The following is a 144,179-nucleotide window of genomic DNA, read 5'->3' as shown; positions in this document are numbered from 1 at the left end:
TAGGCCCTATCCATTTTTTGGTAAATGGAAGAGGGGGGGGGGATTGATCAACCAAGCACAAAATTATGGCCCCTGGAAGTTTTCTAACAAGTAGTATTTTGTAACCTGCAACCCCCTGAGTCAATGGTTCGACTGCCTGGGCCGAACAGAGTTTGACCAAGACAATGGTTTTATACAATTTGTGGGTTTTAGGTTAACTTGTGCAGGAATCATGACTGGGTTATAGGTTGAATGGTCCCCAATCATCCAGGTCAATGATGGTTTGAAAATATTGGTCTCAAAGCTTAAACACAGTTACACAGGTTATCCTACTAGGAAGAAAAAAATAAAGAAACAGCAATGTTGAATACAATACTTAAACCCATCTGGTGAAAGAGCTGTTATCAATCATGCATTTTGGTCCACTGCCTCATCAACACTAAGGCATTCAACATAAGTTGCAATCACTTCGGTAAGCTCAAAAAAAGCTTAATCACCTCAGACATAGCTTTCCTTGAAAATTGTATCTAAATTTTCCCCAAGGTTGAATTGTGGATTTAGTTGTTTATGGTCATGATCATCCAATTGATGAAAGTCTAGTGTAACTGGTTAAAAAAAAAACTATCACCTCAGATGTAGATTTCCTTGATAACAATATCTAAATTTTCCTCAAAGCTGAATAATGGGCTTAGTTGTTCATGGTCATGATCACCCATCTGATTGAAGTCTAGTGTAACTGATTCTTAAGGTGGTCAAGTAAATAAGGGTCATTTAGAAACCACATGAGATGAAACGATTTCATTTTACTTCATAGCATTTGAGAACAAGAGTCCATCAGATTAATCACCTGAATGATAAAAGAAAATAGAATCCCATCAGGGATCAGGGGGGTGTATTTAGGGATGCACAAGGCAACTGGTGGCTGAGTGGCTCCATTTTCAGAACTAATTGGATTTGCCGATTCCATAAAGGCCAAAGTACTGGTGATACTACAAGGCCTGAGGCTAGTTAAGCAAATTGGACTGCATCATGTAGAGGTAGAGGGAGACTAAAAGCTGGTTATCTCTTGGACGTGCAGAAACAACTCAGGAGCTTGGATATACAGGCAAACTTAGAAGGAGATTGAGAAGCTAACAAGATAAGTGAGTGCTGCCTTCAGATGGGTCAAAAGAAGTGCTAATGGGATGGAAGATTCCTTGGCCAAACAGGGGCCCATTGGGAACAAAATTTCTAGGCAGCATTGTAAAAGGAAAGCAAAATAAAACATATAGGTAGTAGAAATCACTGATTGCAGATTTAGTTGAATTCCTTGTGAAGGGAAAGAAGAGGAAGATGAAGATTTCAGCAGTAGAGAAGAAAAGAGGAGGAGAAAAGAGTAGGAAGTCAACCAGGATTCTTAGATTAACCCTAGCCGCCAACCCCTCATTATAATTTATACTTAACTTAAAGGATGAGATATTACAAAGATGCCCTTAGTAGGGCGGCTACTAATGTAGCTGAATACTCACAACTTAAAAACATAAACTAATGGGCCTAAAGCCCAACAACTTCCTAACTAAATAACTTAAAATAAGAATAAAAACAACTAGGCCCAACTCAACATAGGTATCTGGGTATCCAGTCCCAGCTCTGATTGCACTTGCAGTCCCTAATTCAGTTATTGATAAAAATTTTCTTTACTGATAATAAAAAAGTAAATAGAATCAATTTTTGTCTTCAATATCCTACAATTAGGGGGGTGAGAAAATGGATAGGTTCTACTCGGAACCAAATGGAACCAGACCTGAACCAACCCTACCCAATCTATAACCGGTCTGGTTCCAAATTCTTGGAACTGGCCCCCACCCAGGCTGTTTCCAGGGTCTAGGGGTTTACCCTACCCAAACTAAGCCAGAGAACCGGCCTTGAAACCAAACTTGCCTTGAAAAAACATCCCTAAATACTTTGAGGATGTGAAGATGGGAACCCAAGCACTCATGGTTACAAAGACCGTAATCTCACTTGAACATTGAGTCACTTAAGTGATTTGATCATTTTTCTTTAATTTAATATTTGTGTATAATAGTGATAAGTTTTGAACTATATTATTATTAAAAACCAAGTTTTTGAAGAACAAGTTCCATGGGTAGACCCTGGAACCGAGCCCTATAGGGTAGGTTCCAGCCTCCAGGTTTTGCCTTGGAACTAAACCAAAGCGACCCATGCTCCCCCTTACCTACAATGACCTTTAAACCAAGTTGATGACATCAAATCCCATCCTAATGTCTGAACTTTGCACAAGAATCCATCACGGTTCATTTCTGTAGAAATAGTTAGTAGCCATGAGCGTGGGGTTCCATACCCACAGTTAGGCTCTAGTGTGTGTGGTTCCATACCCACACCTAGTTATTTTAATTATTTTTTTAAGTTGGGCCGGCTGGCCTTATCCATGTTATGTTTTGTTTTATTAGGACTAGAATTTATCTTTGTTTTTTTTAGTGTTGAGTATGTAGGTGTATTTCTGTCTTTGTGCTTATGTTTAGGTGCTGATGTGTAAGTTTATGTTAGATCTAATGTCCCTAACTTAAGGGTACATGTGACTTTTCCACAATATTTTAGTAATATAAAATAAATCTGGCCGAATGGGAGAGTTGACTTTTCTCTCATTCGAACCAGACCTTTTCCTCCTTGTCTTCTCTTCTACTCTTCTCCTTTCTCTCTTTCTCTCTTCTCTCTTTTCCTCGACTGTTATCAGTCTAACAGGCAGGCCGAACTCTAATATGGTATCAAATCTAAACTGAGCAAATCGGATCTGCCCAGAATTCTGTTCTCTGCACATCTAGTCTAGGGTTTTCTCTTGCTTTCTTCGCCATCAGTTGGAGATAAGGGAAAGGGCTAAAAAGGAGTGATCGCCCTCTTCCCTTGGAGGTTTCTATGCCTCCAGTTATGGTGTTCGTTGTCGGTTGCTGCAATTTCTAAAAGCCCTCCCCTAATCAATGAAGAGAAGAGGGCTGATTCGTGTGGTGCAGTGGGTGCCTTGTGTGGTCTGATTTTCGAGTGATCAGGTAAGAGGTTCTATGCACTTTCTTGGTGTGAATCAAATACAAGTCTGTTTCAGACTGTATGGTGGGATTTCAGATTGTAGTGTGCTAGGGTTTGTGCACTTTTCAGTGTGATTCGAAGGGGGGAGTGTTCCTCAAACAGTGTGGTGAAGTTTCAGATAGTCGTGAGGTAGGGTTTGTGGTGTAAAGAGTGCAATTTACAGCAACAGTAAGTGCTGAAATCAGTGTGTAGTGTGGTCTAGTGTGAAGCGTACCGAATTCAGCAATTCCAGAATTCAGCAATAGGAGACAACAGCGATAGCAAGATTAGTGTGATGATTCCTACTGACTATCTGAATGTTCAAATGACCTCCATTAAGCTGAATGTTGAAAATTATGTACCTTGGGCTAAGTCTGTAGAAGTTTTTTTTAAGGCAAAGAAGAAGGTGAAACACATAAGAGACAAAAAACCCTCCACTGATTCTCATGAGTATGATGATTGGGAGCAATTAGATTTACAAATTATCACATGGTTATGGAATAGTATGGAACCCAAGATTAGTATAAATTTCATGTTTCTTGATGCTGCCAAAGAAGTGTGGGACCATGCTAAGAAGCTGTATTTGGGTCAAGACAATACAAACAGAGTATATCAGTTGTATCAGGAATACTTTAATCTATAACAGGGTAATCAGAGTCTTGATGAGTACTATGCTAGTATGAGTAGCATTCGTAATGAATTGAATGTTTATCACCCCCTCACTTCTGATGTCAAAATTCAGCAACAACAGAGAGAACAGCTTGATGTGACTCGATTTTTGGTGGGGCTGAAATCTGAGTATGAACTAATGCGGGCTTAGATACTAGGAGGGTCAGCTCTCCCTTCCTTAGAATAGGTGTTTGCTCGACTTAGGAGAATTTCCATTGGATCTACCGAGAACCCTAATGTTTCCAATAGATCATCATTTACAGTATCCAGAGGCCGTGGTGTTAGAGGTGGAGCTCGGGGAGCTCAGTCTGGTCATAGTGGTAGCAGTGGACCGGCATATGGCCAGAGCCGTGGTAATGGACCTGCATATAACCATGGTGGTGGTCGTACTAGAGGTCAAGATTCAGGGGGAACCTGTGGCAAAGGACGTAGTTCGGGTCCGAGGAGGTGTACACACTGTGGTATGGACAGACATACCATTAATTATTGCTAAGACTCGCATGATCCACCCTCAACTTGGGCCAATCATGCCATGACTAGTGACAGTAGCTTCAGACAGGAAAGTCATTCAGCTGATCAGATACCTTCTACATCCACAGATGTTATTGGGAAGGAGATGATGAGTATTCCCCGTGATGAGTATGAGGGGTTTGTTAAGGCCACATCTCAACAGAACACGGCCACTCTCGCACACTCAGGTATGGCTTGTCTGGCATCCACACCCAATCCCTGGATTATTGATTCTGGAGACTCTGATCACATGGCTGGAACTCCAAGTGTGTTTTCTTCCCTCATTGCCCAACATCACAATCTGTTACCCTTGATAATGGTTCTACATCCTCCATTTGTGGTGTTGGTAATGTTAACATGGACCTTGTATCCTTATCCCAGTTTTATATGTCCCTAAATTGCCTATTAATCTTATGTCAGTTAGTAAGTTGACCAAGTTTCTTAATTTCTCCATTACCTTTTACCCCTCTTCGTGTGTTTTTCAGGATCTCAAGACAGGGATGAAGAATGGTGGAAGGCATGAAGCTAGTGGATTGTATTATCTTGATGGTAGTGGAAGTACGTCAACAGCTCTCTAATCGTCTCTTTCTCCTCTCCAGTGGCACTGTCGATTTGGTCATCCTTCACTGAAAGTTTTGAAGTCTTTGGTTCCTTCATTGCGTCATCTTTTTGGATTGTGAGTCGTGTTAGTTAGGGAAACATCTTCGTGTTCCCTTTAATCCTAGAGTTGATAACCATATGTCGAGTCATTTTTCTTTGGTTCATTCAGATGTTCGGGGCCCTTATAAAGTAAGGCCATACAATGGATATAAATATTTTGTCATTTTTGTTGATGATTATTCAAGGATGATGCGACTCTATTTAATAAAAGAAAGGAGTGAATTGTTTATCATTTTCCAAAAATTTTATGCTGAGATTCACAACCAATTTGGTGCAAATACCTAGACCAACATGGCATTATCCATCAGACTTCATGTATCTACACCCCACAACAAAATGGGGAGGCTGAGAGAAAGAATCGTCATCTTTTGGAAACAACTCGACCCCTAATGCATCACATGAATGTTCCCAAATCTTTTTGGAGTGATGCAGTGCTTACTTCTTGCTTCTTGATTAACTGGATGCCCACGTCTATCCTTGATGGCCATTCTCCTTTCACCACATTGTTTCCTTCCTTGTCTCTATTTCCTTTCTCCTGGGGTTTTTGGGTGTGTTTGCTTTGTTCATAATCTAGGGCTAGGAAAGGACAAGTTAGATGCACGATCTATTAAGTGCATCTTCCTTGGCTATTCCCGGACTCAGAAAGGGTATAAGTGTTATCATCCTAGCTCTCGACATTCCTTTGTGTGTGTTGATATTACCTTCTTTGAGTCTACTCCATTTTTCTTGGAGTCCAATAATGTTTCTTCCTCTTCATCATCTCCTCCCCTTCCTCTTCCAGTTGTGGATTTTTTTCCTCTTGTTCCAGTTGTGACCATGTCCTTGCCTCCGGTGCCACCACCTGTTGAACGACCATCTATCCATCACGTGTATACACATCGCCCACATGTACTGGCTCCTCCTCCAGCTCCATCATCGTCGACAGATCCGGCAACTGTTCCCACACCAGCTCCAACCCCAGTATCTGATCTTGATCTTCCCCTTGCCTTACGGAAAGGTAAACGTGGTTGTACCCTTCATCCTATTTCTAATTATGTTTCACTGACTCACCTTTCCGCTTCCCATTGCCAGTTTCTCTCTTTGTTATCCTCTGTTGTTATCCCTAAGGATGTCCAGGAAGCCCTTGCCTCTCCAGGATGATGTCGTGCGATGGAAGAAGAACTCTCAACTCTGGCTCATAATCATACATGGGAACCTACCACTCTTCCTCCTGGTAAGCAGGCTATTGGTTGTAAGTGGGTTTATACGGTTAAGTACTTACCTAATGGTAGTGTAGAGCGGTTGAAAGCTAGACTGGTTGCCAAAGGGTATTCCTAAACCTATGGTATTGATTACACAGAGACTTTCTCCCCGGTTGCTAAGATTGGTTCAATCCATCTTGTGATTTCTCTTGCTGCGATGTATGATTGGCCCCTCTATCAACTTGATATCAAGAATGCCTCCTTGCATGGTCATCTGCTCGAGGAGGTCTATATGGAGCAACCACTGGGGTTTGTTGCTCAGGGGGAGGATGGTAAGGTGTGCCGACTACTAAAGGTCATTTATGGGCTTAAACAGTCTTCTCAAGCATGGTTTGGTAGATTTAGTGAGGTGGTAAAGAAGCTTGGTATGAAACAGTGTCAAGTTGACCATTCAGTCTTCAATCATGACTCTCAGGCAGGGAAGGTCCTATTGGTGGTGTATGTAGATGATATTGTCATTACCAGAAATGATAAAATGGGCACTGACAGGTTGAAGACTTTTCTACGGGAACATTTTCAAACGAAGGACCTTGGTAAATTGAAGTATTTCTTGGGGATAAAAGTAGCAAGGTCTAAGCATGGTATTAACTTGTGTCAGAGGAAATATGCTCTTGATTTGCTTGAAGAAACTGGTTTATTAGGTGCTAAACCAGCTAAAACACCTATGGAAACAAACACTAAGCTGAGCAGTGATATGGGTGAAGTGTTTGAAGACACTAGCAAATACCGGCGGCTGGTAGGTAAACTGAACTACCTAACCATCACTTGGCCAGACATCTCATTCACAATTAGTATGGTAAGTCAGTTCATGCAAAAACCTCTGGTTCCACATTGGGATGCGGTTCTAAGGATTGTGAGGTATTTAAAGGGGGCTCCTGGTCGTGGTTTGATATACAGAAGTGGTGGAAAACTTGAAATAGAAGGATATGCTGATGCTGATTGGGCTGGTTCTGTATCTGATAGGAGACCTACCACAGGCTATTGCACTTTTCTTGAAGGTAATCTGGTGACATGGAAAAGCAAGAAGGAGATAGTTGTGGCAAGAAGCAGTGCAAAGGCAGAACATAGAGCTATGGCACATACTACTTGTGAATTAGTGGGGCTAAAGAATCTTCTACAGGAGATGGGATACACTGTTGATCCGATGAAGCTCTACTGTGACAATCAGGCTACAGTTCATATTTCCTCTAATCTGGTGTTTCATGAGAGAATCAAGCACATAGAGGTTGACTGTCACTTTGTTAGAGAGAAGGTGCTGAGTGGAGTGATAGACACTGCATATGTCAACACAGGGAACCAATGGGCAGATTTGTTTACTAAAGGATTGAGTCGGGGTAGAGTGGACTACATATGTAACAAGCTGGGATTATATGATATATACTCTCCAGCTTGAGGGGGAGTGTTGGTATTGAGTATGTAGGGGTATTTCTGTCTTTGTGCTTATGTTTAGGTGCTGATGTGTAAGTTTATGCTAGATCTAATGTCCTTAACTTAAGTAGGGGCACATGTGACTTTTCCACAATATTTTAGTGATATAAAATAAATCTGGCCAAATGGGAGAGTTGACTTTTCTCTCATTCAAACCAGACATTTTCCTCCTTGTCTTCTCTTCTACTCTTCTCCTTTCTCTCTTCTCTCTTTTCCTTGACTGTTATCAGTCTAACAGATAGGCCGAACTCTAATAGTTTTATTAGGACTAGAATTTATCTTTTATCTCCTATCCTTGTAAGGAACCAAAACTATATAATGAAGTTTATGGGGCGGCAAAATTCCCTTTTTCTCTTCAAAACCTAGATCTTTTCTTCCTTTTTTTCTTTAAGACAGAAATCCACTAGCTTTCTTCAAGTTGGTATCAGAGCTATTGGCAAGAAAATCTAGGGTTCTCATGTAAGCCTGATCTGGTCGGCTACATGAAAATCCATTAGATCAAGATCTCTGCAGCAGACGTCTGGTTCTTGGAGGTTACTGGAGTACTGATGACTGCCCAAGAAAGTGAAAAAATTCTTGGGAGAATGATCCAGTGACCAGGAAGAATCAGAGATCAGTTTTGATCAAGATAGGGTTTTAAACCAAAGAGGACGATCAGAATTCTGAGAAAGAGTTCAGATTTGATCAAGGTTAAGGCTTCAAACCAAGGAAGTCGGTCAGAGTTCTTTTTACTGAGAAAGGTACAACCTTTAAGGTAACTAGATAGAAGTTATCAAGATTTCTTTTATGATCAGTTTCTTTTCTGAAAAAGGTGCAACCTTTAAGTAATTCGATCTTAGATAACTTTCTTTTAGCAGCAGCATAATAAATCTGAGATCACCTTGCTGTTTTTTAATGAATCAAGATCTGTTCTCTGCTGAAATCAGTTTCTGGACTGTTATTCTCTTGTGTTTTGATTAAAGTTACAGTTCTGGTTCTTATTCTTTGCTGAAATCAGTTTCTGGACTGTTATTCTCTGGTGTTTTTTTATTAAAGTTACAATTTTGAGAAGGAACCGTCGACTGAAATTAAGTTCTAGTTCTTGTTATTTGTTGAGATCAGTTTTTGGATTATTGTTCTCTGTTATCTTGGTATTTCAGTAAAAAACTAGTTTTCTTCTTGGAGTATTGTTATCTATTCAGTATGGAAAGGGTTGGAAGTGAGGTGAAAACTCAAGGGGAAGGTTTTGGGACTGGTAACATGACTGAAAATTCGTTCCAGATTACCACTGTTAGGTTCGATGGAACAAATTACTTGGAATGGGCCCAATCGGCAATGATGGCCATTGGGGGTAGAGGGAAATTAGGGTATGTGACCGGAGACACAAAGGAACCAGCCAAGGAGGATATATCTCATCCAAGATGGGTTCAAGAGAGCTACTACTTGGTGATGACCTGGCTATGCAACTCTATACAGCCCCACATCAGCCGAAACTACCTTTGGGCAAAAACAGCCAAGGAAATCTGGGACAGCATGAAGGAGACTTATTCTCAACCTCTTAATGTGGCTAGAGCTTATGAACTAAAGTGTGAAGTAAACAACCTCAAACAAGGGGAGAAGCCAGTCTCAGTGTATTTTGCTACTCTGAAATCCTTTTGGCATGAAATTGATCACTTGGAAACTATTGAAAGGGAAATCCAGAGGGATGCAGCAACATATAGAAAGCTGATTGAAACAAATAGTCTTTGAGTTCTTAGCCGGTCTAAACTCAGATTTTGATATTACAAGATAGGAACTTCTCACTAGGGAGAGTGTGACCCTATCTCAGGCCTACTCATTAGTCCACAGTGAAGAGAGTATGAGGAAGGTGATGCTATCTTTTCAGCCCACAGAAGCAGCATTAGCAGCAACAAAATTCAAGGTTGGAGGGAAAAAGAAAGGGAAGTTAAGAAGGAAGACAAAAAGGATATTTTTGTGATCATTGCAAGAAGCCCAAACACACTGGGGACACTTGTTGGAAGTTGCATCCTCACCTAATGCCAACTAGACTTAGAAACAAGAAGGGGAGTGCTAATGTAACAACTACTACTGATAATGCATCTTCCTCCAGCACAAGGACCACATCTTTGGATGCCCTAGCAGTTGTTCGGGCTGCACTGACATGGCTAGAAAATGAAGCTGGTATTTCTGGATCTACATCTTAGTCTTTGGCTACAACACCTGTTCATCCTACTATAACCCTTGCTCATATAGGTACAAGAGCTACTGCATGTCATGCTTCTGTCCCAAGTAACACTAGACCTTTATGGGTAATAGATTCAGGTGCTTCAGTCCATATGACCAGCTTATCTACTTTGTTTAGCACCTATTGTTTATCCTCTGGGATAGACAAAGTTTCTATTACCGATGGCTCCCTTGCGCCAATTTCTAGCAAGGGAGACATCTGTCTAATGCCATCACCCTATCCACATTTTTGCACCCAAGCTTAGTGCTAACTTGCTTTTAGTTAGTAGTATTACTAAGAATCAAAACTGTTCAGTAACCTTTTTCCCTGATTGGTGTGTTTTTCAGGATTTGGAAATGAAGAAGGTGATTGGGATTGGCCGTGAGATGAATGGATCCTACCTACTTGAACATTCACAGAGGTAGCAAAGAGAAGTGGGGAAATTGTTTGTCTCTCGGTCTTGGAGTAAGATTATGCTTTGGCATAACCACTTAGGTCATTTATCTTTTGGGTCTTTGAAGAGTCTTTTTCCAAACTTAAAAGAGTCGGTAGAAGTGTCAAGTTTGAAATGTGAAAATTGTGAGCTTGCAAAACACAACAGATCATCTTATCCTTTGAGTAATAAAAGAAGCAACTTTCCTTTTGAAATTGGGCATACCAATGTTTGGGGGCCATATCATACTCCCACCATGAGGGGGTACAGATATTTCTTGTTATTTGTTGATGATTATACCCGTTTCTCATGGGTTTACCTTATGCACTCTCGAGATGAGGTTCCTTCTCTAACCCAAACATTTCATCAGATGGTTCTAACCCAATTTGAAACCAAGATCAAGACTCTTAGATCCGATAATGCCAAGGAATACTTTGCAAAACCCTTGGCATCCTATCTCCTTGATCATAAGGTCATTCATCAAAGCACCTGTCCTCATACACCTCAGCAAAACGGGGTTGTTGAGAGAAAAAACAGACATATCTTAGAGGTAGCCAAAAGCATCATGCTCAACTCTAATGTTCTCAGTCCGTACACCCGTGTACCTTATTAACAGGGTTCCTTCACGAGTTCTAAACATGCAAACTCCATTCAATTTTTTGTATCTAGATAAGGACCTATTCACTATTCCCCTCAAAACTTTTAGGTGTACTTGTTTTGTTCAAATCCTTAGACCTCATAGCTCTAAGTTTGATCCCAAAGCTACTAAGTGTATTTTCCTTGGGTATGCACAAAATCAAAAAGAATATTTCTGTTCCAGGGAAGCATTTTGTGCCCATGGATGTCACTTTTTTTTAGGATATGCCCTACTATTATAGGGCTTCTCCTCAGGGGGAGAGTAGTGAGGAAGGGATTTCAGTTTCAGCCCCAAAAGTTCCTTTACCTGTCCCAGTTACTGAGGGGGAGAGTTGTAAGAGGGTGAGGGTTGTCAAAAATGCAGAGTTAAGAGTGTATCACAAAAAGTGATGGAGGCAGGTTGATTCTTGTGCTCAACAACAATCCAGGTCAATTCCAACATCTTCTAGAACCACAGATCCAAACACTACTACTGTTCCCACAATTGATCCCACTATTATAGATGCACAGCTCTCATCATCAGATGACCTTGATCTTCCAATTTCAATACGTAAAGGGAAGCGTCGTTGCACCTCATTCATTGCCCATTGCATCTCCAAATTCCTTTCTTATGATTGTCTCTTAGAATCCTATAGATCTTACTTGGCATCTATTGCTACTATTCCTATACCCAGAAAAGTACAAGAAGCCCTTTTGATACCTGAATGGAAGGAAACAATGCAAGTAGAGATGGATGCTCTTGTTAAGAACAACACATGGGAACTAGTTAACCAGCCTGAAGGAAAGAAACCTATTGGATGCAAATGTGTGTTTATTGTGAAATATAATGCTGATGGTACTATAGAGAGGTATAAAGCCAGATTGGTTGCAAAGGGATTCACACAAACTTATGGCATAGACTATAGGGAAACCTTTGCACTTGTTGCAAAGATGAACACTATCAGAGTCCTACTATCCATTGTCGCGAACTTCTCATGGCCACTATTTCAGTCGGATGTTAAAAATGCTTTCCTCAACGAAGACTTGCAAGAGGAGGTATACATGGAGTTACCCCTGGCTTTTATAGTACAGAAGCAGGAAAGAAAGTTTGCCTTTTGAAGAAGGCCTTGTATGGGCTGAAACAATCTCCGAGAGCTTGGTTTGATAGGTTTAGACTGGCTTTGGACAAATTCAGCTACATACAGGCTCAGTCAGATCACACTCTCTTCTTTAAGAAGACAGATCTTTCCCTAACTCTACTTGCAATCTATGTAGATAACATTGTGACAAGGAATTTGAAGTGAAAGACTTAGGGGAATTGCACTATTTCCTAAGAATTGAGGTAGCTCGATCTAAGCATGGCATTTTTATCTCTCAAAGGAAGTATGCTCTGGACTTATTGGAAGAAACTGGAAAGTTAGGAGTGAAACCTGCTGACACACCTATTGAGTTTAACCACAAAATAAGTGCAGAAGATGGAGAACTTCTTGAGGACAGGGCTATGTACCAAAGGCTAGTTGGGAAACTTCTTTATCTTTGCCTAACTCGGTCAGATATTTCTTATGCTATCAGTATTGTTAGCCAATACATGCATTCTCCTAGGACCACCCACCTCCTTGCAGTAGAAAGGATTCTTGCCTATTTAAAGAGATGTCCAGGGAGAGGTATACTCTTCAAAAATAATGGTCACATGAAAATAGAAGTATATACAAATGTGGATTGGGCTGTATGTGTTGATGATAGGAGGTTCACCTCTGGATATTGTGCATTTGTAGGAGGAAATCTTGTTTCCTAGAGAAGTAAGAAACAAAATGTTGTTGCTCACTCCAGTGCAGAAGCAGAATACAAATCCATGGCCAATGGTGTTGCGGAAGTGCTATGGCTGAGATCCTTGCTTAATGAGTTGGAAATTGATTATGAGAAACCTTTGATGTTGTATTGTGATAATCAAACTACAATTAATATTGCCCACAACCCAATACATCATGACAGGACTAAGCATATCGAGGTTGACAGACATTTTATCTGAGAGTGATTTGCATCTCAGGAAGCGTGCCTTCCTTACATTGCCTCAGGCATGCAATTAGTTGATCTCTTCACCAAAGCAGTCACAAAAATCAAATTGAAGACAGATTGCAAGTTGGGCATGACAAATATCTACTCCCAACTTGAGGGGGAGTGTAGAAATAGTTAGTAGCCACGAGTATGGGGTTCCATACCCACACTTAGGCTCTAGTGTGAGTGGTTCCATACCCAACCTAGTTATTTTAATTATTTTTAAGTTGGGTGGCTGGTCTTATCCATGTTATGTTTTGTTTTATTAGGACTAGAATTTATCTTTTATCTCCTATTCTTGTAAGGAACCAAAACTATATAATGAAGTTTATGGGGCAGCAGAATTTATTAACCGAACACCTTTTCTCCTCTCTTCTCCTCTCTCCCTCTTCCCTTCTTCTCTTCGAAACCTAGATATTTTCTCCCTTTTCTTCTTTAAGACAGAAATCCACTAGCTTTCTTCAAGTATTTCAAATTCTATGAAGAAAGAAAAAGAAGAGAAAGTTTTATCTTCATGCAGTTCCCAAATGTGTCCAAATTGTCCTCATTGGTAGCCACATGTTTTAATGTACCAATGCTCATTATTAATTGCGACAAACATAGCATACAAACAAGAAAGATTCATGCAACCCATCACATAAAATTTTCAAAAAGCATATGCTAAGAGATTAAGATACAACCTGATGCAGCCAGAAAGGCTTTTCAGTCTGTTGATTATATGAAAGTTTTGCTTCCTCATGGACAGTGTTTATCCCAACTGCAGCAGGATGATTCCATGGAAAATCATTAACTATGGATCTGTGTAGAGGCTGAAAGCCTGTTGCACATTCATTAATATCAACTCCACAAGTTTTTCTTTCCAAAGTCTGGTTACAAACTTGGTGGATTTCCTGTCTTAGTTCTGAAAATGTACCCAGATCTAATTTTAGATCACCCTGCTTCAAATTTGGAGATTCCACTTGAATAACAGATGGATTACATTCCACAACTGAAAACTGAGCTGCTCCTGGAGTTCCTTCAGACAGGATGGTAGTAGTATTTGCTATTTTAAAATTGTTTTCTTCAACTTGAAGGTCAGATTCATCTAGATAATCTTCTGGGAGTTTTTCAAGATCAATTTCTATCCTCGGTTTGTTTTTAGAATTTGAAGTACTAGATTCAGTATTATCTATCCATAATGATATTTTTGGACCAGAACCTGTAAACTCTTTCACTGCACAAACAGGATTTGAGGACAGAACATGTGACCCTTCCTGGTAAGCTTGAGTAGAAACTCTAGTTGACCTTAAAGGTTTTTCTTCCACAGTTGAACCATGAAGTGCATCAGGAATTGCAACAGTATCTGAATTAAATGTCAACACTTGGACCTGAGAATAAGCCCTCTTCCTTGTTTCTTGCATTGCTCTTTTTTGGATTTCATACAGCTTGTGCAGTGCCTGGACCTGAAAAAGAAATTCACTTTGTAAATATAGAAGAAGGTAGAATATTGCATAGGAAATCTAATGAAATATCAGCACAAGATCACATAATATGAAGTATATTTTGAAAAAGGTAAGGTCTTGTATTAAAAAAACAAATCTTAGGTGTACAAAGAAATAGAGACCTGAAGTCCCTATACAGTGAGAGACTGTACCTATAAGCAAAAAGGAAGCCCTTAGATTTTTTTTTTTTTTTTTTTTTGGAAAGACAAAACAACCTAATTAAAAAGAGAGTTTCCACAGACATAACAATAAAGAAAAGCATATCGATGAATTCCTTCAAAACTCCTACCAAGATATGACAGATGATGCTCCCTTTCCATTAACCTCCTCAACCCAAGCCTCCTTATTCTCAAAAATCCTGTGTTTTTTCCCTTCCAAACATTCCGAAAAACAGCATAAGGAATGGATCTCCATACTACTTTACCCTTCTGACTTGGACCTCTGAAATGCAACCAAGCAATAGTGTCCATTGGTGAATTGGGAAAAACACCAATAAGTTTAAAATACTTCAGGAAAAAGTCCCACATTTTTTAAGTTAAGCGACAATGAGTAAACAGGAGTTCAGCAATCTCCAAGTCTGATTGACACAGCACACAATCTAGACAGGAGATTTATATGCCATGCTTGCTCAGCTTGTCCTTGGTTAAACATTTGCCCAGAATCACTGTCCAAATTAGAAAAGGTAACTTCTGATAGAACCTAGAAATCCATTACCACCTTGACAGGAAAGTAGGAATTGTTTCAAGTCCTAAGATGCCAAGCAAAAGATATCACCAAAAAGATTCCTGATTTTTCCCACAACCAACTTCTACCATTATGTATCCCATCAACCGGATGATAATGTATGATCTTTTGGAGAAAATCAGCAGCCTGTTCAATCTCCCGGTCAAATTTCTTTTAAATTTCAGAATCCAAACCATTTTGTTATCCACCAACTCATACATGTGAGAAACCAGTGCCTCTTTGTCTTCCACAACCAAGTAGAGATAAAGAAAGACCTCCCTAAGAGGTCTGCTATCACAAAAAACATCACTCAAAAAGGAATTCTTGATCCATCACTAAAGTTGTATCAAATGCATTTTAGGAATGAGCAAAAGTTTTTTCAATTCCCTTCTAAAATGAAATACCGTAAGAGGAATTGGCTTCTATTAAGTCCCATCCAAGATTTCTCAAACCATAGCTTCAATTATATGAAATATTGGGGAATAATGAGAAATAAAATAGTGGGAATTACGAGACCATTATCCTTACCATTATAATAGCCCATCATGGATAATAAATGCCAAGACATAAATTACTTAATTTAATTATGACCGTTATTCATAATGATCAATGGCTATCCTGTTATAATGACTGTAACCATGCATCATGTTAGCTTTAAATCGGTTCTCACCATATTCATTATTCAAAGCCTTGATGAAAGGATTTCAGCAAATTGAGTATCCATCAATAATGAATCTCTCTCTCTCTCTCTCTCTCTCTCTCTCTCTCTCTCTCTCTCTATCTATCTATCTATCTATCTATATATATATATATATTTCACACGTGCCTCCTCTTGCCCTCCTTTTTCACACATGTGCAAATTTGTTTTTAAATAAAATCATTAAAAATATAACATGTCAAAATTAAAACCTAGGTCTTCATTGTCTCTCATAAATTCCATATTTACTCTCTAATAACACCATTATTCTCTCTCTCACCTTAATGGTTAATGTTTGTAACATCTCCCCTCCCCATTAAATCTCTCTTTTCCTCTTAAATTTCTTTTAATCCCTTTTGACTCTATCTAATAAAGTAGGGGTATTAATTAGATGGATTGGGTTAGATTAAGGGCCAACCTAAACATGAACCCTAGCTTTCACCCAAACTAATATCAAAACCCAAATTTGCCCACCAATACATTGGGTGAACCTATTTTCCTCTTATATAAAAGTCTAAAGAAACCATTTCTCCTTTCCATGGGTTATTAGGTTTTTCTCTATTCTTGTATTAATTTAATGTACATTTGTTTCATGAACTCTTCTGGTTCAATAATAAAAATCACTTAACATGAGCCTTTGGTTATCTTCGTCAGTTCAAATTTGAAATTGTTTTTTTTTAATTGGTTATTTATCTCATGTTAAGCACATTTTTTGGCTATATAAAAAGGAATAAGTTTGAAGCTAAATAACTAAAAAGGAAAAGAACTTTACTTTTCTACTATTTTATTTGTAAAGAACTAGAAATATATAAAAACTTTGGTGAATCAATGTTACTTCATTTTTTCCCTTACAAATAAATTAAAAAAAAAACAGCATGTGCATCACACGGGTCACTGCTAGTATACACTATAAAGGGACACGACATTGGTTCGAAAGGAAACAAATATTTAAGCACAAAATTAATACCATATAATCATGTATGCTCTGATAAATAAATAGAAAATATATCAGCAGAAATATATGTAATAGCCTTATAATGCTCATCATAATAAAGCCCTTTGCCCTGGGAAGTATTGAATGCCTACAGATCCCTTTATCTGCCTCAAGATGTACAGTCTACAAAAAAATAAGTCAATGAATAAAGTGATTTGTGCAAGCAAGATTTGACAACCTAAATAATAAAACTAATTTCATTACCAGGTAGACAACAAATCCTTCAGGTAGATAACGTGATGATAAACATCTCGCATTCCCAATTCTGTTTTTGTGTTTCTGATAAAAAAAGAATCTCATATTCCTAATTCTACGAGATCTCCACCTCCATAAAGGCCTCTTGAGTCAAGCCCAAACAAGTCCATACAAGGGTCTTAAATTTTTTTCAGTAAAGAAATGTTTTATGATTTTAGTTGTAGTTCACCATATTTTAGGATTAGGAATCAAATGTTATTTGATTAAGAAATTCCTGTATTAGGAAGGATGAGAGAAGACTAGCAAAAAGGGGGCTATTATGTGAACTAAAGCTTTGGATATTTGAAAAGTCTTTGTTTTTGTTTTATTTAAAAGTTAATAAACCATTACTAATCTACAATCAGTATTAAAAGGTAATTTAGAAGTTGATAAACCATTACAGAAAGGTGAATCCACAAAAAATATAACAAAAAACTTTCAAAAAAGGTACACGCCTAGACTGAGGTGCAACGTGTACCAGGCGCACACCTTTCCAAAGGGGCTCGTAGGCTGAGGCAAGGCACATAGCCACATACCTTGAAATCCACATCGCCTGTGCACTTAAACATGCCTTTTAAATCACTGAATTCTACAAATAACCCTAGCCCTTTTAAAGAAGGTAAAAATAAGCTCCAGACAACAGCTAGAAATAACCATCTGGTATGAAACAAAGAAAACAAATGTTCCTAGAAACCAGAGACAAAAAGACAGGAGTATTAACCAAAAATGTTACAAGAAAACTTACAAGAATTTTTTTGTATACTAAGGATGCAATGCCAGGGGTCTCCAATTCACCTTTGGAATGACTAGGAAAAAGCCCCAATGAGTTTCAGCACATGACAATAATCAAAAGGGCGTTCTACCATTTGCAATCTTCCTCCTTTTTTGCATATGATAAACTTGCTTTCCAACTTAAACCACTATCTTTTGAGCTTGTCCAAGCTGAAAATCTTTCACAGGGCACCAACCGTGTGAAGTCTGAATGGAATGTCTATCACTTTACATGTCTAGCTTCTTTATCAAGTAAGTCTAGGACTGAATCATGAGACTTCCTGATTCTGATGTACACAACATCAATCAATTGACCTAACAATGTGAACCCATGGATCTTTTGTATTTCCACCAGGTAAGCATGGTACTTGGTAAAGAAAAGAAATTTATGAGACTTGAACTCAAATATTTCTGCAGAACTTTGGTGGTTACACCTTGAGAGGCTTTTTTTCCCCTAATACACTTTAAAGTGGCAGACAAAAGCTATGGTGCAAAGATTAGATTGGTTATCTCAAAGATTCATAAGTAGGTTAACCTTGAGGTTATACTCTTCCCACATTCATTGACTAAACCAACTTACAAGTGCCATGTTCCATAATGCAAATTCATTTATACACATTGCTCTCATTGCTTGTGCATGAATTTAAGAATTGGACAACCACCATAAGGAGCAAGCGTCCAAAATATTGTTAGCAAGACATTTGAAATGAAATATTGCAACTTCTTTAAACAAAAACTAATCATGACTAATTCTCTATAATAAGAAAGATACACAACTCAGTAGCATCTTTTAGTTGGATTCAAACTTGTTTAACACTTATGAAATGATAATTGTTTCTACTGTAGCTACAGTAGTCCGAACCAGTAAGGAGAAGAAGAAAGAGAAGGAGAAGAAGAAGAAGAAGAGAAGAAGAAGATGAAAGAACTGTCGAACCTGATAGCTAAACCCTATCAATCGACCTCTTAATAGTGATTAGGCTTCTAATTAAATGTACAAGGACTAAAACTGCCCCTACTTAAGTATGGGATAGAGAACCTCTAATAAGACTGCCACATAAGCTCATAACTTAACCAAGGTGAGTTGACTAATCTACCCTTATTCGGCTAACTCTAACACTCTCCCTCAAGCTGGAGAATATATGTCATATAATCCCAGCTTATTACATATATAGTTCACTCTCCCTGAGCTTAAGGCTTTTGTAAACAAATCTGCCCACTGATCACCTGAGCTTACATGTTCTGTGCTTATTTTTCCAGTAAGAACCTTCTCCCTCACAAAGTGGCAATCAATCTCTATGTGCTTTGTTCTCAAATGAAAAACAGGATTGGATGAGATATGGAGCGCAGCTTGATTGTCACAGTACAACTTCATAGGTTTATCCATGTGGAACACGATTTCTTGTAGGAGATTCCTCAACCACACTAATTCACATGTAGTGTGTGCCATGGCTCTGTACTCGGCTTCAACACTGCTTCTAACCACAACCGTCTGCTTTTTACTCTTCTATGTCACAAGATTTCCTCCAAGAAATGTGCAGTAACCTGTAGTAGATCTTCTATCAGACACAGAGCCCGCCCAATCTGCATCCGTGTACCCAACTACTTCAAGTTTTCCTCTTGGTTTATACAATAGCCCACGGCCCGGAGCTCCCTTCAAATATCTTACAATTCTAAGAACTGCATCCCAGTGAGATATACGAGGGTTCTGCATAAATTGGCTCACCACACTGACTGCAAAGGAGATGTCTGGACTCGTGATAGTCAAATAGTTCAGCTTCCCCACTTGTCATCTATACCTTTTAGGATCATCAAATATTTCCCCTGTATCACTGCTCAACTTAACATTTGGTTCCATAGGAGTCTTAGTCGGCTTTGCACCTAACAGTCATGTTTCGTCCAATAGATCGAGAACATATTTTCTTTGGCACAGGTTTACACCTTGTCTTGATCTAGCAACTTCTATACCCAAGAAATACTTCAATGTCCCAAGGTCTTTTGTTTGAAAATGATTTTACAGAAAGACCTTGAGTTTGTCGATCCCCAATTTGTCACTGCCAGTTATGACAATATCATCCACATAGACCACTAATAAAATCTTTTCATCTTCTGAGTCATAGTTGAACACTGAGTGATCAACCTGGCATTGTTTCATTCCAAAATTCTTCACCACTTCACTAAACTTCCCGAACCAAGCACGAGGCGATTGTTTCAACCCATAAATTGCCTTTTTCAATCTGCACACCTTACCAGCCTCCCCCTGAGCAACAAACCCAAGTGGTTGCTCCATATATACCTCCTCTATAAGGTCACCATGAAGGAAGGCATTTTTTATGTCAAGTTGAAATAAGGGCCACTCATACATAACTGCCAGGGAAATTAACACACGGACAGAGCTAATCTTAGCCACTGGAAAGAAGGTCTCCATATAGTCCACTCCATACAACTGTGAATACCCTTTACCAACAAGTCTGGCTTTCAGACGCTCCACACTACCATCTAGCAAGTATTTAACAGTATACACCCATTTACAACCCACAACATGCTTACCAGGAGGAAGAGTAGTGAGCTCCCACGTGTGAGTATGCTAAAGAGCAGAGAGTTCCTCCTCCATTGCCTGTCTCCACCCAGGTGAACTAAGAGCCTCTTGGACATTGTTAGGTATGGAAATAGATGACAATAGTGAAACAAACTGGCGATGTGAGGCGGAAAGGCGAGATACTGAAACAAAATTGGAAATGGATGGAGAGTAGAATTACGTTCACCTTTCCGTAAGGCAATGGGTAGGTCAAGTCCTGAAGGTTCAGCAACAGGAGCAACAACAGGATCCGCGGACAAGGTAGAAGCTAGAGGAGGGGCTGGTGTCGTTCGACATGTATACACTTGCCGAATTGGTGGTCGTTCAGTAGGGATCTACACTGGATGAGGTGACGAGTCAACTCCAACAGGAACACCCGGAACGGGATCACTGACCGGAAGAGGAAGAGGAAGTAAAGGTGGAGACGAAGATGCTTCAGTTCCTGAGAAGAAGGGAACAAACTCAAAAAAGGTGTCATCAAGACAGACATAGCACTTTCGAGTAAGGGGATTGTAACACTTGTACCCTTTTTGAGTCCGAGTGTAGCCAAGAAAGACACACTTAATGGAGCGTGCATCCAACTTGTCTATTCCAGGACTCAAATTGTAAACAAAGCACACACAGCCAAAGATACGAGGTGTTAATGGAAAGGGAGACAAGGTGGGGAACAAGATAGAGAAGGGAGACCGACCATGAAGAATAAAGGAGGGCATCCGATTAATGAGGAAACACGCGGTAAGTACAGCATCACTCCAAAACCGTTTAGGAACACTCATATGATGAAGAATAGACCGAGCTGTTTCAAGGAGATGACGGTTCTTCCGTTCAGCCACCCCATTTTGTTGAGGAGTGGATGCACAAGAAGTTTGATGAATGATGCCATGCTGTTCTAAATACTGTTCAAAGGAAGTTAGAAAATATTCACGACCATTAACTGAATGAAGAACTTTGATTGGAACACCAAATTGTGTACGTATTTCAGCATGGAATTTTTGAAAAATGGAAAATAATTCACTCCTTTCTTTCATTAAATAAATCCATGTCATTCTTGAACAATCATCAATAAAAGTGACAAAATACTTGTAACCATTATAAGACTTTATTTTGATCGGGCCCCAAACATCTGAATGAACCAAAGCAAAATGACTCAACATATGACTTTCAACTCTAGGATTGATGGAAACACGACGATGTTTCCCAAACTAACACGACTCACACTGTAACACTGACAAATGACTCAAAGACGGAACTAGTATCTTGAGTGCCTTGAGAGAAGGATATCCCAGTCGACAATGCCACTGTAGAGGAGTGAGTGAAGTCTGAAGTGCAACTGACGATCCACCACCGTCAAGGTAATACAATCCACCAGCTTCATGCCCCCCACCAATATTCTTCCCCGTCCTGAGATCCTGAAAAACACAAGAGGAAGGGAAAAAAGTAACAGAACAGTTAAGAGTCTTGGTTAATTTACTAACAAACATAAGATTGAATGGAAACTTAGGGACATATAGAACAGATGATAAAGAAAGAGAAGCCATGCCAACATTGCCAACATCACAGATGGGAGAGGAGGAACCATTGGCAAGGGTAACAATTTGAGATGTTGAAGTTTCAGAGAGAGAAGAGAACACACCTGGAGTCCCGGTCATGTGATCAGAGGCTCCAGAGTCAATAATCCAAGGAGAGGTTTTAGATGACAGGCAAGCTATACCTGAGTGGGCAAGAGTAGCAGCAGTGTGTTGTGAAGTGGACTAAAAGAACCGCTCATACTCATCACGCGGTATACTCACCATCTCCCTTCCAGAAACAAATGTAGATGTGGAAGGAGTTAGGTCTGCCTGTTGATTATCACTGACATCAACCCCACCAGCAACAACATGATTGGCCCATTTAGAGGGAGGGCGGCCATGAAGATCATAACAGAAATTTACGGAATGTTGTTCCCTGCCACAGTGGGTACACTTCCTTGTAGAGCTGCCTTTTTCTTTGCCACGGCCTCCCCCTGAGTCACGACCACCACCACGGCCAAATATGGAACCACCACAACCTCCTCGGGAGGCATGTCCTCCCCCTTTCGTACCACATCCACCTCCTCTGGCTGTCACAAAAGCTGATCTATCAGACTGTGTGGGATTCTTTGTCTATCCCAAAGAAATCCTGCGAAGCCGAGCAAACACTTCCTCAAGTGTAGGAAGGGTAGAGCCCCCCAATATTTGGACCCTAACTGGTTCATACTCTGATTTCAACCCTACTAAGAACCTTGTGACATCTAGTTGTTCCCTCTGTTGTTGCTGAACCTTAACATCTGGAGTGAGAGGATGATAGACATTGAGTTCATTTATGAGGTTCTTCATACTGGCATAGTACTCTTCTAGGGTTTTATTTCCTTGTTGCAGACCAAAGTACTCCTGATAGAGCTTATATACCCTTGTAGTATTATCTTGCCCAGAATACAACTTCTTGGCATGTTCCCATATGTCCTTAGTTGTATCTAAGAACATGAAGTTGACACTTATTTTGGATTCCATACTGTTCCATAGCCATGTCATGATTTGAGCATCCTCCTGTTCCCAATCATCAAACCCTGGATAGTCAGCCGGTGGTTTATCTTCTTTCACATGCTTCACTTTTCTCTTTGCCTTGAGAAAAACTTCCACCGACTTGGCCCATGGAACATAGTTCTCACCATTCAGTTTAATTGAGGTCATCTGTACACCTAGATAGTCAGAGGAAACCACCACACTAGGTTTCTGATCACTACAGCCATCTCCCATTGCTGCCACGATACTCTTTCAATGCTGCCTCTAATCTGAATTCCCAATCACCAACTAAGTGCTACTGTCAAGAGTTTGATGTTCCAGAACCTACAGCAGTCCCTAAACACAATGATAGATACACACGCCCACACCACTACTGATTTCACAAAAAAAACACAGACTACACCAACATTAATTCAGCACTTACTAACCACATGCAAGCTCTCTTACAACTACTCAACAGAGTTTGTGCATCACAAGCACCACCACACAGCCATAGCTGTCACACACAATACAGACCTGCTTTAACGCTTTTAAGAGGGCACCACAAGACCAACAAAAACTCAACTAGTACCATTGCATTACACCTTGCACCATTCGGCCACCTACAGTAGTAGCCCTTACACCATTTGGTCACTGTAAACACAGCCTGTTCTTGGAATTTTTCCAAGAACCAGGGCAACAACCAACCTAGTTCTCTAGGTTCTGATCAGTCCTCTCAAGTTCTTGAAGATCTTCAACCCAGAAATACCAACAGCACACAGAGGAGAGATAACCAACCTTCGTTTGAGAGCTTCAGCCAACCATTCACTGCTGAAGTTGTTTTCTTAGGAAAGGAGGTTCTATGCACCAGAAAAAAGAAGAGTTGTGATGTTTCAGGCCTGGGACGAACCACTTTTCTCCATTGACAGCCCAGAGAAGAAAAGGAGAGAACTGAAGCACAAACTGAAACAGGTCACGAACTGAAGTTGTCACGCTCTGATACCATGTTTCTACTGTAGCTACAGTAGTCCGAACCAGTAAGGAGAAGAAGAAAGAGAAGAAGAAGAAGAAGAAGAGAAGAAGAAGAAGATGAAAGAACTGTCGAACCTGATAGCTAAACCCTATCAGTCGACCTCTTAATAGTGATTAGGCTTCTAATTAAATGTATAAGGACTAAACTGCCCCTACTTAAGTATGGGACAGAGAACCTCTAATAAAACTGCCACATAAGCTCATAACTTAACCAAGGTGAGTTGACTAATCTACCCTTATTCGGCTATCTCTAACAATAATAATAATAATAATAATAATAAAAGGAATGAAGAAGAAGAAGAAGAAAAGGAAATGAAAAGAATTAAAGAAAAAAACTATGGCATGTTACAGATCTTTTATGTATATCCATGTAGTGTACATAAAAGGAAATGACTTCAAACCTGTTCTTTGAACAATGCTTCATGGCACATCATTGTACTCCGGATTTGATCCATTTTTTCCTTGGGAATACTTAGAAGATGAGTTCCAGGATTGAAAATGCTGGCATCATTAGCAACTTTCATGTTGGCACTGGAACTATTTGAGCCACCTGTGGGAAAACTCAAAGCCATTGCATCTCTTGGAGCATGGTGGCAGATCATGGTTATTCTGGATTACTGCATACCTTGAATTTTAAAAAAACAAAGTCAAAGAAAAAAAATGCAGAAGAGAACTTAAAATTCTAAAATGTTTGAACAGAAGAGTATTATATAAAATTGGTATGGTCATGATCATCCAAACCTTCTTGTATTGTCTGGTGTCAGTTAATATTAAAAGGCATAGCATTCAAAAACAAAAATTTACTTCCATAATAAGAAACGACAAGATTAAAAAACAAAAATTTATTGGAACAAAGAAAGATACTGAAACAATCCTAAGGGAAAACGAATCCTTTTCGAGTTTTTTAATCAATAATCCTTTTCAAGTTTTATATGCTTATTAGTTTAAAAAATTCATTCCATGTCAAGATGGCCATAAAGCAGTTACCAGGGAAGTCTCATAATCCTTTATTTGTTGAGCTTTAAGGAATCAAGATGCCAATCATGAAAAAAAATTTTATGAGATAGAAAGTGCAGTCCATTTTATTAATGTGGTTGGATTTTATGTGCTGAAACTTGTTCATTTTAAGTTTGGTTTTGGATTGCACTGCTTGTTGATACATACAGGTTGAAATGCCTTTACCCTTGGGTTTGGGTGTTCTTCAGGCTGGATTTGTTCTTTTATGTAATTTTTCCTTTGCTTTTCTCTTGGAATTTCAGAACCTTGCAATGTTGGTAGTATTAGGTTTCCTCTACATCTGAGGCTTTGAGGGTAAGGCCTCATTGGTGGTAGGTGGAGTTGGGTGTTTGAAGTTCATTTTATTTTACTTTTTCCTCATAGCCTTCTCTTCTTTGTGTGTATTTTATATCACTTCTGTAGTTTGTTTGGTTTTTCCATTAACAAAATGTGGTTATTAACCAAAAGAAATGTAAACTTTTCCATCAGTCATTTCATAATTGTGAAGGATACATTGGCTACTACAAAGTGGATACATGAGATTTTCTGCCATCAGCTCCAAACTTCTATTATCTTTCCATAGTGTGAGACCCACAACAAACTTGAGAAATTTGGCATGTTGATGTCCAGTAAGCTCTAGGTAATTAAATCTTGGTCAATCAATATCAGATATGAGAAAAAATAGCATTCAGAATTCATCTAATACAGTCCCATTTTCTGAGGAAAATGCAAATGCTCAGCCTTACTCACTGTTCAAACAATACTAATATCTATAAGTTGTAGGGAAGCAAAACTCATTCAAGCAGAAAATTTTTATGTTGAACTGGGTGGACCCAATATGCTTCACGTATCAGATGTCCTGGGTGGTTAAATCTTTCCAAAACCAAAACAAGGATATGGAAGCTAGGAGTCATGGAGGACTGAATTAAGGGGAAGATCATTTAATTTTATTTTGGGTAAATAATAGATAGGTACCCTGTACTTTGGGGGTAATGACAGATAGGTACCCCAAACTTTCAAATGCAATAGTTGAGTACTCTGAACTCCCAGAAATAGATACCCCAGTCCAGCTGCCAGTATTCCATCAGTTATCCACAATATGTGAAGTCGTGTGTGACTTTAAACATTCCAAAATCCCAAAATTACTCTTTTTGTGTTTTCTTAGACCATTTTGAAATGTGACACTTGAGTACCCTGCACTTTGGGGGTAGTGACAGATAGGTACCTTGAACTTCCAAATGCAAAACTTGAGTACCCTGAACTCCCAGAAATAGACACCCTGGTTTATTTTGATAATCTAATTTTCCTTCTCAGATTTCATTCTCAAGCCTGAACTACAGCAAACGTGGATCAATCAACAAAGAATAGAAGGGGTTTCATTCTCGGGTTTGATTTTCTTATTTTTGAAACCATATTTCCCTTTCTCCTCTATGAAAACGTAGTTCTGACTTCTGAGTCTTCGTTCTCAGGTTCTTATATTTTGAAATCCTCATTTTTCTTCTCAGATTTCATTCTCAGGTTTTATTATCTTGATTGTTCTAAGATCATTTTCAGGTAAGAGAAACACGTCATTTAACCAGGGTTGTTTTGGTCAATTTCAACTTTTGTTTTTCAATAATTCAATATATATATGGGCATTTTAGTAATTTTAGTGCACACCATAACATTGGTTAATGGCACTGGACTAGGGTGTCTATTTCTGGGAGTTCAGGGTACCTATCTGCCACTACCTCCAAAGTACAGGGTACCTATCTGCAATTTACCCTTCTATTTTTTCACATTCAACCCCACCAAATTTCTACACTGAAGCTCATAAAACTAATAATGAAATAATCCTCTAGGTGGCTGATAAGGAGGATATTCCCCCTCATATTTGTACATTATGCTCCTTGAATACCCAACATGACAGCATGGATCGCTCTACTCCAAAATCTTGATCCCTCATGCTCAAAAGTTACAAGGTTTCTATTAATGCAAGAAATCAGTCACCTCCACAAAGACCAAGAAGAAATGCTCCTTAGATTGTGAGATAATGAAGACTGCAAAATTAAGTTTCTGGTTGATTCTTCAATGGTTCAACCTAAAGCATGAAATATAAGCTTGGTGTGAGATGCACTTGGCCTTAGTGCCTGTAACTGCCTTCCTGAAAACCACCTCTCATAAATAGAACCTCACATAGGAAAGGGAGATAAAGATGAAAAGATACAGAGATTTCAAGCCCTTCCTAGTGTCATATATCCTAATAAATTAGAAATCACTTTCTGCACCAAAAAAGAGATGAGAATGAGATGAATCTATGATTAAATCCAAGATCTTAATAGTATAAATAACTTGAGACTAAATATTGATGAGATACTTAACTTCCCACTAAATTATTGTGTCACCATGAAAGACCAGAACGTTAGGTTATTGGCACAAATCCAGCCATCTATATTTGGGGCATTTCCACAAAATCATGACTATTGGCTCCCAGTTGAAGCAGTGAACACAATCTATCCATAGATGGCCTATTTTGGAGAGAGAAATCAGACACATGTTTGTTGAGAAATTGGAGACAATTAGATTGGGTATATGCAGGGGTGGCCAAGTATGGTAGAGTTCTAGTTGAGATTTTTTATAAAAATATGGAAAAAATCCTCATGAAGAAAACCTAGGAAATCACAATAATCTTGGGAAGAACTGTAAACAGTAACCTACTCCTAAAAATGGTGAATGGAGAATGTTGTCAGTTGTTTATGTTTATGTATTCAGGTTTAGTACCATAAGGGTACTGATGTATTTTCCTCTTTGATTACATTGTTCGGCTGTACTAGTATAAATAATAATAGATCATTCTTTCGCCCCCTAAGTTCAACAGGGGCTTTCAGTCCTCTCGGCTCTCCTCTCCTCTCTCCCTCTCTTCTCTCCTCTTGTCTATCACTTGCTCTTGCTCTTGCTCAACATGGTATCAGAGCAAGTTCGTCCAGGCCTGAAAACAAATTAGTTGAGGTCATTCTCCAATGCCGAATAGGTTGCCTCTTCATCTCCTAGAAGCTGTATCCCTGATGCTCGACTTCAAGAAGGAAGAAGGTGTCGGCCTGACTGTTCAGCTTCCTAGCGCAGAAAAGAGTTCTGGTACAGAGTCTTTTCGTATTCCAGCCCATATGCTGTTTTCATTGATTGCTCGGCTGTAGAGAGGCTGTCACCTGATGTACGAAGAGGAGGTTCTGGTTTGCAGAGAGACTGAGTTCAAGAAGGTACTGCCCATCTGCTGTTCGGGTGCCCTGGTATTCAACTGAAGCTGTTTTTTGTTGTTTTTTCTTCTTGCACCCTTCGATGGACTGTTGATGCCCTAAAAATCCGAATGTGGTGTTCTCCTCTGGTGTGTCACTACTATTCGGCTACATTGTTGTTGGACTGAAGTTTTTTTTTTTTTTCTTCCTTGACTGTTATTGCTGTTCCGCTACATTATTGATCTCAGTGACTGTTCGGCTACCCTGAAGTTGGTGTCAGCCGATTAGGTGTATGGTGAACTATCACCTTGTGTCTCTCTTTCTACTAAGGAGTTGTATGAAAACTGTAAAACCGTAGGTCATACAGACCTGGTTATGTACTGCATTGCAGTGTTTGTATGTTTGTTCATTGGATTCCTACAAAAATTGTAGGTCATACAGACTAGTCCAAGTGCTGCAGCAACAGTGCTTGTTCTTGGCTCTCTGTGAAACCGCAGGTCAGATGTACCTAGTTGTATGCTGAAATAGCAAGTGCTTCTTCTTTTGTGGACTAAAGGACATAAGATCCCTTTTTCTGTAGCAGCTCTGTGAAGCAGTGTGCCTTGGGTGTTGTGTGTTCTTAAACCTGAAATCATGAATAGTGAAGATTCAGCCACATCTGGAATCTCCACAATGCTAAATGGAATGAGTGGGGGTGGTGACCTATCCTTCCCTATGGCTGTTGTTCCTCTTGATGGATTAAATTACCTAGAATGGTCAAGAGGGATCAAGTTATACATCACTACAAGAGGGAAGATAGACTACATTAATGGGAGGATAAAAGAACCATCCTCCGGGAGTGTTGAATATGATAGATGGAATTAGGAGAACAGTATTGTTATGTCCTGGCTCTTGGTTTCCATGCAGCCTCAAATCAGGAAGAATTTCATGTGGGCTGAAACTGCGAATGAAATCTGGGAACAAGCAAAGTCTACATATTCAGAATTGAGACACTATGCCAAAATTTATCAACTGCAGGCAGCATCTTCTACTTGTAGACAGGGGGAGAGGTGTTTATCGGTCTATTACTCTGACTTAACATCTGCCTGGAAGGAGTTGGATCACTACCAGAGTGTGGATTGGAAGTGTGATGAGGATGCTAAGAAGTACAAACTGATTGTCTCCCAGCAAAGGGTGTTTGCATTCTTACATGGTCTGAATCCTATGTACGAATCTACCAGAGTTCAGATTCTCAACTCTAAGGATCTCCCTTTTGTTCAGGAAGTCTATGCTCTTGTACAATCTGAAGAAAGCAGGAGAAATTTGATGAACAGCCCTGGTGGGGATGCTGTTGTGTTAGTTGCAAAAGGGGGTGTATCTACTGGTGGGGGATCTTCTTCCCGGAAAGGAGATCTCCAGAAAAAAACAGAAGATAAGGAAAAATTGTGGTGCACTCATTGCCAGAAACCCCGACACACCAAAGATACCTGTTGGGATCTTCATGGGAAACCAAAATGGGCTCAAGATCTGACTAAGAAGCAAAGTTCAGAGGTGAATAAGAAGTACGGGCAGCAAAATACAAAGAAACATCACATGGCCAACATGGCTACTCGGGAGCATCAGCCTACCATTTCTACTGTGACTCAGACACATCTCACTGGACCTGACCCGAGGGAGGACATTATGAATTCCTTCTGTGACCATTTAGAGCTCTATGGTAGAGCAATTCGTCAGATGGATACTCCTCCCTCAACCTCATTTGCATCTACGTCAGGTAACCCTGCCACTGCTTTCCATGTTGCTTCTCACACCCATGACTCTCCATAGATCATTGATTCTGGAGCATCAAAACATATGATTGGTACGTCCTCTTACTTTCAAACCTATCACCCTCTTTCTGGAAGAGACAAGGTGAGACTAGCCGATGGATCATACTCTTCCATAGCTGGTTAAGGAACCCTCTCTCTTCCTCTTGGCCTTACCCTCTCTGATGTTCTTCATGTTCCAAACTTTCCCATTAATTTGTTCTCTGTTAGTAGTGTTACTAATTCCTTAAATTGATCGGTGACTTTTTTCCCTTCTCATTGTGTGATTCAGGATCTGGCCTCGGGGAGGACGATTGGTAGGGGTCGTATGGCTGATGGACTTTACATGCTGGAGAATAAGGCTGGTCTTCATGTTACAGAGTCTATGAGTCAGTCCTGTAAGAAAAAAGTCTATTTATGGCATTGTCGTCTTGATCATTTGTCTTTTGAGTCTTTGAAAGTTGTATTCCCAGAACTGTTTAAGTCAATGTCTGTCTCTAACTTTTCTTGTCAAACGTGTCAGTTGAGTAAACATTGTAAAACTCATTTTCTTCAAAGACATAGTAAATCTGAATCTCTATTTCACATTGTTCATTCTGATGTGTGGGGCCCTGTTACTTTACCATCTGAGAGTGGCTACAAGTATTTCATTACCCTCATTGATGATTATTCTAGATTTACATGGGTATATCCAATGCGAACCAGGGAAGAAGTACCAAAAATCATTCAAGATTTCCAGCGGATGGTCTTCACTCAATTTCAAACTGAAATCCAAATTTTCTAATCAGATAATGCAAAAGAATTTTTTCATAGTGACCTCACAGAATTTTTTGCTTCGCATGGTTCCCTTCACCGTAGCTCTTGTGCCCGCACACCACAACAAATTGGTGTGGCCGAGCGGAAGAACCGATATCTCCTTGAAGTGGCTCGAGGTTTACTACTTCATATGAATGTTCCCAAACATTTTTGGCTTGAAGCTGTTCTTTGTTCCACTTACCTTATAAACCGTATGCCCTCTCGTCGGTTAGAGTACAAAGCCCCACATCAACTTCTCTTTCCTAAGGCTCCCCTTCTTTCTATTCCTCCTCGTGTCTTTGGTTGTCGGTGTTTTGTCCAAAATCTGTCTCCCACCCGTGGGAAATTAGACTCTCGTGCTATACCTTGCATATTTCTTAGTTACTCATTCACTCAAAAGGGCTACCGTGTTTTTGATCATGTTTCTCGTAAATTCTATGTCTCTATGGATGTTTCTTTCTTTGAGGATGAGCCTTTCTATCCTGTTTCTCCTCAGGGGGAGTGTAGACATGAGGAGAAACTAGTTCAGCTTCCCTCTCTCCCTGACCCTCCACCTTTTCGTGTTTTTTCTCGTCGTCGCAAAGGCCAGCCAAATCCAAGAGCTGTAGAGAATCCGGAAGCTGTACCTCCAGTGCCACCAGACTCCTCGAGGGAGGATCATACTCACTCAGGTATTTTAGCTCCCAATGATGTCCTTGAATATATTGAAAATGATTCCTCTACTGCTAATGATCTTGACCGTCCTATTGCTCACAGGAAGGGGGTCAGATTGTGCACCACAAAACATCCCATTTCCAATTTTGTCTCCTATGAGAACATTTCACCCTCATTCCATGCCTTCCTTACCTCTATTGACAGTGTCCCTATCCCTAAGAATGTGGCAGAAGCTTTTTCAGTTCCTGAATAGACAAATGCCATGAGGGAAGAAGTTAACGCCCTTCACAAAAATGGCACATGGGAACTTGTTGATCTTCCCAAGGGAAAGGTTCCAGTTGGATGTAAATGGGTGTTCACAGTCAAGCATAAGGCTGATGGAACAGTGAAAAGGTATAAAGCTCACTTAGTGGCAAAGGGATTTACTCAAGTGTATAGAGTTGATTATGCTGAAACTTTTGCCCCCGTTGCCAAGATGAATTCCATTAGAGTCCTTTTTCTCTCTTGCAGCCAATCTGGATTGGGTTTTACACCAACCGGACATCAAGAATGCATTCTTGAATGGTGACCTTGAAGAGGAAGTGTACATGATTCAACCTCCTGGGTTTCTAGCCTAAGGCAATGAACAGAAAGTGTGCAAGTTGAAGAAGTCCTTATACGGGCTGAAACAATCACTAAGAGCTTGGTTCAGTAAATTCCACGTGGTAGTTCAGCAGAAAGGATACAGGCAATGTCAGTCAGATCACACACTATTCGTGAAAAAAAAGAGAAGGTAAAATTGCTGCTCTAATTGTTTATGTGGATGACATAATTGTTACTGGTGATTGGGAGGATGAAATTCAGAAATTGAAACTTTTCCTTGCAACTCAGTTTGAAGTGAAGGATCTAGGACCTGCCAGATACTTCCTTGGAAGTGAAGTTGCCCGATCAAAGAAGGGTATCTTCATTTCTCAAAGGAAATACGTCTTAGATTTACTTCAGGACACTGGAAAGATGGGGGTGAAGCCAGTTGACTCTCCCATCGACCCCAACCATAAATTAGGTGACAACTATGGTGAATCACTCAAAGATGTGAAACAGTTTCAGAGACTTGTAGGGAGATTGTTATACATTTCTATGACTCGCCCAGACATTGCATATGTTGTTGGTGTCCTCAGTCAATTCATGCATGCTCCTAGGTCTTCTCATCTTGAAGCAGCAGAGAGAATCCTCTGATATTTGAAGAAGTATCCGGGTACTGGTTTGTTGTTTCAAAAGCATGGACATTTGAAAGTTGAAGTTTATACAGATATAAATTGGGTTGGATCCCAAAGTGACAAAAAGTCTACTAGTGGCTATTGCACCTTCATAGGAGGGAACCTTGTTACATGGAGAAGTAAAATGCAAAATGTGGTAGCTAGATCCAGTGCTGAAGCTGAATATCGTGCTATGGCCCACGGGGTTGCTGAAGGCATGTGGATAAAGAATTTGTTGGGGGAGTTGGGTTTTCCAGTGACCAAACCTATAACTCTATTTTGTGATAACAAAGCAGCTATAAGCATTGCTGCCAATCCGGTGCTACATGATAGAACAAAACACATCGAAGTTGACAAGCATTTTATCAGAGAGAAAGTTATCATAGGCGAAGTGTGTACCCCCTATGTCACTTCTGAGAACCAGCTTGCAGACATCTTTACAAAGGGTTTAAACCTTTCCAGACATCATGATCTTTGTGACAAGTTGGGCATGATTGATATCTATGCTCCAACTTGAGGGGGAGTGTTGTCAGTTGTTTATGTTTATGTATTCAAGTTTAGTACCATAAGGGTACTGATGTATTTTCCTCTTTGATTACATTGTTCGGCTATACTAGTATAAATAATAATAGATCATTCTTTCGCCCCCTAAGTTCAACAGGGGCTTTCAGTCCTCTTGGCTCTCCTCTCCTCTCTCCCTCTCTTCTCTCCTCTTGTCTATCACTTGCTCTTGCTCTTGCTCAACAGAGAACATTATCGATGTTTCTACAACTTCTTGAGTTTTGGATGAGTGAACTATTTATAATGACGAGCTCCTGTCATCTCTCATCTTTTTTTTCCTGATAAGTACCTTTGCATTTGCATCCATTTATGAATGAGCTTTATGAGGGATGTATCAAAGGGGAGACCTAGCCAATCAAAACCCCATCATCATTTGAAATAGGGTTGGGTACCTTTCTCTTCTCCTTCGGATCATCTTCCTTCTTCTTTCCCCTGTGAGTTGTACTATTAAGTTTTGGTAGCAGAGCAAGTAATCCACCACCACCCGCACCTCCTCCTTTCCCTCCCTTGAGCATTGTCTAAAGGTTGTATTCCTGCAATTTTGAACATTAGCTATGACAGCAGAGTTTCACCTAGTCAGTCCATCTATGGCACATTGTCATGGTTTACATAATTTAATGACAGAAACTCATGATTGCCAATCCAGAGCTACACTTCGGCACTTGCAGCCATAAGATCAACATTTGCAGTAAACACATTGACAATCATGTCCGACACCTCATCGTTTTCAGTTAAGACAACATGGCACTCAACCCCGCAATTGCAATCATTAACATCTATCTGCAATTCCTTAATTGTGCTTCCTTTAAAAGCTTTACAGTAGCTGCAGTTCCCTGTCACACTCGGCTGCAATTAGGTAAACAGTAATCCTTGGTTATGATTCACTTACCACAAATTCAATTACCATTTGACAGAAAAAGCAAAGTGTTGCTCTCAGAAATGTGTCTATTAGTTTGTTAATCACATAATCCTTATTGTGGAAGATAATCATAACCACAGAGAGGAAGAAACCCAGTTATACTTTTGGTATTCCTAGCGCCTACATTCATTCCTAGAAGATAAGAGTCATGTTTGGAAAATAATTTTTCAAGTGATCCCGCCAAAGCAATCGTGGAGGATTCAAGAAGGTATTACTAAAAGAAATCGAACATTAAAACATCAAGGCAGAAGCTGGGTCAATCATGATTTTTCAAATTATGATCCACGACCCAAAACAACAAGGCCAACAACAAACTGCAGTAGAAAAGCCCCCTAACCAAATGATATATCACGTTCATCCTCAAAACCCACCACATAATCAAATTTTGAAAATAAAACAGATAGAATCATAGCGTGCAGAAAGGAAAACAAGTTTGAACAACGGAAACGGTTTCAGCAATTACTCAAAACAATTCAGACAAGCAAAACAAAGACATACCCAGACAACAGATCTGACGTCCGGTCGTCCGTCCAGCATCGCTGTCGGGGAGGATTGGCAAGAAAAAATGTACAAACAACAACAAGAACTTCGTTATCGATTCAAGCTATGACCAAGAGAGAGAGAGAGGATGGGAACGAATGAATAAATTGAGATGAAAGGAAAGCGGTCCCAGAGATTCCGGGGCTTGAGGATTCTCGTTCTCGTTGCCCATAAATCTGGCAAAGGTGAAGCGAGGACGACGAGGATATCGCCTCCCATCTAGGGCTGTGGCATGCTGGAACAGATGCCACGTGTCGCGAGAAGACAATCAAAGAGATCAAAGTCGTGTACCTGATTGGCAGCCACTCTTTTTCTTTCTTTGTACTTTTTATACTCCCAAGATATTTTTATTTGTTTGACTTTGACTCTCAAATCCAGATAATATTGGAGGGATAAAGTGGTAAATCCACATCAAACCCGATAATCGGGATTCTCTGGACCGACCCTCGCCGTTGGATGATATGGACAAACCGATAGAGCGGAGATTTATGATTTTATGGTGTTGACCTTGTCCGCCCTTGCGGAATCCAGAAATCACAAGTCAGAATTGCAAATATGGATAATAAATGTAAGTATAAATAATAAATAAATATCCAAATATTAGATATTTTCACTTTTTTCCTGCACTTATTCGCTGCATTATATATGAGGCACATGTCAGAGACTGACTGGTACTCTGGTAGTGCAGGAAACAATAATGTGCTTTGTTTTCTCTTATATATTTGTTGCGACATGATGCTATGATACCGGAAAAACTTACTGCCAATCAATCGGTATCATAAAAAAAAGGGTGAGCAATCAGATGGCATTCATCAAAAATTGAGAGGTGGATGAGAGCAAAAGCCAAAAATTATAAAATTTGCTTTGATTGAGATTCGAACACCTCACGCTTACTAAAGGGGGTGCTCTAACCAACTGAGCTATAAAAGTTATGTTATTGTAAATCAATAATAATATTTTTATAGTCTTTTAAAATAATTAAAAGCTATTTTATAAACATCACGACGATCAGAAGTTAAATGTGTCGAGATGGGTCTAGGTTTTGGGCCTTGGTTTTCTTTCCAAAGCCCAACCTAGCCCATACTTTAGACACACTAAAATATGTATGTATATTAACATATATTTTGTATTGTATTAAGTATTATATTAACATATATCCCAAATTTGGAGATGTTGGCTAGTAATGTGATTAATCATGATAGAAAGGTTTGCAATAAAGATATCTTTGGTGCTCAAGATTTTTTGGCACCATATAAAATTTATCTTAATTCTCTCTAATAATTTAGAGGACAAGATAGTTTGGACGTTCTCTCCGGATGGCAAGTTAGGATGGCCTACAATGAAGAATGTAGTATAAATGGTGGAATTGGTTATTCTGATAGAGGTCAGAATAATATTTAGAGACTAAATGTTCCGCCTAAGATTAAAGTTTTTCTCTTCCTCTTTAATTGCAAGCTTCCCACAAAGAATAAGCTTATTGCGAGAGGTCTTGACATTAATCCCAAATGTGGGTTTTATGGTGAAGAGGAGAACATTGACAATTTGTTCATAAGTGTAATATTGTTGAACAGATTTGGATGCTTGTTAACGTTGTGCTTCCAATTCCTAATGATAACGATGCGTCAATTAATGCCTGGTGGGATAGAATTGCTAAAGATCAAGGTTCAAATAACGATAAGTTGTTTAGAGATAAGATAGCAATTATTCTTTGGTTTATTTGGAAAAACAGAACTTAGAAATGCTTTAGTAATAAGTCATCTCCTCCTCAAGTTCTCATCAACAGAGTCTTTGACTATTGGAATGAGATCAAGAATAATACAATAATTGAAGTCAAGGAGAATTTGAAAGAATGGATGTCTATTGTATGGATCAACCCCAACCCCAACCCCAGACTCATTAAAATTAATTTTGATGCATCTTGTAGATAGGATGGTTGGTGTTCTATTTGCGTGCATTGCTAGGAACCATCATGGTGTTGTTCTTGATGTTAAGGCATACTTTATCGGTTTCTCGACAATTAACTTAGTTAAAGTTTGGGCAATGTGGGAAGTTGTTAACATTGCCTCTAACTTTAATGACTCTGCTATCATTATTAAAGGTGATTCCAAGCTTGTGATTATCTACCTCTGAAGGAAAGTACAACCTCAAGCGTCGTCAGTGAGAGCCTCAAAGTTGCATTGTGGATCAATGCAAGCATCAGTTTCAAACACATGTATAATGAAGTAAATCAAGCTATGGATTGACTCACCAAAAATGCTCCATTTAATTGTCCAATTAATGTTGAATGTTAGGGATGCTCACAGTTTGGTTAATTGAACCGTGGTGAGATTTTTTTAGACTGAACAGACATGTTCGGTTTTTAAATTCGATCAAACCGAAACTGAACCAATGCAACCGGTTAACCGTGGTTTGATTTTTTGGTTTTTTATGCACTAAAAATTAAAAAAAAAAAGGAAAAAACCTAGTGAGTGTCAAGTAAGATAGAGATAGAGAGAGAGAGAGAGAGAGAGAACATATAGTAGGTCTGGGTTGCCTGGCCCGTCAAGGAAGAAGAAGAGTCAAAGAGAGGGAGAGAGAAGAGAGAGAAGAGAGAGTGAGACAGTTGTTAAGATGAACAAAAGCTCTAGCCAACTACAGAGTGCCCAGTTTCTCCTCCTTTAGATCGTCCTTCTCTTAGCAAGTTAGCATCTCTCGATCATGGCGAAACAGACAAAGAAGGCACTCTTGAAGGCTGAAGCAGCCAAAGGTGTTCCTATGTTTGAAGAAAATCGGAAAGGCGAAAAGGCCCGGGAACTGGAAAGGTGGAAACCATTTCTGGTGTGGAAAAGCATTGGTTTAGGCCTTTGGGTTCAAGACACCAAGAAAACTCAGAGAAGCTATTGAAGTTTGAAGACTTGAAGTAAGTCTTGAACTCAGAGAAGCATTGGTAAGGCACGTCCAGACTGTCAAAGCCAGACTAAGAGACTGCCACTACTAGATAGCCCAGACTGGCAGTGACAGGTTTGATTTTCGAAGAAAATGCCAGAAACTGAACCTTGTTATTCGATTTAAAAAAATAAAAATAATATATATATATATATATATATATATATATATCGGTCGGTTCGGTTAACCACTGGTTTTTTTAAATGGTTAACTGAAACTTTCAGTTTTTAGAAAACATCAAACCGAAACCAAACCGACCAGTTCAGTTAATCGATTTTTTGTTTCGTTTCGGTCGGTTTGGTTTTTTGGATTTTTTTGCTCACCCCTACTAAATGTATCCCGTTTGATCTTAGTGTAATTTGCTTTTCTTATTCTTGGGGAAGAGTTATCCTCTAATTGTGTAACTCCTCTTTTTCCTAACAAAAAAAATATTATAATGACACTTGTAATATGTAATTTCATATCATGTAATGTACAATATAAAGTTTATATATGTTTCTATGGCATACTATTTATTTATATTTAAAGCCATAGGTCCAATCCATTGTGATACCCCTAATTTAGGTTGTGTTTGGCATTTCACACATTTATGACTTTTGTCCTTTTTCAATTATAATAAGAAGAAAAGTGGGATTTATGAGCATGTGGTCAGTGCTTATAAATCCTTTTTATTTTGTCTAAAAAGGAGAAAAAACCATGGATAGAAAAAGAGTTCAACATTGTTTTTTCTTTATATTTCTTCTTATCTAGACCTATGCTTTTATAATATTTATTTGCAAAACAAGAAAATATTTACATATTCAAAAAAATATTGGTTGTTGCATTGATATTTGGTAACTTCTATATCATGAAATTAAATAATAAGAGATGCATTGTTTAAGCCTATATGGAAGATAATAAGCTAGGGTTAGATCAAAACAACCTATTCTAAATAACTTTGATTTTTCAAAACAACTAAATCTATAAGAAGTATTTCACCATAACGATAAAACCTATACACCTCAAAAAGAAGAAAATATTGAGTTTTGAGCTAAATTCTGGTGTTAGGGTAACATCTCACATATATACTTGTTCACGAACTAAGCTTTACCTCTTTATTAACAAAATAAATTCAGGCCAAATCTTGAGCTCAGCTTGACCATTGAGCCTAAGACTAGCCCTTACTAAGGTTTTCAACCCGTTGTTGACCCAAACGATTAAACCATTTGAACCATCACCCGCTTGATTTTTCGATAATGTTGACAGAGTCAACAAATCGTCGACCTAGTCACCATGTTGCGTGTTGCATGCTAACTATGTATGCAAACTTTGGAAGGCAATAACGTTGCACTCCGATGTCTGATTAGGGTGATTTGTTTTTTTGATTTTGGGTAACTTTTTTGAGATCCATGTATCCCAAGGAGTCGCAGGCGCCTTGTCCTGCTATTTATGTGAAAAAAAAACTTTTTGGTCTCAAATCGCAATTTTTTTAATATTTTTATATGTAAAAAATCAAAAACTAAATTAAAAACATATATTAAATATAAAATAATACATATATCATATATAAAACATAATTATACACCATTTATTGATAAAATATGTATTTGTACATATATACACACACACACATATGTGTGTAGGCACTAATGTGGCACTGTCTGAACTGTTTGACCCAAACAATCGAATCGATGACCCGTGACCTAGAGGCAAAAACATTTTGGCCTCCGGGCCATTTTTTAAAACACTAGCCCATACTATAAAGGTTGAAGCTCAAGCCTGAGACTGAAGCTTGACCTATAAATTGGAAAAAAAGTTTTTTTTTTTGTTTTTTAATCATTAAAATTTGATTTATTTATATTAAATGACCTTAGAACCCAAAACGTTGAAAGTTCTCACTATGGATTGAAAAAATGGGAAGAGAACAAATAAACAAATATTATATATTATATAAAATATGTTTTTATTACATAAATATTATTGGGCTTGGATCGGACTTTTCTGAGAAAGTTTAAGCCTAGTCTGAAAATAGTTATGCCTAGTGTTTTGGGTCAAGCTTGAGTATGCAAGCCTAAAATAATGTCCAAGCCTGACAAAGAATGGGTCGAGCCAAGCCAATACATGTTTACTCACATATAAGGCCTATATCAACTCTAAAAAGTGCTTCCAAAACCTATATAACACACATCAAGTTAAAATAAAAGCTAACCATACTAATTTCAATCGATATTGATTTTATAAGATAAATAATCATGAAAATTGCCTCACCACAACCTAACATAGTAAGATTTGAAACATGAAATTAAATGTTTAAGATGAATTCCTAAATTTATTATAATTGTCGGTACATAATTTTTGCTAGATTTTCTTAAAAATCCATTGCAACTTCTTGGATAAAAGGGGAAAGAAATTAAAGGAAATAGACAAAACAAAAATAGTATTTTGGGAGAATGACCAATCAGCCCATATCAGAATTTTATAGCCCCATAGTACAGGGGGAATGCATCCTGATCGTGAATTGTTGCCAAATTCATGGGCATGATGTGGTTTATAGGGCGGGAGAGGGCTAGTAGTAGGGGGCTGGAATTCAGAATTCTGCATCAGGTATATTCGTACTTCTTCGTAGTCTTTTTTTATTTGCGTAGGTGGTGTTTGGAAGTCTAAAGTTTGTTGCCCTTGAAGTCTAACTAAATTTTACTATAACAATAGCTTGATTTTATGCTTGAAGTTTTTGTTTATCAAAATGGCCAATGTAGTTTATATTAATGAATACTTAATGGATCAAGATTGGGTGGTTAATGTGATAAGATAAAGATGAAGAGGTTGAGACAAAGTTTGATAGCTTCAACATAAACTTTGCTTTAAATTGGTTATGTATTCCCCTATTTATAAATGTGTGATGTGTTACCCAAATATTATTTTTTTCCTAAACTTTTGAGTGTAATTTTTTTTTTTTTTTGTAGTGGAGAAGTAGCATTGGAGAAAATCGAATGACTTTAATGCAAATGCGTGAAGCAAAAATGAAAAAAAAAAAAAGAAGAAAAACAATTCACACAAGATTTTTATAGAGGTTCAACCAAACTCAACCTACATCATCTTTTTAGGCACACCACATAAGAATTTCACTAAAATTAGTTGGACTTCTGAATGCTAGTCAAATCAAACCAACAAGGCTTTTGGGTGCTTGCACTACTTGAATTGGTTGAACTTTTGAGTATCAACCAAACATAAACAGTTAACTTATAGGTACTAACCAAACCTACAATGGTGTTCTCTTTTGAACACCTAAATAAAGCATATACAATAATGCAAGATCAATACAAATGAAATGCCTCTCAATAAATTGATAAAATAATTACAAACAAAGTAGCCCAATATGCAAGATAACATAAGAATACCCTAAGCTTGAATTGGTTTTTCTCACTATTTGTTTTGAGTCATTTAGCTCATAAGGGACTCAACAAATCTACTATTTTAAAGATTTATGAATCCCTCTTGTTTTCCTTGATAAACACTTTGAAACTAACATGGTTGTCATCTTAATTTCTTATTCTTATAGTTTTTTGTAGGTAAAACAATATAGCCATTATTTGACTATTATTGAACCATTGGAGTAGGGGTGCAAATGAACCAGGTCATGATCCAATCCAAATTTAAGTTCATTCCTATTTTGGTGGTTTTGGATATCCCCTGTTGGATCTTCAAATCAAATAAAATAGAATAATAGGACCTAATTAAAAAGTGGATCAAAATCAGGTCACCCATAAAAATAGTAAAAAATGCTTATATTTTTGTTTTTCTTTATATAAATTTATATGTTTTTTGTTCCTTTAATAATTTGTCAATTTTTACATAAATTAAATTGAATCATATCAAACTCAGATATCTAGCATCCTTAACGATTTGAATTTGAATCGACCTTTGCAAGATCCAATTAGATCATTGGATCAAATTGAATATAAGATTTATATTATTGGATCATATTTATATATTTGAATTCTCTTTGATATGTTTGCAGTCCTATGGTAGAGTGTAATCAATCTTCTATTAGAACTCTTTAAATACAATTTCTAACTTATTTAAATTTTTTTCCAAAGAGGAAATAATCGCTAGAGCTCAAATGATTGAATATCAATCACATGAGAAACTTTTTTTGTGTAGTAGTTGACTACTTAATTTACCTAGATATTGTTGTCATAAATAGCCTATTAGTAATTTTTGATAGTTGCCTACTAGGTGATTCGAGTAGTAGATTGTGAAAGGTAGTCAACTCCTAATTGTAGGTAGTCGACTACTCACTATTAATAGTCTTAGAGACTATAAATGTTTTAATTCAAAAGATTCAAGAATCATTTACTTAGACTTCCAAACTGAGGGGTGGCTCAGTTGGTATATTAGCTGGTTTGCTCGAGCATAGACCCAAATTCTTGTAACCACCCACTCTGGGAAGGGGGTTATTAGTGTGGTGTGTAACTGTGTATCACCAAATACCCAAAAAAGAGGATTTATAAATTTAGGATTTTATGCATTTAAGTCAACAAATGACTTCAGAAACACCTAAGAATTAGACCTACTTATAGTTATTGGTCTCTAAAGTCTAGTTATTTGAGTTTGTTCTCATTTAAGCCCATTAAGTTTATCTTAAACCTGGTTACATCAAGTCTTAAAAAACATAAAACAAATTAATACTTGATGCCCCTTTTCTTCTTCTTTCTTCTTGGTAGCTATCATATTCTTTGAAGAGTATTTGATCTATTATATGAATTAGTTGCACATTCTTCCCTCATATCAACAAATGTTTCTTCAACACTTTTAAGCTTAACTAAGGTGTGTTTCATTGCAACTGTTCACTTACTTTTCAAAATATTGGTACTCTCAATGAGTTTGTTATCATTAAAACACATAGGGTTAACACGATGTATTAATTAGATTTATTAGTACAATTTTATGAACCTTTCTTTGATATTTCACTTGGTATTAGAGCCTAAGGTTAAGTAAGCCTAAAGATCCTTCAATGTGGTCATACTCTTTCAATAGGTGACCAAAATTTTTCCCACCCACTAAATCTAGTCTAATCTCTTTTACATTTATTGTCATTTTCCTTAATGTTATTCATTTGTCAATTTAGATATATTATTTTCTATATTTATCCAACATTATTTCTCTTAGCACCATCGATCACTATAGTTGCTCCATTTATGGTATTTTCATCAATGATGTTTCGATAATATATCACTTCCTTTCTCAATTTCAAATTCACATTGCCACTATTACAAATTGCCTATGCATCGACCTTTAAAAGAAACCTTGGATAAATTTTCCCATTAAGGTTATTCTAATATCGAGGATAAGGCATCGTTGAACAATGTTATCACCATCTTTTCCACACTCATTTCGGTTGAACTTCTCTATTATTGCCATGAACACATGATCATTGACATCAATTCACTAACAATCTAAATCATCAAAACATTAAAAACTTACTTAAATTTTCTCTAATATCACCTTTGCTCTTCATTTTAGGGCCCACTAATGTGTGATAATTGGTGACCCAATAACTTATTGCTATGACAAACTTCAAATACTAGTGGGTCCTCTAGAGATGCAACTAAGTACAATGAAGGGGATGCCCATGTATTTGGTTAGTTTAAACTATAGGTGATGATATTTTAGACTTTTGGATGGTGACATTTGGTAAGTGTTTAGTTTGATATATATCTTTCTCTTAGATAAGAGCTTATTTTCATGTCTAAATAGTCTATTTAAATTTGATTAAATATTGTGTTCAAGTTGTTAATTAGGGTGGTTGTTACAATTTCTCAGAGTAATTATTTGTGATTATGAAAACTATTAAATGTTAGGAGAGTCGTTCATAAATTGACTTCCATGTGTTCAAGAAATGACAAGTCAACTAACCTTATGCCTTAGACATGTTTATTATGGAACTAGCAAGACAATATTTAGTTGAAAAGTCGAATTACATGAATGAACTCCAATGATCATTCACCATTGTATTGTAATTGTTAAGGATAATATAATTGGTTCTAGAGCTAAGAATATATGAATAGATGAAGGAGAAATTTGTCAAAAGATTGGAGTTTGAATGGAGTTCAATGAATTTAGATAAAAAGGGAGTAAATATAATGACAATGATATTTACGATGCTAACATTATTAAGGAATTATTTTTGCGCAAGAGAGGTTTGATGGAGTCTAGAGCTTTGTCTTTATTTATTTATTTGTTTATTTTGGGAAAGGGGAAAGTGGTGACAATAACCAGTGAAGGTGGCATTCAATGGCATTGAAGTGGCATTTGAACTTTTTTTTTTTTTCAAAAATTAAGTAGTCATTTGGTTAAACATTTAGACACATCTCTAAGTTTTGAAAAATATTATTGAATTCATAGATATTGACTCACTTCGAAATAAACATTCACCACTAAATTGAAAAGATCAATTCTATAAATTGTTCTTCAAAAATCCAAAATATCCATATACTAATATAACAATTACACATTATATAATAATATAACGTAATAAGGCATACTACATATTACGTTAAATATGATTTATTAAAATATGTGTTGTATCATATATAATATAATATTTTATATTTATAATATATATCTATATATATATATATATATATATATATATATATATATACATGTTATGATGCTACGTTATATAATATTTAGATGGTATTTGATACCATTCTTGTTTTCTTAGAAGACAATGCAGCATTGCATTGTTTTAGAATGACTATAAATGTTGTTTGGTAGTGTTGTTGCTACCTAAACAAATGCACTAGCATTATACACAAATTTTGTTTGGTAACAATATAATATTGCTATCATATCGATGCTGAATCATCCAATGGCTAAAAGCATTGGTGAGGCATAGCAAGATAATGAGGGTTTTTGGTTCCGTTTACGTTTATTTAATAAACATTTTATACTTGTGCGACTACAAAGTTAAGAAACACATTTAATGAAGGCATTTATGACACATAGGCGCCATTAGGCACCACATCAGCAAAATGTCAATAAACACCTACCCATTCTATGAAGCTCCAAAATGAAACTTCCTGAAATGGAAGAGGCACACAGAAACCAAAATTTGTAAAAAGCAAAGTTCGATACACAAATGCAACTAATGAGGCATTTGCTGATGGGGTGCCTATGTGGCACCATCAATAAACGTTTACCTAATAAACATAAATGGAACCAAACATATACAATGTCATGAAATATATTTCATAAAACCTTATCTTTCTCAAATTACAAGTTAATACATTTTTTTTAGTTTTTTTAAATAAACAATTCACCAAATAAAAGATTAAACCATTTAGTCAAGATGCTGAATTGGTGTCTATGTGGTAATGAAACAAACAAGGGACCAATGGCATCAACTGCCACATATGGCACTATTTAATTTGGACTTAGAAGAATAATTCTTCGAGTTCAAAGGTAGAGAATGTCGAACAATAATTGCTTACACACGTTAGAATTCTCAATGCAAGGAATGGTGTGGGCACAGCCTTGCCCAGAAGCCGATTTCGACATCGCTTGTCATAATCCTACACGGGCTCTTCCGGTGGGCCGTCTAAGACCAGACTGACCATTAACTAACCATCCGACGTGGAGCCCCCCTGTTGGACCTCCAACGTCATGCCCCCTTTTGAATCTGACCACGCTAGCAGTAGGCACAGACATCGTCAAACCCATCATACGTATTATTCAAACAAGCCAAACCAAGGGTAACATTTCCGTAATAACTTTTTCCAAGTATGATGTATAATACATTTATACCGAAGGAAGCCTATAAAATAAATACCCCAAAAAAGAAAGCCCACACCCGCATAAAGTGACCCGAACCAAACCCGCTAGATTCGGGTCAGTACACGCTGACATGGCGACAAGGTGTTTCTCTCAACCGACCTACGAACCTCTACAATTATTTATTAATAATTTGAAAAATTATATTTTATTGGTCTCCACTCTTATTTCTCCTCGGACTTTCTGTCTTTTTCTTGATTTTTGCATTAATTTAATAATGTTTTTTTTGCTTTTTAAGGTGGAGGGGGGGGGGGGGGTGACAAAAGCCGTGTTCTAAGCCCACTCTCTCTCCACTCTCTCTAATGATTCGTTCTCTCGCTGTAATGTGAAGACTTTATACGAGTCTGCTAACCTAAAAATCTCTCTCTTCCTTCTGAACCGCCTTTAAAAAAAGGAAAATATTATATTTATTTTTATTTATTTATAAAAAAAGGAAAAGCAGAAACCCTAGAAAAAGCTTCGTTGCATCTCTATCCTCCTTTCTCTCTTTCTCCGCTTTTCTTTGTCGAAGAGCAAGCCAGTCATCCCGAATTCAAGATCTGTGAAACGAAGATGGAGGTTTCACGGATTTGAGGTTAGATCTCGAACCTATGATTGATTTCGTCTTGGTTCCTTGGTTTTCTAGGTTTGATTTTGTTGGTATTAGGGTTTTGTTGAGTTTGTTAGGATTGATATATGTTTGCGGGTGATTTAGGGTTTGTTTGATTGGGGTTTTTGCAGATCTGGCTGGAGGAAGTCGAGACACGGTAGATCGGTTGGGTTTTGGAGGTTCTTTTGCTTTATGGTTTGGTTACAGATCTGGGTCTGAAGGGGTTGCTGTTTGATCTCGTTGCCTCGCTGCGAAAATGTCGATTTTATCGAAGGGTGATTCGATTCACATCAGGGAAGTTTGGAATGACAATCTCGAGGAGGAATTCGTTTTGATTCGTGAGATCGTGGACGACTACCCGTACATCGCTATGGATACCGAGTTCCCTGGGATTGTCCTTCGGCCTGTGGGCAATTTCAAGACCAGCTCCGATTATCATTACCAGACTCTGAAGGCCAACGTTGACATGCTGAAGCTGATTCAATTGGGCCTGACTTTTTCCGACGAGGCAGGGAACCTTCCGACGTGTGGGACCGACAAGTACTGCGTTTGGCAATTCAACTTCCGTGAGTTCAATGTTAGCGAGGATGTTTTTGCGAATGACTCAATCGAGCTGCTGCGCGAGAGCGGGATCGATTTCAAGAAGAACAACGAGAAGGGTATCGACGCGCATCGGTTCGGAGAGCTCCTCATGTCCTCTGGAATTGTGTTGAACGATAGCGTGCTTTGGGTGACCTTTCACAGTGGATACGATTTTGGCTACTTGCTTAAGCTCCTGACGTGCCAGAACTTGCCGGATACGCAGGCTGGATTTTTCAATCTGATAAAGATGTATTTCCCAAATGTGTATGACATCAAGCATCTCATGAAGTTCTGCAACAGTCTTCATGGTGGGTTGAACAAGCTTGCGGAGTTATTGGAAGTGGAACGTATTGGTATCTGTCACCAAGCCGGGTCTGATAGTTTGCTTACCTCTTGTACATTCAGGAAGTTGAAAGATGCTTTCTTTAATGGCCAAACCGAGAAATATGCCGGTGTTTTGTATGGCCTCGGTGTTGAAAATGGACAGAATACTCACTGAAAAGGAAAAAAAAATAATAAAAATGAAAAACTCTTTGTTTGAATACATCCTGGTGTGAATCTCTTCTCTCTATGTATACCTTCGGCCTTGCTAAGTTATGAATTTTCTCTTTTTCTTTTCTTCTTCCTCTCGATTTTCTTTCCAGAATGTTGTGGACGTGCAATTAGTTCCGCATGTGCATGAGGAATCATATCTATGGAACTGCAATTTGCCTGCGACATATATACTTCAGTAATCTTAGCTAGGGTTATTTAAAACCTAAAATGCAGTCAGCATTGTTCTATGGGCATGTTCATAACGGGAAACATATTTCTTTAAATATCTTTTTTTTTTTTTTTTTTTCCTTTTGTGTCTCTTATATTTGGGGGGGGGGGGGAGGTGGTGGTGGGTTAGGTACTTGTGTTGGCGTGAGGAAGGGTGGGGATGGAGATTGGTGAGATTGCATGAGCTGGACATTGTTGCTAGCTTTAAAGAGTCTTGGGTCTTTCAATGCTTGTTATGTTATTAAATGTAGCAAAATTGTTCTTCAGACACCAATCTATGCTTACCCATCTCAACATAAGAGATTTTGGGAACTTGGTTTCCTTTTCTTGTATTAATTGAAAATTTCCATCAGTTTAATTTCTAAGATGGCTAAGCATGTTATGGAATGTTGAAACCCTCCAATGTGATTCTGCAAACCGCTTGTTGCCTCCTAGGTTGAGATATCTTTGGTATTCGGTATTTTTCTTTTCGACAGTAACATGTAGGCTTTTGTAGTTCTTTATTTTATGTATCCTACCTTATCTACTTGGATGCAGAAGGCATTTTTGACCTCATAGCTTAGCCCCTTTAATTGTTTCTCATTATTGTGGAAATCTCGAGTCTTGAGGATTGGTAGATAGAGTTTTTATGTGCTATATGTCTTTTCTTTTTCTTTTTCTTTATTTTTTTCCCTTCTATGCTTGCTGTTGCTTTCATTGTAATAATAGTTAATATTCTTTACATGAGTGGGGATATTTTGCTTGATCATTGTGTAGGATTTCTATCAGGCTGATGTTAGTTGTACAAGGACTGTTATTGAGGATATTGGCCTAGATTCATCTTTTTGTTTGGAGTCTTTGGTCTTTGTGTTTATTTATACCAACGATTTTTTTTTGCAATATTTATTGTTATTTATTAAAATGCAAAAAGTTGAAGGTCAAGTGAAGGAGAGATGCCTTGCTCAGCATTATTGGTGGGCCTCAACAGAAGGAGAGATGGGTCTGTTTGTTGATCTTATTCTGCATGGATTGCAATTCTTGTCTTCATTTATGCTTCTTATTGAAATCTGATCTGAAGCATGTCATGTTACTTTCTTCTATACGTTAAAGAGTATGGGTACTCATTTTGCTGATCCAGTGTATGTATCAAGAACCTTCAAACTGCTTTTTGGTGCATAACACATCTAATTTTCTTTTATTGAAAGAGATTTCATATTCATTAATTGCTTTTGTTAAGTTGGAGAATTGGAACACACTAAAATGAAAATAAGATGCGCTATTTATCGTCTCTGTCATTACTTTCAAAATTTAAACTCTTTGGAACTTAACCTTTATACTGAAAACTCATATTTAAGTGGTGGGCAACAAGCAACATTTGAAACCTTCTGTATTAGTGGTGGTTTAGTGGCCTTTGCTCTTATGGCAGGTGATGGAGCGCAATTCGGCCGGTCTTAGCTGTCAACGATTTCGCTTCTGACTGGAGCAACGGGAAGCCTGAAACGGAGAAGATGAGGGAACTCCAGGGGGAACCTGGTGAGATAACTCTGAAGCTCAAGTTAGTATTCTCTCAAAGGCAAAGTAAAGACCAGATGACGCAAAGTTCACATACCTGGTTGTTGGGGGTAGGGGGCCTTTTATAACCACTTCGCGCACTCACTCTGAGGCCTCTGTCAGGTCGGGTATGATTACCTCTGCTTCTACCGGTTCGGGTGTCATCCTTTCTGCTGGGATAGAACCGCCACTGCTCCTTGTTGGAGCCATCTCTATAACTGGAGATGGCGGTGTCAGGTGGCGGTGGCAAGTGGCCGTTTGAAGTGCGACCATCAAGCGTCAGATCCCAAGTCAGTCAGGTGCGTCGCTCCTGGGTACGAACTTCCTCGGTGTCAGGCATGGTACGATTTGTTCAGTTTGGCGTCCTGGAGGCGAAGTGTTGGAGTGATGAGCGAGGTGAAGTCTTGAGTTCGGAGGTATGTCCTGTCGCCATAGTGCAGGCCAGTTCGGTGAGGTGTGTCCCGAACTGCTATAAGGCAAGCCAGTTCGGGTTACTGTCCTTTGAGTGGCTTGGGGCCTAGGGAGAGTTCGGGCTCCTAGTAGGGAGTTCGGACTGTTGATAGGGGAGTTCGGTCCGTTGGTTCCTCCCCTTGGTACTTACGCCTTAGGCGCGCTTTCGCGCTGAGCTGTTGCCTTTGCCACGTGTTGCGTAACTATGAGGTCGGGCCAAATCTTCCTTCATTAGCAGGCTTTACTGGAAAGCAGTTATAGAGGTAGTCTGTAGACTCAGGTGTTTAGCTTGACAAGGTTAGGAATGGAGTCAATTCAGGAGTCATGGTGTTGAGTTGGGAAGTCATGTAAAAAAATTACAATTTAGAATTTTATAAAGTATGCTTATGTGGCATTACATTTTATATTCATAATAATTTATTTCATTCCCATAATCATAAATTGTAAATTTATAAGTTTGGATAATTTGCACTAATAGGGTAAAGCTCAAATTGAGCATATGGCCAATCTAGAGAACCCCCTATATAATGGATAATTTAAATTGACAATAGGATTCCTCTGTGGCAAAAAAGAGGTGGGGTTGTCTAGGGTGATACCATACTTGATCAGGAAACCTTTCTTATTAATTTATTTGAAAACTTAAGAAATGAATGCAAAATAAAATAAATATATTACGGATAAATTACTTTTTAACTTACTAATCCCTTGTAGTTTGGGATAGGATTACTTATTTCGCCCCTCTATTAACATTTTATCAACCACCCCTATATCAACATGTCCTCACTCAGTTTTAGTGACAGAAAGTGTTTACATGACATTTAAAAGTGTTCAAAAGTCCATTTTACCCTTGTATGCTACCTTCTTGCTCATTAGATGGAGACAGATATCCTTATTTATATTTTTTAAAGGGACACTTTTGTCCTGCATGAGGTTAAGGTGGGAGTGGAAAGTTTGAAACAAGTTCTAGAAAATAAAATTAAAAAAAATTGAAATGGTAAAATTATATTTAGTTACTACAACTGAGCTTATTTTATAAATTTCAAAGTACATATTTTAGAGGTAAAACTAACATTCTATTACCAAGGGCAATTTGGTAAAATGCCTTTACCTCTTTTATTTGTTCTTGAAAAAGATAAAAGTAATGATGCAATGTATTGATTCTGAGCTTATATCCCAAAAGAGCAGAAACCCTGTACAATAAATTACTGTACAGAATATTGTAACCCATGTTCGACCCTTCACAGACTGTTTCTCCAAATAAAAAAGTTAATGTGAGGTACACACCTCAACCTCTTGTGCATCAGCAGCCATGAAAAGATCATACCAAAACCTTTTTAAGCAGCATATCTTCCTGGGGATGTATAGCTATAAAAAAAATTTTAGCATTTTTCTCCACCCAAATGTCCTATAAGATAGCAAGGGGGAAAAAGGTTCCATCCTACAGTTCCCCTTCTGCTCAGCCCCTTTAGATGCCAGCTTCTGAACAGTTCTTCTAATGAGGCTGGAAATCACAAATTCACTCCGAACGCCCCCCAATAACCACCGCCAGAGTTTGAAAGTGCAACTACAGTGCAAAGATGGTTGACTATTTCCTGTTGACTTGAACAAAGACAACAATTGTCATACTGCTGTTGATAAAAAAAATAAAAAACAATTGTCATACCACCCATATGGTCCCTTAGTGGCTCCACAGGAGATGCTGACATGGTGAAGCAGAAGTCATGGCCTCCTTGAGTGGCTCAAGCCTCAAGGGTTGTTAGAAGGCTGCACCATTCATCACTACTAGTTTGTGAAAACTGCCAATGTCATATTTATATGGGCTACCAAGGTGGGTTGTGGCCCATTTGGATTGGCTCACTTCATTAATGAGATAGAGACAACTTGAATTCTTAGTCCTCTATATGAGATGGATTCCGAGGAGGAGATGGACTCCATAATCATCACAGATGACTTAGTTAGAATGGGAGAGTAGAGATTTTTTTTTTGGTACAGTACCTTTTACATCCTCTCATGCACTTGTTATTGATTTTTCTCTAATTAATATATGTATTCCTTAAAAACAAATTTAGTCTTTCTGGAAAATCTGGATGCAAATCTAAATTCTGTCTTGGTTAAGTATTTAAAGATAAAGGGATTTGGATATTCTGTTAAAGAATTCAATTGTTCTTTGAGAGTTGAACAGTTAATTGTGCTCTGTTTGAATTAATTAGTTGTGTGCATTGTTCTAGTTAGAACTTGCTTTATTCACTATTTTGTACCTTTTCTGATCCAATGTCTTCTTTCTTAGGTAGACTACACATGTAGCTGGATGGGTTAATGTTATGACTTGTGTATTATGAACTCCCAAGATTAGAAGCTTTGTGTTTTTTTGATTGCTAATTGACTAACAGCTTTGGATTACCTTCCATGATTCCATCCGTGCTGTTGATTTGAAATAGTTTCCCTGATTTATTTACCGTTTTATCGGTAGGATTATTGACCCTTGCAGGTGCAGGTATAGGCAGATAGGCTGAGAGGTGATTAGATAGAAGTAATCTAGAGTAATTCATCAAGGGGCTTTCTTTCTGGGTTAGGTGGCTTTCATGTACTGTTAGTGTAGCTTGCTTATAGAAGTAATCTATAAGCATAGAACTAACCAGTTAAAATTCTTTTCAATAACCGTGAAGTGTTATCTTCTTTTTCTATAATTATTTCCTGACCTAATAAAGGTAAAAAGAAGTGATTTTACTTTTTAGTTGCAATCTTGGTAACCATCAGCATGGCAAATACACAGAAAACAAGAAATAGTAACAATAGAATTGAGTGTACAATTTGGAAATCAACACCAGGAATCAATTTTTGAACACATTTCCCGTGGTCATGAAGTTGGTTATGTTGTACTACAGAAGGTATGTTTTACTCTTTCAATGTTGATCACTTTAGATTGCATTCTGCTTTTATATCAACTTTTATGCCTTTACAACTATTCTTGCATGAGTTTTGCTTAGATGAGCATGTTAAGATCGATGAATTGGTAATGTTATGATGTTGTAATACTGAACCATCGAGTAGCAGCCATAAATGGGACAAATAAGTTGATTGAGATGGGGAGACAGGGCTGAAAAGAGCATATATTAAGGTAAAGAAAAGATGGTTTCAAGTCACTTTTCAATGAAGGACAAGGTCTTAGAACAATGGAGGGAGATCCATGTAGTGATCCAAATGGATTAGGCTGTAGTCATGACTCATGATACTTAGATAGCGTGCAGATAGGTTTGCTTAAAACTCTTGATTCGATTCATCAGTGGTGTTGGTTATGAAGTTCCTTTAGTTGCTGATAAAAAAATTGAAGTTCCTGAAGTTGTGTTCTCATCAGTTGCAAACAATTAAAACATATACAGTAGGATGTTGCTCATAAAAAAGGATTTTTTTTGGTATCCAACCAAAAAAATAAAAAAAAGGATAAAAAAATCATATAATGATACCCATGCTCTACAGCTTATAGCACCCAACAGCAAATAATGATTTGGTAGTTATTGTAATAGAGTGAAGGCTTCAAATGGTTGATCATCATTAGTAATATTTCTGGGCTTAGAGTGGTTAGAAACTGAAAGCTTTCAGTTATTTATTTCCAATTCCTGTGGAATGTTAATGTTCATTGCGATTTTACAAGGATTACAGTGAGAACGAGTGGATCAAATAGTTAGATACTCTACAGAAGAGATTATACAAAATGGGTCCTTCACATTTGCTGACATATTTCCTCTACATTGTTTCTAATTATTTAACCATGTTGGAAATGAGATGCACATTTGGAATTCTACAACATGTCTTGTCTCCAAGGCTAACGAGTGATATATTTGACTGGGAAACTGAGGAACTGAATTAGATAGCAGATAGTGACGGGGAAGCAAGGATGGAGTGTTTACAATGGGTTCTTTTTGGTTTTTACTAGAAGTTAGTTGATGGTCAGGGATGCAGTAGACGTGCTTTGGAAGTGGATCTGGAAAGTTGGGAAACCATCTAAGGTTGCCCTTTTTATATGGACCGCTGTATGGAACAAAATCCTCACAATTGATTGAAAGGAATGGAGCTGCAGATCCATTCTAATGGAAAATGTGGAAACAATATTTGATTAGATGGGCCAGCCAATGGAGCGGCTTTGCTGGATTTGAGCATCGCCACTTAAACAACCACTGGGAACAAATTAAAAGTGTGACTGTGTCAGTGCATCAGAATTATGTGAATATGTATATAGAAGTCTTACTTATAAATCCCTTCTTCAAGGGATGTATAATTGTATATGCTTCTTTTTGAGGGGTCTCCTTCCCCCTTATACAATGTTTTAACTTAAAAAAAAACTACTTGACCATGTTAAGCTTCATCGTTGTCTGCGTAACCATGTTCTGTTGGAACTGGGATCTCACTGTTAAGTTTTTCTATAGATTATGTTATCTATTAATAGATTTTCTGATTCATAAAAGCCGTACTAATTACCTAAATTTCTATATATTTTGCTGAAATTGAGTTCCGTATGGCTTCTTTTTGTAATTCTGTTGAAAATGTTATTTTGTAGTTTCATGTTATATTTTGAATATCGTAATTTTTGTCGCCTTAGTAGTTTGCCCATCCCTCTCCCCAAAAAAAGGGTAAATTACAAAGACCTACAAATACCCCTTTCTGTTAGTTTTCTGTTAAAATTTGCCGTTACAATAGCGGCGATAATTCTTTTTACCTGAGATTCCTTCACATTTCTCTCTCTCTTTCCCCCCAGCCCCCAAATTTCTTTTCTTCCCCTTCTCCATTCTCTCACTCCCCTTTTTTCTTCATGCTTTCCTCTTGTTTTCCGTTCCTCCCGGCCATAACCACCACAACTCCTTGCAGCGGTAAATGGTAACAAAGTTGACCAACAGGAGAATACAATTTCTTCTGTAAGAGCCATCTTAACCTTATTATTCGACCATGACAAATCCAAGACCTCACCGTATGGCTTCTTTTTGTAATTCTGTTGAAAATGTTATTTTGTAGTTTCATGTTATATTTTGAATATCGTAATTTTTGTCGCCTTAGTAGTTTGCCCATCCCTCTCCCCAAAAAAAGGGTAAATTACAAAGACCTACAAATACCCCTTTCTGTTAGTTTTCTGTTAAAATTTGCCGTTACAATATTTTTTAATTTTTATATTATTTTTGTAATAATTATTCGGACAATTAGGAGAAAACACTGTTCATCTGCACAAACAAAACAATAGCGGCGGTAATTCTTTTTACCTGAGATTCCTTCACATTTCTCTCTCTTTCCCCCCAGCCCCCAAATTTCTTTCTTCCCCTTCTCCATTCTCTCCTCCCCTTTTTTCTTCATGCTTTCCTCTTGTTTTCCGTTCCTCCCGGCCATCACCACTATGCCATGGAACTCATGCAGAGGTTTCTCAGATAACCGAAAGATTATTCCAGGTAAAACGATACAAACTGATTCTGACATTCTACCTATACTCTTAAGTTTATTATTCGACCATGACAAATCCAAGACTATGCCATGGAACTCATGCAGAGGTTTCTCAGATAACCGAAAGATTCTTCCAGGTAAAACGACACAAACTGATTCTGACATTCTACAGAGGAGCTAATTCAGATGAATTATTCACCGTATAGTATATACATATGAAGGAACAATATCTGCAATATCATCCTCATTTGTTCTCTCGTCGGAATCAAATTACCATTCTGAGTTCGGGAATTGGAGATTGCGAAGTTGAGAGATGGCATAGGAGTGGAAATCGAGAGCTGAGTTGTGGAGAATAAGGCCCGGTTCGATCGGTCATCCTCCAAATCGAGCCACGTGTCTCTGCTCTTTGGTGGCCACTCGTCGAAGAAGTGGCGAAGAGGTTGCTGGGGTTCCTCTTCTCTCTCCATCTTCTCCGGCCTTTTGGATTTGAAGTCGGCACCCAAAACAAACAGTGCTGCTCTTGCTGCTGTTTTTGCTGTTTCGAAATGTCAGTAAGGCTTTGCAACTGCGGCTGAGAGTAGTCACCTTGTCAAGCAGAGCAACTCCTCTGTTTGGATTGAACTAGCGATGCAAATCGCCACGAATTATCAACCGATGAATCCGATGCACTCCTAGCAGTCCCATAAGTTTCTGAAAAGAAAGCACGCTCATCCACCTCTCCCTTCAATCCATGAAAATACCTGTTTCTTTTTGTTCAGATAACCAGAGAAAAATTAGTATACTATAGTTGGGTTTTCAAGAGGACTGAGCCGTTAGTTTTGTGGGATGTTGTAATAAGAATGGTGTTGGTGATTGGTTTCAGCAGCAACTGACGAAGAGAGTGAAGGAAGGGAGTAAGAAGAGGAATTTGCAGAGGAGTTGTTGGTAATGGCAGAGGGGTTTATGGGTATTGATGAGATTGTTGTAGAGGTGTTTGCCGTAATAACTTCCACAGGCTTTCTTGAACGGTTTCTACCCGTGCTTGTGTCTCTTGCAGTACTTTGAATCTGGGCATGCTTCTTTCGATCATCTCCATTTCTTTCCATCCGTTCTCCTGCATCTCCCTGGTTCGGGGTCTGCTTTCCTGCCAAAACTCATCTGAGAACAGCCCCATGCATTGAAAAATCGACTCAAGACAAAGGTAGTATGGGAATTAAAAAATATTGTAGCTGCGGATTTCAACGGAAAGTTAGCAAGTACAGGGATCTCATAGTTATAGTACAGGGGGTTTTTGTGCAAAACAAAGTATAGGGGTCTTTGTCACAGACCCCATAGTACGGGAGGGTTTTGTTATTTACCCCCCCCCCCCCCCCCCCCAAAAAAAAAAAGAAAAAGAAAAAAATGAGCCATGTGTAATTTTTTTACTGATAAAAAAAGATGCTCATCAGGTTATTTATGAAAATGTGGTTTCTTCATTCACATGAATTTTGTGTGTGTTATTTTAAGACATGCACTCGTAAGCCTTTTAGGTGTTCTATTTCCTAAGCTGCAATTTATGATAAAAGCTAGTTGGTGGTTGCATATCTGCTGAAAATATGAATTAGACCACTACATTGTTGGCCCTGAATATGAGGGTTTAAATTGCAAGAAAAGGTTGTTGTGAAAGCATTAGAATTTTCATATATCCTGAAGGTTAAGAAGGAACATGTCCACCCATTGGTTCACCAAAATTGGAATGGATATGGCGGTCTGGTTTTTCTAAGTCGTCAGATGGAGGAAAGGGAAGGGGAGAAAAGTCGTTTTGAGCATGCTGAGAGTTGCTGCCCCTTGCTAGATAAAATGGTTGTGGCTCTGGAAGGTGCTCTAGATATATCTGTTGGCAATGATTAGCAGTTTCAGGAGTAGGCTCTGAAAAGGTTCTGCTAGTTAGTGAAGAAGTGAGGAGGCTTCTGATCAAAGGGGAGTGCTGTTTGATGGAGAATGCTACTAGAACTTTCGAGCTTGCTCTTGTTGGTGCAAGAGAGAAGCTTATCATGTGGTGTGGCTCGTCTAGAAGTGGAAGTGGTTGTGTCTTTGGTCTCAGATTGCAAAGAATCAGGTATATACACAACTAACCAACTGATGGTGGCTCAGTTGAAGGATCTCTGACCCGTCGGACTAAAGACCTGGGATCAAATCCTGCTGCAACCAGTTGGGTGGGTGGGGGGGGTGGTTAAGGGAAGGGGATGGGCTACCCCCGTTGTGTAGCAAAAAAAAATAACATAAAACAAAATGCACACCTGAGCTCAGCCATGGACACATGGATGGGAACGAGGTAAATCCTGATCACCACTCTTCTCCAATTCTTGATTTAGGTACAGGAGGATTTGGGCAGATCTAGAAATTATTCTCAGCCCTTAGAGAGGATCAATCTTCAAACAGGAGTTCAAGGCATTAAAAATCATCATATCACCAAAGTTTCCTTGCGTTTAAGGAGCAAATTATATGGCTCAGGCCTGATTGGCAAGTCCAAGAAGGTATACAAGAGGAAAAGTTTGTAGGAGTAGCTTGTGATCTGGTGGCGTCTTGGTCACTCGAATGCTACTCAGAAGTATAATTCAGCATTCGATGGTGATTCTGATTATATGACAAGGGCAGGTGGCAGTGGGGTGTAGCAAGTCCAAAGGAGAGTATCTGTTTCTGCAGTTGAGGAACAGCTAACTGATTTGGCATTATAACCAGGAATTTATTTGGTATCTGATGGAGGGGAATGGAACTGGTGAAATCTTGGCAACTCTTAAGCTGAGAAGCGATTCAAGCGAAAAATCAGTGAAGAATTTGGACAATTGCTTGGAGAGGAAAGGGGAGGAGGTAGTGTTGGACCAATAAGAAAAGGGTGTAGTTTTTAGTAATAGATGACAGCTCAAGTAGAGAAAAAGATGCTTTAGAAGGTGATTGAAAGAAGTCAAAGAGCTTGGGCCTGTTCTTTCTGAGTCAAAATCATGGAGTAACTGGGCAGGTTTTTTTTTTTTTTTTTTGATAAATTAACTTGGCAGATTGTTGGGGGTCTTATTTAGGAGGAAATTGAGGTTTAGGCTTCTGAAGCTTTCTGGTGGGGGCAATGTTCGGATTGTAGAATAGTAGATGAAAGGGGGTGTTATAATTGAGTTCAAAGTGGTTTTCTGTAGATACTGTTATGAACGGTTCTGGTGATAGGTTTAATGTTTTGCCTCCAAACAACAATCTAAAACCATGGGAAACTTTTTTACTTTATTGCTAAGTGCTCTATAATCTGAGGGAAGGCCCTTACCATTAGATGCCAGCTAGTGATTCTCACGTCCAATATCTCAGAGGGTTCTCCTGGGTAGGACAAGACCATCTACAGGACCTGTTGCTGTTAGGAAAAATGATCTCTTATTAAGTTGAAGGGGGCTAGAAGAGCTAAGGGCAGACTGAAAAGTAATTGGGTGGAAATAATAATAAAAAATGATTTAGGTGATGTTACGGAAGATATATTGAAGAGATGGCAAGTTTTTAAGGGTGAGGATTATTTGGTTAAAACCGAAAAATTGAACTGAAAATTTCGGTTTTCAGGTTTAGAAAATTGGTTAACCGAAAAAACTGAATTAATCAAATTTTATCAACATATAATACATATATAATATGTATAAAATATATTATATTGTATTATATTATGTATTAAATATATCATTTATTATATACATTGTATAATATATATATTTCAATATATAATATATATTAAAATATATATAGTGTTGAAATTCGGTTTTAACCGAAAATCGAACTGAAAATTTTGATTTCGGTTATTTTAGTTTTTAATATTTCGATTTTTCATTTAAAATTTTGATTTATTCAGTTCGGTTTTTAACCCATTTATTCACTCCTATTTTAATAAAAAGAACAATTTTCTAAGATGGATACAGAATTGGACAGGGAGTCCATAAATCCGAATGTTTGGAAGTCAGACAAGCTGCGTATATACGTGTAAAACAAGAACAGCCAAGGAGTAAATGCTGAGTTTGGATAAATGGCTTCAGGGGATTAGCTCAACAGAGATATACATTTACATGTCTGTAAATGTAACATGCATCACTTTTATGATGGTTGTACAGGTTGTCGCTAGTCTTTATAAAGGAACTTCTGTTCGTCTGTCCTTGCTTTGTCACGGACGATTCTTTTCTGCACTCCAAGGGATTTAGAGTTTGGTTTCTCTCACAACTCAGTCTCTCTCTCTCCCTCTCTCCAGTTTACTTTGTTTTATTTTTTACTCGATTTTAGCAACGTCGCTTACCTTTTGTCTACTGCTTTTGGGGATATACTGCATTGGCCAGGATCAACAGTTCTTTGATTGCTTTCATGAAGTTGGGTGACTTGAGTTACAATTTGTAAGATAGGGTTACGGTCAACCCAAGTAGTAGCTTTTCTCAACTTGTCTGACTCATGGTAATGAAGGTTTGAGTAAGAATATGTTACAAGTTTGATAGTCAAGAGGTTTTTTATGTTTCTAAGTGGCAACGTGCCCCTGTTAATGGACATCAAGAATGGATGATTGGGCTATCAATATTCAAGAACCGTCAATATAAGGTGAGCCTGGTGAGGAGGATGTGGAGTTCGGATTAAGAGCAATACTAGAAATCATAGATTTGTGGAATTCGCCAATATGCCTGGTTTTGTTTTTCAAACTAAAACAGCTTACAGATCAGTCTTTTGATTGGTTTTGCTTTATTTGATCACTGTTTTTTGTTTAATAAAACAATGAAAATCATACATATTGGCCAACACCCGGAGCGTTATGACTATATGTCTATGTTCATTGGGTTTGGTAACCACACTTTTTGTGCAGCAAAACAACTGAAGTACTGTCTGCTTGCTAAATCAAAATTTGGACTCACTCACTTTAACTCAGTATTGATTCGGTGTTCTTATTTTTATTTGTAACTACTAACTAATCATATAGCTGATGGCTGATGTTTATGATCTTTTTACGACTATTACGACTCGTAAAAAGATTGGTAACCACTAACCACATCAATCTTTTTATGCATCTCCTAAAACCCTAGGTCTTATCTACTAATTACGACTATTAATTTCTCATTCAGACCTCATTTTTGGCTGATATTTGTGTACCCCATTAAAGCATGCATTCTGTTGAACGCCAAGCATCTCTTTCTGACTTCTACAATCTTTTGGGTACGGGTGATCATGAGCCAGGCTGGGCTTTGCACATATGATAAGGGTTATAGCTTAGGCCTGGGCCTATATTCTAATACATAAAATATTGCAGTTGTATAATGTTTTATATTGAATAGTATTATATATATATATATATATATATATATAATTTATGTCCTGTTTTTTCATTGAAATTATATATATTTTTCATGGTTTTTAAAAACAAACTGGTGATCTAACCGGTCAGGGTTCTGGTTATCAGTTCGAACGGTCTGACCGTTTGACCCGAACGGACGGTCCATTCTGACAAAAAAAATTTAAATATTAAAAAATGGTAAAAACCGTTTGAACGATTCAAATGATTAATCAGCTAGTTCAGCGGTTTGCTGACCAAAATCAACAGTTTTGGGGAAAAAGCGATTTCGAAAGAAAACAGAACCGATCAGATGACCAATTCCTAATTTTTCTGGCCCGACCATCCAGTCCGGTCCGGTTTTGAAAACAGTGATATTTTTAGTGAAACCGGAGATTGTGCTACACAACGCAAGGGGTAAAGCACGACCCCAAATATCATAAAAACAAATAAAAGCAAGAGGGCAAGGCAATCCAGAAACACTTAACTAGCTTCGAAGATAGATATTCAAGTTCTACCATTTTAAATCCATAGTGCAATGTCTCAACTCTCTAGAAGGCTATACGGCTATACCTAGAGCACTGCTCCATCAGCCAATTCTACCAGGTTTTTACATTACATTTCTTTACAGAAGAGAAAAGGACATTTTTTTGGATAGATGAAAGACAAAAGACTTGAAGTCTCACATATTTGCCAGGAAACCCATCTGCTGCATTCTGAGTCTGAGCATTCTGTATTTATGTGGGTAAACTCTCATTAACATAGGGTCCTACAGTAGCATTAATTCAAATATGTATAGAAAAAAAGACCCAGAAGCCGTTGTAGATATGATAGATTTCATTTTTCCAGGATTTGGTGCAAGACAACATACACATTGGTTCAATTCAACACAAAATAGAGCTCAAATGCAGTAGTTCAAAGGAAGAGGCTGTGTTTGGTTGCAGTACAATCTTATTTGCACTAGCACAAACACAAGAGAGTGTAAATAAAAAGAATGAAAATTCTGATTTAGTTTTCTTTTAAGTTTATTTCATTCTATTTCATGTTTTTTTTTACTTAATTTATACTGCAATCTAACAAAATAAGGTAAAATTTGAAGCAAAAATATATCAAAATTTGCACCCAAATCATTTGCATTACCATAATTTTATATCAGTGCAAATTTATTTGCACTGCAACCAAACACAACTTAAGGTGGCATTTGATAAATCTGAAAAGTTAAAAAGATCTTATTTTGTGTTTGAAATTTCAAAAGAAGCATAGATGCTTTTCTACTTTTTAGAGGCTCTAAATATACAAATTTGTTTGTGTTGGATCAAACTTTCAGTGTCTAAAATTTCATGATTTTATTATTTTACCCTTAGAACAAACTATCTAATAAAGATTATAAAAATTAAAATAATTTATTAAAATCAAAATAATATTAAAAATATGAATAAATTCCAATGAAAAAGTAATAAACTAGTTAATAAGTAATAGAAAATAAAATATGTAATAATTAATAAAAATTGAAGTATTTAATAATTAATATAAATAATGCACACTTCCACTTCAAACATAAATATGGCACAATGACCCTCAATAATAGGCCCTTTAGCATTCAAATCCAGGTCTCCAGCAACAGCTCCGAGACAAGCCCTTCAATGGATCTTTTCGGCAATAGCTTTGAGATAAGTCCTTCAGTTGATCTTTGCGTCGCGTAGTAGTCACAACCTTGGTGTGAGATCCAAGCAGAAATCATGACCAAGGCCTGAAAAGAGAGAGAACGAGAGAAAAAGAAAATGGGGAAGAAGAGAGGGGGGAGAAAGAAAAAAATGGAGGAGAAAACAGATTGTCGCTGCTGAGAGTTGCCGTTGGTTTATTGCTGTGTCAAGTGGAAAAATGTGTGTCTTTTGTTAAGGGTATTTTGGACGGGTTTGAAACGCATATGACCGCATTTAGTGCCTAACCTGGATCTTATTAATTCAGAGTTGAAATTTCATTTCAGACTCAAATTTAGATACACTTCCAAATATCTTTGGCAGTTGAAAAACAATATTTTCAAATTTTAGAAGTCTGAAAAATGTTATCAAACGCCACCTGAACTTCAGATCTGAATACAAATCTTGAAGACTATGCCTTCACCTTTTATGTTTATATGTCTTAAAGCACCCACATATATGGTTGATCACCTCTTTTAATGTGGTTTTCCTTCCTACCCTGAAGTTTCAAAGCTCATGAACTGGGTACCTTCCACCAGGGTTATACTAATTGATCTCCAGCAAGGTTGTGACACCAGCGTTATAGATCTCATTCCCAAACTCTTCCCTTAGGTCTTTTAATTCCTCATCATCTTCATCAATTACTTCCTGCAGAATTATCACCATTCCTATGTGATTAATTAATTCCCCATTACTTCACTAGCTTACCTCATGTGAGGAATAAGATAATTTTCCTTTAGTCAAGTAAAACTATATAGAGAATAAGGATAACTTTCAATTTCTTATAGAATATTGGGCATGGAAAATATCAATTTGCAAATTCAAAATTGAAGCTTGTATTTATCTGCAAAGAGTTGCAGGTGGATGTATAAATGAGTACGTACAATCATGACCCACTAAAACCTAAAATGCGTAGTTGATAGACAACAAAAAATAGTATTAAGGCTGCTTTCGATAAGAGGTTGAAGGGGACTGAGAACTTTTAATTTCTTGGATGGATGACAGCAGCTTGATCAAGAACATGGCAAGAGGAGTTAGGGGCAACTTTTAGATGTATAAAGAGAACAGCTAATGGGATGGCTGACTCGCTAAACATGGAAACAACTTTTTGGGTAGACTAGTATTTCGGGTTCTCTCCCAACTTGTAAAGGGGTTGAGTTCTATAATAATAATATTTGTTATTATTATTGTCATTACTATTATTATTAAATAATATTCTTAATATTATGAAATAACATTTAATAATATTGTTTACATAATAATAATAATAAATGACAATAATGAGGACATTAACGTCATTTCATCACATAGATTCTAGCAAGACATGAAATCAAACCTTATCATTTCACATGTCTTTTCTCTTATTAGATGTTAGAAATAGATGATCTCAAACACCCTTACATCTAGAAAACAGTTTTTAAGTTGTTAGACATCTAAAAAGTGTTATCAAATGCCACCTCATAGTTTCAATTTCGTAAAAGTTTGTTTATAAACCTTGAACTTCAAGTTTAGATGTGCATATTATTTCTTAGAAAGCAAAGTTTTTTTTTTGATAGGCCTATCTAGTGGGAGTCAGGCCAGGAATAGTTGGAGCATCATGTTTATAATTTCTTTTTCTTGGTTATTCTATGACTTTCTTTACCTGTAAAAACAATTTGTAATAAGGAGAAAAAGAAAAATCACAAATTTTAGAACAGCACCAAACGTGCATTGGAAAATGAAGCATCTTTGACTCTTTAGTGGCTTCACTACAAGCTGATGCTGATATGGATTGATTGGCGAGACATTTTGGACATCCACACATCTTTGGCTTCTCATTGGCAAGAAATGTAAAATTTAAATATAGCTAATAAGGACAACTTTTGAACCCTAATATCAATAAAAATAATCCTTTTAATATAATTTCTAAAATAGGTTAACTTATTTAAAAATATACCAAATAAGAGCAAAATCAATGTTCATCTTCTTCCTCCTCCAAACCATCGAATAAATCTCTATCAAGATTAATAAATAACCTTGGGCTCTTCTTCACTACTCTTAATCCTTGTACTTGATGCAGCAACAATTTAAACCTTAAACCCTCAAAACGAAAATTGATAGCGCACCACCTCACATCACCTGTTTTTTTTATTCTAAAATGGAATTTGGGAAATCTCAAATCAAAGACTCAAAGATTGATGATGATTAAATCTACATAAACCGCATTCTTTTTTATATACCCAACAAGAGGAGAAAGAGGAAGAAGATGGCAAAGACAGAGGTGACAGTTTTAGTTCAGATTACAAGTGTGGATTTGGGTGAGGGGGTATGTTTCCTGTTTTCCACGGGGCCAAAGCCTAGTTTCCGGTGTGCTCTAATGACCGATGCCTAGCAAGTTGTAACGTAGAATTTGTATAGAAATGTGGTCTTGTGGGCTTTCAAAATAGAGTGAGGAGAGAGAAAGAGATGATTGTGAGTGGGGTAACATTCTTAGGAGTTGAGATTTCCCAAATTCCATTTTAGAAACCGCTTTTGGGTTGGATTTGGTGGTTTGAAGGAGGAAGGAGATGAATAATGTTTTTACGTTATATATATATATATTTTAAAAGTTACCCTATTCTAGAAATTATGTTAAAAAATTATTTTTATTGATAATAAAACCCAAAAGTTGCCCTTATCAACTATAATTCCAACAAAAATTAAAAAAAGGAGGAAAAAAGTAGACCCTACCTTGTTTAGGGGGTTGTTTTCAGAATGAAACTTCTCAGTTTTAATATTTTTTGTTTTTAAAATATGAAAAAAAAACTAGAGAACATAAAAGCGTCAGTTTGGACCTTTCCATTTTAATATTTAGATATAACCATGCATTTATGCAAATATGTGTATATACGTTCAAGCCTGACTTGGGCTACTTGGGGGTTAGGCTAAGCCCAACTTGAATAATAGAATAACTAGGGGTGGCAACGAGCTGAGCTTTTTAAAAGATGATCGATCTTGTCTCAGCTCGGTTTCAATCGAGCTCGAGCCCAATTCAGTGGCTTGATTATTAAATGAGCCGAGCTCAAACCTATTAGAGCTCGGCTTGTGAGGCTCGCAAGCCAGGTCAAATATATATAATAAAATTATAGAAAATAATATATATAATAAAAATATTATAATTATTAATTATTATGATTCTTAATTTTTAAAATTTAAAATACAATTTTTTATATATATATATATATTTTTCTCAAAATCGAGCTCGAGCTCGAGCCTTATAGAATAGTCTCGATCTGAGCTTGAGTTTGGTACTATTCGACTTAGCTCGAATCGGCTCGAATCCACCCCTAAGAATAACCCAAACAGCTTAGGCATAGGTCCAACTTTTTATTTATTTTTTAATTTTTTTGGTATTCGGTACCCTTCACCATTAATAACTTCCCCCTTCACCCCTTTGCCCCCCAAAGTGAGGGTTGTGGGCCAAAAATCGACTCATGATGAATAATAATGAGCTGGACTAATAACAATTTTCTTTTTGCATCTAGATGGTCATGAGTCCACCCATGATGAATACATAAATAATACTAGAGATGCATCCAAAAGTTTTTTACGAAATTTTGATGTATTTAATAAATTTTGTATCTTTATCTTTATAAACTTTTATTATTTAATTATTATATCATGAATTGACCCATATAGCCTAAAGGTTAAACCATTGGGTTTAGTTTTTGGGTTGGTTTTAAATCATGTATTTGATTTCCTTCATAATAAAAATACTCCTTGTTTATCATATTCGTTGTTGTTTAATACGATAAATATAATATTAGATACATGCCTAATTTATTTTACAAAATTTTGTATTTTTTGTAATATTTAGTATATTTATTTTTTAATTATGAAATCATTGGTTGACCCGTCTGATAAAGATGAACCGGTGATTTATTTTTCATATTGATTTTAAACATAAGTTTTTATATTGTTAAAAATTTTGGAGAAATAGTCGGACCTCATTCACAATTAGAAGTCTGACAAGTGGGAATAAGCCAGAGGCTTATGCATGCTAAATCAATTGTTTGGTGAAATTGAATTTGAAAATTTCGGATTAGTATGATGCATGATTTCTTTCACAAACAGGCAATTAATGAAAGAAATGAATCACACATTCAATCTTTATCCCCCAAATCATTGGACTCTTAAAGCCAGCACAATTCAGGCCAATTGGAAACTGGAACGTCTCCTCTAAAATCATATCTAAGCTTCTCTCTACAGATCCCCGTTTTCTCTTTGATCTTGCTTTATGACTAAGCGTATTAGACAAAAAAACATTCCGATGGAGGGAGATGCTCTCATTCGCTTCTTCGCCAACGTTCTTCCTCGTTGATGACGAAAATGGAGATTGTCGTAGGGAGAAGTTTCAAAGTATAAACCACTGAATTTCGATTTGTAAAGATACAATTCAAAATTTCAAATGCAAGGGATGGAGCGGAATTCCTTTTCCGTCTCTCCCAATATCTTATCAATCAACATTAAAATTTGAAGGCAAAGGCATCACACGATAGCAGAGACTGTCTGGGGGGCTGCAGTGGCACCCCGGAGCTTTCCCTGAAAGCAATAAACAGCCACACCAATTCGCGAGACAGGGGAGGGAGGGTCAGTATGTACCATCTCAACGTTGAATAGTTTTCTTGCTTTTTTGAAGAAGACAGAGTCCTTCTTCCACCTCCTCAAATGGGCCATCAGGAACACTAATTTGTTTTCTCCGGTCAGGAAGAACTGCAGAGTCTTGAGAAGAGGGTCGAAGAGGTGGTCGTGGTAGACTACGTCGGACGCCAATAGGAGATCGAACTCACGGCCAATGGATTCCATGTCCGCACTCTCACCCCACCTGAGCGAGGCGGTTTTGATGGTCCCACAGTGCACGGCCAAGGTACTGGAGTTGGCATCCGCGTTAAACTGGAGGTTGGGGAGGACGTGGGGTAGGTCAGTGATGGTGACATCGGCTCCAAGGATAGCCGCTGCAGCAATGCCTACCAGGCCGGTGCCGGAACCAAGCTCGAGGATGCGGAGACGGCCTTGGTGACCGTCAGATAAGGAGGTGAGGATTGGGAAAAGGGGGTTGTTATTGGGTTGTTGTTTGCATCGATCGAGAAGGCTAACGAGAGTGGTCGCGGCGGGCCAGAGCTGAAAGGAAAGGCCTTCTGACGGAAGTTGCCGAATAGAAACAGTTGAATCGATCGAACTAAGATAGTGGTGTTGCTGTAGTCGATTTGTGTATTTTTCTTCTGCCGCAGCTGCTCTTTCTTCTTCTTTTCCTCCTATCAGGATGGTGAGAGGATTTATGCCCTCATCGTCGTCGCTGTGGGTGGCCATTTTGATTGTTGACTGGGTACGAATTACTGAATGTCGCGAGGCTTGAATCCCTGGTAGATGTTAGAGGCTTTCAGGAGTCTGGATCTGCGCTTAAATTTTTCACTAACTGCATTGATAGTTTAGAAGTTCTTCAACTATGACAGAATGTTCATCGGTATTTTCTCTTGCAGATTTGGCGGACAATCACTGCATAATTGTGTCCGAGAGGAAAAGGAGAAAATGCTTATCGGATCCCTTGGGGAACTCAAAGACCGACACGAAAACAAGAAGAAGGGCGACGATGCAGGTCAAATGGCAGCTCTTGGAAGAGACTGCGCCGGTGATAATGCAGGTAACGAGAAGGCCGGAGAATCTGGGTTTAAGGACCTATTCCATGACCAGATCCCAGACCGGCGATGGGCGGGCGCTTGAGGAGATCAGAGATCGGATCGGAGACAGGCAAATCGTAGAGGAAATGCGGATATGAGACCGGCCACGGAGAGGCGGCCTTCACTTGATTGAGGGCTGAGGGTTCAGGTACTCAACCATGGAAGTTGGAACAGATATTTAGGGCTGAGGGTTCAAGCAATCAATTGCTTGAGGGCAAAGTACCGCTAACTTTATCTAACAACTCTTCACTTCTCAAAGGTTGATATGGTGTAGCGGGGTTCGAAACCGCACTGCGTCTGGGGCTTACCCAGTTACGTGCCAACCGATGAACCGAGTGGTGGGGTTTGGGGTAAAAGTAAAACGAAAAGTCGAAAACCTCAAAACGAAGGGAAAGAGACGATGTGGGCTGGCAGCGGTGGGCTGTGCGTGCCTGGCCCGGCACGACAGAGGTGTAATGTGGGCTATCTTGAAAGTTGAAATATTTTGAAGTGTCTGTCAGAGGTGTAATGTGGGCTGGCAGCGGCACGGCCCACTTTTGCGGGTTGCCCCACTATAGTCTATAGTAGTTCGTGGCAGGCCAACACGCAGGCCTGGGTGGGCTGTGCGTGCCTGGCCCGAAACCCCTTAAAGGGGAAACCCGATACAGTCCACGGCACGAGTCCAGGGGAACTTGTGCCATGCTGCGGGCTTGGGCCGAGCCACGCGTTGGGTTGTGGGCCTAAGCTAGGCCGGGTCACAGGCCTAATCTTTTTTTCATAAGTATTTTGAATACTTTTCAGTTTTTTGTTAAGTAAAAAAGATAAATATTTTAGAAAAAATAAAGAATTAATAAAAAACATTTGAGTGACTTAAAAATATAAAATTGATAACAAAGAAAATTCCAAAAACTTTATTTCATTTGAATTTAATGCCTACAATTAATCACATATGAAGTGAAAAAAATTAAAAATAAAGAATTATAGTGGCATTGAAAAAAAATCATAAATAACTTTTTTTAATAAAATTGAAAAACAAAATTTACAAAAGTTTTAAAAATATTGTACAATTATTGAATATACAATATTGGCTTCAATATTTTCTTTAACTTCAAGTTCCACCATCTCCTTCTCTTTGAAATTGATTTGCATTATCTGCATTTTGGTGAACCTTCAGTTGAATTGTTATGCCCTCCCTGATCTTGTAGTCTGTCTTTAGAATTTAGCCAACCTTTAAAATATATGCACATCTCTAAGTTTCTGTCATTTATGTAGCTTCTCTTGCCGCCCAGTGCCTTAATACTACACTGAAATAAGATTTCAATAGAATTGTGAACACCAAGGGGTTAATAGATTCCATACCATGGTGCCAAGCATGGGATAATTTTTTCTATGCTTTTTCCACCATGCTAAAATATTAAACTTATTTAATTCCTCAAAGCCAAGGGGATCTATTAAACTACTAAAGTTAGCTTCTAAATAAAAATGAAGTTCATTAAATGAATTTGATGATTAAGTGACAACTAATTGCTGTCTTTTATTTATTAATGATCAAACTCTGTCTCTTTCATTACCAGAACTAGTGGTTTTAGTGGTGGATTCATTACGAGTTCTCTTATATCTTAGTATTTGTGATTCATATATACTAGACATTTGAAATAATAAAATTTTAACTTCATGTTTTTTTTTTGTTCCAATATCAATTCCCATATTTTCATAATAAAATTCAAGTAAAGCATTCACACCATCTTTTCTAATTCTAGGTTTGAATATTGCAATGGAAAATTGTTTTTTCAATATTTTTTAATTTAATTTTCATTATGGCCCCGTTTGGTGCATCTTTCTGAACGGGCTGTCGGCTGCTTAGAAGCTTGATAGCATGCATTTTTGTCTTTTCCCATTTGGTTGGGAAAAGATCTAATTGCCAAAAGATGCCGTCCTGAAAAGATGTGCAAAGTTCGTTTTGGGCTATTTTCAGGAAGCTCCAAATGGAGTTTTTCAACTTTTTTAATTGCGTCTTTTGCACGGAAAGACATGTGGCAAGGCACCCCTTAACCAAATGGTCTTCCAGCTACTAAGACCTTAATGCAAAGATTCACATTGTCTTTTGGTAGGGGTGTTCACGGGTTGGGTTGGGTCAGTTTAACACGTTTTGTTCAATTGACCCAATCTGATCAGGTTACTAAACAATCAAACTAAAACTGACCTACCATTAAGAAAAATCAACCCAAACATAAGGGTCGGTTTGGGTAAGTTTATCGGCTTAATCAGTTGGTTTATTAATGGATTCAATGCGACTTGGTCCAATGCATCCTAGAACTAGAAGTCTCAGTTGGAAGTTTGATTTTTGGCCCATTACACACCATGATTAAGGCTGCATTTGCCTTTTAGCATTCATAGATACTCAAAAGACCAATGGGCTTGTGATGCAATATGAAATCTGAATGATTCAGCTATCCAATCTAATATTCAGAACATTGGATGGATAATGGATTGTGATGGGCTGAATGATTCGGCTACAATAACCTCATTTGCTTGTTAATATTTAACTAGTAGTCTAGCAAAATCTCTCCCAAAATGGCTGTTAAAAAAGCTTAAACCCGTAACTGAAATTATTGAACATCATTTTATCCATAAACTGAACTGAACATCACTAATAAAGCCATCTTAGCTTCTAATAAATCTTAAACCTATAATTGAGCACCATTTCAGCCATAAGTTGATCTGGACATCACTAATAAAGCTTAAACCTGTAACTAAACATCATGTCAGCCATAAACTTAACTGGACATCACTAATAAAGCTTAAACTTGTAATTAAACATCACTAATAAAGCCATCTTGGCATCTAATAACGCTTAAATTTGTAACTGAACGTCACTAACTTTTGGATTTAAAAACAAGTAAAGTGTGAAAAAAAAGTCATAAATTGACCATCATGTCATTCAATGATAAAATTTAAATGAAGAATTAATGACAAAAGTTGTTAATTAATCACTAATCCAAAATTTCTTGCAGCCATTCAAAAAGTAAGTGGCCTAATGGACTTCGGAACTTCATGTTTGATGAAGAAATGCTACCAATAACTCAACTATCAAGAAACAAACAAGAAAAGTTTGTTTTAAATTGTCACATTACTTGGAAAATGAAAATTTAAAATGTAAAAAAAAAATTACACTTGCAAAGATTATTATTTCTTACCAAAACATCATTCACCATCACTTAATTACGCTTATTCTATTGTTCCTGAGAATTCTAAAACAAAGAAACAAATATTAGTATGTAACCCAAAAAATTATACAAGTTATAAATAATATCATAAAATAAGGTTTATTCACAATATCACAAATATTACCTAATGTGATTTTTTCATATTTCTCCACTTCATCCATACCTTCTCAGACATTAATTGGGATTGGTTTGGAGCGTAATTAATTTTGGCCACATGTAAGAGCCTCCACCATTTTTGGAGATAGTGATCTAAGTGGATCAAGTAAACACCCACTTGTGCTGAATGCCAATTCAGAAGCAACTATAGAAATTAACATGACTAAGACATCCCTTTCTATATGAGAAAGTATATGATACTTTTGAGAATTCATTTTCCACCAAATCAAAATGTCAAATGAATCACTTGGCTTTTCACAACTCTAACAAATACCTTGCAATTTCAGATTTACTTTTTACACTTTTTTCATTTTCTAAGTGTTTTGCAAATTGATATGCTAAGAATCTCTATATATCATCTTTATTATCATCAAAATCCATATCATTAGAAGTTTTACTTGAACTTGATACTTCATTTCTAGCATTAGAACTTGAACTACATTCATGATCATGATAATGTCCATACAAATGATTAAGAGTTGCCTCTACTCTCTTGGCCATCTCTCTAGCCCTCAAGCTATCATATATTTGACCAAAACAAAACTTCACATATTTTAATTTGTAACAAGAATCCAAAACAATGGCAATATATAATAAGAAATTCAGATTTTCAAGGTTCCCCCAATATTTATCAAACTTTCGTTTCATGTTCTCTGCCACAAAACTCAAGAGACTGTCTCCACTTTTAGATAAACAAACCAACCTAATTTGTAATGTCACGAGTTCATGAAAAAATGCATTTGACGTGACATAAAGAAACCTCAAAAACTGAAATGTTACATTATAAAAGCTTTAGGAACTTCACAAAACATCTGGCATTGTCCCAATCATCATAATTAAGAGGCCTAACATGCTTATTCCCTCTCCCTTTTTCTCTCCTCTATTCCTATCTCCATTCTCTTCATTTCTATCATCATCACCACCTTCAAAGTATAAGAGATATCTTGGGTCATTCTCTCCTAACCGGTCAAAAGCTCTTTCAAAATTTTTAATAACTTCCAACATCAAATAGGTAGAATTCCACATAGTCTCAACACCAAGGCATACAAGATTCTTATTTTCTATTTTTTCCTTCTCAACACACCTTTTGAAAGTTTGAAGCCTAGATGGAGATGATCTCACATATCTTATTGCATTTTGGATTTTGATAATAGACTCATGCAAGTTTTTCAATCCTTTTTTCACTATCAAATTCACAGTATGAGTAGAATATCTTAAACCTGTGAATTCATGTTCTAAGATGGTATATTTCCAATCCCTAGTTCTTCTTTTTAAATATCTAATTGCACCATCATTAGAACTTCATTATCAACCATAATTGTAAAAATTTCATCAATGCCCCATTCTAGCAAGTACTCCTCAATAGTCTTACCAATTGTTTCTCCCTTGTTAGTAGGAACTTGACAAAAGTTTAATTTTTTTATTCAATTTCCATTCACTATCAATCTAATGTGCAGTCAAGCACATATAATTTAAATTTTGGATTAATGACCAAGTATCAGTGGTAAGACACATACATTGATTTTTCATCACTTTTTGCAGTTTCATCTTTTTCTCAAAAAAAAATTTCATGCAATCTCTAAAAAATGTGATACAGGATGAGGCTGTAAACTTAGGTTGCAAAGCTCGAGAGTAGTTCTTAAATCCTTCCCCTCCATAATCCTAAAAGTTAATTCATCAACTATAACCACTTTAACAAGCTCCTTTATAACTTTTTCAACACTAAAGGTCATTGCTTTTAGCTTACTAGTAGTGAGACCATATTTTACTCCTTCATTTTTAGGCTCAAAAGACAAGTCTTTTGCCTTTTATCAACTCTATAGGGATTTTTCATGCACTGTTGTTGCAAATGATTGCACATGTTACTAGTGCCATGATTTTTTGTGTCACATGCATACTCTTTGCCACAATAGTTACATGAAGCCCTTTCATCCTTATCCTTCGTTTTAGTGACATGATCCCAAATTTTTGATTTTAATCTAGAACCTTGCCTTTTGTTTTTCTTAGTGGACTATTTCTTAGTAATTTTATGAGGAGTAGGGAGATTTTTTACCGGATTTGTAGCCTCAGAATCTTGTTGCTTTGAGCCCATTGCTATTGGATCTTCAACTTCATCAACCCCATGCACATTTCACTTCTTTTAGGATCTATCTGAAAATAAAATACCATTATAAATTTATAGTTAGTTTCCCAAGATGAACATCCCTAATGAAACAACTTAAGAAAAAACAACTAATTGGTTTTAATCGAAAAACTATATATGTTAATTTTTATCTAACATCAACAAAACTAAAATATATTTAAAGCTGAAATATATAAAAATATATTTCAGAATATATATATATATATATTTCAGATTCTAAAATTCAGAATATATATTTTGGAAATATATTTAAAACTAAAATATATAAAAATATATAGTTTTTGTGCAAATTATGAAATTAATATAAATATCTATTACTATATTTTGGAAATGTAGTTAGAATTGATATATATACTTCAGATATATTTCAGTGAGAATACATTTTTTTTTGGAAATACATTTAAAAATGAAATATATATTTTGGAAATATACATATTATATGTATAATATTTCAGAATATATTTTCTAGAAATATATTTAAAACTGAAAAATATATTTTGGAAATATGTATATTTAAAACCAATATATATACAAATATAACAAAACAATCTATTTTCTGGAAATATATATCTGATATATTTTGCAATATATATTTATTATTTAAAACTGAAATATCTATATCTAAATAATTAAATATGTATTTATATTTAAGTTTATTTCTTTCCATTTTTTATGCAACCGAAATATCTATATTTAACAGTTGTAAATTTAAAATATATATTTAAATTAAAACCGAAATATATATTTAAATAGATTAGTTTTCTTCATGCAAAACTGAATTTTTGTTGTGCAAATATATCATAAATAACCAGATTTTTTTTCAAAGTTTTAAACAAAACACAAATGAATTATATCAACTTTTAGCATGCATTAAAATTTAAAAATATTAAATAAAAAAACAAAATACTAAGTTGTGAATGTGACACTTGAGTCTTGAGAAGTTGAAACTTGAGAAAATGAGAGTTGAGAAGATTGGAAACTTGTAATTGTAATAGTGGTGGATGAAACTCGAAAGAAGCCTTGAGAGTGCTTAAGGAGGCGGAACAGGAACTGAGGATGAAGATTGGAATTTGGAAGAATCAAAGAAAAATCAAGATTCAAAATTCTAGGATTCTTATTTGCCTATTTGGTGTAAAGCATACCTTAGAGAGTATAACCTCTCTTCTACTCTTTCCAAAAAATGCAAGAAGCCAATACTCCAAGTCTCCAACGTGTCCAATCTCCAAGACTCCCATCAAATGAGAAATTTTCTAAGTTTGGCAAGTCTAAAGGTGTAGGGATCTTGCTTGCAATGCTTGCTAATCCTAAAATGGTTTTTGAAATTCACTCAAACTGTGTCTTTTCCCCCCATATTCAATGTTTCCTATTTGGTGTAGAATTTCCAACTAAAAAAAAAATCCTAAAGGCAAAACTAATTCCCATTTAGCTAATATTTTATTGTTTTTTTAATGTTAAAAATAAGTAGCTAACTAGAAAGAAGAAACTAAGATAGGGATTACCAAATTAGGGAAAGACTAGAAAATTAGAAAATAGCTAACTCGGTTTGGTTTCGGATTTTACACATGAAAACCAAAACCGAACCAAATTATCGCTTTATTTATCTACACAACTCGAAATTGACTGGTGGTGTTGAAAAACCGACCAAATTGAGTTGGATCAGGCCAAATGGCACGTACATCACCATTTTTTTTAAATTTTAAACGATTTCTATATTTTAAAAATTATTCACTAATTATAAGCAATTGATTAACTAAAACACAAGATGTTGGATAATAAATACCCCAAAATGCATTAGTTGTATCATAAAAATTTGAAAAAAAAGTTATACATTTTGCAACATCCTAATTATCACTAGTTATAAAATCATGGGGCATTTTCTCATTATAAAAATTAGTAAGGATGTCTTTATATGAAATACACCTATCTAACATAGAATAGGTGAAATTCCACCTATGTTGAATATCTAATGCAATTTTTTTATATTTTATCCCATATTGTTGTCATAAATATTTAAATTCTTATTTTCTTGTTCAAGAACTTCTAATATATAGACTACTTTTTAATTTTAGAAATAAGAGGTGAAATAATATTTAAAGCATCTTGTACACAAATTTAAAATATGACATGCACATCTAATATGAAATAATTTTCCATTTAAACATAGTATTAATTGAGATTCTAAAATATTTACAATTCAATCATTATTACTAGTATTATCAAAACTAATAGAAGAAAATTTATTTTTAATACCACAAGTATGTAAAAGTATTTAAAATACTAGCAATTATTGCTAGGCTAGTATGTAGTCATTTAAGTCTTGTAAAACGTAAAATTATATTTTTTTGTAAAAGCTATGATTTATGAATAAAATGCCTTGTGACACAAATATAACTAATATTATATTTGAAAGTGAAATTTTAGAATTAAGATTTGACAAAGTAGAAATTAAATTTTTTATATGAAAAAAAATGTTAAAGCATTTGCTTTAATAGTATTCCTAATTTTTTTTAATTAGGGATTTCTAGATTATTGTTAAAATCTTTCAAGCTTAGGGTCTTCAACTAATAAAAATGATTATTCAGTATGTATAATATATTTTTCTAAATCTTATATCATTTTTTCTTGTAAATATTCAAAACTACCAAAAATCGTATGCCCAATTTCTGATTGATTTTGATTACTTTTATTTTTCAAATGACTAGTCTTATGTCTAGCCAACACCACCTTTAATATATTTTTCAAATGATCTCAAATATGAGATCTGAGATCGATATCTCTCCAACCTCTCATTTGCCCACTGTAAGTTAAAAATTTGGCAAATTTGGCTGTCTACATTAGGAGCTTTTGCTTTCCACAAAGCTAGAGCCCCGTAAACCGCAGAAGTTGTCGCTTGTCAAACATGGCGAGCTAGTCTAAGCTGTGTTCAGTAGCAGGATCATCCATTGCCTCCACCCTAACGCCCAACCATCAAGACATTATGAGAAAGTATATTTAACTTTGTTTATTAGTAGAATGGTGGATAACAGTAGAGCATCTGACCCTAACAATTTCTCAACTGTATATTTAACTTTGTTTTTTGTTTTTAACTTTGGTTTTTTGGAAAGATTATAGGCTGTTTTTTATTATTAAAAAAAATGAAGGTCCGAAACTCCTGAAAACAGACATTTCAGACCGCATTATTTGTAAAAGATACGATACGATACGTCCAACGTATCGGACATATCAATACTTTGAACCATGCTCACCTGATCAAACCGATACTGAAATTTGGTGTTTTGGAAATGAGATCTACAAGGCTTTTGTCCTAAATTCTGGTATTTGGCGTTTTAGGGAATTCAAAATGTTGCAATATTTTGAACACTGAGCCCTATTGGGAATATAAGAATATTTATGCATAAGTGCATTATGTTGAAATTACTGCAGTTTATCATTTCCCATCAGTGATATGCATATTCAGTCTTTATAATATAAAAGATTAAAGAAAAATAAAATTCTCCTTCCTCTTTTTCCTCGTCCCCTTCCTCCTCTTTCCTCTTCATCCTCCTTTTGGGAGGGTTACCCCTCTTACACTATGAATTGTGCCTCATGCCTCTACGTAGGGTAACGCTTTGCATTAAGTCTGCATTTTAAAACACTGGTTTGACCAAGGCTAAAAAGAGAGTGTTCTCTTTCTTTATTCTGAGTTTTTTAGCAAAAACACAAATTATTCAAGTCATTAACAACTGCAATCAAAGAGATATATTGGAGTGTTCATCGATTCACATAAACACACTAAATTGAGTTCCTTGTTTTGGGCTGCACCATCTTCAGTTTTTGAACTCAAATTGGACCTCAAAACTGGGTATAAACTACCAGTTTGGGAGCTGCTAATGTGGTACCACATTAGGTACGATTCCAACTTTATTTAAACATCAAATTTGATCATCTAACCTTACATCAATCCAAGAAGAAAATTTCGAATTCTTTATTCTTGAGCTAATAATAACAATCTACAACTTTTTTGGGCTCAAGTCAATCCTTACCAATGTTTTTGAACCATCATTGACTTGGACAATTGGAGCGTTTGGCCTGGAAACCGTCCAAGCAACCGGTTCTGTTTCACCCTTAACCCATTCCTGAGTCATAAACTGTTGGCTTGGTCAGAAAACCGCTGACCTGAGCGGTTGAACCGTCGACTAGTTTAGCCCGGACAGTGGTTCGTGGTTTAAGAAAGTTGCAGAGGGGAGAAACTGGGACATGAACTCGAGGTTGGAGAGATATCGATCTCAGATCTCATATTTGAGATCTGCATCTATTGCTGCCACCTTGCCATCGTCGCCGTTGCTATTATCATCGTTTTCAAATCCTCCTCTTCCTTCTTCCCTCCCCTCCTTCCTTTCCTTTCTCCTTCCTTTTTTTCTTCTCTTTTTTTTTTCTTCTCGGCCAACAACAGTCTCTTCTGTCTTCTCCTTTCTCATATAAAACTTCTATATGAGAAATATTTGCCCTAATGTAAACCGTCCAAACCGTTCGACTGGGACTGTCCCGGTCGAACCACTGACCCAAAAACTGGTGGCTACAATAGTTTCATTTCCGGGCCGGTTTTTAAAACCCTGATCCTTACAACAAGGCTATACCCAAAGAGCTGCACCATCATCTAAATCTACCAGATCTAACATTACATTCCTTTACCGAAGACAAAAGGAATTGACAGTTTCACATATTTGCTAAGAAACCCATCTACTACACCAAGTTTGAGAATTGCATGAGCGAAACTTACTATCATTAATATTAGATCCTTTATTGCATTAATTCCAATATTTGTATCTATAGAAAAAAAGATCCAGAAGCTCTTAAATAATTGATTGATTTCATTTTTCCAGAACTTAGTGCGAAACTATACTGGAACATGCACATTGGGTCAATTCAGCACAAAGTAGAGTTCAATCAACTTACCCAACAGTTCAAAGGATTATAATCTAAATTTGAGATCTGAGTACTAAACTTTGTAACTATGCCTTCATTTTTTGCGTTTACACGACTTTATGTTCTTACATATATAATCAATCACCTCTTTTAATGTGGCTTTCCTTCCTTCCTTGAAGTTCCAAAGCTCAGGAACTGGGTACCTTCCACTAGGGTTATACTCATTCATCTCCCACAAGGCTGTAACAACAGCCTCGTAGATCTCATTCCCAAACTTTTCTCTTAGGACTTTTAATTTCTCATCTTCTTCGTCAATTATTTCCTGCAGAATGATCATCATTTCTATGTGATTAATCACTCATTGCTTTGCTAGCTTAGCTCAAGCAAGGAATAAGATAATTTTCCTTTATCTCAAGCAAAATCATAGAAAATCAGAATAACATCCTAGTTCCTATGGAATATTGCACATGAAAAGGATCAATTTGCAACTTCAAAATTGAACTTGTATTTGTCCGCAAATAGTTGCAGGTGGGTATATAAACGAATGCAGGCAATAATGATCTCTATCCCATCATAGACTGTATATGGGAAGCACTGATATCTTAAAATGCATAGGTTGATCCGGTAAAAAATGGAATTAAAGGAAAATGTAAAAGATGCATGATCTTTTGATGAGCAAAAACAAGTACACGAATGCTGGATTATTGCATAAGTAGCTGTATAAGGGTGCAACTTGGGTCAGGTTGGTTGAGAATTTATTAATTTTTCAATGGGCCTGAACACTAACCTGAGCTCTATGTAATTGAAAATTTTCAAATCAGGAAACCCAATTTGCAGCCATAGCTGTAACAGTATCAGAACAGAAAGAGAAGGATATTTTACATACATACCGTGGCCTGACCTTCACTCTCAACAATTTTAAATGGATGCCAGGATGGTTCCCTGAGATACTCTTGCCACAAAGAGCAGAGTTTTGTAGACTCCATTTCTGCTTTATCACTAGGAAGCCTTTTCTTGAATGCAACTTGAAATGGTTTCTCATCAAGCTCTCCCATTCTTTTAATTCCAATGTTAGTCCGACCAGCCAAGATATCTGTCAAACCCTAGGGGAAAAAATAAGCATCATCAGATTCATCTTGAGTTACATGATAACATGAATTAGTGACAAACAAGTACATTATTAGCAGGCAGCCATTGGGAAGTATAGGTTAATGAACAAGTGATTAAAAGAATATATATACCAGAAGAGAGAGAGAGAGAGAGAGAGAGAGAGAGAGGAGAATGATTCAAATAGGGTTGAGAGAGAACAGAGAAAAGAGGAGAATGATTGAAATAGGGTTGAATGGGTATGCCAGCTCAACTGTTCTAATTTATACTTGGGTGTTTAAAATGAATTATTATCTGTGAAGAAATATAGAAAATGATAGAGGAAGAGAGGAGAAGAGAACGATTGGAGTTCAAAAAGTATGCTGGTGGCGCCAATTATATATAAGGCGACAAATAAAATAAGAGAAATTGTGCCCCTGTGGCACATATACATAAAACATAATATTAACAGTTCTAATGCCCTCCTCAAGTTGGGACATAGATGTCAATCATGCCCAACTTGCCACACAAGTTATTGTGCCACAAGTGATGAAGACCCTTAGTGAAGATATCTGCAAGTTGTTCTTCTAAGCTAACATAGGGAGTGCACACTTCTCTACTTACAAGTGTCTCCTTCATAAAATGCTTGTCCACTTTAATGTGTTTTGTCCTGTCATGGAGGACTGGGCTGGCTACAATATTGATGGCAGCCTTGTTGTCACAATAGAGTGACATAGGACTATTAACTATAAAACCTAGTCCATTGAGCAAGTTCTTTATCCACATGAATTCAGCAACTCCATGGGACATAGCTCTATATTCCACTTCTGCACTGGACCTAGCCACTACATTTTGTTTTTTGCTTCTTCATGTGACAAGTTTCCTCCCACAAAAGTGCAATATCCACATGTAGATTTTTTGTCATCAACTGCCCCTTACCTAGTCAACATCTATGTACACTTCAACTTTCAAATGCCCATGCTTCTAGAATAACAAACCATCCCCTTGAGGTATCTTAGAATCCTCTCACTAGCCTCAAAATGTGTAGTCTTGGGATTATGCATAAACTGGTTGAAGACACCCATAGCATAAGCAATGTCAGGTCTAGTCAAGGATAGATATAAGTCTCCCCCTATGAATATTTGGTACTACTTCACATCTTTTATAGCCTCTCCCTAACTATCCCCCAACTGATGATCACTAGCTTGCCTATGTCTTCTAATAGATCTAGGACATATTTGCTTTGAAAGGTGAAAATTCCCTTTTGTTAGCACACAACTTCAATCCCAAGGAAATAGTGTAAGGGACCTAATCTTTCACATCAAACTGAGTAGCTAAGAATTCCTTCAATTTCTATAAGTTTTCCAATCACTTATGACCACTATGTCATCCACATACACTATCAGGGCTGCAATTTTTCCTTCACCTTTCTTTACAAATAATGTATGATCTGATTGACATTGTTTAGAACCCATCTATTGTACGACCAAGTTAAGCTTGCTGAACCAGGCCCAGGGTGACTGCTTGACTTCTTCAATTTGCACACATTTTGCTCACTACTTTTGGCACAAAAACTAGGAGGTTGAGTCATGTACACCTCTTCTAAATCACCATTCAAGAAAGCATTCTTGATGTTTGGTTGGTAAAGGTCCCAACCAAAATTAGCTGCTAGTAAAAGGACTCTAATAGAGTTCATCTTGGCTATAAGGGCAAAAGTCTCTACATAGTCCACTCCTTACGCCTATGTGAATCTTTGTGCCACCAATTTAACTTTGTATCTTTCTATCACACCATCAACTTTATGATTCACTGTGAACACCCACTTACATCCCATTGGTTCTTTACCTTCAGGAAGATCTACCAACTCCCAAGTGCCATTGTTGTGCAAGGCATTAATTTCTTCCTTCATTGCATCTGTCTATTTAGGTATGGATAAAGCTTCTACTACATTCTTAGGAAGAGGAACACTATCAAGGGAGGTAAGAAAGGCACAAAATGAAGGTGAGGTGTTTTAACATAGAACTACAGTGTAGAGACCCACATGAAGCAAAGAACCTTATGAGATCACTATGAAAATACTCCTTTGTGTTGTCTAGTTGGAAAATATGAATCTCAATCTAGAACTAGGTAAAGACCATGTGTTGAAAATCTTTTACAAGCTTTGGCACCTATTCTCTAGATTACATGGGAAAACCTTAAGTATATCTAGAATAGTCATTGGTCAATGTAATAAAATACTCATAGCCAATTTCAAACGGTACAGTAACAAGGCCTCAAACATTGGAATAAACAATGTGAAGAGGAAAATCAGTTCTTTTATTTCTTAAAGGAAAAGAACTTTTACAATGTTTGCTCAATTGACCAAGAAAACTATGCCATAAATAGGCTTGACTCTTAGTAGACAAACTTAAAGAATCTCTAGCCATAAGGCCAACTTTATTCTCCAACACATAGAGACCATCCACAATGCTTCCCCTACCAATTGTCTTCTCGGAGGTCAAATCCTAGAATACACAAGGAGAAAAGGTTACTGAGCAATTCAAGGAATGAGTAGTGCTGCTAATGAAAAGTAAATTAATAGGTAATTTTGGAACATGCAATACATTAGAAAGGAAAAGGCCAAAAGAAAGAGAGATGGTTCCTTGACTGGCTATGGAAGAGAACGACCCATCAGCCAGTCTCACCTTATCTCTCCAGAGAGGAGGTTATATGCCTGAAATAGATTTGACCTACCGATCATGTGATTTGAAGCCCCTGAGTCAATTATCTATGGAGAGTCAGATATATGAGATGACACATGGAAGGCAGTGGCAAAGTTACTTGACGTAAATGCAAAAGAGGTAGGAGTAGGGCTGGAATTCACCTAACATATGTCCTACCATACAATTCCAAGTGGTCACAAAAAGAGTTGATGATCTCTTCCTTAGGATCAAAACCAAAGGGATGATCCTAAGATACAGTGGGGAAAGTCTCTTGAGATGCCATATTTGTTGAGTTATACTTCTTCTGACTCTGTTGTAATGACTTCTTAGCCTGATTTGATGCTGATTTTTTCTTTAACTCCAAAGCCCACTTAGGCTTCCCATGAAGATTCCAACAAGTGTATTTAATGTGTCTAGACCATTGACAATGAATACACCAAAGTTTGTCTTTATCATCCACCCTCTTTTGGAAGTCACCCTTCTTAAAATAACTCCCTCCACTTCCATTTGTAACCCCTTTAGCAGCCAAGGCAACTAGCTCCCCCTTTGAACAATTCATCACATTTCTTCTACTTTCTTCAGACTTCACTAAGGCATAGGCCTCTTGGACTGAGGGGAGGTCTTTACTTCCCAAAATTTGCACCTTGATAGACTCATATATAGAATTTAACCCCAAGAGGAAACCAAATACTTGTTGCTGGGAGATAAGAGACTTATAAGCTTTAGATATGTATAAAAAAAAAGAAACCTGTAAGCTTTTGCATTTGCATCACATTTCCACTCCACACTGATAATGACCCAACTCTTTCCAAATCAATGTCAAGTTTGAGTAGTATACTGAAAAACTCCTCTCCCCCTGCTTACAAGTAGATGATTTAGCTTGCAATTGGTATATCTTTGCATCGTGTCTTTGTTCTGAATAGGTGGATTTTGCCTGTTCCCATATTTCATAAGCTGTTTCAACCCACATGAAGGTCTTTCTCACTTGTGGCAGCATAGAGATTATGAGCAACAACATCACCATACGATTCTCTTGATCCCATCTGTCATGTTCAGCACTTCCAGACTTTGGCTCTTTCACTTCACCATTGATATAACCTATCTTCCCTCTTGCAATAATGTAGAGCTTAATTCCCTTAGACCACTCAAGGCAGTTAAGCTCATCAAAGAGAATTACAGTCAGGGAAACTCATATCCAGCCCCCCCACTCAGTCTGCTTTGACTTGTAGAAACGCCACAAGATGCAGAATCTTCAGAGGACATGGCCAGGTTCACTGTTCATCTCTAAATACAGCCTATGGAATCACACAGGAATCACTTCTAACACAGGTCAGCCCCAGAAGGACACTAGGACTGCAGTCCACATAAGCCACACTACAGTCAGAACACAAACAGAACAACTTGCCCCCAAAAAACTAGGTTTTACAATCGTCTTCAGGTCAAAGAACAGTCCAACAGCTACAGTCCACCACAACTCCAGGCCACCTAATCACCACAACCACCAAGAGACAACACAACCAGTGTTGTTATACCAAAAACAGGTCATGCATGACCTACAGAGACCTCATATTCAGCCACAAGGATCACATGATCCACAAACAGGGCTTAAAGCACCACTAAACCCTCTCACAGCATTCAGCCACTTTTTTTACAGATTTTCTTGGTACACAACCAAGAGAAGAGAGAATGAAAGAGAAATTTCTTCTGAATCAGTCCAGGTGGTGTCTCTTGAACCCAGTCTGGATAAGACAGCAAGAAGAGGAGAAGAAAAGGTGATCAAACTGTTCTCAGGCCCAGTATGTGAGCTCTGATACCATATTATCAATGAAGAAATATAGGAAAAAAATGGAGGAAGAGAGGAGAAGAGAAGAAGAAAGAGAGAGAAGAAGAGAAGAGAATGATTGGAGTTCCAAAAGTATGCTGGCGGTGCCAGTTCTAAATATTATATAGGGTGACAAATATAATAAGAGAAAAGACAAATTTGCCCCTGCAGCACTATATATACATAAAACATGATATTAACAGTTCTAACATGAATAGAATTACATTTCTGCCCTCCATTACAGAAAGATTAAAAAAACTAAGTACTACAGGAAGGTAAAAGCAAAAATATCTCCAACTTAAAACTAGTCAACTTGGTTACATGATCCCAAGTACAGGAAAATTTATCAACTTTTTCTATGGGTTCTCCCAAGTGGTTCTTCATTCTGTTTCTTTCTATTTTTTTTTTACCATAATCAAATATTTAGGTAGATCAGGTGCTTCTGATCATTCAGCAGTTTTTCTTTAGCTTAAGTAATCTGCTGAGTCTGCTGAGTGCAAGAGTAGAATCATTTGATGGCAGCTCCCGACTGTTGCAGGGGTATTACCTACATTAGATAGACTATAATCCTTAGAACACAGATTTAGATAGCATAATTTTATTAGGTAAGTAGGACAGCAGCAGTAAGCCTGGGAGGTTATCTTAAACACATGAAATTTTATCAACTTTCTCAGTTTCTCTAATGGGTTCTCCAAAGTGGCTCTTTGTTTTTTTTTTCCCTTTTCTTTTTTTACTATATCAAATATTTAGGTAGATCAGGTGCTTATGGTCATAGTTGTCAAGGCAATGCCTAGGCGGGCGCCTAGGCAACAAGGCGCCCTTGGAGGCTCGCCTCGCCGAGTTGCCTAGCAGTTTTGTATACCGTCTTATAAAATACTTTTATATTGTTACTTTTTTGAGATTATAATTATAAAATAGACATTATTAAACAAAAATATTCATTTTTTGTGTTTACAAACTAATTTATTTTTATTATTTTCTTATTTGTTAGGGTTTAATCAACACAAACATTGCTAACTGCTGTATTGAACCCTCAAAGACTTCAGAATTTGAACCTAAGGGAAAAACTTAAAGTTTTGTCTAATCAACACATTTCTTCCTCCACATCTTCTTCTTTTCCTATAACAAAAATAGAGGTTCAGTCCCCTTATTTTTTGAATTTTCTTTTCTTTCTTCTTTTTCTTCTCATAAATATGTTGATTTTCTAGACATAAACATGAAGTTTATAACTTTCTTATGAAAATTATGGATAGTTATTAAGGAAAGATGGTTATGGAACCTAGGGAACTACCTAGGATATGTATTTTTCACTTAAAAAAGTCCATTGCCTAGGCGACTAGGTGATAAGGCACCCCCCTGTCACCTAGCCTCGCCTTGGCGCCTTGAAAACTATGCTTATGATCATTCAATAGTTGTATCTTTAGCTTAAGTAATCTGCTGAGTGCAAGAGTGGAAGCATGAGATAATAGCTCCTGACTTTTGTAAGGGTATTACTACATTAGATAGTCTATAATACTTAGAGCACAAATTTAAACTAGGATTTAGTTAATGCAATTTTATTAGGTAAGTAGGGCAGCAGCAGTAAGCCTGGTGGTATAGCTAAGTCCATCTATTTTTATTAGGTATATTTATGCAGGCAGAATATTGCATACCTATGGACAACCTGGCTTACTTGCTCTTTTCTTTTTCCTCCTTTTTCTTTTTCAGGTTTAGGTATCAATTTCAACAATATCTTAGTAGTTATCATAGATTTTCTTTAAACCTAACACTAATATTACGACTCATTGCACCAATGGATAGGTGTCTTTCAAAGGAGAAGGGAGTGAAATCATACTGAAATTAGTTCTTGACGAGCTTCTTGCAGTTCATCATTGCTTGCCCGTTCTTTGGTTATAAGAGTTTGATTTAGATCTTCCATGTTTACCATCTCCTCCATTTTTTCTTCCAGTTCATCAGCCATCTCTTTCAACTTTTTCTGGATTCCAATATCATCTTCACCTTTCATATGCTTCATCACTTGTAACTTTCCTTTCAACTCTGCAATTTCTAATTCCAATTTCTGTTTAGCATCTAATTGTTTTTCCAGTTGCAGTAGTTTATTCATAGCAGCCTCTTTCTCCCTCTGCACATTTACAATACCAGTCAAAGAAAATGTTAAAAATGTTCTTAGAAGGGAGAAATGTGTAACTGATTAAAGGACTTCTGGTCTAGGTCTACACAACATACCTTCTGCTCTTCCATCAGCCTCAAGACATTTTCGTCGGCCTTTTTCTGCTCCATTGATGCCATTTGAAGTAAATTATTTTTCACAGCATTCTGAAAGGACAGCAGATTATATTAATATTAAGTATATCTAAACATCAATACTGTTACTAACATATGTATTGAACATCTTTAAAGCTTCAACAGCTGCTACTATTAATGTTAAAACTGCTAAAGATAAAGGAAGGGGACTGGTTAGATGCATCCCATTTGTGGATAAACCGGGCAAATGTATAATTGAAAGACAAAGAAACAATCACTAGTAATGATAAAAGTCAAAATATGTTTTTTTTTTTTTTCTTTTAAAGCACGTACTATTTTTATCAATAATTGGTGGTATACCCCTTTACAGAGAATGGGATGTGCCCAAATCAGTAATGAGCCTCTTTTAAGCAAAAGCATATAATTTAACTTTGCATATTTGGAAGAAATGGAATCCTCTCAGCAAGCCTCATCTGGTGGGCGGGGGGAGTTCGCCACCAAATTAGTTGATTAGTTGAACAGGATAGGAAATCAGAGCCAGCCCCCTTAGAAGCTGTTTCTAACCAGCCTTCTTGTTCAGGTACCTTTGTGTTTTTAGTTTCCAATACTAATTCCTGCTCTCTGTCTGCTAGTTGTGTTCCAGATTCCCAACCTTTCTTACAGCTGCAAGCCCTTGATATGATGGATCATGTTGTAATGAGAAGGGAGAAGGACATGTTAGTAGCAGGCTGACTCTGGCGTTGGATGGGGAAGAAGGCAGGAGAACATGTGTTTTGGAATGGTAGAATACTGATATATTTCATTCTATTGCCAATTGGCATATTTATACAGTAAGCTGCTGCAATAAATAGAAAGAAAGAAAAATAGAAAGAAGAAAAAAATAGAAAGAAGAGAAAATAGAAAGTACAAAAATAGAAAGAAAGAAATAGAAAGAAAAACTTTCTAAATCAATCCTTCCACAATCCTAGGAATATATACAATCTATTTTCAGATCTGAACCAGTAACCCCACGTTTTCCAACACTCCCCCTCAAGCTGGTGAATAGAGATCCTCCATTCCTAGCTTGGCTATAATTCTCCGAAAGTCTGTACTATTGAGCCCTTTAGTAAGTACATCGGCCAGTTGTCCTTTTGTAGACACATAGGGAGTGCAAATCAACTTGCTGTCCAGTTTCTCTTTTATAAAGTGTCGGTCAATTTGGATTTGCTTCGTCCTATCATGTTGAACAGGATTGTGAGCAATATTGATGGCTGACTTGTTGTCACAATATAGTTTCATAGGCTCTTCTCGTGGAATCTTCAGGTCTTCTAAAATTATCTTCAACCAGAGTAATTCACACACTCCTTGTGCCATAGCCCTGAATTCTGCCTCTGCACTTGACCGAGCCACTACATTTTGCTTCTTACTCCTCCAAGTGACTAAGTTTCCTCCTAAGAAGGTTCAGTAACCAGAAGTGGACCGTTTATCTACTGGAGATCCTGCATAATCGGCATCTGTATATGCTTCAAGAGCCAGTCCTCCATTTCTTCTGAATAAAATTCCTTTTCCTGGATTGGCTTTCAAATAGTGCAGAATTCGATGAGCAGCCTACAGATGAACTTCTTTAGGATTATGCATAAACTGACTTATTACACTTACAACATATGCAATATCTGGTCGTGTATGTGCAAGATAAATGAGTTTTCCAACTAGTCTTTGGAACATCTCCTTGTCTGCACTTGCATTCTCGTTGGCTTCTCCAAGTTTATGATTGGGATCTATAGGCATGGAAGCTGGTTTACATGCCATATTTCCTGTTTCTCTCAAAAGATCAACAACATACTTTTGTTGAGAGATAAAGATGCCTTGTTTAGAATGTGCAACTTCAATTCCGAGAAAATACTTTAGTCTCCCCAAGTCTTTTATCTCAAATTCTCTGGCAAGGCAGTTTTTCAATGCTTCCTTCTCCTTTTTATCATTCCCAGTAACGATTATATCATCCACATAGACTAATAGTGCAGTAACTCCCCTTGAGGTTGTGTGTTTGATAAACAATGTGTGGTCACCTTGACTTTGCTTGTAACCTGTACTCAGCATTACCTTCGTAAACCTTCCAAACCATGCTCTCGGAGATTGTTTGAGACCGTATAGTGCTTTCTTCAACCGACAAACTTTGTTCCCTTTAATGCCTTCTCCAAAACCCGATGGAATGTCCATGTATATCTCCTCTTCTAGATCACCATGGAGAAACACATTTTTTACATCAAACTGTTGCAAATCCCAATTATAGTTAGCAGTCAACGACAGTAACACCCTTACTGTATTCATTTTAGCTACTGGGGCAAAAGTCTCCTGATAATCTACCCCATAAGTCTGTGTATATCCCTTGGCTACCAGGCGTGCTTTGTACCTTTCTAATGACCCATCAGATTTGTACTTAATTGTGAACACCCATTTACAATCTACCGTCTTCTTGTTTCTTAGTAGATCCACAACTTCCCATGTGTTGTTTTTTTCTAACGCCTCAATTTCCACTCTCATGGCTTTTCTCCACTCCTTATTAGAAAGTGCCTCGGCTAGAGTATTAGGAATTGGAATGGTGTTAAGGTTGGCTAGAAAACTTTTATGGGATTTAGAGAATCTTTGGAATGATACATATTTGGCTAAAGGGTACAATGGGCATTTGGTACATTCTCTGGTTCCTTTTCTCAGTGCAATAGGTAGGTCATACTCATACTCAGACTGTGAAGATGTAGGTTCAGGTTCTGAGCATCCCTCAGTTCTAGGATTAAGAGTTGCATCTTGGACTTGCACAGGTTGAGGATCTGGATTTTTCCTCCTAGAGTAAAACTGCATATATCTCACATTATCATGCACATCATTCGTGGGGTTAATAGTGTCCGAATTTGGTTCAATGGTCGGGTTGTTTGACTCTTGTTGAGACTCGGGAATGTGGGGCTCAGAGGAATGTGACTTAGAGGGATGTGATTCTTGACGATTGAATGTCTGTGAGGAGGGTAATACATCTAGGGAGAGTAGATCTGAGGCCTTATCTTTCATTAATGAGGGCTCCCCCTGAAGATAAGGTTGAGTGAAAAAAGATTTTCCTTCCTCAAATGTGACATCGATAGAGGTGTAGAATTTTCTGGTGGCTGGATGATAACATTTATAACCTTTATGAGTTGGGGAATATCCCAAGAAGACACACCTGATTGCTCGTGGGTCTAATTTTCCCTTATTATGGACATGAACAAAGGCAGTGCAGCCAAAAATTCTTGGTGTGAGATTATTTGAGGCTCGAATATCAGGGTAAAATTGAGAAAGGACTTGTATTGGGCTTCGGTTGTCAAGAACTTTAGATGGTAGTCTATTTATGGTGTAGGCAGCAGTAAGGACAGCATCCCCCAAATATTGTTTTGGCACCTGATTTTAAAAGAGAAAGGCTCGGGTGGTTTGCAAAAGATGGCCATTTTTTCTCTCAGCTACCCCATTCTATTGGGGAGTGTACCCCATTCTATTGGGGAGTGTTAACACAGGAGGATTCATGCACAATGCTTTCTTTCAGAAAAAATAGGGACAAATTCTGATCGAAACCTTTTAATTCTCACATCAAACTGAGTTTGGACCATGTTATGAAAGTTGGGAAGAATCGTACCCACATCAGATTTAGACTTAAGAAGAAAAATCCATGTGACCCTAGTGCAATCATCAATAAAGGTGACGAACCATCTGGAACTAGTAATGTTGGGAATTTGAGAAGGGCCCCATATATCCGAATGAATCAAATAAAAAGGAGTTGAAGATCTTTTATTGCTGATTGGGAAAGAAACCCTTTTGTGCTTAGCAAGTTCACAAACATCACAATGAAAGGTTTCAACATCAATTCCTTTAAACAAGGAATGAAGCATTGTTTTTAAAATAGGAAATGAAGGATGATCAAAACGGAAATGATGACGCCAAATTAAATCTTTATTGGAGGTAGACAGTTTGAGATGATTTGCTGGTTGCTTCAAGGTAGTAGAGTCCATCTCTTTCCTTAGCAAGTCCAATCTTCTTCCCCGAAACCTGGTCCTAAAATACATAGTAAGAAGGGAAGAACACAACATTGCAATTCACATCCTGGGTGAATTTATGTATAGAGATAAGACTAGTGGATAACTTAGGAACATGAAGCACATTTTTAAGTAATAGGGATGGAGTAATTTGAATATTCCCAATCCCTGCCACTGTGGTGAAAGAATCATCAGCAACAGAAAATTTTCTATTACTAGGACAGGGTGTATAGGTGAGAAAATGTAGTGAAGAGGGTGTCATGTGGTCAGTAGCTCCAGAATCAAGAATCCATGGAAAAACACTAGCCAAGGCATGTAATCCTAGAGATAAAGACTCACCTGAGAGCAAGAGAGGCAGAACCACTTCCTGGATTCAAGGATTTCAGGAAGCACCTTAGCCTTTCAATTTCTTCATCATTGAATGGTCCCTGACTTGAGTGTTCTTGCTGCGGGGTTGTGAAGACATTATGGGCTTGTTGAACTCCTTTTGAAACTCCTCGATTTCCCCATTCCTTGCTGGATGTGGGAGGTTTCATTGAAGTTTCCAGCACCGATCTTTCATGTTTCTGGGCTTCTTGCAATAGGTGCACCAGAGGTTATCGTTAGAGTCACGGGTGGTTGTGTCACGAGCCAAGTTGTAATTGTTCTCACCCTTTGAACCACTGTAACTTCCTCCCCTTGCCACCATGGCTGAGCCTTTGGGATCTTTAGGCTCAAGCATGATTCCACGTCAGCTTTCCTCAGCTCTGACAAGGGTTATGACTTTATTCAATAGAAGCACTTCTTCTTTGCCAAGAATTTGTATTCAGACCTGATCAAATTCAGCATTCAGTCCGACTAATAAATCATACACCCTATCTCTTTCAATAAAATTCTTCAAGATCACAACATCATCTACGCACTTTGTCTCAAGAACCCGATAATGATCAAGCTCATGCCATAAATTTTGCAGCAGATTTGCATACTCTGTAACACTTCTGCTCCTTTGTTTGGCCGCCATAGTCTTCACTTTGACCTCATAGACACGAGTAGCGTCATGGGCTTTGGAATAGTTTTGTCGGACAGCATCCCAAATAGCCTTTGCAGAGGGAAGAAACATACAAGTATAACTAATCTCGGGTGTCATTGAACTCCACAACCATGACATAATCATGGAGTACTCTTCGTCCCAAGCATCAAAATTTGGCTCGCCCAACCTTGGTCCTGTTCCAAGGAGGTGACTAATTTTTCCTTTTCCCTTCAAATAGGTACGCACTAGTTGTGACCACTTAAAGTAATTCTGGCCATTCAGTCTATATGTTACCTGAATATTCTGCAAATCACCAGTGTGAGGATGAGAATTTGTTGCTCCTTCATCGGTTTGGACAGGAGCACTTGTTGCAGTCATGTCGGACATTGTTAATGGAGGAAAAATAAGGCTAGCAGGAAAGGAAAATAAAGGAACACTTCTGGTTACAAATCAACACTGAAGGCCAGAAGAGAAAAACACAAAAAACTGGCAATGAAGGCCGAAAAAAATCTCAATGTTGACAAACCTAGAGCTCTGATACCATGTTTTGGAATGGTAGAATATTGATATGTTTCATTCTATTGCCAATTGGCATATTTATACAGTAAGCTGTTGCAATAAATAAAAAGAAAGAAAAATAGAAAGAAGAAAAAATAGAAAGAGAAAATATAAAGTACAAAAATAGAAAGAAAAACTTTCTAAATCAATCCTTCCACAATCCTAGGAATATATACAATTCTATTTTCAGATCTGAACCAGTAACCCCACGTTTTCCAACAACATGGGATGGGAAATGATTGAGTTTATGCTTGAGGAATTAAAAAGAATAGAAATAGATGGAAGGGAACCTTGGAGTTCAGTAATAATCAAAATGAAGCCATGGCAGAGTTTGTGAAGCAACGTGGGTTGCAATATTAAGAGCCCCTGTGACCTGAAGACCTACCTACACAAGGAAGAATAATGGAGAGGGGAAGTGAGGAAGGGGAAATTGAGTGAAGTTGAAAGACTAAAATTGGATATGGAGGGTGATAAAGAATTCAATGCAAGAAGAAGGACAAAAGGGAGGAAATAGGAAGGCAATTAAAAGTAAGTATTAAGGAAAAGAGGACCCAGATGTACTTACCCTTCAAAAAACCAAACAGGCTGAATTTGATAGAAGATGGGTATGAAGTGTTTGGAGGGCTAGGGGAGCTAGATGGGAAATGGCCCTATCTTGGGGGCCTTCTAGGGATTGGTTACTATGTGGAAAGATGAAAAGGTGAATGGAATTGAAGAGTCGGTGGGCAAATTTGTTGTCTCTTTGAAGTTTCAGCGAGTAAATGATGGTTTTGAATGGGCATTAACAAACTGTTAGACAGTTATGCCCTTATCTCCAATCAAATTGATGTATCTTTTGACATTTATTTAAACGAATAAAATACATAATTGATTCATGTCATTGTGGTGTGTCTCTGTGTAATACCCTTAAACTGGACACTTATGAGACTCGTGTTAGTTTAGAATCTTCACAGCCGTTGGATAGATCTGGGGAGATTTATCCTGCCAAGGCTGACACTGATTTGTCGCCAAGTTGATTGGGGTGGCTTGTGTCAATTGCCAGGGTGAGACCTGAGGTACATGCAGTGTGGGTTTTCTTGAAACCCTGAATCAGACCAAACTTCCAGTATTGCCCTGTACCATGGAAATAGATGGGCAAAACTGGAATGTTACACCTGACCCCTACACTCGATTATGGTACTGCACTAGGTGTTGGATTGGGCCATCTTTGATATGCCAATCAGTGAGATACTTAGAGGGGGTCAAAACCTGGGAATGTTGGGACAGTCTGAGAATTCACCTGAGTGGGTGATCATAGTGATAGGATCAATCCCTTTGTCAGACAAAGTGAATGATCGGGGAGTGCACTCTCTCTAATAGAAACCTAAACTGCCGGCAATTGATTTCGACCGTTGAAATTTGTTTTGCAAAATATATATATATATATATATTATATATATTATGGTTTCAAAATGTTTTAATTCCCGGGATCTATGTGAGTAGAGAGTGCAGCACTATACCTTGCAGCCGAGGGAGAGGTCCTCTCTTGTCTGGCAGTATTTGATCATTATGGGCTGAGAGGTTAAGTGTACGACCATTGAGGGTAATACCTGATGGGCTAATCTTGCATCTGCCCACAGTCCTTGGGTTTTCATAAGGTGTATGGACCCAAGGACCATTTAGTGTAAATGTTGGGCCCTTTAAGAGCCCATGGTGATGGACTTAGGGGTAAACTGTCTCCTACAGTGAATTCGGCCAGGCCTTGTAACAAAGGCTAGGCTGAACCCATGTGGCTGATGTGTAGATCAATGTTTGGGTCCCACGCCATACAAGGATAGCCAATTGGGCAACAGGTTAAGAGGTTAAGTGAGCACATAGACTTAATGGGCCTAAAGCCCATTCGAACTGGCTTAATAAGATTAATTAAATAAGGGGCGGCTCTGGAAGTTGGATCAGCTGATAGGATAAGAGATTATCCCTATCCACTCAAAGATTCTAGATCCAAATAATGATTTGGATCAGGAAACTCCTAATTTGATTAGGAAGGCTAATCTTTATCTGCAGATAAGATAAGGGATTATCCTTATCTCTTAAAGAGAGTCCAGATCCAAATATAAGATTTGGATTAGGAAACTCCTAATAGGATTAGGGGAACCTCTCTTTAAGGCTATAAATAGGAGAGCAGGGCGGACCTTCAAACACACTCACAGTCTGCTGAATTAAGAGAATACAACACATAGTTCGACGGCTCTTGTCTTCTGCTCTTTTCTTCCTGTTCTTGCCGCCCCTAGCCGGTTCGATCTCCACCTGTGGGAGTGATCAAGAACCGTTCTTGATATTGCTTCTTGCTAGAAGAGGCAATCTGAAGTTGTTCTCACCAGCCCTTTACTACATTCTTGCTGAAGAGCCGTCCTGCTGATTCTGCTTCACCTCACACTGTGTCATCTTCAGTGGGAGCAGATTTTGGTTTTCTCCTTGGGCGTGAACACCTTCGTTGGGAGTTACTATTACTCCGTACCAGGTATATCCCTCTCCTCCCTTTTGGTTTCAGATCTGGTCCGGTTTGTTTCAAGATTGATCATTGAAAATGCAGTTTTCTAAAATAGGGAATGTGATTCCCAGATGGAAGAGAGAGAATTTTTTGAAATTTCGCCCAACCTTCCTACAGGGTTCGGCCATCCATATGATGGATCTCTCATCCCTTCACAAACATCAATGGACCCAATAGATACAAGGAGAGGAACGAAATGTGGGAGGAATTGGGAAATATTAGAGGATTATGGGAGGGATCTTTCTATATAAATGAAGATTTTAATGTTGTAGAGAAAACTGATGTGGGCCCCACGGCTGTGGTCCCCACCCTGTTCGTAGGACAGCATGTGCAACTATTATTAGTCATGTCAGTGTTAGTTGGTAGTCAGCTTGTTATTTCAGTGTGTTACTTATTTCAATCTTTTATTTGTTTTTCTTGCCATGCAAGTATTAAGGGTAATCCTGTCCTTTCCCCTATGTATTGAACATAACCTATAAATATGAAGAGAGTGGTGGCGGCAGATTGATTGAATCTGTTCCTCCTTTCAAACCTTTATGTACTTCTGGTTCTTCTCCTCTTTTTCCTCCTACTTTTCTTCTACCTTTCCTAAATCTGAAATCTGTTAGGATTCAAGGCTGATTGTAGTCTTGATCGACTACTTGGTATCAGAGCCAAGATTAGGGCTTCTCATGGGAGTTTGATCCAGTTGACCACATGAGAATCGCCTAGGGCTGGAAGAATAGAGAAAAAGCTCTCTCGGCTGATTTTTGGAGGTTATCTAGAGCAGCAGTCCAAAGATTGGATCGAATCTTTGATAACTAGGAAGAATCAGAGGAAGAGAAAAGGATCAAGATCAGTCCTTGATCAGTACTAAGGCGGCGATCAGAATTTCAGAGGATTTTTGTTCAAGATCAGTTTATTTCAGGCAACGTTGGAAGGTGGCGATCAGAATTCTCTGGGTAAGTCTTATTTTTTGTTTCTCTTGAGATTGCTATCAGTCAAGATAGGTTGGACCTATCTAGGAGGAGCGGCCAAACTCTCCTATTTTCTTGGAAAGTGTTCGTTTTAGGGTTTGCTCTCAGAGGTGATCTGTTTTTAGGGTTTGACATTAACCCTACGGCAAGACCCAACTGTTGGGCCGAACTCTCCTATTTTCTTGGAAAGTGCTCGTTTTAGGGTTTTCTCTCAAAACCCTAATTCTGTTTCAGCAGTACAGATTGCTCTCTAAGTTGGTTTCAGACCTGTTTCTTGGCTTCGAGTTTTTTTTTGGGGTGAGAACTTGTACGAACTACATATACTGTGATTGTCGATTGGTTTCAGATCAGACCTGCACTGGTTTCATACTGATTTCTGATTGTGATCGATTGTTCAAGTGTTGTTTTCTATTGTAATAACCCTAATAGTTCTTAACTACTGATTCTTGACCAAGAATGGAGTTTAAAAATCAGGGGGAAGGTGTTTTTGGGAACGGCGGTCATGGTAGTACATCTGAGATTGGGTTTCAGATTACAACTGTGAGATTTGACAGGTCCAATTACTTGGAATGGGCCCAATCAGCCATGATGGCTATTGGGGGAAGGGGGAAACTTAGCTACCTCTTGGGAGATGTGAAAGAACCTTCCAAAGAGGATCCAATGTATACCAAGTGGGTTCAAGAGAACTACTTGGTTATGACATGTCTATGCAACTCTATGCAGCCACATATCAGCCGAAATTACTTGTGGGCAAAGACAACCAAGGAGATATGGGATGTCATGAAAAAGACCTATTCCCAACCCCTTAACGTTGTCAGAGCTTATGAACTGAAGTGTGAAGTGAATAGTCTTAAACAAGGAGAGAAACCAGTCTTTGTCTACTTCTCTACCTTGAAATCCCTGTGGCATGAAATTGACCATCTAGAAACTCTTGAGTGGGAAAGTTCCAAAGATGCAGACTTATAGAAAGCAAGTCGAGACCAATAGGGTGTTTGAATTTCTGGCTGGCCTGAATACAGATTATGACATTGTGAGGCAACAGATACTGACCAGAGATAGTGTGTCCGTCTCTCAAGCATACTCCCTAGTGCATAGTGAAGAGACCAGGAGGAAAGTTATGATGCAACATCAGCCTTTTTCCCCAACCCTGGCAGCTGTTAAACCTAAGTCAGGAGGTGGTACAAAAAGGGATAGGAAGAAGGAAGATAAATGGGATCTGGTATGTGAACATTGCAAGAAACCCAAGCATATGAAAGATACTTGTTGGAAACTGCATCCTCATTTAGTCCCAGCAAAACTGAGAGATAAGAAGGGTAATGCTCATGTGGCTGTGAATACTGATTCTGCATCCTCGTTAGACACAAAAGGCACACCCCTAGAGACCTTAGCCGTTGTTTGGGCTGCCCTTATACAGTTGGAAAAGGAAGTTGGGAGTTCAACTCAGTCATCTCAGTCACCATCAGCCCCTGCCACATCTGCATTTGCTCATTCAGGTACTCGAGCCTCAGCCTACCATGCTTCAGCTCCAGGTAATACTGAACACTGTTGGGTAATAGACTCAGGTGCATCCGATCATATGACTAGCTTGCCATCGTTGTTCACTACATATCACTTATCCTCTGGTAGAGATAAAGTATCCATTGTTGATGGCTCTCTTGTTCCCATTTCTGGCAAGGGTGACATCAAGTTATTTGATACTATCTCTTTATCCTCAGTCTTGCATGTTCCTAAACTTGATACTAATATGCTTTCAGTCAGTAGTATTACCAAACATATGAACTACTCAATAACTTTTTTCCCTGACCGATGTGTTTTTCAGGACTTGGAGACGAGGAAGGTGATTGGGACTAGCCGTGAGACGAATGGGATCTATTTGCTCGGAGAGAGTTCTCGTTGGAAAGAACCAATGGATAATTAGTCCTTTGTTTCTCAGTTTGTGAGTCCAGTTATGCTCTGGCATAATCGATTAGGTCATTTATCTTTCCGGTCTTTGAAGAGTTTGTTTCCTACTTTATTTGAGTCTGTTGAGATGTCAAAGTTGAGATGTGAGAGTTGTGAGCTTGCCAAACATTGTAGAATATCTTATTCTTTGAGTAATAAAAGAAGTAATAATTCTTTTGATATTGTGCATACTGATGTTTGGGGGCCATATCACATCCCTTCTATGGGTGGGTACAGATATTTTCTGTTGTTTGTTGATGACCATACCCGTTTTTCTTGGGTCTATCTTATGCGTTCTAAAGATGAGGTTCCCGCTCTGACCCAAAACTTTCATCAGATGATTCTAACCCAGTTTGGGGTCAAAATCAAAGTCCTCAGATCTAATAATGCAAAGGAATACTTTGCTAAGCCTTTGACCTCTTACCTACTTAATCATGGGGTTATTCACCAGAGCACTTGTCCTCATACACCACAGCAGAATGGGGTTGCCGAGAGGAAGAATAGGCACATCTTGGAGGTGGCTAGAAGCATTATGTTTACCTCCAATGTACCTATCCGTTTCTGGGGTGATGCTATCCTCACGACAGTATATCTCATTAATTGGGTTCCTTCTCGGGTCCTTGATATGAAACCTCCTTTTACCCTTCTATACCCAGACGAGGAGTTGTTTACTGTTCCTCTTAAAACCTTTGGTTGTACTTGTTTCGTTAAGCTTCTCGGGCCCTCTCATTCAAGTTTGACCCTAAGGCCTCCAAATGCATTTTTCTTGGTTATGCACAAACTCAAAAGGGTTATTGCTGCTATGATCCTGTTTCGGGGAGGAAGTTTGTCTCGATGGATGTCACCTTCTTTGAGGAGACACCCTATTATCCTAGGGTTTCTCCTCAGGGGGAGCACAGTGAGAGTGGGGATTTGGGTCTTTTTCCTCAGGGGGAGCGCAGTAAGAGTGGGGTTAACACATCTGAGGTTGTTCCTTTACCCATTCCATTGAGTGATGAAGGCTGTAATGGTGAGGGTGGTCAGAGGGATCAGGAGTTGAAAGTCTATCATAGGCGATGCAGGCAGGTTGATCCCGATCATCAACAGTCCAGGTCAGCTCCAGTTCCTTCTGTGGCTCCAGATCCAGGTATTACAGTCCCGGGGCCCACTGAGATACCTTCCATTGTTGCTACTTGCCTTCCTACGGATGATCTTGACCTCCCTATTGCCGTTCGTAAAGGGAAACGACATTGCACCACATCTACAACTCACTGCATTTCCCAGTTTCTATCCTATGATCGCTTATCTCCCTCTTACAGGTCCTATCTCTTCCATTGCCGATATCCCTATCCCCAGAACAGTGCAAGAAGCCTTATCGGTTCCAGAGTGGAAAGATGCAATGAAAGTTGAAATGTATGCTCTGTTGAAAAATAACACTTGGCAGCTAGTTGATCTACCCAAAGGAAAGAAACCAATTGGATGTAGATGGGTATTTACTGTGAAGCATAATGTTGATGGCTCCATTGAAAGGTACAAAGCCCGGTTGGTTGCAAAGGGGTTCACTCAGACTTATAGTATAGACTACTTGGAGACCTTTGCCCCAGTAGCCAAGATGACCACCATCCGAGTTCTATTAGCCCTTGCAACAAGTATTATTGGCCATTGTTCCAGATGGATGTTAAAAATGCTTTTTCTAAATGGAGACTTACAGGAAGAGGTCTACATGCAGTTGCCTCTTGGATTCTATGATACAGAGACAAGTAAGAAGGTTTGCCGACTGAATAAGGCATTGTATGGATTAAAGAGTCCCCTAGAGCTTGGTTTGATAAATTCATACTAGCCCTTGGAAATTTTGGTTATGTACAGGCCCAGTCAGATCATACACTGTTCATTAAAAGGGTGGATTGTTCTTTGACCCTGCTTGCTGTATATGTGGATGATATTGTAGTGACAGGGAATAATAGTAGTGAGATTGCATCCCTCAAACAACTCCTTCATCAAGAGTTTGAGGTGAAAGATCTTGGTGCACTGCGGTACTTTTTGGGTATTGAGGTTGCTAGATCTAAACAGGGAATCTTTCTCTCAGAGAAAATATGTTATAGATTTGTTGGCGGAAACTGGAAAGTTAGGTGTCAAGCCTGCCGATACACCCATTGAACAGAATCACAAGATTAGTGCAGAGGGTGGGGAGCCTCTTGAAGACAAAGTTATGTTCCAACGGTTGGTTGGAAAGCTCCTATATCTTTGCCTCACTCGGCCAGATATCAACTATGCAGTCAGTGTTGTCAGCCAGTACATGCATTCCCCTAGAACTACTCATCTTCTTGCAACGGAGAGAATATTGGCATACTTGAAGAGATGCCCAGGTAGAGGTATATTGTTCAAGAACAATAATCACATGAAGGTGGAGGTTTATACATATGCTGATTGGGCTGGGAGTGCTGATGGCAGGAGGTCTACCTCTGGATATTTTGCCCTTGTGGGAGGTAACATTGTCTCTTGGAGGAATAAGAAACAAAGTGTTGTTTCCCGCTCTAGTGCCGGAGCTGAATACAGGTCAATGGCTAACGGAGTGGCTGAAATCACTACTTGAAGAGTTGGGTGTTGATTATGAGAAGCCCTTGATGTTGTATTGTGATAATCAGGCGGCTATTAATATAGCCCACAATCCGGTGCAGCATGACAGAACTAAGCATATCGAAGTTGATCGACATTTTGTCCGAGAGAGGGTCTCATCACAGGAAGTGTCTCCCGTATATCACCTTCAACGTGCAGCTCACAGATCTCCTCACCAAGGCTGTACCAAGGAAGAAGTTAGAGGCAAACCTATTCAAGTTGGGAATGACAAATATCTATTCCCAACTTGAGGGAGAGTGTAGAGAAAACTGATGTGGGCCCCACGGCTGTGGTCCCCACCCCGTTCGTAGGACAGCATGTGCAACTATTATTAGTCATGTCAGTGTTAGTTGGTAGTCAGCTTGTTATTTCAGTGTGTTATTTATTTCAGTCTTTTATTTGTTTTTCTTGCCATGTAAGTATTAAGGGCAGTCCTGTCCTTTCCCCTATGTACTGAACATAACCTATAAATATTAAGAGAGTGGTGGCGGCAGATTGATTGAATCTGTTCCTCCTTTCAAACCTTTGTGTACTTCTGGTTCTTCTCCTCTTTTTCCTCCTACTTTTCTTCTACCTTTCCTAAATCTGAAATCTGTTAGGATTCAAGGCTGATTGTAGTCTTGATCGACTACTAATGTGATAAGATTTACTGAAGAAACCAATAGTAGGGGCAAGGTATCACCACAAGCATGAGAAGATTCAACCAATTCATAAGTACCTTTGATCTCAAAGAAGTGGCCCTCACATAACAGATTTACTTGGTCCAACCTCCAGGCAAACATGGTGTGTTCTAAGTTGGATAGATTCCTTTTCTTAGTGGATTAGGAGCATTGGGGAGGGCTAGTATGTAGAACTCTTCCTAGGGTAACTTCAGATCATTGCCCAATATCCATTTGCAAGGAGTTTGGGGGGGGGGGGGGGGGGGGGGGAGGCCCTACCCCTTTTAGGTTTGAGAACATGTGGCTATTACCATCCAAGGTTTGTAGAAAGGATTAAGGAGTGGTGGGGGAAGAACAACCCAAGAGTTAATTGGAAAGGAATGAGTTTTCTTAGGAAATTGCAAAACCTGAATACCAAGATTAAAGTTTGGGAGGATTGAAGAGAGGAAACAAACATTAATTGACTAAATCGAGGAGTTGGATAAGGAGAGGGAAAGTTTTGAGGGAGGAGATACGGAAGGAAGGGGGAACCTAAGGAAACAATTGGAAGATTTAATTATTAAAGAGGAAACCAGTTGGAGACAGAAGTCTAGGCACAGACAGATTAAGGAGAGTGACATAAATACTAAATTCTTCCATGCTATGGCTAAAGGCAAGAAAAGGGAAAACCATAATTCGAGGTTAGTGATGGATGATGTGACATTAACACAACCAAATGATATTGCTAGGGCCTTCAAACAACACTTTAGGTCCATCTTTTGAGGATCCTTGAATGATGGAGTGTGGGTAGAGGGTCTTAAGTGGCTGAGTTTGTCAAATGATATAAAGGTGTGGTTGGAGAGGAGTTTTGAGTAGGATGAAATTAGGGAGGCATAATAAATCACTTGGGCTGGATGGGTCCACTGTGGCTTTCTATCAACATTGTTGGGACATTTTGAAAGATGACTTATTGGAAGTTTTTAATGAGTTCTTTGGGAGAGGAATTATAAATCCAGGTATGAATTCAATCTTCATTGCTTTGGTGCCCAAGAAGACTAATGCTGCACATTCTAGAGACTATAGGCCTATTAACTTGGTGACTAGCTTGTACAAGATAATAGCTAAGGTTCTTTCTTAGAGGGATAGGGTTGCCCTCCCTTCAATCATTCAACAAAACCAAGTTTTCAATCATTCAACAAATCCAGGTGTGATAGGGTTGCCCTCACTAGCTTGTGAGCAATAGGCAAATTATTGATCAAATCCCAATTGCCAATTAAAGTGTGAAGGAGATGAAAAGAATAGGAAAGAAAGGCTTAGTTTGCAAATTGGACTTGGAAAAAGCTTATTATTTGGTGGACTGGTCTTTTTCTATGCAAGTCTTGAGGAATTTTCGATTTGGTGAGAGATGGTGCAAATGGATTCTAGGGTGCATTAGGACTTTTCATTATTCCTTGTTGATTAATGGAACAATAGTAGATTTTTCTCTTGGCACTTAGAGGAATTAGGTAAAGGGACCCCTTTTTCCCTTTCCTTTTACCTTGATTGCAGAGGTCCCAGGAAAGTTGAGTGTTAAGGCAGATTTATAGGGTTTAGTAAGGGGATGGAAAATTGGTCGTGATGGTGAAATGGTTGTTGCGGATGACTCCGGATCTCCTGCCCACGTCTACCCACAACACACTACCCCCGTGAATTGGGAACATCTCCCCTGCATAATATTATGTACAAGGATGAGATGTTCTCCATGTGTGGCTGCAATGTTATGTGGGTAGATGTGAGCAGAGTTTGTGTGGGTAGGAGATCCAGACTCCTGTGGATAGAAAAAAAACTTTGGGCTAAAATGGTGATAAGAATCCATTGGCCTGCAATTAATGGTTGGGATGTTGGTGTACTAACTAGGGCTACAAGAAGAAAAACAGTTATTAGAAATAAAAGGACTAATTAAAAAGGTGTGAAAAGATGTTAGAAATCAGCAAAAAAGAGAAAAGAAGAAGTTGGCGGCAAATAGGGTTTAGAGAGAATACTTTTAAATGAATTCTCCCTTCCCTAATCCCTTTTCATTAAAACATAATTTACGACTTTTGATATTTATAGAAAGGCCCTTAATTGGGTGATTAACTTAATTAAGCAAAACATAAGAAAAGGCCCAATAACAACATAAACAAATAAAAGTGTCCTATGGGCCATTCGGCCCATTTTCTCTACACTCCCCCTCAAGCTGAGCATAGATGTCAATCATGCCAAGCTTGCCAGTGTCATGTTGAAGTTTGGCCTTGGAGATTCCCTTGGTAAGAATGTCAACTAATTGTTCTTCAGATGTAATGAATGGTAGGCAGACTTCTCCAGAAGCCACTCTTTCTTTGATAAAATGCCTCTCAACTTCAATATGTTTAGTCCTATCATACTCAACACCCAATTCCTCCATCAAGGATCGAAGCCAAAGTAACTCAGAAACTCCATGAGTCATGGCTCTATACTCGGCCTCAGCTAAAGATCTGGCAACAACTAATTTTTTCTTGCTTCTCCATGAAACAATATTACCTGCCACCATGCTACATTATCTAGAGGTTGACCTCCTATCATCAATGTTTCCTACCCAGTCAACATCTATGTAAGCCTCCAGTTTCATATGACCATGCTTAGCAAAAAGAATTCCCTTCCTAGGAGTACTCTTCAAATAACATAAAATTCATTCTACTGTTGCCATATGAGTGTCCCTGGTAGCATGCATGAACTAACTAATGCAGCTGACAGCATATGCAATATCAGGCCGAGCCATGCAACAGCATATAGTAGTTTCCCAAGTAACCTTTGAAACACTCCCTTATTTTCAACAGTTCTCCATCAGAGGCAAAAAGTTTGTGACTCATATCAATAGGAGTAGCCACTGGTCTTGCACCCATTTTGCCTGTTTCAGTAAGCAAGTCTGGCACATACTTTCGTTGAGAGATAAAAATTCCATCCTTAGACCGAGCCACTTCTATGCCAAGAAGTACCTCAATTCCCCCAGATCTTTGATCTCAAACTCTGTATGAATAAACAATTTAAGATCATCAATCCCTATCACATCAGTACCAGTCACTACCATATCATCAACATAGACTATAAGATATACCACCAATGAATCTCTCCTCTTCACAAAGAGGGTATGATCAGACTAAGTTTGTATGTAACCAAAGTTAACAAGGGCAACCCTAAACCTTTCAAACCATGCCTTAGGTGACTGTTTAAGTCCATAGAGAGACTTCTTTAGCTTGCACACCTTTCCCTCCATATTTGTGCCATACATCCCTGGTGGGAGAGACATATAGACCTCCTCATGTAATTCTCCATTCAAGAATGCATTTTTCACATCAAACTAATAGTGGCCAATTTGAATGAGCAGCCAAAGATAGTAGGACCCGCACAGATGTCATTTTTGCAACAGGAGCAAAGATCTCCAGATAGTCAATCCCAAAGGTTTGTGTATAGCCTTTTGCAACCAGCCTAGCTTTGTACCTCTCAATGGTGCCATCAACATGGTATTTGATAGTGTAAACCCACTTGTAGCCCACTGGCTCCTTCCCTTCAGGCAAATCAACCACTTCCCATGTGTCATTCTTATGCAGAGCATCTATTTTAGTTCTCATAGCATCCCTCCATTCTAGAACAGTAAGAGCTTCTGATACAAACCCGGGTATAGGGAAGCAACAGAAGAAAGATACGCATAATATGAAGGAGAAAGCAAGTCATAGGAAAGATGCTTGGAAATGCAATGTGTAGTACACTTCCGTTTACCTTTCTTGAGAGCAATTGGGACATCAAGATCTGGGAAGGGTGGCTGCAAATGGACAATAGTAGTACCTATTGTCTCTTCAGTAATTGGAAGTGCAGGAGGCTCATGTGATGTAGAGGAAACAATCTGCTCACTTCTAGTTCTTTGTTGTTGGTACCACCTGGGATTAAAGAGGGGACGAGGAGGTAAAGGAGGAGGAATAGGAATATTGGAAGGAACATGAGATGATTGTTCCTCCCTTGACTCATTAAGAATAGAAGAAGGCTCAAGAGGAGACTGAATAGGAACAGGAAGGGGGAGTGCATGAAACATAACAAGCTCCAGAGTTTGGACCAAAACAGCAATAACCCTTCTGTGTAGAGGCACAACCAAGGAATATACACTTGTGGGCTTTTGATTCAAATTTATGTCTTTGGGCACTCGGAATGTGTACATAACATGTACAGCCAAAGACACGAAGAGGAATAGGAAAAAGGTCCTTATCCAGATGGAGGAGGCTAAATGAAGACTTAAAACCCAACACTCTGGATGGCATACAGTCAATTAGGTAGGTTGTAGTGAGAACAACATCCACCCAAAATCTTGTAGGAACATGTCAGGCAAACATGATACTTCTTGCAACTTCAACTACGTGACGATTTTTCCTCTCAACAACTCCACTTTGTTCTGGAGTATGAATACAGGAGCTTTGGTGAATAACCCCAAAATTAGTGAGATAAGAGGTTAGGTTATTCTCAAAGTATTCTTTTGCATTGTCAAATCTAAATATTTTGATTCTAGTATCAAATTGGGTAAGAGCAAATTCATGGAACTGCCTTGCAAGTTTGGGAAATTCATTTCGGGATCTCATAAAAAATAACCAAGTATATCGTGAGAAATCGTCAATGAACAAGATAAAGTATCTATAGCCTCCCATAGAGGGTAAGTGGTATGGCCCCCACACATCAGAGTGCACAATATGTAATGGAGAAGATGATCTTTTATTACTCAAAGGACAATTGTTTCTACAATGTTTTGACAACTCACAGGACTCAATGAAGATTGGACAAGTTAATTCCCTTAAACAGTTCTGGTAATAGATGACTCAGCAAAAAAAGATAAATGACCCAAACAAAAATGACATAACATGACACGATTAATACTCTAAAGAGATAGATCCAAAAGCAACTTTCCTAGGTTGTCTATGGTTTTGTCCAAGAGTATATAACAGGTATATTCCATTTGCCTCATGGTCACTCCTAATCACTTTCTGAGACTTCAGGTCCTGAAAAACACAATAAGGAAAAAAGGTTACATTGCAATTCAAGGATTTAGTAAGGCTACTCACAGACAATAAATTAGTATTCAATTTAAGGACATGAATAACAGAAAGAAGAGAGGGAGTTTGTAGCCTTTATGGTTCCCTTGCCAGAGATAGAAGCAAGAGAGCCATCGGCTAGGGTAATCCTATCACAGCCAGGAAGCAAATCATAAGAAATAAATAAGGTGGAAAGGCTGGTCAATGGATCAAAAGCACCAGAGTCAATAATCCAAGGGATCCTAAGATAGTTGCATGATTGGAAATAGCACGTATACCTAAATGTGCAAATGCAGTAGTTGAATTTCCTTGAGGGTTAGAGGAGGAGGTTGCACTCTCTAGGTGACTGATCATCCTCCCATACTTCTTATATTCTGCTTCCATAACTGCTAACTGTTCACTGACAGCCCTCTCATTAGTTAAGCACCAATCATTATCTGGATCAGTGGCTATGTTGGCACTTCCTGTCTTTACATTATCAGCGTTCTTTTTTTGGAAACGAGGAGGAAGGAGTTCCGGATGCAGTTTCCAACACTTATCTTTTGCATGTTTTGGTTTCTTGCAGTACTCACACACAACTTCCCTTTTTTCCTGAACCACTTGAATTGCCTATAGTCCCCTTCGGTTTCAGCCCCATGTTGGCAAAATGGTCACTTGGGGTGGTCCCTTGAGCCTGGACTAGCCTCCTGCACTCTTACACTACACACCATGGCATAGGCCTGAGACAATGATACATTATCCTTGGATAAGATATTCTATCTGGTGATGTCAAACTCGAGATTCAGCCCTGTCAAGAATTCAAAAACCCTATTTCTCCCAACTAATTTCCTGTAAGTCTTAGCATCATTAGTACTTTGCCAGACAACAGTTTCCATTAGGTCTATCTCTTGCCACAGAGATTTCAGTATTGTGAAGTAAACAGCTAAAGGTCTTTCCCCCTGCCTTAAATTATTCACATCACTCCTCCTTATATGCCCTGGCCACATTCAGTTTCTGGGAATAAATTTCAACCACACTATCCCATATTTCCTTGGCTGAATTCATCCATAAATAATGTTGATTGATTTGTAGTTGCATTGAGTTCACTAACCATCCAATGGCAGTATAATTCTCTTGCATCCATTTTTCATAAGATGGATCATCTTCCAGAGGAGCTTTCTTGCTCCTGACGATATACCCCCACTTTCCTCTACTGCAGACTTGTTTTCCATCTTCCGGATGATCATCTTTTGGAGGAATTTTTATTGACTATGACCATGCTAGATAGTTGGTTCCATCTATCTTGACTATGGTCACAGCCAATAGCGAGTCAACAAGAGCACTCGGAACCTGTTCGAATTCAACCCCACACTTGTTTTCAAATCCCGAGATATCCATCTTCTTCAAACAACTCCAAAAGAACTTCAAACAGCTTCAATTGACAAGCAAGGAAGACGGGAAAAAAAGGCACTAAGTACCAACCTCTACGCAGTCAAATCTACCAACTACGTCTCACCTAGAACCTGGGAGATATCAGAAAACAACAACCACTCCCTGTAGGCTTTACAGATCACTACAAGACTTGAATCGATCTTCAAGAGGAAGAGAAATGACCCCTTCAATCACTAAGTGCCAAGGTGAAGCTCCATGTGGGGCCCGCAAACAGAATTCTCCAGTTAATTAGGGTTTTGGGCAAAAAACTCTAGGGACTATTAGAATGATGGCTAAGACAACATCCGTTTCTCCAAAAATCCACTAACAACTAGGCTGAAAATTTTCTTCAATCACTCATTCGATTCAGCTCTCCATACACACTGTGTATGAGAAAAAGAGAAAAAAATAAGAAAGGAGAGCCCACTCTGATACCAAGAAGAAAAACAGTTCTTAGAAATAAAAGGACTGATTAAAAAGGTGTGACAAGATGTTAGAAATCAGCAGAAAAGAGAAAAGAAGAGAGAAGAAGAAGAAGAAGTCGGCGGCAAATAGGGTTTAGAGGGAAGACTTTCAAATGAATTCTCCCTTCCCTAATCCCTTTTCATTAAAACATAATTTACAACTTTTGATATTTACAGATAGGCCCTTAATTGGGCGATTAACTTAATTAAGCAAAACATAAGAAAAGGCCCATTAACAACATAAACAAGAACATAAAAGTAGAAATCTGCTGAATTAAAAAAATATATAAAAAAAAAAGTAGTTTCTTGAAGAGAGAAGGAGAAGAAGAGAAGTTGAAAAGAAAAGAGAGCAATAATCTGGCCGCCCCCTTCACTTATTATTTATACTAAAATAATAGAACAGTACAAAGACAACTATGCCCTTATAGGGCAACAAAACATAAAACAGCATATATAACACTCAAAAACATAATCAAATTTGGACTCACATAACTACTATGGTCTCCACCTCCTATCTAACAACTAACACAACATCTACTCAGAAAAACATCGTAAAACTAATTAATCTTCAACACTCCCCCTCAAGTTGGGAGTACATGTCACACATCAGCCAACTGCAACTCTGAAGAGACATAAGGCAAACAAACTTCCCCGGTTATTACCCTTTCTCTTATAAAGTGTCTATCAACTTCAATGTGTTTTGTCCTATCATGCTGAATTGGATTGTGGGCAATATTGATTGCAGCCTGATTGTCATAGTATAACAACATAAGTTCCTCTGCTTTCACCCCAATCTCACTCAAAAGAGATCTAACCCAAAGAAGTTCTGAGACACCATGAGCCATGGATCTATACTCAGCCTCTGCACTTGACCTTGCTACAACCGCTTGCTTCTTACTTTTCTAGGAGATCAAGTGTCCACCTACAAAGGTACACACTCCTGATGTAGACCCCCTGTCATCTAAGCATCCTGCCCAATCTGCATCTGTATAGGATTCTAGCTTTAAATTCTCATGATTTGAGAAAAGAATGCCTCTGCCAGGGTGCTTTTTGAGATATGCAAATATTCTCTCAATAGATTCCCAATGTTGAACCTGAGGTGCATGCATGTACTGACTCACAACACTGACAGCATAAGAAATATCTGATCGTGTCATAGACAAATACAATAGTCGGCCCACCATTCTTTGATATCTCCCCACATTTTTTACCAACTCACCATCCACACCATTAATTCTGTCATTTGGATTAATAGGAGCGTCTGCTGGTTTGGTCCCTAGCTTCCCAGTCTCCCGCAGTAGGTCAAGTACATACTTTCTCTGTGAAATGAAGATCCCATGCTTGGATCTTGCAATTTCAATCCCTAAGAAATACTTGAGCTCACCAAGATCTTTGATCTCAAATTCTTGTTGCAATGATTTTTTGAGATCATCAATCTCCTCCAGATCATTTCCTATCACCACTATATCATCCACATACACAATCAGAATTGACACCAGAGCATCTCTCCTCTTCACAAAGAGGGTGTGATCAGACTGTCTGTGTATATCCAAAACGGATGAGTGCCCATCTGAATCTGTCAAACCAAGCCCTAGGTGACTGTTTCAGTCCATACAGAGATTTTCTGAGTCTGCACACCTTTCCTTCACAAACATTTTCATAAAAGCCTGCTGGAATGTCCATATATACTTTCTCATGTAAATCACCATTGAGGAAAGAATTTTTGACATCAAGCTAGAACAAGGGCCATGAATAGGTGGCTGCTAGAGATAAAACGATACGAACTGAACTCATCTTAGCTACTAGTGCAAAGGTTTCCAAATAATCAATACCATAGGTCTGAGTATACCCTTTTGCTACCAACCTTTCCTTGTACCTCTCTATCTTGCCATCGGCCTTATACTTCGCTGTGAATACCCATCGACATCCGACTGTCTCCTTGTCTGGGAGGAGATCAACTATTTCCCAAGTTTGGTTTTTGACCAAAGCATCCATCTCATCTTGCATGGCTGTTTTCCACTCAGGTTTGGAGAGAGCCTCAGTAACATTCCTGGGTATAGACACAGAATCCAGGGAAGAAAGAAAAGCACGGTAGGAGGGTGATAAGGCACTGTAGGAAAGACGGTGTGAAATGCAGTGGACTGTATACTTTCTCTTCCCCTTACAAAGTGCAATTGGAAGACCAAGGTCAGTGGGATCAGCTGCAACAATGGTGTTAGGAACAAAAACATTATCATCAGAAAACATAACAGGCTTGGTTTCAAGAGGAATACCTGGAACTGTATCTACCGAATCTGGAGTTTTAGAAGGACTGACAGAGAATGGTGTGGGTCGAGGATGTGTGGAGTCAACCATCATCTGCCGGCGTTGATATTGCTGTGAGGCTGCCCGTAGTGGCTTAGGTAATGAAACTGGAGGTGCAGGTGCTAGCTAAACTGATGCTGGCTGAATTGATGGTGCAGGTGGTGGTTAAACTGATGTAGATGCTGGCTGAACTGATAAATACACCACAGAAATAGGAAGAGGAACAGATTGTGAACTCTCCTCCCCAAAACTCTCCCCCTTGGGGGAAGATCAACTATTTCCCAAGTTTGGTTTTTGACCAAAGCATCCATCTCATCTTGCATGGTTGTTTTCCACTCAGGTTTGGAGAGAGCCTCAGTAACATTCCTGGGTATAGACACAAAATCCAGGGAAGAAAGAAAAGCACGGTAGGAGGGTGATAAGGCACTGTAGGAAAGATGGTGTGAAATGCAGTGGGTTGTACACTTTCTCTTCCCCTTACGAAGTGCAATGGGAAGATCAAGGTCAGTGGGATCAGTTGCAACAATGGTGTTAGGGACAAAAACATTATCATCAGAAAACATAATAGGCTTAGCCTCAAGAGTAATACTTAGAACTATATCTGCCGAATTTGGAGTTTTAGAAGGACTGACAGAGAGTGGTGTGGGTTGGGGATGTGTGGAGTCAACCATCATCTGCCGACGCTGATATTTCTGTGAGGCTACCCATAGTGGCTCATGTAATCAAACTAGAGGTGCAGGTGTTGGCTGAATTGATGTAGATGTTGGTTGAACTGATGAAGGCACCACAGAAACAGGAAGAGTAACAGATTGTGAGTTCTCCCCAAAACTCTCCCCTTGAGGAGAACCACTCGAGAAGAAGATAGTGACAAATCTGCTCCTTGACACTGGGTCATAACAGCAATACCCCTTTTGGTTCTTAGCATACCCAAGAAAAACATATTTCTTGGCCTTAGGATCCATTTTCTTGCGATGAAGGCCAAGAATGTGAACAAAAGAAACACAACCAAAAACCCTCAGAGGTATATGAAATATCTCTCCATCTGGAAAAAGAAGGCTAAATGGCATCTTAAACCCCAAAGTCCGTGAAGGAACACAGTTAATCAAATGCACGGCTGTAAGAACTGCACAGGAACTGAAGCACACACCATAAAACTCCTTGCCACCTCCACAATGTGTCTGTTTTTCCACTCAGCAACTCCATTCTGTTGCGGTGTATATGCACAACTACTCTGATGAACTACACCATGTTCTAAGAGATACGTGGTCAGGTCCTTCTCAAAGTACTCTTTGGCATTATCTGATAAAAAAGCCTTAGTTCTCACTCCAAATTGTGTAAGAACCATCTGGTGGAACTGTCTTACCAAGTTAGGAACCTCATCACGTGATCTCATCAAATATATCCAAGAATATTGTGTATAATCATCCACAAACAAGAGAAAGTAGTGGAATCCTTCCATGGAAAGGATATGATATGGCCCCCATACATCAATGTGAACAATATTAAAAGCAGAACTACTTCTTTTATTACTTGGTTTAAAAGATTGTCTACAATGCTTTCCTAACTGGCAACTCTTACACTCCAAAGTAGATAACTGAACAGACTCAAACAACTTTGGGAAAAGACATTTCAAAGAACTAAAAGAAAGATGTCCCAAGCGATTGTGCCAAAGCATAATCTGGTTCACTGACTCTGACCCACTACTACTGCTGCTGCCAACATGATGGCCCTGATGTTCCAGAATCTCATCCAAAAGGTAGACTCCATTCACCTCACGACCACTCCCAATCATCTTCTTTGACTCCAGATCCCGCAAAGCACAATTACCAAGAAGAAAGGTCACGGAACAATTCAATTTTTTTTGTCAAAGAACAAGCAGACAGTAGGTTGGTATGAAGTCTAGGGACATGTAAAACAGAAGACAAAGTTATATCATTGGTCACTCTAACTGTCCCCTTCCCAACAATGGGCATATGTGCACCATCTGCTGTAGAGACTCTGCCTCTACCAGAACACAACTGATAGAACTGAAAATGGTAGGGGCATTAGTCATATGCTCAGATGCTCCTGAGTCTATAATCCGGGGAGGTCTCCTTACCTGAAGTGGATGCAAGATTTGTAGTTGCACATGAACTACCTATATGTGCAAAGGAAGTGGTGTAGTTGGCTCCTACATTCTGCTGTCCATCTAGAAGGCTAGAGCTAGGGGAATCTTTCTTACTCATAAGCTGTCCAAACCTCTCCAATTCTATTTGCACTGCTGCTACTGTAATGGATTCCCAATCAATTTGGGAGAGAGGGGCTGAAGAGTCTCCTGTAGTGGCTACATTTGCATTTCCCTTCTTGTTTCTTATCCAAGCAGGCATAAGATTTGGATGAACCTTTCAAAAAGAGTCATTGGTATGTTTAGGGTTCTTGCAATAATCATACACCAAGTCCTTCTTATCTTCCCTTCTAGTCTCACTACTCCCCCTGTCTCCATTCGGCTTAGGTTTTGTTGTACCAACCATGGCCGACTGGTCAATCCCAAGATGTCTCAGCATTACATTCCTCCTACTCTCCTCTCTAAAGAGAGTGTCACACCCTCCCTAGAAAGAATATGTTGCCTAGCAATGTCAAATTCAAGGTTCAGCCCTGCCAAGAACTCAAAAACCCTATTCCTCTATACCAGTCTGTGATAAGTTGTTGCATCATTTACACTTTCCCATACCACAATTTCTAAGTGATCTATTTCCTGCCATAGGGTTTTCAACATGGAGAAATACACAGCAAGAGGTTTTTCTCCCATTGAAACCTTGAGAGTCATGTTCTGAGTTAGTTGCTTGATTTTCTTTCTTTCATTTGAGAACTTCCACATGCTTGACTCTTCCATCTGCAACCATCTAACAGTTAGTTGGGAGTCACCTTCCACCAGTAACTTGCTAATATTCAACTACTTAGCCCTTTTGACTCCTTCTACAACTACTAGGATTTCAGCTCTCAGAGAATACCCCCAACCTATAGGTCTTGAGAACATAGCAATAATTCACCCTTCTTCATTCCTGAAAATACCACCTATGCCTGAAGGGCCTGGATTTCCTTCACTACTACCATCAAAGTTCAATTTGATTAAACTCAAGTCTAGTGGAGTCCAAACAGGTCTGATATCACTAGACATAGGAGCTGACTGAGCCACTTCTTCCCAATTTCTAATGATGTCTCCTACTGAATAGGCTTCAAAAAGCTTCAAAGACTTGACCCAATGAGCCACCCTGACATATACAAATTCTATGAGGGCTTCCCCGCTTTTCTCTTTTTCATGAAATAATCTTTGATTTCTTTCTTCCCAGACTGTCCAGCGAACAACAGCTCTAGCGCATCTCCACAAAATTTTACCTCTCTTCTTTAGACCCCTCACTGGAGTGGAGCTAAACAAGCTTTGCACACTTGAAGGGGAGGGCCACCTGCAACCAAATAAAGAAAAGAACCAACACCAAATATCTGAAACAAAAGGGCAAGAGGCAAGCAAGTGATAACAACTTTCACCATTCTTCTTACATAAGATGCACCAGGGTGGGGATAAACACCAATTAGGCATTTTCTTTTGAAATAGGTCACAAGTGTTACACTTTTCTAGGATTGCTTCCCAGCAAAAAGCACCTACCCTAGGAGGAATGGGACTACCCCAAACTTCCCGAACTGGAAAACGAGGCTAGGTACCAAACTAGACTATGCCAATGCTTTGAAGAAGGAGGAGCAGGAGAAGATACCCGATGTTACAAGAGACCACACCCTGGAGTCCACAATGGAAGGTTCAAGGATTACCTCATCCAAGATTTTAAGCAGATTCAAAATGGGTTCCAACTCAGAATCTTTGAGAGCCCTTTTGAGACCCAAGGTCCAACCAGTAGCGGAATTAGACAAGTTAGCAAATGTTGCTACTAGTTCATTTTTAAACCTAGACAGAGCAAACAAAGAGGGAAACTACTCTTTCAAGGGAAAATCCCCCACCCATGTGTGTTCCCAAAAAAGTACAGACAAACCAGAACCATGGAAGAAAAGACTACAGGACAGCATGAATCGACTTCCAAGGGGAGGATCTTGAAGCCCTAGATGATAGTCCCAGATCCCAGCCATCAACCTCTTGCCCATGAATACTTAGGATTATTTTAGCCCACAAATTTTCTTTTATTTGGACCATCTCCATAACCATTTCCCTAAAAGAGCTTCATTCTTCTTCCGCAGATTTCCCAGCCCCAGTCCCCCTTCACTTTTAAGTCTTGTAACTAGATCCCACCTAACTCTATGGTCCTTTCTCTCCCCAGATTCCCATAAAAAAATCCCTCATTAATTTTTTCAACTCCCTACAAACTCCTTCTGGGATTCTGAACACAAACGAGAAATATACTGGAAGGTTTGCCAAAGTTGACTTAATCAGTGTTATCCTGCCCCCCAAAGACAAGTAGTTCTTCTTCCAAGAAGCTAGCCTTTTAGTGAACCTGTCAATCACAGGATTCCAAAAGCTCCATTTTCTGGGAATGTCTCCTCCCAAAGGAAGCCCTAAGTACTTCAGTGGCCAATGAGCTATCTCACATCCTAACACTCGAGCACTTTCCTCCACCTCTCCCTCACTCATATTAATACCAATAACATAACTCTTACCCAGATTTACCTTGAGGTTGGCCATTTGTTCAAACACCCTAATTGCCATCTTCATATTGCACACCCAGCTAATCTCCTCTCCATCACAAAACAGAACTGTGTCATCTGTAAATTGTAGGTGAGTGACCGGAACCCTATCCCTCCCCACTCTCCAACCACTTATCAGATTTCTGGAGTCTGCCCTCTCAATAAGCCTCCCTAGCACTTCAGCAATTAGGGTAAAGAGAAAAGGGGAGAGAGGGTCCCCTTGCCTAATACCCCGCACAGCTGGAAAGTGATCCACCACCTTGCCATTTACTAACACAGAATAATGGCAAGTCCTAATGCACCCTTTAATCCACTTTCACCACCTCTGCCCAAAACCACAAGACTCTAGCATTTCCAACAACAGAGACCAATCAACCAAATCATATGCCTTCTCCAAGTCCAACTTACACACTAGCCCTTTCTCACCTCTACTTTTGTAGTCTTCCACACTCTCATTTGCAATTAAGATTTGGTCCACAATTTGTCTATTCGTCACGAAGGCACCTTGGTTATGGGAGATGATCGAGGGGAGCACCTCTCTAATTCTTCTGGATAACACCTTAGCAATGATCTTGTAGAGGCTATTAACCAAACTGATGGGTCTGAACTCTTTAGGATGAGAAGCCCCAACCTTCTTCGGTATTAAAACAATAAAAGTAGAATTCAAGCCTGGGTTTATCACACCTCTTTCAAAGAATTCCAAGAACACTGCTTGAATGTCAGCCTTAATTATCTCCCAACAATCTTGATAAAAGGCCATCATGAAGCCATCGGAGCCCGGGGCTTTGGATCTACCCATAGAGAAAATGGCTTCTCTGATTTCTTCCAAGTCAAACTCTCTTTCCAGTCACAACATCAACTCATTAGGGAGCTTAGGCCAATCCAACCCTTCAATCCTTAATCTCTTCTACAGAGGCTTTCTAAAGATGGATTTAAAGTGTTCCACAAAAGCTCCGACAATCTTGTTGTTGTGTTAAAACTGTCCCATCAACAACCAGCTTAGATATGGTGTTCTTCTTTCTTCTGCCATTCGCTATTGCATGGAAAAATTTTGTATTCCTATCTCCTTCCTTCACCCATTTGTGTCTAGATTTTTGTCTTCAACTTACTTCTTCTTTGAAGATTATGTCCTCCTGGCTCTTCTTTAACTCCCACCTCATTTCTTTATCTCGGTCCCCAAAACATCCTCTTTCTTCCTTAGCATCTAACTCCTCTATTTTACTTATCAATTGCTGCTTCTTCTCTTCTAGCCTACCAAAGTGGAGAGAATTCCATTCCTTAATTTTGACCTTGAGCTCTTTCAGCTTCCAATGGAATTTCATCCCTTCCCAATTGACTTCTAGGTTACTTTCACTTCACCAAGTTTTCGCTTTGTCTTCGAAGTCTGGGTGAAGTAGCCACATATTTTCAAACCTGAAGGGAGAGGGCCCACTACCACCAATATCAGACTTACCAATCATTATTGGCCAATGATCAAAAGTGACTCTGGGTAGAGCCCTTGACACCAGATCTCCCCAATGCTCCTCCCAGTCTGTGGTGAACAAAAATCTATCTAATTTGGAGCAGATAGGTTCAGCTTGGAGATTAGACCAAGTGAAGCTATTATGAGAAAGGTTCAATTCCTTTAACTCAAAAGCATTAATGAATTCATTGAACTTCCTCATGCTAGTAGTGCTCCTTTGTCTCACCTTATTGCTCTCTTTAATGAACCTTATCACATTGAAATCCCCTCCCAAACACCACGGCCCCTCCCACAGACCTCTAATATCTCCCAGTTCCTCCCAAAGCTCCTTCCTTCGTTTGTAATCAATGGGACCATAAACATTGGTAAGGACCCACTCAAATCCATCTGACACCTGCTTAAATTTGATAGAAATTGAGAATCTTCCCACTAATTCTTCTACTTCATCATTCCACAAAGTAATTAATCCTCTAGATGAGCCCCAGGAGGGGCTCATAACCCACCTCAGTCCATTCACTCTCCACACACTTCTAGCCCACCTTTTGTCAAAAGTCATAAGTTTAGATTCCCGAATTAAAACAATGTTTGGATTTTCTTTCTTTAAAACCTCCTTTATTAAAGCTCTTTTCCTTGCACCCCCCAATCCTCTCACATTCCAGCTTATAATCTTCATTGCTTCCATAGCTCTGCCTAGTCCCACTCCCTTTCCTTCTAGTAACCTCCTTTTCTTCCCCTCTCTTTCCTCACTCTAGCCTATGTGCTCACGTCCACTTCCAACTTTAATTTCTTAGCTTCGCCTAGCCTTCTCTTCCTCCTACTCCCACCATCTTTTCCAGCCCGTAAGTACCCTTTCAGCTCGTTTAGGTTTCTCACCTTACAACCTAACTTTTCTACAAAATCAGCTAATGACTCCACTTCTTCCTCTCCCTTCTCTTCCTTTTCCCCCTTACCTCACTCCTCCTTCTCCTCCTCCATCTTACCACTGTCCTCCTTAGTTTCCCCTTTGGTTAATTCATTTGGACCTGCTCTCCCCACACAAAAAATGTTATTAAGGTTTTGGTATTTCCAATTAGGATTAAGTGAAGTGATTATCTTAAAAGAAATAAATGATAGTATGTAGTAGGGGCTATACAACTATCATGCATATAAATAAATCAATGTATCATAAATATATATATACCCTAACCCGAGCATCAACCCAGCCCAACCCAACCCGACTTTTTTGGGTTGGGTTTGGGCCAACCCGGCCCAAGTTGCAGCCTTAAACTCAGATTGTCAAAAGGTCATTGCTAGCTCCCTTTGGGTTCCTCCATCCAATGACTATTAAGTTAAATTTTGATGGGAGTAGTGCTAGAAACTGAGGCCCTTTCGGTATTGGAGGTGTGTTCAAAAATGGTGAAGGGAAAGTAATTGGCCTGTACTCTGATCCAGTAGGGGTGGACAACTCTTTGAGGGCTTAGACTCTGGCATTATGGAGGGAGTGTAGAAGGCAAAAGAGTTGAACTTGAGCAAACTGGTAATAGAAGGTGATTCAAAGCTGGTGGTCGATTGGATGCAAAAGGAAGGATTGGGTTTTTGGATCTTTAATGGTGAGAAGAAGTTCAAGTGGCTGACACAGAATATGGACGTGAAAGTTAAATGGGTCAAACGAACTACTAATGTTTTTGCTGATGTGCTTACAAAACAAGGGGTGGGGAGGAGTCAATTATTTTGGGCTCAATTGTAATTGTTTTTGTTGTTGTTCACTGGTGAGAGTTAAGAAAGGCTACCTCTCCTCTTCTTGCAATTTTACTGTTTAATCAATGAAATTTTTTTGTTGTTGATTGCATATTTGATCAGTAACAACAAATTTTATAGCTTTGTAGACAAGAACTATATTACAAAATTTAAATGCCTTGTACCCCTTTTCAGACCAATGCTTTTGAAAAAAAAAATCACAATCTGGAAAAAAAACTGAGATAGCTACGAATCAGCTGCCTAATATGTCTTTTTTTCTTTTTGGTATCCAGTCCCACCCACCAAAAGGTCATTAAGGACTCTGCATTCATCCATTAATATCTAGGCACTCATCTGTTGAACATTAATATCATCGCCTCCTTTATTCATGCCTACAAGAATGGGCATATTTTTCTTAGTTGTTGTGGTGATTCGTGGGGATTGGGAGAGAGAGAGAGAGAGAGAGGTATGGTTGAGAGGAAAAAGTCACTACTGGCTGCCACCAGTTTTCTATTTATATTAACTTCATAAAAGAATCAGAAATTACAAGTATGCCCCTGGCGGTATATCCTAGAATCAGAATAATAAGAAAAAAGAAAGAAGAAAAAAACAGGTAACTATAACTATCCAACAGCCTACTAACAGCAGCAATAAAGTAACAATTAAGTAAGCCTTACAACACTCCCCCTCAAGTTGGGCTGAAGAAGTCTATCATGCCTAGCTTGTCACATAACTCATTGTGCCGCGAGCACGGAAGCCCCTTTGTAAGGACATCAGCAAGTTGTTCCTTGGAGTTGACATAAGGGATGCAAATTTCCCCTTTTTCCAGTTTCTCCCTTATGAAGTGCTTATCCACCTCAATATGCTTGGTCCTCTCATGTAGGACTGGGTTGCTGGCGATGCTTATTGCAGCCTTGTTGTCACAGTAAAGGGACATAGGACTATGAACAACAACTCCAAGCTCCCCTAGAAGGTTCTTTAGCCAAAGGACTTCAGCCACCCCATGTGCCATAGCTCTATATTCAGCTTCAGCACTTGACCTTGCTACCACACTTTGCTTCTTGCTCTTCCAGGTCACCAAATTTCCTCCCACAAATGTGCAATACCCACTAGTGGACTTTCTATCATCCATAGCTCCTGCCTAATCAGCATCTATAAAGACTTCCACCTTTAGGTTATTGTGTTTACTGAATAGTAAGCCTGTTCCTGGATATTACTTCAAGTATCTAAGGACTCTCTCTATTGCCTCCATGTGTGGCTTCTTAGGAGAGTGCATAAACTGGCTTAGGACCCCAACGGAATAGGCAATGTCTGGACGGGTCATGGACAGATAAATCAGCTTTCCCACTAACTTCTGGAACTGCTTTACATCTTTCAAAGGTTCACCAACATAGTCACCTAGCTTGTTGTCCACATCCATAGGAGTATCTGCCAGCCTTGCACCTAATTTACCTGTATCCCGTAATAGATCAAGGGTGTATTTCCTTTGGGAGACAAAGATACCCTTTTTTGAGCGGGCAACTTCAATCCCAAGGAAATACTTCAAAAGTCCTAGATCTTTCACTTCAAATTTAGATGCAAGGAATTGTTTCAAGTTCTGTATCTCTGAGCTCCAACTTCCTGTAATGATGATATTGTCTACATACACTATCAATACAGCAACCTGTTCCTAACATCTCTTCACAAAGAGTGTATGATCAGACTGACATTGTTTGAATCCCATCTCTTGAACTACCATGTGAAACTTACTGAACCAGGCTCTGGGAGACTGTTTTAAGCCATAGAGAGACTTTCGTAGCTTGCACGCCTTATTTTCACTCCCCTTGGCACAGAATCCAGGAGGTTGAACCATGTATACCTCTTCTTTCAAGTCACCATTCAGGAAAGCATTCTTTATGTCCAGTTGATGCAATTCCCAGTCAAGATTAGCAGCTAAGGACAGGAGAACCCTAACTGAGTTCATCTTAGCCACCGAGGCAAAAGTCTCATCATAGTCAACCCCATATACTTGTGTGTACCCTTTGGCCACTAGTCTTGCTTTGTACCTTTCAACTGTTTCATCTGCCTTGTGCTTAACTGTGAACACCCATTTGCACCCCACGAGTTCTTTCCCCTTTGGAGGATCCACCAATTCCCAAGTCTGATTTTTGTGGAGGGCATTAATCTCCTCCTTCATGGCATCTACCCATTCAGGGCATTTTAAGGCTTCTGCAACATTTTTGGGAACAAGGATGCAATCAACTGCCGATAGGAAGGCTCGGTACGAGGGGGAAATGTGGTCATAGGGAACAAAGTGGGTAATGGGGTGTTTGCTAGTGCAAGACCTGACTCCCTTTCGTTGGGCAATAGGAATGTCAAGGTCATCAATAGTAGGAGTAGGGTTAGGGGGTGGACTTACCTCCTAGGAGTCTGATGATGTCAATTGCTCAGTGTTTGGTTGCTCCACATCTATATCACACTACTGATCTCTCCGACGTGTACGTTGGAAGACACGGAAGGGAGTAAGGTCCGGAATAGAAGGAAGAGATACTTGAACCTGTTTCTCCTCTTCCACACTACGACTCTCTCCCTGAGTAGGGAAGAATGGCTCGAACTCAAAGGACACATCCATAGACACAAAAAAATTACGACTAACTGGATCAAAGCACCGATACCCTTTTTGAGAAGAGGGGTACCCCAAAAAGACACAAGGAATGGACCGAGGGTCTAACTTACCTCGGGATGGAGACAAATCATGGACAAAGGCCCAACAATCAAAGACTCTCATGGGGATGGAAAATAAAGGAGACTGAGGGTACAACAACTGATGAGGGGCCATGTAGTTCAGTACTCTGGAGGGCATGCGGTTGATGACATACACAGCTGCAAGTATAGCATCCACTCAAAACCTTTTTGGGACATTCATGTGTAACATCATCCCGCGGGCTACCTCAAGAAGGTGTCAATTTTTCCTTTCTGTAACACCATTTTGTTGTGGTGTTCTGGTGCATGAGCTCCTATGAATAGATCAGTGGGAAGCAAAGAACTCATTGAGCTCCCCATGGAAGTATTCCTTCGCATTATCAGATTGGAAGATTTGTATTTCAACATGGAACTGCGTAAACACCATCCTCTAGAAGTCTTTCACTATCTTTGGAACTTTGTCTCTGCTACGCATAGGAATTACCCATGTATAGAGAGAGTAATCATCGATCAATGTAATAAAGTACTTATATCCGCCCTCAGAGATTACATTGGTAGGCCCCCATACATCAGAATACACAACATGAAAATGAACATTTGATCTTTTATTACTTGAGTGAAAAGTTGTTCTACATTGTTTGCTCAACTGACACGTTTGACACATGAACTCTGACACTGAACATGACTTAAATAAAACTGGAAACAAAGATTTTATTATTTCGAAAGAAACATGACCTAAACGGCTATGCCACAAGAAAATTTGACTCTTATTTGACTGACTATGCGACTCTGAGGATGACATCAAGAGACCAGCTTTGTTGTCGAGAATGTAATGCTACTAATTGAAAAACACATGAGTCAGCAAAAAATGTCACACTACAATTCAAGGAGCTTGTAATGCTACTAATTGAAAGCAAGTTTATGGGAAGCTAAGGAACATGCAATACACAATTCAAGTTAAGACTATGGGGAAGGGATATTGATCCTTGGCCTGCAATGGAAGAAAAAGAGCCATCAACAAGTCTCACTCTATCCCTTCCTAACAAAAGGCTGTAAGACTGGAATAAGTTAGGCTTACCGGTCATGTGGTTGGAGGCCCCTGAGTCAATGATCCAAGGGGAATCTGTGGGAGTGACATGGAATGCAGAAGCCATATTACCTGAAGTAGATGCAAATGAAGTAGAGGGACTACCAGTGACTGAGCTATCCATTTGCCGCAAGGTCCTACCATAAGATTCCAGGTGCTCTCTGAAAGAATTCAATATATCCTCCTTGGGTCAGACTTATTAGGGTGGTCCCGGGTACTACCGGCAACTTGAGTATCTTGGGTTGCCACATGCGCTGTGCTCATTTTCTTCAAATGACCTTTACCCTGTTCTTGATTCTTTGCTGCCCACTTGGGTTTCCCGTGGATGTCCCAACAAGTGTCACGTGTATGTCGTGAACGCCTACAGTGGGTACAGAACAGCTTATCTTTATCATCTGCCTTTTTAAGGTCACTTTTCTCTCCCATGGTGATATTATTCATTGCAGCCAAGGCAACTTGTTGCTCCCCCTCAGCTGTAACCATCACATTCCGCCTGCTTTCTTCAAATTGGACAAGGGAGTATACCTCGTGAACCGTAGGCAACTCTTTGCTTCCTAGGATCTGCACCCTCAACGGTTCATATGGGTTCCGTCCCAACAAGAAAGCAAACACCCATTGCTGAGAGACCAGCTTCTTGTAGGCCTTAGCATCATCATCATGCTTCCACTCTATGGCCTGATAATGGTCCAACTCCTTCCATATGGAGGTAAGGGCTGAATAGTATGAAGACAACCTACAGTTTCCCTGTTTACATGTTGAGGATTCAGCTTGCAACTGGTAAACCTTGGCATAATGCCTTTGCTCAGAATAGGTAGTTCTAGCCTATTCCCAGATCTCACTGGCGGTGTCTACCCACATAAAATTCTTTTTCACATTAGGTTCCATGGCTATGAGGAGCCAAGACATCACCATACTGTTTTCTTGGTCCCACCTATCATGTTCAGCTGTCTCACCATTGGGTTCTTTCACCCTTCCATTGATGTAACCAGCTTTACCCCTTGCCGTTACATAGAGTTTTACACTCTTAGCCCACTCCAGGTAGTTCAGGCCATTTAAAGGGGTAATTGGCATGGGAAAAACCATGTTTTCACCTCCCATACCCACTATGTTGTGGGTTGGTGTAGCCCCCGATGAAATTAATTCATGACTTGCCATCGAATACTACTGAAAACCAGTCCAAATACCACCGAACAACACAGCCGCCACAATCAAAATGTGAGCAACTCAGGGTTTACTCCTAGAATGTGAGCAAAAGAATCATTAAATACTGCTGAAAACAAAGGGAATACTACTGAGAACAAGGGGTTCAGTCAACACAACGTCCAAACAAAACAATAAACCAGTCCGGTAATCGGTTCAGCACCACCGATACAGACATTACAATCGGTCTGACTGTAGTTCACACACTCTAATCATCCAACGTCCAAACAAATAACTATATAATCAAGGCTTGAGCCCTACGCACCATCGGCCAAAGAAGGTTGAGACAAACTGAAACAAAAAAAACACACCTGTTCAGCACTTGTACGAAGGTGCTAATCTGAACTTGACTTCACAGCATCGAATAGAGAATTCTGCACCAGCATCACCCTTCTCCGACTAGGGTTTCCTTGCTATTATGGCCAAGAAAAAAAGAAATCACAAAAGCTGCCGCCAGAAACTGCTAGGGTTTCCGCAGAAACAGCCACGTCCAAACACTTTTTAAGAATAGGGCAGCAGGGATTGTAGGTCTTTTTCAACCCAGAAAACCTGCTCTGATACCATGTGGTGATTCATGGGGATTGGGAGAGAGAGAGAGAGAGAGAGAGAAAGAGAGGAAGAGAGAGGTACGGTTGAAAGGAAAAAGTCATTACTGGCTGTCGCCAGTTTTCTATTTATATTAACTTCATAAAAGAATCAGAAATTACAAGTATGCCCCTGGCAGCATATCCTAGAATCAGATAAATAAGAAAAAAGAAAAAAGAAATAAACAAGTAATTGTAACTGTCCAATAGCCTACTAACAGCAGCTATAAAGTAACAATTAAGTAAGCCTTACAACAGTTGTCTACTTGACATGTGCCAAAGGAAATGCAAGACTTTTTTCCCCTAATCTGAAAGCCAAGATTTCTAACATCTAAGCACATTCTCGATAGTAACCATGAGCATTTAAAACAAAAAGAAGCTGGATAATGAATAACAAAATCACCTTTTGCATCTCCTCATCAAGTCCTTTTCTTTCGCGTTCATTTAGTGCTTCCAGCTTAGCCAGTTCTTTCTGCCGTTGTTCGAGATTTTTTCTCCGATAATCCAAACTGTCCCTCAATTTATCACTCTCTTCAATAATTCTACGAGTATGATTGCGTGCTATGCGGTACAACTTTCTCCTTTCTAACAAAGAAATAAAAATGGAATATGTAAAGACAAAGAATATAAATATACATGGATACATGAGGATGAAATAATTATGCAGAGCGAAAAGCCAAGGAAAGGGAAATCACATTCATTCTTTCCTCTAGATTTGTAGTCTTTTTTTGTAAATAACTGAATGAATTTCATTCATTTTTTAGAACGATCTTTTTTTTATCAGCAGAACAATATTTTTTTATAAATAACTGAATGAATTTCATTGAAATGAATCACCAAACTCCTCACCAAGGAGAGAAGCAGGCCGAAGAGTACATGATATCTCTTGACAAATGGATATATAAAACAATAAAAACGATAACAAACTTTTACAGATTACAGTCCGGCCCTGGGCAACCCCATTCTAGGTGTTCTCCCCCCCCCCCCCAAACCCCAGTTCTTGCCAATGAGTCTGCATCTACCAACATATTAACACTCCTAGGAAGGAGCTCAAAGTGACACTTAGAGAATGAACCAACCTCATCAACAGCCTAAATTCCCATTGTGTCTAATCCTGTGGCTTCATCCAACTGATAACAGTTTGACAATCCCTTCACTTCCACCTCCCTCAACCCCTGCAATCTCATCAACCCTTGAATTAGAGCCAATATTTCAGCCTTCAGAGACTTTTCCTAACTAGCTAGGACTGAGAACCCAACTATTGCGTTACCACTTGATCTCTTATTACACCCACCCCCCACACCAGACATCCATGGATTTCCTAAGCAACAGCCATAAAAGTTGAGTTTCAACACCCCTGCTGCTGAAAGGGACCACTCCATTCCCCTTTGCTGCTTCCAAACTCAAACCCCAGCAACAGTTTGCCACTCCCTTAGGATATCATTCAAAGTGACACCTTTAAACTCTTCACATGTCATCAACTGAGTGGTGGCCACTTGGTACGTTAACTGGGTAGTCCCAGAGGATATGCGGATTCGAGTCCCGCTATTACCACCTGCCTTCGAGAGTTATTAATGTGTTGTGTTAAATACCAAAAAAAAAATAACTCTTCACATGTCAATGCCAAATGTGCAGCCCTAATCCTTGTGAGTTCACTTAATTACTCCACTTTCCGGTACCTCTTTTCAAAGATCCTCCAAAGCCCCCATAAAACTAGGGGTGTATACGGATCGAATTCGAATTATATCAGGCAATATCTGAATTTGAATCCAATTAGAAAATTCAATATCCGACAGATATTGAAAATTAATATTCGAATTCGACTGATTGATTATTTTAGGTAATTAATAAGCATAGTTGTCAAGACAACGTCTAGGTGACAAGGCGTCCTTGGAGGCTCACCTTGCCCAGTCGCCAAGCAGTTTTGCATATTGTCTTATAAAATACTTTTATATTGTTATTTTTTTGAGATTATAATTATAAAAGACATTATTGAACAAAAACATTCATTTTTTGTGCTTATAAACTAATTTTTTTTTATTATTTAATTATTTGTTTGGGTTTAATCAAAACAAACATTGCTAACTGCTGTATTGAATCCTCAAAGACTTCAAAATCCGAACCAATAAGGGAAGAACTTAAATTTTGTCTAATCAACATATTTTACTTAAATATGTCTAGTCAACCCCTATACTTTTTGAATTTTCTTTTCTTTCTTCTTTTTCTTCTCATAAATATTTTGATTTTCTAGACTTAAACATGAAGTTTATAGTTTTCTTATGAAAATTATAGATAGTTATTAAGCAAAGATGGTTATGGAACCTAGGCAAATACCCTAGGATATGTGGTTTTTACTTAAAAAAATCCATCACCAAGGCAACTAAGCGACAAGGCACCCCCTGTTGCCTAGCCTTGCCTTGGCACCTTGAAAACTATATTAATAAATATATAAAATAAATATTTTATTTATATATAAATAAATAAAATGTTTGTATAATTTAATTATCATATATAAATTATATAAAATATTTAAATATTTTATATATTATATATAAGAATTAAATAATCGGTCAAATTCAGATATTTATCAAATTGAATCCGGTCATATTCAAATTTGATTCTATTATGTCGAATCTTCGAAATCATATTTTTGAATACCATTGACAGCCTTACATAAAACTGCACCCCATACACATTGCCATAGAATCTGTTGCCTCTAGGTAGAACCACTCATCAAGTAAAATTGCCCTTAACAAATAGAATTCCACATCCTCTAATCATTACCCAAAGGAGACAGGTTGACACTTGACACCCTGAATTTGTCAATTCCAAATCCTAGACAAATCCATTCCCATCCTACATCACCATTTCAACAATTGGTCTATTTTTGAAATTGAATAGCTTGTAAATTCTTGGCGTGAAGAGGAGAGTAATTCAGAGCATTTAAGTAGAGGCCATGTGGCTCACCAAGAGGAGAGGTTATTGGAAAATGAAAAAGGAGTTGAGCTTAGTTCAATTAAAGAAGATGAAGAGTTGTGTCAAGTAGGGGTTTAAATGGTATTCAAAAATGCGAGTTCAAATTTGAGATTTGACATAATCGAATCAAATTCGGATTATTCAAATACTATTACCAGTCAAATTCAAATAACACATTTTTACCGATTAATTTATTGAATCGAATTCGAATAGCACTCAATTTGATTCGATAAATATTCAATTCAATTATAGCCATTGTAACCATATAAGTTGTACTTACAATAAATGATGATTGTAATTATATTCGTATTAAATACATTAGTATATTATTATTTTTTTTTTTGAAAAGGTAACATAAAGTAGTGTATTGATTATCAAATAGTATAAAGTTCTGTACAAGAGGCTGTACAAATTCTGCATTAAAGACCCTCCCCAAAAAAAATTCACCCTCAAAAAAGAACCGGAACAAAACACATCTTTAAAAATATCAGAAATAGACAACCAACTCCTCAGCTCTTCTGCTACAAAGTTAATCACCCCAGTCTCAGTCTTGGCTTTCTGCTCAAAAATCCTGATGTTCCTTTCTAACCAGATTGCCCACAAGACTGCAGCTGGAATAACAGACCACACTTGCCTCCCTTCTTTGGACATTCCTTGGACTCGCCACCCATGTAATACGGAGGAGATTGATTCTGGCCAGCACCAACTCAGATTTACAGCTCTAAGAAAGTTCTGCCACACCACTGATGCGAAGCCACAATTAGTGAAAAGTCTGGTAACAAATTGCAAAGAGGACAAGTCACATCTGACAGGCTGAAACCCTTCCTTATCAGCATTTCCTTGGTGAGGCATTTTTCTTTTGCAGCCACCCACAAGAAGAATTTAATTTCCAATGGAGCTGAAGTTTTCCAAATGGCTTTGGAAGGGAAAGGCTGTCTGTTATTCCCCAACAGCCCCAAATAGAAAGACTTGACAGTAAAACACCCAGATTTTGACCACGACCAGCATCTGGCATCCTCAGAAAGCAGGTCTGGATGTTGGGCTTGGAGCACAGAAAACAATTCTACCACCTGATCCAGCTCCCAATTATTAAAATTTCTTCTAAGAGCAGGAGCCCAGACTAGAGTACCACCCTTCTGAGCAAAGCAACCTGCAACTGAAACCAGGATGCCTTCAGCTGCAGAAAACAATAAAGGAAACCCCTCTTTTAAAGAGAAGTCACCACAACAAGGGTCCAGCCAGAATTTCAGTCTGCTGCTTTTCCCAACTTTGTAAGAAATGCCTTTGATGAAAAGAGAGTAAGCTTTGTAAATGCCTTTCCAGATGCTACACCCATAGGACTGCTGAGACCCACCTGCATCCCATCCACTATCATTGAAACCATATTTTTCAGCGATTAACACTCTTCATAATTCATGAGTTTCACTTGAGAATCTCCAGAACCACCTTACCAAGAGTGCTAAATTGAAGCGTTTCACCTTCCTAATTCCAAGCCCACCTTGAGAAAAAGGTTTGCAAATCTCGTCCCAATTTACCAAGCGGTACTTCAAGGAATCCTTCCACCCTAACCACAGGAAATCCCTCATCTTTTTTTTTTTCAATTTTCAAAGCCACCTCAGAAGGCATTAAGAAAAGAGACATGAAGTAGGTCGGCGGGCTGACTAATACCAACTTACCCCCTTTGGAAAGATATCTAGCTCTCTAAGAAGCTAGTTTCCTGTCAACTCTTTCCTAGAATAGGGTTCCAAATACTACTTGAGTTACTCTTTGCCCCTAAGGGAAGGCCACGATACGAGGAAGGAAACTGCTTGTTTTGCACCCTAACACATCATCCAACTCTTGAAGCTTTGAAATGTTGCCAACTGGCAGCATCTCACTCTAAGAGAAATTGACTTTCAAACCTGAAACCACTTCAAACCAGCACAGTGGAAAGCGGAGATTAAGAACCTGGTTCGAAGAAGCCTCACAAAAAAATAAAGTATCATCTACAAAAAAGAGATTCTTGAACCACCAGGACAAACCTCAACACCACCAATCAGACCTAAATCTGAAACTCTCTCTGTCAACTTACTTAGCCCTTCCATGACTAATAAAAACAACAAAGGTGACAGAGGGTCACCTTGTCTTAGCCCTCTCGAACTTCTAAACTTGCCTTTAGCTGCCCCATTGACAAGGATTGAGAAACAAGGGGTGGTGACACAAACTTTCATCCAGTTTTTCCACTTCTGACCAAAATGCAATCTGTCCAACATGTAATCTAGATAGGCCAAACTAACATGATCATAAGCCTTCTCTAGGTCCACTTTACAAACCAAACCTTCCTTGCACCTTGAATTATTTTATTAAAGCACAACAAATGATAGCTTTTGAAAACTTTCTTTTTAATACTATTTTAATAATAAAAGAGTTGAATGATGACAAGCTATTGTAGAGGCTATGATGATTTCTCGAATAAGAGGCATGCCTCGTTAATTATCTCCAACTTTGTTAATATTGTTTTAATATTTTTTTATCAAAAGGCGCTTGTCTCATTTATTATATCTTACTTTTTGCATTTGAATCATTTCACCTTTACTATTCACTTTCTTCTTCTTTGGTTCAAGTCTGTGCATTTCTTTTTTGTTCTTCTCCGGTTCAAGTCTATGCATGTTGCAAAACTGAATATGAAGATCGACAATCTCTTCATTGCAGATCACACCAATAGTGATCTTTCTATGCTTGTTGCAGAACACGCCAACATAGCAATACAAAATAGATGGCTATCGTTCAAAAACATTTTTTTTAATTTGTATTTTCTTTTTGTTTCTTGGAGGTTGGATTAATAGAGAATAAGAAAAAACTTCAACCAGGTTTTTTCTTCTTCGTCTGGTGAAGTTGGAGAGATTGACATTAAATTTTTTTTCGAATTCAAATCGAAATCGAATATTTGATTATTTAGATGAATTCGAATTTGGTGTAGTGTTTTCAAAAATTGTCGGATATTGAATTTAATTCGAATATTTATTTATTTAATCAGTATCAAATTTGAATCAAGCCTGATTTGATTCAAATTCGCTCCGTTTACACCCCTAGTGTCGAGATCGTAGGAGGGAGGGAGGGAGGTTTAAGTGGGGTCCACTTGTTGAAATCAAAAGGTATCAATGGCAGGTCCAGTTCTCATTTTGACAAGTTAAAGAGTTTTGAAGAAGAGTAGCTTTGAATGATAAAAAACTCTCAAGGAGACGGTTACATCGATTAGATTTGGCAAAGGAAACGGGAGCAACGACAATGCAAAAGAGTGGATTTGGGTGATAAATAAGTATGAGAGCTCATGAGGTAAGAAGACTACTACGAAACCTGTGGATTTTAAGGTTAAGGACAAGAGTGATCGTGTCGAGGTTTTTGAGGATCCTTGTTTTGGGCTGCGGAAACATAATGATCACAACTTATCTTTGTGCTTTGAGCATTGGCCATCTCACAATGGGGAGATCCAAGCAAGTGGTCCCGACCTGGCCATGCCTTAGGACTTGAGAGATGGTTTGACTACTCGGGTTGCGGCTTTTGGAAGGGATGACAATGTGGTTAGTTCAGGGGAGATAGTGGATGCTGGTGAAGTTTCAAGTGAAGTGCCTATCGATGTCACAGAGAAGGTTAATGAGACTTGTTTGGAAGAGGTTCGCCAACTTCAGGCTCAAGACTCTTAACTTTGCCCATTCTAAAATCGAGGAGGTGACGATTGGTAGGAGAGGAGTCGACCTGGATCGAAAAAGGGGGGAGATAGAGGCGAAGAGGTCTGCTGACATTGAAAGTGTTGTCCCAGGACCCAAAATTTTCTCATGTAGTGCATGTAACTGAAGTATTCTCACAACTGAAGGATGGTTTAGTGGGGGCAGGGCCTACAAATAAATACAAGAGAGTCTTTAAGAGAAAAGGGAGAAAGTCAAAGGTGCTAAAGTCTGAGTCAATCTGTGGGAAGGCTCATGTTTCTATTGAAGACAATCCCAAGTTTGGGACTCTAGGTTTCAAAGGGAAAGAATGGGAGAGAATCTGAATCTTGAGATGACAGTTCAGAAGTTATCCTCCGGGGATGAGAAGTTGAGGCAAGGGAGAGTGCAAATTAAAGACATTGTCAATAGAGGTGTGGAGGCGGGCAAGGGCCTTGGGCTGTTCTTCTAGGAGGAGAGAAGTTTGCTAGAAAATCTTTTCAGTAGTTTGAGAAAAGGAGGGAAGAGAGATCTAAGAAGGTCATAGTAGGTCAAGGAGGAGAAATTTGGAATGAGGATGACACAGGAAAGTAAGGAGTCTTTGAAGAGGAGGATTAGGGTTATCTTTTGGGGGTCTATGATTTTAATTCTGTTATGGTTTGCTTTTTGGTTTTGTCTTGTAATGAATGTTTGCTTGTGGGTGGTTGCTCTAAGCTTTTGGTGGTCTTGGAGTGTTTGGTCTTGTAGGTTTAGTGGTGTTCTTCGGTTTGTGTCTGTTTTCTCTCAGGTGATTTCTGATCACATTTCCCCTTGCACTTTCTTTTTTTTTTCTTTTAATAAAATCTTTTTCTTTATCTTTCAAACAGTGTTTTAAAAACGCAAGGTGCAGGGGCCAAGGCAAGGTGAGCACCTTTTTGAAGCAAGGCGCAAAAATAAAAAAAAATGCTAAAAAATAATAAAAAAATAGAAAAGTCAAAAAATGCCAAAAAATATTAAACATAATATTAATAAAAAACTTTAAATTTTAAAATAAATGTTTTAAAAAAAACTAATATCTGAAATTCAAATACATAATCATAACATATAAAGCATATTCAAATGTGAATTTAAAAATAAAATCAAATATATAAAACATTTTTAAGCATGTAAAACCCACAATATCTTTTTTTCCTCAATTGCATTACTTAAAGTAGCTAATGTGATGTAAAACATATTACATTCCTGATTCTATGAGCCATCTTTGTGCCATGCCCCTCGAGGCAAACCCAAACAAGTCCATGTTAGGGTCCTAACTTCTTAGTTCTCACAAAAAAAATAATGATTTTATAATTTTAATTGTTTTTTAAGAAGATATTTTAGTAGGATGAATGAATGAACAACATTACCAAATAGGGGGTTCTTGAAGCTTTGAGGGGCGTGGCATGGGGGGTCCGTGGGCTCTGCCCCCGGCCCAGCCGCTTGGTTCAAACAAAGCAAAAAAAGCAATAAACTTTCAAAAGGTGCATACCTGGGCTGAGGTGCAAGGCGCATTAGGTGTACCAGGCATGCACCTTTTGAAAGGGCTACGCCTAGGACCTAGGCGAGGTGCCTACCCTAAAATGTGCCTGGTCTGTGTGCCTAGGCGTGCCTTTTAAATCACAGCTTTCAAAAGTAAATTTTAGGATAGGGTTTCTTTTAATAAAATCTTTTTCTTTATCTTTCAAAAAAGTAAATTCTGGGATAGGATTTGGCAGAAAAGAGAATTTCCCCACCAAATATCCTCCCAAAACCTTATCCCATGTTCAGGGATGGCATCATATCTTATATTGAAGGTTTTGAGCAAGGAAATGAAGGAGGAAGAGAAGAAAAGATAAACAGATTAGAGAATGGGGTGGCTGCTCATATCTGTCCAGCCCTTATTTGATATTTAAATCTAGATTTAAAACATTGTTAAAGTACAGGAATGTCCCTCATTAGGTGGGCAAAGCTTAAAGATTCAAAAACAAATGAATCCCAGGCCCACTCAACTCAATAAATAACATAAAGAAATAATACAATTAGAAGCCCAATCCGATAGTCCTACGTCCTACAACACTCACCATCAAGTTGAGCACAGATCTCTATCATGTTCAGCTTGCCCAATAATTCATGAAATCTTCTCTTTGGCAATCCTTTGGTAAAAACATTTGGCCAATTTTTTTTCCAAAGGGAAAGTAGGGAATGCATAAATCTCCTAAGATGATCCTTTCCCAAACAAAATGTCTACCAATCTCAATGTATTTGCTCCTATCATGCTGAATATGATCGTTTGCTATGTTTATAGCAGCTAAGCAGCTTGATTGTCACAGTACAAATTTGTGGTAAAATTAGGAACATGCAACACAAACTTCAGGGTGAGATCCTTCCTAAGGGTAATTCTCCCTTTCCAAAAATAGTAGAAAGAGAGCTATCAGCAATTCACTGTATACTGATCAGAAATAATTATGGGTGAGTAATTGGGTATGTTCTACCCAGAACCGAATGGAACCAACCTCAAGCCAGCCTCAAACCGACCCTACCCGATTTGTTACCGGGTTGGATCCAGTTCCAAATTCTTGGAACTAACCTCCACCCAGGCCAATTCCAGGGACTGGGGGCTTACCCTACCCAAATCAACCCAAATAACAGGCCTTGATTGGCCTTGGCTGACCTTGGTGGGACTGGCCTTAAACTGAACTTGCCTTAAAATAAATCCCAAAATACTTTGAGGATGTGAAGATTTGAACCTAAGAACTCATGTTTACAAAGATCATGGTCTCACTTGATGACTTGACCATTCAGCTACTTGAATTGATAACGTTCTTCAATTTAACATTTCAATGTGTATAATATGTAATGTAAAAGGTAACATTTACAAGATTTAATTATAATGATAAATTTTGAACTATATATTGTTATTACTGAAAATCAAATGTAAACATTTTATGATTGTGATTTCTAATCAATAATATATATTTATAGTTGTTGTTAGGACTGATATTAGTGTCTTATCAGGGGTACTCTTGTAATTTCCCCTCTTTATTTTAAACACCCTTATATAAGTCAGTGAGGGCACCACCACTAACACTTCTTGGCAAACATTCTCTTCTTTTCTTTGCTGTTTCTCTCTTCCATTCTAGATGGCATCAGAGCAGGTTTGACATAAGTTTGAGGCTTAAGTGGATCTTTAATCCTCTTCTTCTTCTCTGTTCTCTGTGGAAAGGACTGAAACTTGCCAAATCTGAAAAGGTTCTGATCAGGTAAGGAGTTTCCTTACTATTCTTTTTTTTTCTTTTGGTCGTAGGACCAAAAGAGTGATTATTTGGGTGTTTCCCACTTAACCTGTGATGGGGTTTTGAGTTTGTGGAGAGGTAGCTCTCAGTTATTACTGATTGTGTAGTCTGAGATCCAATTGGCCTTAGGTTGTGACTAGTTTTATGGATCTCTAACAAAGTTTCTGATTAAGTGGTCTGTGATATGTTGTGTTGGGTGTTCAAGAAGTCCTTCATTCAGAACATTGATCATTTAGAGGTGTATGGTCTGTGAGATCAACTGTTGGGGCTGTTTCTTTCCTTTTTTGGGCCTGGTGATGTTTGAAACTGGTGCTTTACTGCTGTTCCTATCTTCTTGAAAAAAGTTCTTGTGATACAGTTGTTAGAAGTGTATTGTACCCTGAGTAATTGGTGTGGCAAGGTTTCTTGAGGCTGTTAACAGAGAATCAGTACTGGTTTTCCTTCCTTTTTGGTACTGTTAGTGGGTGTAACTGGGTGGTTTTTGGTGTGACTGTTTCTTGGCTTGATACAGTTGTTACAGGTACTCGACATGTTGACATTTGTACCAAGTTGGGAATGATAGATATATACAAGCCAACTTGAGGGGGAGAGTTGTTAGGACTGTTATTAGTGTCTTTTTTCTATTAAGTTGTAATCATGGGTACTCTTGTAATTTTTTTTGAAGAGTAAAATAAAATTCATTAAACAAAGAAAAAGGAATACAACAGGAAGGTGATAAGACATCACCCGAAGAGGAAACAAACCCAAATAACCAACAAAGATCTCAAGAGTCCCAAACTAAAACCCATAAAACCACAGCTGACAACACTTGAAGCTTTTCTCAAACCAATCTCAAGCACAATACAAAAAAAAAAAAAAAGCCCGAAACCCCATGCGAGCAAAAGCAACCAAACCCACACCTAACCAGAAACTTAAACCCTCCTTTCTCCACGACCAAGACCTCAATCTTCCACTACGAACTCATCCTCCCGACTTGAAATATCTTCATCCCACCACTTGTCACCTTATCAATGGGTTTCTTTATTCATTTTATCTTCCCTTTTTCCTTCTTTCAAACTCCTTAAAAGCCCTTCTAGCAAACTCCTCACCACCCCAAAAAGACAAACCCAAGCTCTTTCCAATCGTGACCTCTCTACCCACCAAATTCTGAAGGGTCCCACTCCCTGTCCTATTATCAATGCCCCTGTCATTTTGTATTGTCTTGCTCTTACCATAAGCAGAGTTGTCAACATTCAGATTGTTCCTTCTGTTGCTCCTCTCCTGAATGGGAAGACACAGGCCGGCTTCACACCATTGTTCCCCTATTTTCAATGCCAGATGACCTGCTGCCTCTTAATTTTTTCCTTTTATAAACCCATTTGTAATTTTCCATGGGGCCTGTCCCTGCCAAGCCAAGTATTAGCCTGGAGAATACCTTTGTCACATGCACTGCATTAAGAGTACGAGATTTCTTATTGATCGCCTCGCTCATCTGGTTCTTTTCCTTTTCATCAATCTTCCTCCTACGGCCCAGATCAACCCCCAATCTTCCTGTCGTCACCTCTTCAGATTTAAAGCCATCCTCTTTGTAACTCCCATCCAGGTTCCCCACACCTTCTCCACCACCGGTTTCCCCTTTGTCCTTATTCTCATTATTTCTCATTTGTTCATCACCTATAGAGACAAACCCTTCTCCAATCTCCTTCTCTCCCCCCCCCCCTCCATCCTCTGTAAACCCGGGGAAGAATCTCACCCAAAGTCACCACACTTTCCAAAGTCCAGTATGCACCCATCTGAAACTTCAGTCGCAACAAAATCGCAAAGAGCAATGGCACCTCTGTCACCCATGGCACAGCTATCAGGCTCTTTATCCTCTAAAATCCTAGGGCTGCTTGCATGACCTATGCTTATTTCTCCAACAAAACTCTTCTTTGCCGCTTTTGTCATACTTGACAGTCACCCATATCCACATTTCTCCCTTGCTTTTTCTGCTCTCGTTTGAAGCACTTCTCAACACCAACCCTCTTCTCTTGAACTTTGGCTGTTAATAATTAAGGCCTTTCTCTTGTAATCTCTGATATTCCTCCTCTGAATTTTCTTACTTCCCTTAGCTGATTCACCACTATGAGCCTCATCTCCGTCAGTACCTGAATTAAGTTGAGACGCAGTGTTCAGACTACTCCCCTGGATGGAGGAAGACGATGATAGATGAGGCAACTTGTCTCCTACCGAGTCGCACACATGTCTTTCCCTATGAGACACGTGATTTCTCAAGAAGTCACATAATCCCCTGTTTCTGAGCCGACCGGGCCCTTCATCCGGTTCCAATTTTTTACCTCAAACTGGTTATGGCCACCTTCCTGAGTACTTACAGCTATGTGACTCCAAGACTTTTGGTGGCTTGGCACCTTCCTGAGTACTTACAGCTATGTGACTCCAAGACTTTTGGTGGCTTGGCACCTCCCAAAATAACCTCAGCGAAAGACTTTGCACCTAACTCAATTAAATTTGAGTTGCCAACTTTATTGTGCACTTCCTTTCCGTTAGGCCCACGTGCCACCGCTACAGCTTCTCTAGAAATTTGGTCAGTAACCTTTGAAACGTTATCTGTCCTATCACCTCCATGTATAACCCATTCCTCTAGAAGGTCATCGTCTTCAACTTTGAACATTTCACCCATAGAGAGGTTTCAGCTTCCAACAACACCCAGACCTTCAACCAGAGACCATCTGCGAGTAAACTGATGCATCTAGGAACATCTTCATGCTTCACACCTGCAAATTAGAGTCTCGCGGTGTGCAAATCTTGAAAATTATAAGCAATCAGTGCTCCGCCCAGCATCTGCAACAATCTTTCCATGGTTTCCTTATTCCACAGGTTAAAGGGGAGTCCTTAATCTCAAGGTTAACAACTGAGATGGGTACCCGAATACAAGATACATGCCAGACCTCCGCCTTTACCAAGCCATCTGGGTGTCCACCGTTTCAGACATAAATATTTCAACAGCTTCGTCAAAACCAGATAACACCACCTTTGAATCATTGAAAGGCTTGATACTCACATGACCCTTAAACTAAATCTCTCCACAATCACCTCCAAGATCCTTCCCCAGTCAGTAACTCTTTTGTCTAATGATAAGATCACATTTTTCTCCCAGGCTCCTTTCTCCAATTCCAGATACATCCTCTGATTCTGGAAGTATAACAGATGATAGCTTTTGGGATTTCTTTTTTTTTTTTTTAATTTTGCCTCCTTTCACTGTTTCCTGAAGCTTTGCTCGTCAGAGGCCACTGGAGCACAGCAGTAATTTGAATTTTGTCTTTCTTCCAGAATGAACAGGAACTCCTGTAATAAAAAATAAATCTGCAAATAGGCACCACCCTGTTCCCTTTTTTCCTTCCGGTACACAACTGTTTTCTGTTACCACCGAACGTCTCCACAATCGTTACAAACCATCCCTTCAAATTCTTCTTTATTTCTGCTTCAAATTTATTATCAGCTACTCTCATTGAGCTTCTCCAACCTTGTTTTTATGGAGAAAACACTGTTCCATCCATGAAACCCTTCAGCCATCCAATCGCCTCCTCTGACACTAAGATGGTAGCTCACTTTTCCTCACTGATTTTTAAAATCCACCTTCCATTGATTCTTTCTACTTCAAAACAGAATTTCTTAGCTTCGACATTCGTTTCTCTCCTCCATTTCACTGTTGAGGGGGGTTCATCTTCGTCTACAAGTCCAACTTCCATCTTAACAAGATAATGATCAGAATTGGCTCATGTGGCTGACAAGGAATATGTTGGTTTCTATAGAATGGGTGGGGAGATCAGCAAATGCTATGGCTGATGCGTTAGCCAAGCAAGGGGTAAATAGGGAAGAAATGTTTTGGGCTCAACAGTGACTTCTGTAATTTATTTTAGTGTACTTATAAGCTTCTAGGAGGGGCTGCAGCCTGCACGTCTCCAGGGGGGGTTGTACGAAATTACACTTCTAAATCAGGTTATGAATTAATAAAATTTTACTATTACTCATAAAAAAAAGTCAGTGAGGGTGCCACCACCGACACTTTTTGGTAAATATTTTGTTTTATTTGATGTATCTCTCCTCCCTCCTCTCTCGTAGCTTATAGTTTCAAAAACCTGGTACTAACCCCTATAGAGTAGGTTCCATTGTGTGTATGGAAAAGCATCATGAAATTCAACCAGGAGTTCAGGAGTTTAATGAGTTTTAGGGTGGGAGCTGGGACTAGGTTGAGGAGTTTAGTGAGCTGGGACAACCCAATTGATGAATTCTAATGGAGAGAGTAGAAATATAATTTTTTTATGAGTAAAAAGAGTAGAAATATAATTATTGACAAATAGTCTTAAAATAACAAATAATTTGCACCTTACATATTCAGGTTAAACCTAAAGAAATTTTGAAACTTTCCCTTCATGTAGCCAAAGACCCAAAATATAATTATTGTTTCAAAATATTGAAGCTACCTGGCTTTTAAATCTGGATACCAAGGCATCTGTTCATACCTTAGAAATACTTTGGAATTTCACTAACATTGCAATATTTCCAATTTAATATATATATATATATATATATATATATATAATAAAAGACAGAGAGGCTGATCCAATTACACACACAAAAAAAAAAGACTAGGGCACTGGTGGCTAGTACTTGTGCAGGCAAAAAGTTGTAGTAGTGAATGATATTGAATATGACAATTAGCAGTTCAGATGGCAGGAAGATAGAGACTCAAACAGAGGGTGAAGAAAGAGAAATTGCAAAATTATGAAATCCAACCACAATTATCTTAAGACCTTAATATACAGTTCTAGTAGGAAAGCACCTACTTCTGTCACATGGAGGAATCCTTTGGCCAATCACTTTGTAATGAGCATTCTTTGAGTAACAATAGGAGTCAAACTTTCTTTTTCTTTAATTTAGAAGCAAGAAAAGAGGGTTATGTTTAGAACACAAGGTAAGTTTCAGAAACAGAATTTGTATACCACGATTAAATATGGGTACTATGAACAATGGGGAGTTTCTTTTGGCCATGTGCATTGCATGCATGCATGTATGTATTTTTGCAGGGCAAAAGAGGATGGGGAAACAAACCTTCATTGTATTCTTGGTGTAACCTTTCCTTCTCTTCAACCAACCTACTCAGGGACATACTCTTCTCATTGCACTTGGATTGCAATTCATCTATATTTTCATTTGTAACATCAAGTACATTGGTTAAGCTTGCTACCATACTATTCTCTTGCTGTGTTTTTTCTTGGACAATGCTAGAAATGGTTTTCAACTCTCCCTGGTTGCGGAGATAATCCCCAATTGGCCCTTCTGAATTATAATCATCTACCCGTGCAAACCATCCATAAATGTTTGATCCATGATGCATCCTCTGCTCACTCCACTCCTTTTTACCATGATGATCAGTTTCAAAATCTTTCTCAAATTCCATCGCATCCCTGAATCCTGTCCATTCTTTACCAAAATCTACTATGGCAAACATAGTATGGTCTTGTTGGCTCCATGAAGTCTGAACCGATAAAGGTCTATATTTAGAAAGTTCTTTTGCAAGCCAATTTGCACTTCCACTCGCTCTGCCTTCTTCATTCTGCTTGGCCAAAATGTTAACCACAATTCCAGTCCAAGGCCAAATGTACAAATCACCATGTTCAGGATGCTCGGATGGTTTCAGTTCAGTGACAGGCTGTGATGGGCCCGGTGCATCAGCTAGGTCTATTTCCAAGTATTTTGCCAATGCAAGGTGGTTTGCCTTTTGTTTTGCACTTCTATTAGATGAACCTTTACCAACTCCAGAAGCATGTTGAAGGAGATCTTTGTAACGATAATCTTGTTTCTTCCTCCCCTTACAGAAGGGACATCTAAAGGCAACATCTGAATACTTCACTTTGTGCATTCCAGCCTTCAGTTGTTCATAAGGCTTGTCTTTGTAGTCATTGATCTCGGATTCACTTATATCAGAGTCTTCTTCAGAATTATATTCCATCAGATAAGATAAACGTGTTGCAACAACAATTTGGAAAATCCAACTTGTAAGAAGAATGACAACTCAGAGAAAACCAAGATTCGTTAAAAGGAGTAGCTTCCAACTACAAGTTATTTTAGATGACAACCTGAGCATTAATAAGGGAAAAACAAAGTGACTATCAGAATTAGAAAAAGGTAAGTAACGAGTTGAAGGATAACACATTAAGCATCACAATAAGAAGCATCAATTGAACAAGTTGAAGAAGCATTTCAATCTCACTGACATGAATCATGAATGCATTAACCATGTTACTGGGATAAAATGGTTTTTAGAATAGTTTTAACTTGAAGGTACAAATTCTTGGGTTTTTTTTCTTTTGATAGATCAGATAATTCTTGGAAGTCAGATGGTTTTGGAGAGAATAAAGAATTTCTAGTCTGAAATATAAGCTTTCAGGGTTTGATCTCAACCTTTGAGAAAGGCTTGAGACAAGAGTTGAAACCAATCATACAATGATACAAAGCATTAAAGGTAGACATGTGCCTCCACATGCCATGTGAAATAGTGATGGATGAATGCATATAAAAAGGAGAATTTTGTAAGACGAGCTACGTTTTACATAACTAGAATGTTGAAATATCAAGAATTGCAATGTTTAAACATGTAACAGAATAAGCATACCAGGATAAGGATGTTGAAAGGGGCCACTGCTTGGTGTAGTGGTAAAATCTCGGGACTTGCAAGTGTAAGAATGTGGGTCTGAGTCCAAGAGCGTCCACTTGGTGCCCAAAAAAAAAATGCCAAGGGATAGGACTGTATCCAGTATACCCCTATAGCTAGGACCAACAATGGGTATTAGCCTTAGAAAGGAATACAAATATAAAAAGTAAAACAACACTAAAATAGAACATTCAAGTAAAGTTGAAAGATATCCCCTAAAGAAGAAAAGAAGATGATCAAGACGATTTAAACATGTAAAACCAAAGCTCCAGTATCAGATAAGGCAAGTTTTCCCCCATCTCACAGGTCGAAATTTTCCAAACAGGCAAAGGTCTTAAAAAATAATTTGGATATAGAAATGTTTCAATGACAGAAATGGTGATTTGTAGTTTGTTAACAGTTGAATGTTCTAAAATATAAAGGATGTAAATTACGGTAGCGAAGATGTATGTGAAAATGTCAGACTAGAAGATGATAACAACGTATAGATCAAATATGATAATCTAACCAAAATTTGAGAAGAGAAGGTCAAATCCCGTAGAAACTAATTAAAAGAAGGTATGAATAGGCATAGCTAGCAAAAATGAGTGCACTAGAGGATACCGTCAAGAAGCTTTCACTGCATAAATTTACACCGACTAAATCATACTTGTCTCATATATTTTATCAAAAAGTTTGCCAGCATTAGGCTCAATTTGGAAGGAGCACAAATACAAATATGTAGAGTGCAAAACCATGTATTTTCTATTATTTTGTATGTATTTGTATCGTACATATTTGTATTTGTATTTGTATTCTTTCCAAACTGAGCCTTAAGAAAAAAAAAACAAAAGACAACGCAAACATGGCTGAAAGGCTTCTCCCGAAGTAATTAATAAATTATTTTTACCCAACCAACACCTGGGCATGCAAGTAGATTGTGAAGTTACAACAACTAAAAGGGTTTCTAAGCTTATCAATCAACTAAAAGGGTTTCCAAGCTTATTGACAAAAAAATGTATACAAAAAGAAGACCTCAAACAGATGATCTATCTCGCATCTTTTTCTAACCGAAGAGAACATTTCTTAAAGAAAGCGAAAGAAACGTGAGGACTTTATGGACTATTAGATTCAGAGAAAACACAGTGAATACTGAATAGTAAAATCACCATGCATTGCAAAAGAAGAGCTTGAAACGCTAAAAGGAAGGAAGCGAGAGAATACAGTAAAGAAATGTAGAAAAGAAAACCCAAGAAGCTTGTGAGAGAGGATGCTGAAGAGCTAGAGTGCCGCTGCCGCGTCTGCTCCGACTACTTCCAACGGGACGACGGTGTCTGAGAAAGAGGAGCAGAGTAAAGCTTCCCAAGAACCAGCAGAGTTCAAGAGAAAATCAAACCAAGTGCCATGTGGGTCCGGTCACACTAATGTTGGACTGTCGGAGTATTATCTGACCAATTTCACGCCTCATCCTCTCATTGGACTGCATCATAGATTTTAGGGGACGGATCTTTGTAGGCTGGACCGGGTTGAAGGTCAATCCAGGCCCACGACTTGGGCTTGGGCTTGAGGCTCGAATTCGGACCTTTAGATGAGGAGTCCGGATCCTTTTCTTACTGATCAAACCTCACACCGATCTCACGATATGTCCTGACCGCACATCTCCCATTCTTATATTTATTATTCATGGGAGATATTCTCCGTACAGGATGGGATGTGGCTGTAAGGTCAGTGTAAAGCGTAGTCTGTGAATAACAGATCCCAATTCTTAGATGAATACATTTGGTTAAACCATTGGTCTTTATTGGCCTTTGGATGAGAATATCAGATAAAGTCATAAGTTTTACAATATTTTTGCACCCAAGTGCAGTGGCGGAGCCTGAAAATTTCCTTTTGGGGGCCAAGTTAAACAGGATAGGGATTAGAAAAAGTAGGGTTTGGGGAAATAAACATTTTTTTTTAATTTGGGTTTGGGTCTATTACATATTAAAAAAAAAAAAAAAAGTGGGGAATTGGAGGAGCATTAGAGAGTGATACTTTACATTTTAGTTCAATTTTGGGGAACCAAGGACCCACATTATTATATTTTGACCTAACCTCTATTATTTTTTTCTTTTTTTGATAATTAAAAGGTTTCATTCAACAAAGAAAGAAAAACAGATACAACACTAAACAGGCGGAAAAACTACACAAAAGAAACCAACAAAATAAAGAAGAAAGACTCAAAAAAAGGAACCCCGCCAAGGAGGCTGAAACGAGTCCACAGACAGAGCATCCTGAATTTCTATAAGAGAGGTCCAATACAAAGTATCTTGACCTGTCACACTCTCTCTAGCCAACAAATGGGCTGGCTTGTTAGCCTCCCTTTTAATCCATTTACACAAAATGGATTTACGATTTAGTGCACAATCTGTAAATATCATCAAGAATATGCCAAACATTTGGGTTGCAATCATAAGCTGGCAGCAAGGTTATTGATTGCTATTTCGGAGTCACTTTCAATTATCACTTTAGATAAACCCAAAGAAACAAAAAGATCACAACATTCACGGATTGCAAATAATTCAGCATATAAAGGCTAAGTTCGGAAGGAGTATAAATACAAATATATAGTGTAAAATCTTGTATTTTATATTATTTTTTATGTATTTCTATTATACATATTTGTATTTATACTCTTTCCAAACTGAATATAGAGAAGATCCCGTTTAGTTCAATGTTTGTGATGGTAACTTGAGTTCAAATTCAAATTTTAAATTCACACTAACTGGCTAATTGGTAAGTTTTTTGGCTGGTTGTAGCAAAGACTTGGAATCAAACCCTACTTGAACCAAGGTTAAGGGGTTATGGGCTTAAGGGATGGGCTAATTCCCCCCTACATTGTGTAGCCCCATGAAAAAAAAAAAAAAAAGCTTAAGCCTCTCTCCATTCTCTCTCCCCCTTTAATAACATGTCATTATCTCATGTAGAGTAAAAGACTTTAACCTCCCTTCATGTTTCTCCTAAATACTGAAGCCTCCCCTCTCTTTTCAAATTAAACATAGACCTCCCTTGTTAGGTGATATCATTGGACAACGATGTCCCCTCCATTAACAATGCATCAAGAGGGGCGTCACATCTAGTTTTTTTTTTGCCTCATCTTCCCTTCAACCTGGAGTGCTTTTGAGATCCTCCTAACTGGCTTAAAGATCTAATTGGCAGACACAAGAGTCTTGTTTTCTTTCCAAATGTGAAACCTTCTTAATGGGACCAAAATCCCATTAGCCAACTTTCTCCCTTTCAAAATCCAAAAAACGAATGGGCCCTTATATCTAACTAATCAAATGTAGATTTTATTAATAAATTTAATATCTTATATTTTATTGTTACATTTTATAAGTTAAAAGTAATTGGTTTAAGACTTTTTTTTTATTTTTTTTGTCATTTTAAGCACACTAAGGTGGATGTAGATTAGATCCAAATATGATCTGAGTCTGACATATCATATTTCAAATTGGATTTGGATTCAATGATAATCAGATCAATTGCATAGCTGGATCCAATCTAATTGCAACCCCACCATTTATCTATCATATCAGTGCTACAATTGGCATCCATGATTGAGCCTGAATTTAGGAGTGCAAATTGGTTTTCCAAATTTAAAATTGTTCAAAAATAGTAAAAACTTTTAAAAAGATGAAATGGTATTTAGATTTTGAGTTTTTAATTATACTTCTTTGAATGTCACAACTCATTGAATGAATTTAAAGATTTAATTTTTTGAACAACCCTTTGTAAGCAATAACCCTATATGACATATTGATATGATGCTATTAAAATATTTTGATCTAACTTGTCTGTTTGAAAAAAAAAAAAAAAAACTTATCATGTGTAGGAAGTTTTAAAACAGTCTAGGCAGTTATTTTTTTTTTCAAATAGCCAAACTTTTTCCAATTTTGATGGCTTTAAGGCAAGTATTGGATTTGGGCCAGGTCCCATTGAACTTTGACAGTATTACCCAACCCAAGTTGCACGTATGCCCTAGTCTAGTGGACCAAAAGTCTATTAAAGTTGGACAAAAAAAATTGTGAAAAGACAACTAGAGACATTTTGGTGAATAGTGTATGCTCTGCTCAGGGTTCACTAAGGCACCATTTGGTTCGGTGTGAATTTCATTTGCACCGTGTAAATGCATAAGAGTGCATATGGATTGTGTGTTAAATCATGGTTTATTTTTGCTTCAAATTTGATTTTTTTTTTGTTTGTACGAAGTAAAATGATGTGGTTCTTAATTTATATGAAAGACAAATGAAGGAGGAAGGCCATGTTTGGGAGTGCTTATGTTAAAAATTAGTGTTTATTCAAATAAGCACTTATTTGCATTTGGCACCCAACTTTTTCAAGTGCTTATTTTTTAAAGGAAGCACTTATTTTATATTGGGTGTTTGGTAGTCTTTTTCTCTAATAAGCACTTAAATAAGCATTTATGACTATTTTGTCCTTCATTTTCTTTCAAATTTTTAAAATATACTCTTTGAAAGCACTTTTATAAAAACACTTTTATAATTTGTAAAAGTGTTGTCATAAAAGTGCTTTCGTAAAAGTACTTTCATAAAAGTGCTTTTGTAAAGTATTTTCATAAAAGTGCTTTCATAAAAAACTTTCTTAAGTGTGCTTTCGTAAAAGTATTTTTATAAAAGTACTTTTTGTAAAAATATTTTCATAAAAGTGTTTAAAAGTACTTTTATAAAATTCAACTAAGGATAAATTTATAAATGGTATTTTAAAATTCATCTAAGGATAATTTTGAAAGAAAAAAATTAAATAAGTGCTTATTGTATAAGCACTTAAAAAAATCTAGAAATTTGGACTTAAAGAATAAGCCTTATTTTTAAAATAAGTACTTATTTTAGGTTTATTTCCCAAATAGCAGTAAGTGCTTAATGGCCCAAATAAGTACTTATTTTAAATAAGCACTTATTTTTAAGCACCCCCAAAGATGGCCGAAGTTTATTTATTTGGGAGAAGATAAGAAGCAAACTGATTGCCCCCACTTAATGCGAGAGAGAAAAAGGTAGGAG

At 38.3% G+C, this 144,179-nt stretch overlaps 3 protein-coding genes and 2 pseudogenes across 13 annotated transcripts in view; 1 reads left to right on the top strand and 4 right to left on the bottom strand.

The window, feature by feature from the left end:
* Positions 1-34,879, bottom strand: part of LOC148869655 (uncharacterized) — a 36,631-nt gene extending 1,752 nt beyond the window's left edge. Inside the window, exons 1-4 of one of the 5 annotated variants that reach the window (XM_088973277.1) lie at positions 34,534-34,762; positions 33,834-33,962; positions 24,281-24,504; positions 13,534-14,295 (exon numbers count right to left, since the gene is read on the bottom strand). In XM_088973277.1, the coding sequence (XP_088829403.1) occupies positions 13,534-14,295; positions 24,281-24,481 (963 nt within the window). In that variant the 5' untranslated portion in view covers positions 24,482-24,504; positions 33,834-33,962; positions 34,534-34,762. Of the gene's footprint in view, positions 1-13,533; positions 14,296-24,280; positions 24,505-33,508; positions 33,619-33,833; positions 33,963-34,533 lie in introns of those variants that run through there. The other 4 variants (XM_088973276.1, XM_088973278.1, XM_088973273.1 and 1 more) reach the window with 4 other exon arrangements.
* A 10,612-nt stretch (positions 34,880-45,491) lies between these two features.
* LOC148869654 (putative CCR4-associated factor 1 homolog 7 pseudogene) lies at positions 45,492-47,030 on the top strand (annotated as a pseudogene). The gene is made up of 2 exons (XR_016107251.1): positions 45,492-45,889; positions 46,036-47,030. The product of XR_016107251.1 is annotated as a putative CCR4-associated factor 1 homolog 7 pseudogene (transcript).
* Positions 47,031-54,832: 7,802 nt separating this feature from the next.
* LOC148869653 (growth-regulating factor 5-like) lies at positions 54,833-55,737 on the bottom strand (annotated as a pseudogene).
* A 10,262-nt stretch (positions 55,738-65,999) lies between these two features.
* Positions 66,000-67,630, bottom strand: LOC148869652 (uncharacterized). The gene has a single exon (XM_088968295.1). The coding sequence runs from the start codon at positions 66,962-66,964 to the stop codon at positions 66,143-66,145; it is 822 nt and encodes a 273-aa protein (XP_088824421.1). The 5' UTR covers positions 66,965-67,630; the 3' UTR covers positions 66,000-66,142.
* Positions 67,631-77,669: 10,039 nt separating this feature from the next.
* LOC148869651 (factor of DNA methylation 1-like) lies at positions 77,670-140,588 on the bottom strand. 6 transcript variants are annotated; one of them, XM_088973515.1, is made up of 8 exons: positions 140,347-140,588; positions 139,105-139,259; positions 137,541-138,568; positions 122,904-123,085; positions 85,579-85,668; positions 85,187-85,474; positions 78,633-78,845; positions 77,670-78,064 (listed from the first exon to the last, which is right to left on the bottom strand). In XM_088973515.1, exons 3-8 carry the CDS (start codon positions 138,439-138,441, stop codon positions 77,837-77,839), a joined length of 1,902 nt encoding a protein of 633 aa, XP_088829641.1. In that variant the 5' UTR covers positions 138,442-138,568; positions 139,105-139,259; positions 140,347-140,588; the 3' UTR covers positions 77,670-77,836. The 6 variants fall into 6 exon arrangements, with proteins under 6 accessions (XP_088829641.1, XP_088829644.1, XP_088829642.1 ...); XM_088973518.1 differs by having other exon boundaries at positions 78,633-78,835; positions 140,347-140,583; XM_088973516.1 differs by having other exon boundaries at positions 139,105-139,253; positions 140,347-140,536.
* Between the last annotated feature and the right edge of the window lie 3,591 nt (positions 140,589-144,179).

The sequence above is a fragment of the Nelumbo lutea genome, chromosome 2 (assembly GCF_056320005.1).
Source record: "Nelumbo lutea isolate HS-2025 chromosome 2, American lotus-T2T, whole genome shotgun sequence".
NCBI lineage: Eukaryota > Viridiplantae > Streptophyta > Magnoliopsida > Proteales > Nelumbonaceae > Nelumbo > Nelumbo lutea.
Note: the sequence above shows the minus strand (reverse complement) of the source record. Positions and strands in the feature narration are given on the sequence as shown.

Coding starts and splice junctions, on each gene's coding strand:
- LOC148869651 (XM_088973515.1), bottom strand. CDS start 138,441: ATGGAATATAATTCTGAAGAAGACTCTGATATAAGTGAATCCGAGATC. Junction 123,086..137,540: donor ACACCAAGAATACAATGAAG/GTTTGTTTCCCC, acceptor TTTCTTTGTTAG/AAAGGAGAAAGTTGTACCGC. Junction 85,669..122,903: donor TTGATGAGGAGATGCAAAAG/GTGATTTTGTTA, acceptor CTGTCCTTTCAG/AATGCTGTGAAAAATAATTT.
- LOC148869652 (XM_088968295.1), bottom strand. CDS start 66,964: ATGGCCACCCACAGCGACGACGATGAGGGCATAAATCCTCTCACCATC.